This window comes from Pongo abelii, chromosome 1 (genome assembly GCF_028885655.2).
Source record: "Pongo abelii isolate AG06213 chromosome 1, NHGRI_mPonAbe1-v2.0_pri, whole genome shotgun sequence".
In the NCBI taxonomy this organism is placed as follows: domain Eukaryota; kingdom Metazoa; phylum Chordata; class Mammalia; order Primates; family Hominidae; genus Pongo; species Pongo abelii.
The window spans coordinates 123,214,520-123,336,415 of record NC_071985.2 but is presented as its reverse complement, the minus strand read 5'-3'; the positions used below and the strand labels follow the sequence as shown (position 1 = coordinate 123,336,415).

General features: G+C 45.6%; 5 protein-coding genes and 2 long non-coding RNA genes across 24 annotated transcripts; 3 read left to right on the top strand and 4 right to left on the bottom strand.

Annotated features, from left to right (window-relative positions):
• Window positions 1-1,254: 1,254 nt before the first annotated feature.
• On the bottom strand, window positions 1,255-25,880 carry PSMA5 (proteasome 20S subunit alpha 5). Its single transcript, XM_002810496.6, has 9 exons — window positions 25,713-25,880; window positions 21,303-21,369; window positions 14,670-14,796; window positions 12,505-12,572; window positions 11,500-11,607; window positions 11,300-11,358; window positions 10,426-10,528; window positions 9,336-9,422; window positions 1,255-1,495 (listed from the first exon to the last, which is right to left on the bottom strand). The coding sequence occupies exons 1-9, from the start codon at window positions 25,739-25,741 to the stop codon at window positions 1,418-1,420; spliced, it is 726 nt and encodes a 241-aa protein (XP_002810542.1). The 5' UTR covers window positions 25,742-25,880; the 3' UTR covers window positions 1,255-1,417.
• A 17,804-nt stretch (window positions 25,881-43,684) lies between these two features.
• On the bottom strand, window positions 43,685-54,536 carry LOC129049747 (uncharacterized). 2 transcript variants are annotated; one of them, XR_008513048.2, is made up of 6 exons: window positions 52,936-53,905; window positions 52,509-52,647; window positions 48,955-49,094; window positions 47,136-47,335; window positions 44,420-46,916; window positions 43,685-43,893 (listed from the first exon to the last, which is right to left on the bottom strand). It is a non-coding gene; the product is annotated as an uncharacterized LOC129049747 (long non-coding RNA). The 2 variants fall into 2 exon arrangements; XR_008513052.2 differs by lacking the exon at window positions 44,420-46,916 and having other exon boundaries at window positions 52,936-54,536.
• A 2,079-nt stretch (window positions 54,537-56,615) lies between these two features.
• On the bottom strand, window positions 56,616-61,054 carry LOC129049751 (uncharacterized). The gene is made up of 2 exons (XR_008513058.1): window positions 60,464-61,054; window positions 56,616-58,207 (listed from the first exon to the last, which is right to left on the bottom strand). It is a non-coding gene; the product is annotated as an uncharacterized LOC129049751 (long non-coding RNA).
• Window positions 61,055-65,878: 4,824 nt separating this feature from the next.
• SYPL2 (synaptophysin like 2) lies at window positions 65,879-81,470 on the top strand. The gene is made up of 6 exons (XM_002810493.5): window positions 65,879-66,230; window positions 66,394-66,468; window positions 74,907-75,031; window positions 76,102-76,303; window positions 77,141-77,332; window positions 78,697-81,470. Exons 1-6 carry the CDS (start codon window positions 66,177-66,179, stop codon window positions 78,865-78,867), a joined length of 819 nt encoding a protein of 272 aa, XP_002810539.1. The 5' UTR covers window positions 65,879-66,176; the 3' UTR covers window positions 78,868-81,470.
• A 1,751-nt stretch (window positions 81,471-83,221) lies between these two features.
• ATXN7L2 (ataxin 7 like 2) lies at window positions 83,222-92,034 on the top strand. 7 transcript variants are annotated; one of them, XM_054529968.2, is made up of 13 exons: window positions 83,301-84,155; window positions 84,657-84,834; window positions 85,366-85,431; window positions 85,815-85,919; window positions 86,313-86,523; window positions 86,824-87,110; window positions 87,685-87,767; window positions 88,149-88,402; window positions 89,230-89,428; window positions 89,571-89,692; window positions 90,223-91,018; window positions 91,328-91,405; window positions 91,887-92,034. In XM_054529968.2, the coding sequence occupies exons 3-12, from the start codon at window positions 85,395-85,397 to the stop codon at window positions 91,367-91,369; spliced, it is 2,136 nt and encodes a 711-aa protein (XP_054385943.1). In that variant the 5' UTR covers window positions 83,301-84,155; window positions 84,657-84,834; window positions 85,366-85,394; the 3' UTR covers window positions 91,370-91,405; window positions 91,887-92,034. The 7 variants fall into 7 exon arrangements, with proteins under 7 accessions (XP_024095940.1, XP_009245106.2, XP_054385943.1 ...); XM_054529962.2 differs by having other exon boundaries at window positions 84,657-84,843; XM_024240172.2 differs by lacking the exon at window positions 84,657-84,834 and having other exon boundaries at window positions 83,222-83,404.
• Window positions 92,035-92,124: 90 nt separating this feature from the next.
• LOC100939916 (probable transmembrane reductase CYB561D1) lies at window positions 92,125-99,728 on the top strand. Of its 11 annotated transcripts, none has more exons than XM_024239227.3 (4): window positions 93,359-93,589; window positions 93,823-93,926; window positions 94,444-94,481; window positions 95,056-99,728. In XM_024239227.3, exons 1-4 carry the CDS (start codon window positions 93,442-93,444, stop codon window positions 95,165-95,167), a joined length of 402 nt encoding a protein of 133 aa, XP_024094995.2. In that variant the 5' UTR covers window positions 93,359-93,441; the 3' UTR covers window positions 95,168-99,728. The 11 variants fall into 11 exon arrangements, with proteins under 11 accessions (XP_054385951.1, XP_024094995.2, XP_054385993.1 ...); XM_054530018.2 differs by having other exon boundaries at window positions 94,979-99,728; XM_054529984.2 differs by having other exon boundaries at window positions 93,377-93,456; window positions 94,979-99,728.
• A 3,792-nt stretch (window positions 99,729-103,520) lies between these two features.
• AMIGO1 (adhesion molecule with Ig like domain 1) lies at window positions 103,521-109,081 on the bottom strand. Its single transcript, XM_002810492.5, has 2 exons — window positions 108,774-109,081; window positions 103,521-108,354 (listed from the first exon to the last, which is right to left on the bottom strand). The coding sequence occupies exon 2, from the start codon at window positions 108,265-108,267 to the stop codon at window positions 106,786-106,788; it is 1,482 nt and encodes a 493-aa protein (XP_002810538.1). The 5' UTR covers window positions 108,268-108,354; window positions 108,774-109,081; the 3' UTR covers window positions 103,521-106,785.
• Window positions 109,082-121,896: the final 12,815 nt, after the last annotated feature.

The window sequence follows — 121,896 nt, the reverse complement described above, 5'->3', positions numbered from 1 at the left end:
TCTAATTCTCTACTTTCCTTATGTGTCATTCTAGGGCACAACCCTTTCTTCCAAATGTTTCCTGTCACTGCAGTTTCCAAATGTATATATAAACACATTGTTGTTTTTTGCTGAACTACATACGGTATGGATTTAGTATGAATTCAGCCTACCCAAATAGTCCTAATTTATTAACATATAGTACAACTTCCTACACATTAATATACGCAGAGCCCAGCAAATAATTATGGGGTCCCTGTTAGTGAATTAAATCAATTCTGCATCATCCACATATGGATTAGCCATGTTGTGGACAGTGCAAGTACTTTTCAAATCTCCAGATTTCCCTATTACTCAAGAGCTGGTGATCTGAAACAAGAAAATTTGAGCTGTTCAAGTCCCAACAGCTTAATTTTGTGTGTCCATAGGCACACAGCATTAGATTCTTCATCTGTTAAGTAGTGATACTGATACCATCTTCCCATGGTAATTTTTGAGGCTGAGATAGAATGATTCTTTAAACAATCTCCACCAATCATATGATGGCAGCTCTAATGGGGAAAGTTCATCATTCATTCCAAAGTCTGATGTAAACTGCTTCTGAATTTTACAATTCTCTTACTGATATAGAGATTTGTAATTGATTGCTAGTGAGGCCAAGGTCATTAATTTAATTCTTTCTTAGTCCTTCACTTCGTAAACAAGGAAATCTCTTTCCAAATTGTCTATCAAGACCCAAGAACTGGTACAACACTTGATGGCTGATTCCAACCCATCAATGTTTTGAGGAGGACCTCAAAACATGTTCTTCTGATAGTCAATTAGTAGCATCTCCTTATAAGAAAAGCAGCAAAAATACATGTTTGCTTCAGAAATTACAGGGCCGAAATGGATTTACAGTGCTGTTAACATCTATTAACCACTGGGAAGAGCTGGACTAGCTAATTTATCAACACCATGGGATTAATGGATATAGTTGATTCTGTTAGAGAGCATCACTAAAACAGTTTTAGAACAGACATCTTCATAGAATAGGGATATTAATAACACTGTCCTTTTGGCCCACTAACATTTGCATTTCAAACAAAAGGCTGTATTATAATGGCTGGGCACAGTGGCTCTTGCCTATGATCCCAGCACTTCAGGAGGCAGAGGCGGGAAGATCACTTGAACCCAGGAGTTCGAAACCAGCCTGGGCAATATAGTAAGACCTCACCTCTTTAAAAAAAAAAAAAAAAAAAAAAGACTATTAGAAGAGAACAGTCTATTAACAAATATTTTAAAATTTTCTTTATTTCAGAACTGCCTTTATGTACAGACATCATTAAAAAAATGCACATACAATGGAGATTTTCCAAGGAACAGGAGCTGGAAATAAAATTTATGGACATTATTAGAACTGAAATTGTCCCAGAGAAGTTCTGAGGATCAGGATTCCTTAAATGTCCTTGATAACCTCTTCAAGTTCTTCCTTTGTGAACATGTGGAAATTCTGGCCAGGCTGCACTGTGGCTAGCTGGAAAGAAAACAGAAGGGTTAATAAGCTGGGCTCAGTTACCCTGCTGATGGCCCTACCATGGTCAGGAGAAGCTGTGTTGGTGATGTAGCTATTCATTAGGAACTAAGGGATCTGCTGTCCCAAGGATATCCTTTCCAGGCAGCAGGTCCCTAAAATAGCTCTCTGGCTCCAAAATAAAAATGCTTATTGACCAAATTTTCTATTTTAAGGTTAACTCACCACATCATACTTAACCAAATGCCTGGCATCACTGTCACTTCTTGAAGTCACTTCAACAGGGATCACAAAAGCAACAGCAAAGTACATGGAGTCAGTACTTTTTTCTGTTAAAGACTCCTTTACAAATATATTTGAAGTATATTTAAATAATTAAAAGTTGAGCTTGTGTGGGTGACTTGAGGTTACTTGGCCATTCTGTGCCTCTATTTCTTCATCTGTACAATGAGGACAATAAGAACAGCTAATTCATAGAGTAGTTGTGAGGATTAAATGTTAATATATATAAAGTGCTTAGACCATTGCCTACAACAAATAATCATTAACTATTGTCAGATATTTTCTCTAAAATTGTTTATGTGGCAAAACTTAACAAAAAAGTTTTTTTTGTTTGTTTTTGTTTTTGTTTTGAGATGGAGTTTCGCTCTGGTTGTCCAGGCTGGAGTGCAATGGCGTGATCTAGGCTCACCGCAACCTCCGCCTCCCGGGTTCAAGCAATTCTCCTGCCTCAGCCTCTCAAGTAGCTGGGATTACAGACATGCGCCACCACGCCTGGCTAATTTTGTATTTTTAGTAGAGATGGCAATTCTCCATGTTGGTGAGGCTGGTCTCGAACTCCCGACCTCAGATGATCTGCCCACCTCGGCCTCCCAAAGTGCTAGGATTACAGATGTGAGCTACTGCACCTGGCCTGTTACGTTTTTTTAAAAGAACTAGCCAAGAAAAGATTTCATTAACACTGGCATAGGAAATCAGTTGTGACTGCTGAAGATATCAGTAATAACTGGAAATCCAGATTATATTTACATTTAAAAGCAACAACAACAATAAAAAACTAGGGTCAGAAGATGGTTAATTTCAAATTTAACTAACATGACTAGGTTTTCCATTCTCTCTGCTGATCATGTCCCACAGTTTTGGGCAATACTGAGCAATAGGTGCCACTTCACATTTGCCTCAAAAGATTTGTGTTGTACATGTCATTTCCTCATAGTGTCTTTTTTTTTTCAATTTTTAAAATTAAACACATGGCTGGAAACAGTAGCTCATGCTTGTAACCCCAGCACTTTGGGAGACTGAGGCGGGAGGATCACTTGAGCCCGAGAGTCAAAAACCAGCCTGGACAACACAGGGAGACCCCGTGTCTACCAAAAAAAAACCCCAAAAAACTAGCAGGGGGTGTAGCAAACGCCTGTGTCCCACATACTCAGGAGGCTGAGGTGGGAGAATTGCTTGACCCTGGGAGGTTGTGGCTGCAGTGAGTTGTGATCATCCCACTGCACTCCAGCCTGGGTGACAGAAAGAGGCCCTGTCTAAAACAATAAATTAATTAATAATAATTTTTTAAAATTAAATATAGTAGGGCATTTTAAAGTAATTTTCAGTACTAATATTTAATGTAACTTGAAAGTTGCTAGAGAGAATCAGCATAATCCAGTTATGTTTAGTATCCTCTGCCTCATCTATAAGTAAAATTCAGAAAGACTGCTGCACATCTTAAGACATCTGATATCTGGGAACAGACTTAAAAAAAAAGTTCTCCTCTCAAAGCTTGTAGTCTCCTCTAGATTCTCCTAAAAGATATATCTCTAATTACATGAAATGTCAGAAAAGTCCCAAATATATTTGCAAAATATAGGTAAACAATTAGTTTACCATGTAGACCATGAGTTCCATTCCAAGGATATTTAAACATACAAATATTATTACTGCTTCTCTTGGCCAGGCGTGGTAGCCTGTAATTCCTTCAATTCTGGCACTTTGGGAGGCTGGGGCAGGCAGATCACTTGAGGTCAGGAGTTCAAGACCAGCCTGGTGAACATGGCAAAACCCCATCTTTACTAAAAATACAGTAATTAGTCGGGCATGGTGGCGCACGCATGTAGTCCCAGCTGAGGCACAAGAATCGCTTGAACCTGGGATGTGGAGGTTGCAGTGAGCCGAGATCGCACCACTGCACTTTAGCCCAGGCAACAAAGTGAGATCCTGTCTCAAATAAATAAATAAATAAAAATGTTACTACTGCTTCTGTTAAGGTATATCTTTACTTGATGATCAATGACATGAGGACAGAGAAATACAAGGGCAATAATCTAAAGAGTGAGGGCCTAAAGAATTTCACTCATGACTCAGGCTAGCCTTCTCAAAACATTACAGGGGCTAAAAAGCAGAAACTGGGAAAACTCTGAGTAGAACAGTCCTACAGAAGAACTGGAACGCAAATCAATACTATTAATAATAGAGTCTGAACCAAGCACTGCCTTCAGGAAGTGGCTCATCACTAGATAAGTAAAAATAATCCCTTACATTTGCATAATAATAAATGTATTTGCATAGTATGAAAGACACTTTTCTATTTATTATCTCACTTTCAAAAAACAGCTCTATGAGGCAGGTAGAACAGATATTTTCTTTCAATTTATTTCACCAATAATTAATTACTAAGCACCTGTGTATTAGTTACATGTACTTGTGACTAAGGATCCAAAGATGAAGAAAGTCTTTATTTACTAAGTGCTAGATGCCAAATGTGTTCAATGTCAGGTAAGTGTTGTAATAGAACTAAGAATATGTATTAAGAGTGATCTGGAGGAGCCCAGGAAGGCTTCAGGGAGAAGCAACTTTTGAGTTGTGTATTAAAGCATGGCAAGAATGGGTCAGACAGTCAAAGACAGGAAGGGCAAACAATGTGCAAATGCACAGAACCACAAAAGAACACGACATATTTGCAAAACTGAAAGTAATTCTGTATGGCTAGACCAGAGCTTGCACATGGAATATGACGTGAAAAGGAGAGGGAGTAGGGGGTCAGAGCTCATGGGAGACAGTACATTAAAGTGGTTAAAAGTATAAGGCCTAAGACCAGACCTGGATTCAAATCCTGACTCTACCATTTACCTGTTGGCCCTACCGTCTCAAAAGCCAGTTTCCTCTTCTGTAAAATAAGATTTTCGGAATAGGAATATCTATCTCATAGAAGTGTTGTGAAGATTAAGAGAAGTAATTGCATGTAAAATGCTTAGCAAAGTCTCTACTAGATTAAACAAATGACTTAAGAAGTAGTGAATTATACCATGAAAAGAATTTTGGAATTTATCTCACAGACAATAGAAGTCAGAAAAGGTTTTTTTTTTTTTTTTTTTTTTTTTGAGAGAGAGTCTCGCTCTGGAGTGCAGGGGCGTGATTCCAGCTCACTGCAACCTCCGCCTCCTGGGTTCAAGCAATTCTCATGCCTCAGCCTCCCGAGTACCTGGGATTACAGGCACGTGTCACCGTGCCTAGCTAATTTCTTGTATTTTTATTAGAGACAGGGGTTTCACCATGTTGGCCTGGCTGGTCTTGAACTCCTGGCCTCAACTGATCCACCCATCTTGGCTTACCAAAATGCTGGGATTACAGGCGTGAGCCACCATGTCCAGCCAGAAAATATTTTTTAAGTGGAGAACCATTAAGATTAGATATAGCTTAGAAAATCCACTACAGTAGCACAATGAGGAAAAAATGGACTGAAATGGAGGAGGGCAAGATTAATTAGGAAGCCTCTGAAAACACACAAGGTAGGGGAAAAATGGGAACCTGAACAAAAGGCGGCACTGGAAATAGGGATGAAGAAGGGACATTGATTTGGGAGTTATTTATAAGGGAGCAAAGAAATGACTGAGTAAAAGGGAAGGGAAGTCAAAGTCTTCCAGGTTTCTCGTGTGAATGACAAATACACTGGGGGTGTCATCAACCAAGATTAGAAATATGGGAAGATGAAATGGTTTTTAGGAAAGATAATGATTTTAATTTTAGAACTGTCAAATCTGAGGTGAATGCTTCAAAAAGGTCAAATGATAGTTCGAAAGAGTGACCACGAAATCTGACAAATAAGAGTTATCTTAGCAAGGAGCAATATCATGGAAATAATAAAAGCTGAAACAAATAGTAGTGATTGAGGAGTAAACGAGAGGGGAAGCAGTGGAGATCATACAGGTTCTGTTTGGAGGAGACTTGGCAATAAAGGTGAAAAAATAGGATGGATGAAATAGCACTCAGCAATAAAATGTAACAGAATTGATACAACACGGGTGAATCTCAAAATCATGCCAAGTGAAAGAAGTATAGTCCCTATAGTCACCTATAGTCCCAATTACTCAGGAGGCTGAGGCAGGAGAACTGCCTGTGGCCAGGAGTTTAAGATCAGTCTGGGCAACATAGCAAGACCCCATCTCTAAAAAAATTAAAAAATATTAGCCAGGCATGGTGTGTGCACCTGTAGTCCCAGCTACTCGAGAGGCTGGGGTGGGAGGACTACTTGAGCTCATGAGTTCAAGACCAGTCTAGGCAATATAGCCAGACCCCATCTCTTAAAAAAACAAACAAAAAACATTTATATGAAATTCTAGAACACAAAACAAATCTATAGTGACAAAAAGTAGATCAATGTGGGGGAAGAGACTACAAAGGGACATGAGAGAACTTTTTGGGAGGATCAATATAATGATTGGGGTGACAGATACCGGGGGTAGTACGTTTGTCAATATCCGCTTAATTGTAAACTTAAAATAGGTACATTTTACTGTATATAAATTATATCTCAAAAAAGTTCATTAAAAGTAAGGACACTAGATAGAAGGAGGTACATATAAAGATTTTCTTAAAAAGAAAGATGTAAGATGTAACTTGGATATATATATATTTTTTGAGACAGAATCTCGCTCTGTCGCCCAGGCTGGAGTGCAGTGGCGCGGCGCGATTTCGGCTCACTGCAAGCTCCGCCTCCCGGGTTCACGCCATTCTCCGCCTCAGCCTCCAGAGTAGCTGGGACTATAGGCGCCCACCACCATGTCCGGCTAATTTTTTTTGTATTTTTAGTAAAGAAGGGGTTTCACCCTGTTAGCCAGGATGGTCTCAAACTCCTGACCTCGTGATCCGCCAGCCTCGGCCTCCCAAAGTGCTGAGATTACAGGCGTGAGCCACCACCCCTGGCCGGATATTTTCCTTTTCTTAGGGGAATCAGTTCATGTAGGGAGGCTGGAGCTCCAAGGAATAACTAATGGACTAAGAACTTAAAGTAGATGGGCTCTAGAGCAGTGGCTCCCAAATGTCAGTCCTTCTTAGACTGACCTTTCACAGCAGCCTATGAAAGCTGGTTCTGTGGGTGAGACATTCACCAACAATACTCTCCAGTCCTCTCTAATCTTCTGTTCTTAACTAGTCAATTCCCTACCATGGATTAATCCAACCATCCATTTTCTCATGAGTGTGCTCAACAAATATCCTGATAAGTACTGATTGGTTCAATTACTGATATGTAATTACAGCCTTGGTCGGCCTTTAAGTTTTATTTTTTGAGACAGAGTTTTGTGCTGTTGCCCAGGGTGGAGTGCAGCTAGAGTGCAATCTCAGCTCACTGCAACCTCTACTGCCCAGGTTCAAGCAATTCTCATGCCTCAGCCTCTCGAATAGCTGAGATTACAGGCACGCACCACCACATCCAGCTAATTTTTTGTATTTTTTTAGTAGAGACGGGGTTTCACTATGTTGGCCAGGCTAGTCTCGAACTTCTGGCCTCACGTGATCTTCCTGCCTTGGCCTCCCAAAGTGCTGGGATTACTGGCCTCAACTAGGATTTTAATATGGCCCAGCAATCCTTTTACTCTTCCCTGTCTTCTCTTTTCCCTATCCATAGTGACTTTTCCAAATATTTCCCATTCTCAATTTTACTGTTGCATTCACCTAACCTCGGCAGATGACCTTAAAATCACTAGGAAAAATTTGGGGAAATGTGGGACATCTCTCCAGGCTTACCGCCAAACCCACCTATCTTTACTCGTCATTACTTCCTTTGCTCCTGTCTACTCTTAACATACTAAAAAAGGACATTCCCAAGCTGGTCCATACCTCTCCAGTCTCATCCCTTACCATCCCCCACCATCTTATATACATCCCACACCCCAGCAGTCAGACAAAACCTCAAAGTTTCCTTTACCCACAAGATTATTTTTACATCTTGAACCCTTTGCACATGTTGTCCCATCTTCCTGGAATACCTTTCTGCTCCCTTTTCCAGACATCACCTCTTCCAAGAAGCTTCCCTAATGCCTTAGTCTAAGTTATACATACTCACAGGAATCTGTTCTTACTGCTATTATAGAAGTATCACCCCAGGTTCTTATTATCTATATGTTCCCTGCACTACACAGTATACTACTTGAATAGGAATTGGATTTTCTGTGTCTGTATCCCTGGGCATCTAGCATAATACCTGCTATATAATGGGTACTCAATATGATGCTGAATGAATTTTACTTTTCAAAACCAACTCCTTCATTTGTACCATGCCTTACCTCTTCTATAACTTTTCCATCACTATCCTAACCTCTCCTTTTATTTCTTTCAGCTTTTTTTTTTTTTGAGACGGAGTCTCGTTCTGTCACCCAGGCTGGAGAGCAGTGGTGCAATCTCAGCTCACTGTAACCTCCACCTCCCGGGTTCAAGCGATTCTCATGCCTCAGCTTCCCAAGTAGCTGGGATTACAGGCGTCCACCACCACACCTGGCTAATTTTTGTATTTTTAGTAGAGATGGGGTTTCACCATGTTGGGCAGGCTGGTCTTGAACTCCTGCCCTCAAGCAATCCACCTGTCTTAGCCTCCCAAAGTGCTGGGATTACAGGCCACTGCGCCCGACTCTTTCAACATTTTTCTATACACAATAGTTTCATCTCTGTTTATATTTTCAAGACTTTTCCACATCCTTAAAAAGACTCAATCCTTTTCTTTAATGCTATCTTCTGCCGACACTAATCAAACTTCTTGAGAAAGCAGCATACTATTGTTTTCTCCATTCATCATCTCCCTTTCATTCTTTTTATTTTATTTTTGAGACAGAGTCTCGCTCTATCGCCCAGGTTGGAGCACAGTATCACAATCTCAGCTCACTGCAACTTCCGAATCCTGGATTCAATCAATTCTAATGCCTCAGCCTCCCGAGTAGCTGGGACTACAGGTGCGTGCCACCACACCTGGCTGGTTTTTGTATTTTTGGTAGAGTCGGGGTTTTGCCATGCTGGCCAGGCTGGTCTCAAACTCCTGGCCTCAAGTGATCTGCCTGCCTTGGTCTCCCAAAGTGCTGGGATTACAGGCATGAGCCACCTCGCCAGGCCTCATTCTTTAACTCACTGAATTCTGGCTTCTGCCAGCACCACTTTACTAAAGCTGCTTATTATTCAAAGGCTGTTAATAATTTCTTAGGAACTAAACATACAAAAATGTCATTTCCATGATCTATGTAGTCTTCAGCAATGCCAGCTATGATATCTGAATAAAAAACAATAAAACAGCCAGGTGCAGTGGCTCTCACCTATAGTCCCAGGTACTCAGTAGGCTGAGGCAGGAGAATTGCCTGAGGCCAGGAGTTTAAGACCAGTCTGGGCAACATAGCAAGACCCCATCTCTAAAAAAATTTAAAAAACATTAGCCAGGCATGGTGTGTGCACCTGTAGTCCCAGCTACTCGAGAGGCTGGGGTGGGAGGACTACTTGAACTCATGAATTCAAGACCAGTCTAGGCAATATAGCCAGACCTCATCTCTTAAAAAAACAAATGAAAAAAATCCAACAATAAAACAGAAAGTACCTCAATGTTTGTTGCATTCAGCTTCTCCTCCATTACTTGTTTGAGGATGATGAGTGAAGACTTGATGGCTTCTTTCAAAGTCATAGACTTGAAACAAAGAAGGCAAGAAGATGCCTATTAATTTTACACAACCCTTCCTTCCTTCAAAGATTTTCCCTTTATCTCACTGAAAAAAGTATTTAGTAAGTATGTCAAACATCTTACTTAGTATGGTGCATTACAAGTATCTCCAGAACTCAAGTAAATGGCAAATAAGTAGAATACATATTTTCAGGAAAAAAACCCCCAAACCTTATTGTGAGCCACAATAAAGTCACCAACCAAAGTAATCTTTGAAGAAGGGGAAAGGGATAGACTTGTCTTGTGTACATTTGAATTCCTCTTTTAATTTAGAAGATAATATTATTGGTAATATCCTATGAACAATAATGCCCAAATAATCTAAGAGGTAGCCCAATGGTTTAGAAAATTCAAATTTACCCTGTTTTGTACCTAATTTCCTCCACATGTAAAATCAATACCATTAGGAGCTAATGTGAGCAGGCATCCCTGTATGAACCACCTGAATAGGTAGAGTAGCCTTCAATCACACCAATGAGTTACCCAAAACCAAATCTTCCCGTCTCACAAAGAAAATACCAAATGCCCACTTGCTTCAAGAGCCAATTGTAAAGTGCTAAGTAAAGCTGTGAAGATAGAGGATAAACGTATTGTGGTACATCCATACCATGGTATATTACTCAGCCATCAAACGGAAATACTGGAACAACATGAATGGATCTCAAAAAGAGTGTGTTAAACAAAACAGATACAAACTGACTAATTGTTTAATTCCATTTATAACAAAGCACAAGAACAGACAAAACTAATGGACAGTGGTAAACATGGTGGTAAACATGGTTGCAAGGGAGGGAAAGAGATTGACTGGAATGTGGATGAGCATTTTTCTGGTGGTGATGAAAGTGTTATTTATCTTGTTTTGCAATTGTCAAAACTCAGAACTGAACTCTTAAGGTTTGTACATTTTATTATATGTAAATTATACCATCATTTAAAAAAAACAGTAAGAGTTGTAAGAATACTTAATTACCTTGTGGTAAACTTCTTGCAAGGAGCTCTGGGCACCCTCTGAAGCAGAGCCAATTGCTCGAGCATCACACTGTACAAAGGTCCCAGATGGGTCCATATGAAACCTGCAAAACCCCGAAAATGAGGACTAAAATGCTCAGGAGTGGTGGCACTTTATGTAACAAACGTCTCACTAAAACAAAGTATAAATGCTTGGCCCTGCAGCCAGGAAACACCACTGAAATATTGAGGCACAGATCTAAAAGATGTTCTATGTCTGAAGAAACCAGACATTTTAAAAACTGTTTAAGAAAATTAGTACCTTCCTTAGGGATTTAGAAGTATAGTATGATAAATATGGTACTTGTTTATGCCTATCTTAGAAATATTTGAGGATGAGGATTAAATCAACATTCCAGAGCAAAGCTCTAAAACATACCCTGACTATAGTAACAAGTTACTTCTAATTCCTTCCAGAATTAGCACTGGTTCCAATAGTGGAATTCTTCATGGAATCCCCAAATTTGTGCAAATGGTATAGAATCACTAAACTTTAGTATTAGAAGCCATATATATATGTATATACATACACACACACACACACACACTCTCCACAATAGCCCTTTTTACAATAATCTTTTTTAAATATATTTTTTAAAGAGATGGGGTCTGGCTCTGTTATCCAGGCTGGAGTGCAGTGGCATGATCATAGCTCACTACAGCCTGGATACAACTCCCAGGCTCAAGAGATCCTCCTGCCTCAGCCTTCAAGTAGCTGGGACTACAGGTGTGTGCTAATACCTGGCTAATAGTCTACAATAATCTTCTCAGTCCCCACCCCAAATTAAAATAATTCCCCGCAAAAGCACGGGGGAAAATTGCAAAATGGTACTTACAGCTGGGGTCCTTTCTCATCAACTCCTCCAAATAACAATGCTACTCCAAAGGGACGAGACTAGAACCAAAAAATAAGAGATATTAAGATAAATGGCTATAAAGTAAGGAGGTGAGAGGGGCTGGGAATGTTATGTTCACAGGACAAATGTCCTAAGTCCTACAGAACAATAAGAAAACTCAACACAAGTATCACACTCACCATGGCACCTGGATCTGCATCTTCTTCTCCAAACTGGAGAGCCAGATTGGACACAGCTTGGGTCACACTCTCCACTGTCATTGTCTCATTGTAGGTGAACCAGTGGTTCTAGAAGAAGAGCAAAGCATGGTACAACCTTCTAATAAGGACATTAAAGCAGCCCACCATCTCACTACGCACATCCCTTTAAACTGGGATTGAAAACTGAAGGCTCAAATGTGGTTTTCTTAATTAACATTAACCCTGAGTACTTGGGAGTACATGAGAGGAAGAGAAATAGCTCTGGAAATAAACATATCACAAGGACTCTAAGCAACGACAGACAAGAGAATCACTGCCTTGAAAAAGAGGGTTATGCCTCAAAGCACCAAGTTTACTCTTTCAAAAACTAGAAGTGCCTCTTTCCCTGAAAGACTCTAGCTTATTCTATTGATGTTTAAGTTAAATGACTTATTCTTACATAAGTACAGACAGCAAACTTGCAAATAAGTGCAAAAAATTTTACTGTGTGATATATTTTTCTTACTAGCCTATCTCCAAGCAGCAGCTACAAAGTTTTTTTTTTTAAAAAAAACAGTATCCCTGACCAGTATTTGTCAGTTGGTACAAGTTATTACTCACCAAAGGAGGGCTGTTATTTGCAAGCCTGGCAGCAAAGGCAGCTGAAGGGAGAATATCCTTTAACTATGTCCACCTCCTGCCATGATGCTCCCACAGAAAGTCAATTAGGAAACAATGCATTGCAATGTATGCTTTATATATAGGCAAAGCCAAAAAAAAAAAAGGAAGACACTGTCAGCTGACCAGAGCCTCTTTAAAACTGCAATGATTGGACAGCTAAACTCCAAGCCCCAGAAAGTTCTAACTGGGAATTCTACCCAAAATTACTCCTAAGAGCCACATCTAATATTGACACAGGCAACTGCAGTATAGCCCAGGCAGCTAGATAATCACTAAACAAAGAACTCAAGCATCCTGGTAAAAAGGAGATAATGCCAATTTTACCTGTGTCTCCACTCTGGCTTTATCAATTAAAGTCTTAGCATCAGCAATTAGCCCACTCATGGCACAACCTGCAATGTAAAAGCGACAGTGACCCAGTGGCCAAATCCTTATAGAACTCTTTCATCCACTCAGGAAATCCTGAAATTCTGGAGTGGAACCATGGCAGCCATTCAGCTATCCCATGGCATTTTATACCCAAAAGATTAGATAGGAAATGATCTGCACTGAACCCAAGTATTAATGATATTAGAAACAAAAAACCACCCACAATGACACAGAAGTCCAGATGATAAAAATAAGCCCAGAGAAAAGCAGCTAACCAAACATGAATTTCCACATATTACATCCCTAAGCATCCCTTTAGCACTCTTTGTAGACGATGATACATTTTCAAACGAAGCAAATACTAATGCCCCAACCTGGGAAACAAGGAAAAGAAAATCACCTCACTATGGACTACAGTGGAGGACTCTCGAATAAATCAAAAGCCTTTTGCCTCTCTGTCCCAAACACAAAGCAACTAGTTATATCAGAGAGAGTTTGCCTGATGGCCCAAGCTGTCACGATTATGGCTATAACTGTTATTTTACATGCCATGGCTCAAATCTAAATCTCCAGCCTAAGTTTCTCTCCCAAGTTTCAGACATATAAAGCCAAATAACTTCCTTATCTACTTGGACATATCACATGCTCATTTCCCTTCCAGACCCTGTCTTCATCCTTGGCCCTCACAACCAATCAGATCACAAGTTCTGTCAATTTCTATCTTCCTCTCCATTCTCTGACTACTGTTTTGGTTAAAACCTTCACCATCTCTTTGTTTGGACTAGTACAAGTTTTTTAACTGGCCTCCATGCCTCCAGTTTCAGCCCTCTTTAGTCTACCTTTAATATCATTATGAGAATGGCCTTTCTAAAATTATAATGGGATCCTATTACCTCACCGCTTAAAACCTTTCCCATCCTTGCAAAAGGATTACACTGAAGCCCTTCAGTGTGGTAAAAAAGGAATTCTGCTCTCTGACCGACTCATCTGCTGCTGCAGTTCATGGCCCAGGCCTACAAAACTGCTTGTGCCATGATATTTTATATTTTATACCACGATGGCTTCAGTCATTTCTATTCCCTCTGACTAGAATGCTCTCCCTTGCTATACCCAGACACTTGTTTGCCTTGTGTACACTTCCTTATCTTTCAGAATTAAACTCAGCTCAAAATCACTTTCATGGAATCCTTTTCTGAAAGCCCCACTACTGCTGACTCCAGGCAAAACTAATTATTTCTTTCTTTGTACTCCTACTAACAACACACTAGTCTTTCTTAATACTTTTGTCACTTAATTGCACTGACTTACTTACATGTCCACCACCACAATTAGACTGTATGTTCCTGTAAAACAAGGACTATGTCTTATTCCTTTCTATATCCTGGTATCTAGCATAAGGTCTGGCACATTGTAGGCTCTCAATTTGTTGAACGTAGTGACACTGAGCTACCTTCAAAAGACAAGTGACTTGAGTTAAAGAGACACAATGTTCCAATCTTAAAAGATAAAATCTCAGTTTCTATATCTACGAAAGAGATAATATCAAGCTCCCAGAGTCACCACAGCATTTGGTTCTGATACCTTCAAGCAATTAATAATTTGGCCAATGCTTCATTAATTAGATGACTGGACAGGTTAAGAAAATTTGGATAGCCAAATAAAATGCCATTCTATACATAAGTAGAATTACTCACCCTGTAATACTATTATACAATGATGTCAGAAGCCAAGGCAGGGGAATTAAAGACCAAAAAAGTGGGTAGAAGGAACAAGGAATACAAAGATAATCTGAAAACAAAGGAGGAAGACTGATCTAGTCAAGTCTATATTATTCTTATAACTTGTAGTCACTTCAAAGATCTCAACCTTTGCATATTTCAACAACCATCACATTTACCAAGTCTAAATTTGAGGGGAAAGGAACTTCTGGGAGTAGGTTAAACATAAATGAGTCCTGCAACAGCCTCCTACTCCAACATTTACCCATTCTGGCCTACTGCCTGGAAAATAATAGCGAACAAGGGGATAACGTGTTCATTTCATAAACCTTCCTTGGAACATCACAGAGGACTAATTAACCCAGACCAGATCCTACAGAACAGCTTTCCTCCACTCCTTACCTATGTGAGCATCAATCTCTACAATTTTCTCAATGCTGCTGGGCTCCATCAGTGGGGAAGTAATTCTCTTCTCCACAGCTAGGCACACACCCTCTGATGTCTGGATCCCAATGGCTGTAGAACCAAGCTAAAGGGCAACATGTTATGATTACCATATACAGGTCAAATAACTGTCTCACATACTCACCAGATAGCTCTCTGTAAATCTTCACATGATAGAAACTTCAACTGGCCACATCTTACAGGCAGAGAGAAGGAGCACCCTAACATACTGTAAGTAACTAATATACTATTCCTGTCAATAGCAAGAACATTGATTTATAGAATTTGTGATTCTAAAAAGTTTTTTTCTCCCTTAAATTTTTTTAAAATTTTTAATGTTTTCTTTATAACTTACCAATGTAATTTCCAGAACCCCAAAAGAGTAAGTTCAACAAAGTCTGTCAAACATTGGAAAAATCCACTCTCTAATGCCAATATTTGGAGGACGGAGGATTCAAAAGTTCTAAACATAGTGGGCAAGAAAGTAATAAAACTCTTAATGTCTTCTCTGGACCTGGTGTCTTTTCACCTCTGCCATCTACCTTGGTCTGTCCCAAGAGGTGATACTCCCCAACCTACCTGACCTCCAAAAAAGTAATAAAGGAAGGTAGGGAGGGACGAAAAGAACCACTACCATCATCACCACCAACAACGTAAAACTATTAATTATTTAAGGTCACTAGAAGTCCACAATATACCTGGAATTCATCTCTTTATCTCTACGTAACTCCCAGTCATCTACTCCTCTATGCCCATTTCTTGCAAAATGAGGATGACAATAATAAGGGTAAACACATTATGTATTATAAAATGCTTAAAATGGTGCCTGCCAAATATGAACAAATGTTATTCATGTTCCATGCCTAGATACTTCAATAGCCGCTCTCATCTTTAATCTCTCTCTCTCAATGTATCTCTAATGTTATAACCTGACTGATCTAATAAAATGCTATAATCATTATATTTCTTCTCTCAAGAATTAACATCATCCTATACTGCCTATAATATATCCAAATGAACTTCCAGAGCCTTCATATCCTGATGCCACTTTTCCCTTCCAACTTCACTACTCGTTATTCTCCAACAAAATCCCTCAGGTATAGCCCAACCCACTGGCTCAAGTCACGTTATCTCCTACCCTTGCACCCCTCTGCTCATGCTGTCTCCCCCGGAATACATTCTTCCTTCCCCCAATCCAAATTCCACTCATCAAAGCCTTCCATGACTATGCTTTGTGCTTTTAATTCCCATTATATTTAGTTATTTCTACAAAGTAATCACTGCCAAGTGTGAGCACTGCAAAGGGTTCCAAAGAATCCCATGAATCTTTATGTATAACTTGCTTAACATGTCTGCAGACTGAATGATCATTTCACACACATACATATTATTTTTCAAATGTGTTGAGTTGTGACTTTATTTAGAAGTGTTATTAAATGTACACCAGCTTTTTGTCAGTATTTTCTTAATCAGTGGATACCTGCATAACTACAGGAGATGAACTGTCAAAAAATTTTATGTAAAAAAATGAGTACTCAGGTTGGGCATGGTGGCTCACACCTGTAATCCCAGCACTTTGGGAGGCTGAGGCGGGCAGATTGCAGAGGTCCAGGAGTTCGAGACCAGCCTGGGCAACATGGTGAAACCCTGTTTCTATAAAAAATACAATAATTAGCCAGGCTTGGTGGTGTATGCCTGTACTCCCAGCTACAAGGGAGGCTGAAACGGTAGGACTGCTTGACCCCGGGAGGCAGAGGTTGTAGTGAGCCAAGATCACTGCACTCCAGCCTGGAAAACAGAGTGAGACCCCATCTCAAAAAATAAATAAATAAAAATGAATGCTCATATTTCTAGTTAACCGTGCAGACTAAAGACATAACATTAGTTCCATGCCTTCCTTAAGTCTATTAATGTAAGATTAAAGGACTTTTAAAAAGGCATAAATCCACTATAACAGAGAGTGGGAGAAGACACAGCAACAAAACTTTGAAGCTAAAAAGAAGATAGGTTAGTGATATCCGGGTAATCCAAATCCTAAACCAGCAGTAAAGAAAGTAAAGAAACAACCTGATTTTTATCACAGGACCTCAAAAAAGGAAATGGTGGCAACAAGGACCTCTGGAAATGGAAATGAACAAGGAGCTAAAAATTGCAAGATGGTTCAATGTTTAAGAAACAGATTCCCAGATCCCCTCCCCTCTGCTGTAAAGCTAGATGACTGCACCTCCCCCACTCCTGCGGAAGACTCCAGGCTTATTCTCTGGAGACCGTAAAACAGAGCGTCTTTGGATTGGGGACACCAAGCACAGTCTAAGGCAGGAATAATGTACTGAAAACGGGGTAAATATGTAAAAATTCACAAACCGAATGTTAAGAACCTCAACCTTCTTTCCCTACTCAGCTCTCAGAAGCCAGCAGCCAGAAATACCCTCCCGGAATGAAATGAGAAGAGGCAGTTTTCTCCTGAGCAATGTTTTTCAAACTTTTTGACCAAAAGCCACAGTAAGGAATACATTTGATTTCATAACTAAAACCCACAAATATAAATACATAACAGAAACAAAATTTCAGGAAAAAAACCACTCATCACTACTATGGGCAAGGCATTTTGATATCTACTGCTCTGTTTCACTTAAAAAAGAAATGTGGGCCAGGAGTGGTGGCTCATGCCTATAATCCCAGCACTTTGGGAGGCTGAGGCAGGAAGATCACTTACACCCAGGAGTTTGAGACCAGCCTGGGCAACATGGCAAAACTTTACCTCCACAAAAAATAAAAAAAATTAACTGGGTGTGGTGGCACATGCCTGTAGCTGGGGGCTGAGGTGGGAGGATCACTTGAGCCTGGGAGGTTGAGGCTGCAGTGAGGTGTGATCGCACCACTGCACTCCAGTCTAGGTGACAGAGTGACACTCTGTCTCAAAAGAAATGCTCCTCATGACCACTAAATTTATTTTAGTATCTCCTAATAGGTCTAGACCTGTAGTTTGAAAAACATAGCTCTAAACAATCTGACCAGTTCAAAAGGAAAAAAAAATATTTTAGACAGGGTCTTACTCTGTTGCCCAGGATGGAGTACAGTGGCACAATCACGTCTCATGGGTCCCCAACCTCCCAGGCTCATGAGATCCTCCCACCTAAGCCTCCAAAATAGCTAAGACTACAGGTGTACACTACCACACTTGGCTAATTTTTTAAATTTTTTTGTGAAGACAAGGTCTCACTATGTTGCTCAGGCTGGTCTTGAACTCCTAGACTCAAGCAATCCTCCTGCCTCAGCGTCCCAAAGTGCTGAGGCAGGCTTACAGGTGTGAGCCTTGCCCAGCCTAATTTTTAAAATTTTTTCTAGACACGGGCTATGTTGCCCAGGCTAGTCTTGAACTCCTAGGCTCAAGTGATTCTCCTCTCTCAGCCTCCCAAAGTGCTGGGATTATAGGGATGAGCAACAATGTCCCACAGGGAAAAAAATTTTCAAGAAAAATTAGAAAATTGTTGAAGAAAAATAAGGTATTTCATCCATAAAACAAGAACGGGATGTTAATAAGAAGAAAAGAAACAAAAGAAGTTGGAAATTAAAAATTATTTCTGGCCAAGCACGGTGGCTCATGCCTATAATCCCAGCAATTTGGGAGGCTGAGGCGGGCAGATCACCTGAGGTCAGGAGCTCGAGACTAGCTTGACCAACATGGACAAACCCCGTCTCTCCTAAAAATGCAAAATTAGGCAGCGTGGTGGCGCATGCCTGTAATCCCAGCTACTCAGGAGGCTGAGGTAGGAGAATCGCTTGAACACGGGAGGCGGAGGTTGCAGTGAGCTGAGATCACGCTATTGCACTCCAGCCTGGGCAACAAGAGTGCAACTCCACCTCAAAATAAATAAATAAATAAATAGTTTCTACAATACTATTGGAAAATGGGTTCTACCAAATTAAGCAAATAAATCAAAAAAGATGACACAGGGCCTAACACAAGAGGGAGTTAAAGGGAATACCTAGAATGATCTCACAGAAAATGAAGTCCACAGGTACACAGGAGGCCCAGAGAACAACCAGTCCAGATGGGAGCAGATTAGAAGGCTCCAAGATTTCACTAAGAATCCTTAATAGGGCACTGTGGCTCATACCTGTAATCCCAACACTCTGGGAGGCCTAGGGGGGTGGATCACTTGAGCTCAGGAGCTCGAGACCAGCCTGTGCAACATAGCGAAACCCCGTCTCTACAAAAAATACAAAAACTTAGGCCGGGCGCGGTGGCTCACATCTGTAATCCCAGCACTCTGGGAGGTAGAGGCAGGTGGATCACAAGGTCAGGAGTTCAAGACCAGCCTGACCAATATGGTGAAACACCATCTCTACTAAAAATACAAAAATTAGGTGTGGTAGCATGTGCCTGTAATCCCAGCTATTCAGGAGGCTGACGCAGGAGAATTGCTTGAACCTGGGAGGCGGAGGTTGCAGTGGGCTGAGATAGCGCCACTGCACTCCAGCCTGGGTGAGAGAGTGAGACTCCGTCTCAAAAAAAACAAAAAAAACAAAAAACAAGCCGGGCATGGTTGTGCATACCTGTAGTCCCGGCTACTTTCGGGGCTGAGGCGGGAGGATCACTTGAGCCTGGGAGGTTGAGGCTGCAGTGATCTGAGATGCGCCACTGCATTCCAGCCTGGGTGACAGAGCAAGACTCTGTCTCAAAAAAAAAAAAAAAAAAAAAGGAATCCTTAATAGGACACTTAATTTAATTTGTCTGAATGTTTTGAGAGGATACATGTAACCTGGAGAGACTTTGGAATGCATTATTGATCATCCTAAATTAAGCAAGTATTTTTAAAAAGAGAATTATTAACTCCAAGAAAAACAATGTTGTACAGAAACAGAAAAATAATTATAAAATGCAAAATGGCTCAGCTGTGAAAAGCATTTACAGTCATACTAATGTAACTATTGACTAACGATCTTACAAAATTATGATATTCATGATATATATGGAGAGGGTCACTCTATCCCCACCTCAGAAGACAATTGTGTGTGGTGGGGAGTAGGGGTGTGGCGTTAGGGCAGAAATCTTTATCTTTCATAATGAAAAGTCCATGGATAATGCCTAACAAAAAAGCCATAAATCTTGTGTTATAGAGATATGGAGGTACAGTCCTAGAACATTACCAGCTGAAACAATTTAAAGCGTTGCCTCTGAAAAGCTGAACGTAGATGATGCAGGCCTCAAGAATTGCTATTTTTGTTACAAGGTTTATAGAACTACTTTGCCTTCTGACTCTGAAACTACATGCATGTATACCTTAAAAATCAAACAAATATATAATCAGAAACCATTGCCAGAAAACTTTATTTAGCACTTAGTTGTTCTCTAATTGTTTTATGTATAGTATACTGATCTTGAATCCCTAACTGAACAGAGTAGGACAGAATTTATATACACTTTTTATCTAGAAGAGTGATTCTCAACTGGCGGCCCTTTTGTCCCCAACAGACATTTGGCAAAGTCTGGAGACATTTTTGGTGGTCACAACTGAAAGAGTGCTACTGGCATCTAATGGGTAGTACCCAGGAATTGATAAACATGCTAAAATGCACAAGATGGCCCTCCACAACAAAGAATTATCCAGTCCAGGCCAGGTGTGGTGGCTCACACCTGTCAATCCCAACACTTTGAGAGGCTGAGGCAGGAGGATCGCTTGAGCCCAGGAGTTTGAGACCAACTTGGGCAACATAGCAAGACCACATCTCTACCAAAAAAAAAAATTACCCAGGTATGGTGCACACATCTGTATCCTAGCTGCTAGGGAGGTTAAGGTGGGAGGAAAGCTTGAGCCCATGAGTTAGAAGCTGCAGTGAGCTAAGATGGTGTCACTGTACTCCAGCGTGGGTGACAGAGTGAGACCCTGTCTCTAAAAAAAAACTAAAACAAATCTCTTATTTAGTCCCTAAGGTGTCTTTACCAACATGAACACAAAGGTGGGCTGGGCGTGGTGGCTCACGCCTGTAATCCCAGCACTTTGGGAGGCTGAGATGGGCGAATCATTTGACGTCAGGGGTTCGAGACCAGCCTGGTGGTACTGGGAGGCTGAGGCAGGAGAATCACTTGAACCCGAGAGGCGGAGGTTGCAGTAAGCTGAGATCACGCCACTGAACTTCAGCCTGGGCGACTGAGAGAGACTCCATCTCAAAAAAAAAAAAAAAAAAAAAAAAAAAAAAAAAAAAAAAGAAAAAGAAAGAATACAAAGGTGGTCAGATACATGATTTGCTAAAGAAAACAAAACAGAAAAAGTAATACAGGTGCTAATTCTGGACTTCTGTACCCCTCTTTATAGCTAAGAGGATCAAAAGCACAAATATGTCCCTCCACCCCCACTGAGAAAAAGCTATTTAGATAATTATGAAGCAGTTAACTGCTCAAAAAGTTTTAAAATAGATATTAGGAATAGGATTGAAACTGTTATAAAAATGGTTAACATTGGTTGCTTAAAGGCATGTAAGAACATTTTCTAAAGGAATGGTTAAACCACATTTACTCCAAGTGTTCTGCCTGCAAAATGTTAGGTAGCCATGAAATTTCAGGAACTATGCTACTTGCTACCATACCTTGATAGCCTCAATGGCATATTCCACTTGAAATAATCTTCCTTCGGGAGAAAAAGTATTCACGCCCCTATAATTAAAAAAAAAATTATTAATTATACTCATTAAAACTAGTCATCTAGACAATGAATTCAAGTTCCTTGACAACTAGCTCAGATAGCTACAGAATACGCATGCTGTCATTATTCTCTACTTCGCCCACAACAATCTGTAGCATTTTTTTGTACATTAACAGTTTCTCAAGGCAATGGAACCTATATATAGAACACTTCTGCCTCACTCCCTGAAAGTCTTCCCAAATTGATGAAATGAGAGCAAGTGACTTTTCTGCCTCAATCCTAAATCAATCTGGATCCATTCTGAATAGACTTACCAGTTCCTTTGGTAAGTTCATGCCCCAAAACTATCAGCCAGTTTCCAAGAAAATGTGCATTTTTCCTTATCCTCTTCCCATAACGTGCATATGATGTTAATACTTGGGGTTATCACTCTTCTTTCCATTCTCAATGCCCTCATTACCTTTCACCTAACTTTTGTAATAGTCTCCTAACAGGTATTGACTCGTGGAACAAGTCGGAAGTGTTTTTCCCCTAATTCAGACAATCTCTATAAAACACAGTTACTACTTTTTTTTTGAGACAGAGTCTCACTCTGTCGCCCAGGCGGGCGCGATCTCAGCTCACTGTAACTTCCGCCTTCTGGGTTCAAGCAGTTCTCCTGCCTCAGCCTCCCCAGCAGCTAAGACTACAGGTGCATGCCACCACACCCAGCTAATTTGTATTTTTAGTAGAGATGGGGTTTCACCATATTGGCCAGGCTGCTCTTGAACTCCTGACCTCGTGATCCACCCGCCTCGGCCTCCCAAAATACTGGGATTACAGGCATGAACCACTGCGCCCGGGCCTAATTATTACTTTTTACTAAAAGTTAGTCACAGGTACATTTCTCTACTTATTTGTATGAATTACTATTGTTATCTTAACAGACTGAGATCCATGTAGTTCCTAATTCTAACCTATTGAGTTCATTCACTCAATATTTACATAACTTACATGTCAGACTGCTTTTCTCTCTAAAACACTTCCCCTTAACACTTAACACTTTCCACCTTTCCTTGCTCAAGTGTGCTGGAAATCCCTACGAAGAAGAGGCACCAATCATGGTCTCAGCTATAAAAGCTTTGAGCACACAATGGACACAAAAAATATGTGAACAAATGAATGAGATGGTTGCAATCCGTGGTTTATGGAGTCCGGACTTTACAACAGGTAACATGTCACATAGTAGTGTTTTTGGCCTGGCGTGGTGGTTCACACCTGTAATCCCAGCACGTTGGGAGGCTGAGGCGGGTGGATCACCTGAGGTCAGGAGTTCGAGACCAGGCTGGCCAACATGGTAAAACCCTGTCTCTACTAAAAACACAAAAATTAGCTGGGCGTGGTGGCAGGCGCCTGTAATCCCAGCTACTTGAGAGGCCAAGGCACGAGAATCACTTGAACCCAGGAAGCAGTGAGCCGAGATGGCGCCACTGCACTCCAGCCTGGGAGAGTGCTAAGCACCAGTTACTTCCAAATCTCTACTACCAGTTTTACCTCTTTCCTAACTAATTTAAATGTTTGCTGAACGTTTCCACTTGCATATCCCATTAGCACTTAACACTTAACATTTTCCAGTTTGAAATATTATCTCTTTAAATCCAGCCACCTTGCAAAATTGACTTCATCTCCTGCCATTCCTATTTCAGTTTTATTTTAAAACATCTCAAATCTTCCAGTGTTCCCAAGATACGAGTTCTGAATGATCTGACTCATTCCTCCCCATCTTTTCCCATATCCAACTATATGCTAAGTCATACCAATTCATATCAATTCCTCCTCCACAGTAACACATCACTCTTCCTTCTCAATGCCCTCATTACCTTTCACCTAACTATTGTAATAGCCTAACACTAACAGGTATTGACTCACTTTCCCCTAATTCAGACAATTAATCTCTGTAAAACACAATTATTATTTACAGCACACAGTTGCCTACAGAAATAGGACCCAAACTCCTTAGCCTCGTATTAAAAACCATTCAATATCTAGCAGCATCCTGTTTTTCCCATTATCTCCTGCTGTTCCCATACACATATCATATGTGCCAGTCAGACTGGACTTTTCACAAAATGTATTGTGCTTTTCCATTGCCCCTCCTTCATTTATCCCATATTCTCCAACTCACAACTATTGATCTCACCGTCTTTATTAAATTCCTACTCTTTCAAGAAACCTAGTTTGAATGTCAGCTCCTTTGTGAAGTTTTCCATGATCCTCTCATATTGAATGCAATCCCTCATCAAAACTTCCATGGTATTGATTTGAATTTCTCTAATAGCATTAATATATTTCTGACTCACACTATAGTTACTTCTGTAAACAATTCTTTTTTTTTTTTTTGGAGACAAGGTCAGTGCCACCACAGCGGGCTGATATTTTTTAATGTTTGGTAGAGATGAGGTCTCACTATGTTGCCCAGGCTGGTCTCCAACTCCTGAGCTCAGGCAATCCTGCCTCGGCCTTCCAAAGTGCTGGAATTACAAGCATGAGCCACTATACCTGTAAACAATTCTTTAAGAGTCTCAGGCCGAGCGAGGTGGCTCTCGCCTGTAATCCTAGCACTTTGGGAGGCCAAGGCAGGTGGATCACGAGGTCAGGAGTTCAAGATCAGCCTGGCCAAGATGAGGAAACCCCGTCTCTACTAAAAATACAAAAATTAGCCAGGCGTGGTGGCACCGCCTGTAATCCCAGCTACTCAGGACGCTGAGGCAGAGAATTGCTTAAACCCGGGAGGCGGGCCAGGCGCGGTGGCTCACTCCTGTAATCCCAGCACTTTGGGAGGCCAAGGCGGGTGGATCACGAGGTCAAAAGATCGAGACCATCCTGGCCAACATGGTAAAACCCCGTCTCTACTAAAAATACAAAAATTAGCTGGGAGTGGTGGCGCGCGCCTGTAGTCCCAGCTACTCGGGAGGCTGAGGCAGGAGAATCGCTTGAACCCGGGAGGTGGAGGTTGCAGTGAGCCGAGACCATGCCACTGCACTGCAGCCTGGCGACAGAGCGAGACTCCGTCTCAAAAACAAACAAACAAAACCCAGGAGGGGGAGGCTGCAGTGAGCCAAGATAACGTCACTTCACTCCAGCCTGGGCCACAGAGCGAGACTGTCTCAAAGAGTCTCCTATATGCGAGCAAGGAGCTTGATTTTGTCCATTGCTGTAGCACCAGCACCTTGTTCACAGCAAGCACTCAAGCACATTAACTAAGAGAATAAAAAGGGATGTATTTTAGGCCGTCTTGGGAAGACAGAAAAATAAGTAACAAAGCAGTCAATACATATGTTAAGTAAATGGCCACAAAATTTAATAAATGCTTTCTGATAAGCATAACAATTTCTATCACACACACCCTAACTCAAAATTATGTCACCCGAAGATGATTCTCTCCAATGTTCTGGAAGTTAAATATCGACCAACAAAGTCACTTTATAGGACAGTGGGGAAATATGTCAAAACTTCACACACATCTTCTATGAGTCAGTAAAAAAGATGAAAAAGTGGTAACTGCAAGTGGTAAAACTTTGACAGGATCAGCATATACTTGACAGGAAATGCAGCTTCTCATACCACTCAGTACAAAGAAAATGTCTGCCTTCTCTGAATTTAAAAAAGAGTAGCTATGTAAAAACTTAACTGACGAAAACAGAAACTGAAAGTAAAAATGTCTACAGCATATATATATACAACTTAATATTGTGAGCATTTTCATGCCACAAAATTTTAAAACTTGCTTTAAACTTTTAAGAAGTCAGAAAAATTTTGGTCAATTGGAATCGGCATGAGAAATCTCTTGAAAACCATTCTAAATTCTAGTTCCTATAAAATCAGATTCCAGACAATATATCCAGCCAAAGCTACGACTGCCTTCCCGCTTCTGAAGAAACTATACACCGCGGCATGCCCTACTACAAACCAGTTGTTTTTTCTTCCAGGAGGCACGTTTAACTTTTTGTTTGTTTGTTTAAGGCAGTCATACTACGCACGAAAAGATGAACGGAGCAAAGAGTGACTCTTGGCCTTCTCCCGGTTCAAGTTAGGAGTTCCGGCTCCTCACGCCTTCTTTACCAAACACAAGCTGGAGCTTCTCGCTTCCGCACCGAGTTAGGACCCAGGGGTGACTCAGCGGTAGGACAAGTGCCGCCGATGTGGTCTAGCTTGGGAAAGGACGGCGGGCGCCTGAGGAGGGCAAAACATCCCCAGGTCCGGCCAGTCTCGGGTTCCTGGGGAGCCCCATGACACGGCAGAACCCAGGCCGCGCGGCCAGGTCCCGGGCCTGCCCACCCATAATTCCCACCCGACGTCCCCCAGCCGCACGGACCTGTCGTACTCAGACCGAGTGAGAAACATGGCGAGGGTAGGAAGAGGCAGCGGCTACGCGGGGATTCTGAGGACCAACACGACTCCACCGGCAGCCAACTCACCCACACCGCCGCAGTACTAAGGGCCAACTGCGCGTGCGACCGCGACCTCTTTAGCCCGCCCTCCTGTGCCTGCTTCCTATTGGCTGGTAGTAGTTCCCGCTTAGGTGATTGGGCCAACGCGCTTCCTCACCAGGGCTTGGTTGGTCCGGAGGAGGAGGAGGAGGAGGACCAGTGAAGTACTTCCGCCTTGAATCGCGGGGGGTTGCTAGGGTCGATCGGCACCCAAGGCGTGTAGTGAGTTCGCCTTTTAGAGAAGGTGTGAGCCCGCCCCAAGACTGGCAATTGGAAGGGCTTGCACGCAGAGCTGGGTTGTCCGAACCCTGACATAATAGGTCCCTCGCCGGCTCCCGTAATCCTAGGTAGATGACTTTGGCCCCGTTTCCGGCAAGGCCACCACCTGACTTCTCTTCGCGGGATTCCCTCTCTTAAGGTTCCTCCACGGTGTTCTCCATGCCCGGTCGAGGGCTCCAGGACTTTGGGCGGTAATGAGTCGGCTACAGTGGGTCTGAGCCGGCGCCGCGGACGAGTCCCTTCGTTTCAGCCAGTTTGGCTCGTTTATTGAGAAAAGTGGGGGGCGAGGGGTTAGTATGTAAGAAAGTCTTCAAGTTTCCACATGGTTAAGGTAATTTTATCAACTCTTTCTTGCACCCCTCCCCCTAGTACAGGTTTCAGACCTAAATAACCTAGAGTTCAGGATCCAGACTTCAAAATATTCACTGCTTTTTCTGTTATTAGTGAAAAATAAGTGTTTTCTTTGAGCCCAGATCGTGCCATTGCACTTCAGCCTGGGCAACAGCCAAACCCTATCCGAAAAAAACAAACAAACAAAAAAAAAAGCGCTTGCTTTTTCGACGCTTCTTGCTTCCCTTCAATAAGTTGCTTGAGGAGCAACTTTACAGCTTCATAATAACACTGTAATTCAAGTATTTGTTCAAGAAAGGCAAGTAAGAAGTCTTGGCACGGGGGTGGGGAATATAGGGAAATGTTGGTCAAATGATACAAAGTTTCAGTCAGACAAGGTGGATGAGTTCTATAGTTAATAATCATATATCGTGTACTTGAAATTGTGAAGAGGATACACCTTGAATGTTCTCACCACAGGAAAATAAGTATGTGAGATGATGGATTATGTTGATTAGCTTCATTTAATTATTCGCAGTGTGTGTGTGTGTGTGTATATATGTGTATCAAAACGTCATGTTGTATACCATAAACATGAACAATTTCTGTTTGTCACTTATACCTTAAAGCTGGAATCGGGGGAAAGAAGTCATTTATCAGGCAGTATATGCTGGAAAGGGAAATGCCAGTATCTCATTTCCAGTTGTTAATGTGATACCACTAGTCAAGTCCTTAACCTCTCAAGGCCTGTATCTCTCCAGTAAAGTCCATTCTTGGTCCTAGATTAGGTTTGTAAGTCACCAAGGCATTTCAAAGGTGCAGGAAATGTAAAAATACGCCTTTTGAGTATTAACCAAGATCAGTTTTCCCCACCCTTTATTTTCTGACTTCCTTCATGGATTCAGTAGGAATTTAGTTTGGTCATCCCTGGCCAGTCAGATGTTTAGCACTAATAAAACTGAGGAAGAACTCCAAGTAGCAATCCTCTGGGATCTGTTAGATTTCTGAGAAAAGAATGGTAATTTTTAGCTTTCTTGTCAGCTTTCTGACAAGCTTTTTTTTTTTTTTTTTTTTTTTTTAACCTAATCGGTTATTCCCTATGGAAAAGTCTTGGTCGTAAATTCACTACAGCTGCTCTTTAGAAGTTCTTTTATGGCCAGGCACAGGGGCTCACGCCTGTAATCCCAGCACTTTGGGAGGCCGAGGTGGGTGAATCACGAGGTCAGGAGTTCAAGACCAGCCTGGCCAAGATGGTGAAACCCTGTCTCTACTAAAAATACAAAAATTAGCTGGGCATGGTGGTGGGTACCTGTGATCCCAGCTACTCAGAAGCTTGAGGCAGAGAGTTGTTTGAACCTGGGAGGCAGAGGTTGTGGTGAGCCAAGATCTCACCACTGCACTCCAGCCTGAGTGACAGAGTGAGACTCCATCTCAAAAAAAAAAAAAAGGAGTTATTTTACTACATAGGTACTTGAGTATAATATTTCCTGAGCACCCAGGGTTCCATGGTGCTCTGCAGACCCTATCAATGTCAGAGACAGTAGTGAATTGCTTACGAAATGTTCTTGAATGTAGAATCTCCTCTGGGTAAATGTGTTTGTGCCATATATAACATAAATGAAGGGCAGCCGCAGGTAATTGTGGATAGGAAGGAAAATCTTTTCTCCCAAGAGAGTGCATTGTAACAATCTAGCAGCTAGCATAATGTGTCTTTGAAAGAAATAAAATGAGAAATTAGCTATTTAAAAGTAATTGAAGTTAAAATGTGTGTATGTACAAAGGAATATTGTTCACCCTTTAAAAAGGAATGAAATTCTGATACATGCTACAACTTGGATTAGACTTGAAGACCTTATGCTAGGCAAAATCTCAAGACACAAAAAGACAAATATTGTGTGATTCTACTTATGTTAGGTACCTAGAATAGTCAAATTCATAGAAACAGAAAGTAGAATAGTGATTGTCTAGGGCTGGAGGAAGAGGGGAATGAGGAGTTAATGGGTTTAATGGGTACAGCATTTCAGTTTGGGATGATAATGAAGTTCTGGAGATGGATTGTAGTGATGGTTACACAGCAGTGTGAATGTACTTAAATGTCACTGAATTGTACACTTAAAAATGGTTAAAATGGTAAGTTTTATGTTAGGATATTTTACCACAACAGAAATAATTTTTTAAGTTAAAGGGGGAAAAAAGGAAAATAATGGAAATGTGAGTTCTTTGAGGGTCAGTACTCTGTCTTGTTCAGCCTAGCACCTGGCATATGCTCTAGATACATTTGTTTAGTAAATAAGTATTTATTTTTTGAACTTTTATTTTAAGTCCAGGGTGTATGTGCAGGATGTGCAGGTTTGTTATATAGGTAAACATGTGCCATGGAGATCTGCTGTACACACCATTTTGTCACCTAGGTATCAAGCCTAGTATCCACCAGTCATTTCTCCTGATCCCCTCACTCCTGCCACCCTCTGCCCTCCAGTAGGCCCCAGTATGTGTTGTTCCCCTCCGTGTGTCCATGTGTTCTCATCATTCAGCTCCCACTTGTAAGTGAGAACATGTGGTATTTGGTTTCTGTTCCTACATTAGTTTGCTAAGGATAATGGCCTCCAGATAAGGATTGATTAATTGATTGATTGATTGCTATAAGCATACTAGTTCCATAGACGTTAATATATGTGTGACTTGGAGAAGTAGAGTAAGTAGAAAATTCAGAATTTCAAATAGCCACTTTAAAATGTTTTTAAGTACTGTATTTTTTTATTTTTTTAATAAAATAGACAAAAGTTTGTTGGCTACACCTTTTTAGGTGAAATATACTGAGAGATGAGGACTCTTCCTCATTGGAGAAATGTAACTTATTTAGACATTAATAAAAGTTCTGCGTTCACCCATAGAGTGAGAGTTCTCAAATATTTTGGTACTATTTTGCACATTTTTGCAAAGAAAGGAAAATCATCCCTAATTGAAAGCTGCCATGATTATTTTACAGATGAAACAAACTGTATTGCAGTAAAGATACTTTTTCAGCTATAGATTGGAAGCTTTGTCATTCTACTGGAAGTAAATGAAGTAGTTTGGTAAAGTTAATAGCCCGATAAATGTTGAAAATACTTACATTTGTTAGCAAACATCATATATGAGTACTTTGTGTCAGACATTCCTGGGTGAGGCAGAAAATATGTGGAGAATTTAAAAAGTGATTCCAAATAAATTTAGGTCCCTTTGCTCTTTCTAAATATTACATTCCCCAAATCCATTTATCCACATTTATCTCTAGTAACTACAATTTGTTTATGTAAAAAGACATTTTAGATTTGGCTGCTTCCCTGTGTATCATTTTTTACTTCAGTCATTTTGTAGAGTATTTTTAAATAACAAAGGTTTTTAACTCAAGGATATAGAGAAGTTTAGCTAGCTTTGATTCTTGCAAACCCCTGAAGAAATAGAAATTGAACAGTTCTGGCCAATGACTTAGCATGGCAAGAGTACTAATGCAGACCCATTGCTGCATAATTTGGGACTACTCTAATGGGAAACTTTGGTTTATATACCCCCCATCAGCCTAGCTGAAATTTTCTTAGAACTGCGCTGCAGTCTGAGACCCTGCCTGTGCAATCCTTTCTTTTCTGTCTCCTTCATAGGTGCCAGACTTATATCACAGTCTGGAGCATCCCCCACCTTCTCCTGCTCTCATCCCTTTTATCCTTCATAGATGTTTCTGCCAGTTGATCTCTTACATGTTTTTATGGGCTGAATTGTATCTTCCCCCAAATTCAGATGTTAAAGCCTTAACCCCCAGTATCTCAGAATGTGACTGGAGCTAGGACCTTTAAAGAAGTGCTCAAGTTCAATGAGGCTGTTAGGGTGGGCCCTAATCCAGTCCTGACTGATGGCTTTATAAGAAGAGGAAATTTGGATACACAGACACCAGGAGCAGGTGCACACAAGAGAAATGGCCATGTGAAGACACAACAAGAAGGTGGCCATCTGCAAACCAAGGAGAGAGGTTCAGAAGAAGCCAAACCTTCTGACACACTGATCTTGGACTGCTAGCCTCCAGAACTGTGAGGAAATATATTTCTGTTGTTTAAGCCACTCAGTCTGTGGTATTTTGTTATGGCAGCCCTAGGAAACTAATACACATGTCAAATCTCACTTTGGCCTTTGCTTCTCAGAGGACCCAAACTAACACAGATGGCGCTAGGGGAGATCCAGGAAGACATAAGATGGGGTTTCAGGACTGACTCACTTACTACTTGTTGGGCAAAGAGGATGCCATCCTGCACAGTATAGGAGCTTGGGTAGTTCCTAGCACAAGGTGGTGACCCAATTGCTAAAGATTTTCATCAATGTTGACCTGGGAAAATATCCCAGTGAACTTAAAGACCTTGCAGATACAATTTCAGGCATTTGAAATATATGGGGGAACAATGCCTACAAGGACAGTGGAGATGCCTGGATACTGCTAAGTTATAGCAATACTCTGAAAAGGGATGAGAAAACAAAGCTTACCCTTGGTTAATGGCCAAATGTGAAAGACAGAGGGTCTCTTTAGTAGCCTACAAAGAGTCATTTATTTTCTGCAATGGAAAAGCTAACATGGATGAGTGACAGACTTCGGACATGATAGAGTCACATATTCCAGACACATTGAAATGTGCAGCCAGACAGGTCAGGGTCCTTATTGGGAAAGCCAGAGACTGAAACAAAGGATGGGACATCTGGGTGGACAGCCGTATGGATGTTTGCTCTGCACACCTCTGTGTACTTTCAAAACTCGCAGAAGTGGTCTGCCTCTCTATATTAAGAGTGAGTACTTCCCCCAAACTGAAAGATACTGTAGAGCTACTCTCCCACAAAGAAACACAGGAGTTGCCCCAACTTCCTCTCCTAGCCCCTCCAGGCCAATAGCTAGAGGTAAATACTAGCATAACCCAGCTAGGAACATGCTGGGCCTGACAAAGGAGGAAAAGCAATAAGAATAAGTTAGCATATGCAGACAAGCTGGGGAGCACTCAGGGATTGGATTTTGAGGTTGCTTGATCAAGAGAACTGAAATATAAAACAGTAATCAAGATTCATTGACTTGGGGGCATTTCTTGAGACACAGAATTTAACACCCTAGCAAAGACTCAGAGATAAAGTCACTTTTGGAGAATTCTTAGAAATCTGGAACAAGTGATGACCAATGCTGAGCAAAGTAAAAATGAGTTACCCTAGCATATGGTAGAAGAATGAATTTAAAAATAATTTAAAATAATTTAAAAATTCATTCTTCTACCATATGGGGGAAGTGAGTGTTTTCAATTGAGGTATTATGTGAGAGCAGAAGACCCTTTAGAGGATTATGGTCCACAGAAGGGTGGAGAAGATGCACTGTTCACCAAGGCCATCAGAAGTCCTCTGTTAAGAGGAACAGCAGCATCACCAAAGAGTTTTCTGCAGTCCTGGGCTGACAATTGGAGAAGCAGTCACTGAGTTGGGCTTATTAATAACTATGAGAATTATATCACCCCAACTCCCAAGTAATAGAGGCCAGATGGTGATGCTTAGTCATCAGAATCCAGAAGGTCCAATTACCAGTAAGAGCAGCAAGATCTGGGAAGAGTAGCAAAGTAGAAATGTCTGAATTTTTCTGATGTATGGTAGGGGCCATTCCCTACTTTAGTCATATATTTTTGTAGACTCTGTTGTATTGTAGCTATCAGACATGGAAAGATGCAGTTTGGAGTTTGTGATGATTAATTTTTTATCAACTTCACTATAGGGTACCCAGATATTAGATCAAATATTCTAGACTTGTCTGTGAGGGTATTTCTGGATAAGGTTAACATTTGAATTGGTAGACTGAGCAAAACAGATTGCCCTCCCAAATGTGAGTGAGCCTCATCTAATCAATTGAAGACCCGAATAGAATAAAAAAGCTAAGAGGGAACTCCTCCTACCTGACTACTTGAGCTGGGACATTGGTCTTTTCTGGCCTTTGGACTGGGACTGGAACATCAGCTCTTCTTGGGTCTCAAGCCTACCAACTTTCAGACTTTAATTGGGCAGAAGCCAATGGTCTGGCCCTTTCACAGGGGGTCTGGAAGGCAAAGGACTGGAAAATCAAAGACAAGGAGGTCTGGGATAGAGTTACGTGAATGAATATACAGAAGTAGTCATGAGGTGTGAAGTTTTTATCTCATTTATCTACAAGAGAAGAGGCACTAAACAATCAAGAAGGCAAAATGAGTCAGTTGACATTACTAGGCTTAATCATTGGCCACCTTGGAACCAGCATCATGGGCACTTTTATGGGCTAAATTGCTGTATTTGTCTGTTCACACGCTGCTTATTAGACATACCTGAGACTGGGTAATTTATAAAGGAAAGAGGTTTAATGGATTCAGTTCCACATGGCTGGGGAGGCCTCACAACTGTGGTGGAAGTCAAAGGAGAAGCAAAAGCACATCTTACATGGCAGCAGGCAAGAGTGCGTGTGCAGGGGAACTCCCCTTTATAAAACCAGACCTTGTGAGACTTATTCACTATCACAAGACTTACTATCATGGGAAAGACCCACCCCCATGAGTCAGTTATCTCCCACAGGGTCCCTCCTGTGACACGTGGGAATTACGGGAGCAAAATTCAAGATGAGATTTGGGTGGGTTCAGAGCCAAACCATATCATTCTGCCCCGGCCCCTCCCAAATTTTATGTCCTCACATTTCAAAACCAATCATGCCTTCCCAACAGTCCCCCAAAGTCTTAACTTATTTCAGCATTAACTCAGAAGTCCACAGTCCAAAGTCTCATCTGAGACAAGGCAAGTCCCTTCCCCCTATAAGCCTGTAAAATCAAAAGCAAGTTAGTTACTTCCTAGATACAATGGGAGTACAGGCATTGGGTAAATACACCAGTTCCAAATGGGAGAAATTGGCCAAAACAAATGAGCTACAGACCTCATGCAAGTCAGAAATCCAGCGGGGCAGCCAAATCTTAAAGCTCCAAAATGATCTCCTTTGACTCCTTGTCTCACATCCAGGTCATGATGATGCAAAAGTAAACTCCCACAGCCTTGGGCAGCTCTGCCCCTATGGCTTTGCAGGGTATAGCCCCGCTCCTGGCTGCTTTCCTGGACTGGCATTGAGTGTCTGCGACTTTCCTGAGCACACAGTGCAAGCTGTCGGTGGACCTACCATTCTGGGGTCTGGAGGATGATGGCCTTCTCACAGCTCCACTAGGCAGTGCCCCTCTGGGGACTCTCTGTGGGGGCTCTGACCCCACATTTCCTTTGTGCACTGCTCTAGCAGAGGTTCTCCATGAGGGCCCTGCTCCTGCAGCAAACTTCTGCCTGAATATCCAGGTATTTCCATACATCTCTGAAATCTAGGCAGAGGTTCCTAAACCGCAGTTCTTGACTTTTGTGCACCTGCAGGCTTAACACCATGTGGAGGCTGCCAAGGCTTGGGGCTTGCACCCTCTGAAGCAATGGCCTGAGCTCTATGTTGGCCCCTTTTAGCCCCAGATGGGACACAGGGTACCAAGTCCCAAGACTGCACAAAGCAGCAAGGCCCTGGACCCAGCCCATGAAACCATTTTTCTCTCCTAGGCCTCCAGGCCTGTGATGAGAGGGGCTGACGTGAAGACCTCTGACATTCCCTGAAGACATTTTCCCCATTGTCTTGGTGATTAACATTTGGCCCTTCATTACTTATGCAAATTTCTGCAGCTAGATTGAATTTCTCCTCAGAAAATGTGTTTTTCTTTTCTGTTGCATCATCAGGATATACATTTTCTGAACTTTCATGCTCTGTTTCCTCTTGAAGGCTTTTCCACTTAGGAATTTGTTCTGGCAGATAGCTAAATCATCTCTCTCAAGTTCAAAGTTCTACAGATCTCTTGGGCAGGGGCAAAATACCACCAGTCTCTTTGCATAGCAAGAGTGACCTTTACTTCAGTTCCCAACAAGTTTCCCATCTCCATCTGAGACCACCTCAGCCTGGACTTTGTTGTCCATATCATTATCAACATTTTGGTCAAAGCCATTCTACAAGTCTCTAGGAAGTTCCAAGCTTTCCCACATTTTCCTGTCTTCTTCTGAGCCCTCCAAACCATTCTACCCTCTGCCGTTTCCCAGTTCCAAAGTTGCCTCCACATTTTTGGGTATTTTTACAGCAACACCCCACTCTACCAGTACCAATTTACTGTATTAGTCTGTTCTCACACTGCTAATAAAGACATACCCGAGGCTGGGCACAGTGGCTCACGCCTGTAATCCCAGCACTTTGGGAGGCCAAGGTGGGTGGGTCACGCAGTCAGGAGTTCGAGACCAGCCTGGCCAAGATGGTGAAACCCCATCTCTACTAAAAATACAAAAATTAGCTGGTTGTGGTGGCAGGTGCCTGTAATCCCAGCTACTCGGGAGGCTGACGCAGAGAACTGCTCGAACCCAGTAGGCGGAGGTTGCAGTGAGCCAAGAACACACCACTGCATTCCAGCCTTGGTGACAGAGCAAGATTCTATCTCAAAAAAAAAAAAAAAAAAAAAAGACATACCTGAGACTGGGAAATTTATAAAGGAAAGAGGCTTAATGGATTCACAGTTCCACATGACTGGGGAGGCCTCACAATTATGGCAGAAGGCAAAGGAGAAGCAAAAGCACGTCTTAATACATGGCAGCAAGCAAAAGGGCATATGTAGGGAAACCCCCCTTTATAAAAGCATCAGACCTTGTGAGACTTATTCACTATCATGGGAAAGACTCGCCCCCATGATTCAATTACCTCCCACCAAGTCCTTCCCACCACACAGGGAATTATGAGAGCTACAATTGAAGATGAGATTTGGGTGGGGACACAACCAAATCATACCAATTGCCCCCTACTCAATTCATACATTGAAGACCTAACCTCCAGTAGCTCAGATTGACCTTATTTGGAAACAGGATTGTTGCACATGTAATTAATTAGTAAAGATGAGTTTATACTGGAGTAGGGTAGACCCGTAATTCACTCTGACTAGTGTTCTAATAAGCAGATGGCCATGTGAAGACAGATACACAGCGTGAACACCATGTGAAAATAAAGGCAGAGATCAGGGTGACACAACAGAAGCTAAGAGAGAGGCATGGAACAGATTCTCCTTCATAGCTCTCAGAGGGAACCAACCTTGCTGACACCATGATCTCAGACATCTAGCCTCAGAACTATGAGACAATACATTTCTGTTGTTTAAGCCACCACGTTTGTGGTACTTTGTTATGGCAGCGCTAGGAAACTAATACCATCACATAAATGGAGTGGCCACAGTGGCAGGGATAGAGGCTAGGTATGGGCTCCAGCTTTCCAAGGCTGATCTAGCTACTGATGATCTTTACTGTCAGCATCAAAGACTAATGCAGAGTCCCCAATATGGCACTATTAAGGAGACCAACTGGCCGCTTGGTGACAAGTTGACAACACTAGGTCTCTTCTACTTCTGAGGGTTTCAATAGTTCATTCTCACAGTGATGGATGTCTAATCTGGGTATGGGTTTTCTTTTCCTGCCCACAAGTCCTCAGCCAGGGTTTAAAATATGGAGTTTAAAATACGGGTTTAAAGTATGGGGGTTTACAGAATGAATGCCTGATCCACAAGCATAAAATTTTATGTAACATAGCATCCAACCAGGGGACTTGCTTCATGGTAAAAGAGGAGTGCGAGTGGGCCTGTGGCCATGACATCCACTGATCATACCATCATACCACACCATCCAGAAAAATCTGGCACTTTAAAGGGCTGGAATGACTTTTTTTTTTTTTTTCCTGAGGCAGCTCACTTTGTCGCCCAGGCTGGAGTGCAGTGGTGCCATCTCAGCTCACTGCAGCCTTGATCTCTCGGGCTCAAGCCATCTTCCCACTTCAGCCTCATGAGTAGCTGGGACTATGGGCATGTGCCACCACACCCAGCTAATTTTTTAAAAAATTTGTAGAGACAAGGCCAGGCACAGTGGCTTACGCCTATAATCCCAGCACTTTTGGAGGCCGAGGCGGGCAGATCACGAGGTCAGGAGATCGAGACCATCCTGGCTAACACGGTGAAACCCTGTCTCTACTAAAAATACAAAAAATTAGCTGGGCGTGGTGGTGGGTGCCTGTAGTCCCGGCTACTCGGGAGGCTGAGGCAGGAGAATGGGTTGAATCCGGGAGGCGGAGCTTGCAGTGAGCTGAGATGGTGCCGCTGCACTCCAGCCTGGGCGACAGAGCGAGACCCCACCTCAAAAAAAAAAAAATTTTGTAGAGACAAGCCCTCACCATGTTGAGCAGGCTGGTCTTTAACTCCTTGGCTCAAGTGATCCTCCTGCCTCAGCCTCCCAGAATGTTGAGATTACAGGCATGAGCCATCACAACCAGCCTGGAGTGACTTTCTAAAGGCACGGGTGACGTTACACTCAGGCAACACTCTGAAAGAATTGGATACTATCATTCTGGATTTGTTATACACATTAAATCAGAGGCCTTTGTAATTCTGTCACAGTTTGTTTTCTGTTGCTGTAACAGAAAACCACAGACTAGGTAGTTTACAAAGAAAAGAAATTTATTTCTTACCGTTCTAGAAACCAGGAGGTCAAAGAATATGGTGCTGCCATCTGGCGAGGTCGTTCTTGTTGTGTCATAACGTGACAGCATCGAATGGTGAGAGGGCGGGAGCATGTGTGTCAGCTCAGGTCTCCCTACCTCTTCTTTTAAAGCTACCAGTCCCATTATGGGGGCCCCACCCTGATAACTTTGTCTGATTCTAATTACCACCCAAAAGCCTCACCTCCAGATGCCATCAACATACGAATTTAAAAATTAAGTTTTGTTTTGTTTTGTTTCGAGGCAGAGTCTGGTTCTGTTGCCCAGGCTGGAGTGCAATGGCGCGATGTCCGCTCACTGCAAGCTCCGCCTCCCGGGTTCATGCCATTCTCCTGCCTCAGCCTCCTGAGTAGCTGGGATTACAGGCGCCCGCTACCACGCCTGGCTAATTTTTTGTATTTTTAGTAGAGACTGAGTTTCACTGTGTTAGCCAGGATGGTCTCAATCTCCTGACCTTGTGATCCGCCCACCTAGGCCTCCCAAAGTGCTGGGATTACAGGCGTGAGCCGCCGCACCTGGCCGAAATTAAGTTTTTAATACATGAAATTTGGAGGACACATTCAAACCACAGCAGGCCCTAATAGGAAAAATACTTGGGTTCACTAACCAAGGAGTAGATGTGGGAATAGCCCCACTTCTCTTCACTATCAATGACCCAGTAGAAGATTTTGTGCTTCCCATACTCACAAATGTGGGATCTGTAGGGCTGGAGGTCCTAGTCCCCAAAGAGGTTACGCTCCTATTAGGGATCACAGCAAGGGTCCCATTGAACTACAAGCTATGGCTGCTGCTGGGCATTTTAGACTCCTTATGTCCAGATATCATGAGGCAAAAAGAGGAGTCACCATCATGACAGGAGTAATTGACCCTGATCAGTAAGAGGAGGTAGTGCTGCTTTTTACAGAGCTGATGTGATTCCACTTGGGCATCTCCTGATACCTTCTTGCCCCATGTGGCTGAATGAACACATGCAGCAAATCTGGCCTGAGAAGGGTATGGTTACCAGGAGCCCAGACCACCACATAAACCACCAAGACCTGCTAAGGTGATAACGGACGGTGAGGGGAATTTGGAGTAGATAGTGGAGGAGAGAGAGGATCAGTAACAACTGTGGCCCCCAGACAAGTTGCTATAGTTTGTCACACTAACCTTTCTCGTCAAGTTTTCCTTTAGCAAGAAAGGCCCATGGGAACCATAGAAAAATTTCTTCCCAAACCTGTGTGAAAAAGTAGATCTGTAGGGCTCAAAGAGTGGGCTGTGGTGGTTATGAAAGTGGGCCTCTCAGATTTCCTGCTATGGGAGAACAGTTAATTGATGACCCCGACTGCTGACCTTCTGGATCAACCAATGTGTTTGCAGCTGAGGCCATGCTTCTTAGGAACTATTTTTAGCCAGTGACTAAGCATGGTGGGGTACTAATACAGGCTCATTGGGACTTCTCTAATGAGTAACTTTGGTTCAAAGCTCAGAGGGAAATTTAGAGAAAGAAGCAGCAAATTTAATGCAGAGAAAACAAAGGAAAGGAAATAAACATCAGAAATCAATGAAATAGAATGCAGGTATCCGAGAGAGAAAATCAACAAAACCAAAACTTAATAATCTTCTAAAACAGAAATGAAAATTCATCAACTCTTACCAAGGGTAATCAAGAAAATGTGAAAGAAAACACATTACCAATATCAGCAATTAAAAAGGGGGACATCACTATAGGTCGTGTAGACATTAAATAAATATAGGAGGATATTATAAACAACTTTATACTGTTAGAGTTGACAGTTAAGATGAAATGGAAGATCTTAGTGAAAAACAAAATTTACCAAGACCAAAAGCAGAATAAATAGAAAATTTTATATTTTAGAATAATTGAATTCATAATTCAAACCTTCCTACAAAGAAAACTCCAGATGGCTTCACTGGTGAATTCTTTCCAAGATATATACTGCTTTTAGAAAGGCATAAAAGACATATTCATACTTTCTAATGCTTGTATATTACATACTCTATTTGTGGCTTAACTTCCCCCTGCTTCCATGCATCATTCATTGAACACCTACTATGTTTCAGGGCATGATGCTAAGTGTTATAAATACAAAGATGAATAAAGAGTTTTTTGGTGGGGGAGGGACTTTGAGGTTGATGGAAGAAGTAGATATATATAATGTAAATGTAGCGAATTCTGTGCTAGTGATGATATGTATAAAGTACTATGAGAGATGGTGATGAATCCAGGGAAGAGAAGGCTTCCCAGGCATGAGGGGTGAAAAAATATGGCATGTGATATAGGCATAAAAATGACTAGAAAATAAAAGAGATCCCTTCTCAGTCTTCCTTACTGAATCTTCTCATATTCCCTTAATTTTTTTGATTCCTCAAGTCCTGTCCTTGGTTTCTGTTTTTCACTCTCCCCAAGCAGTTTTATCTACTCTCACATTTGCCCCTTTCATATACAAGTTAGTCATTCCAAAATCTATGTTTCCAGCCTCTACCTCTCTATTGAGCTCCAGGCCCAAATGTCCAAATACCTACAGAACTCACCTACGCAAGAATTTTGCCCTCACACTATGCCATCTCCTGTGTCACCAACTTCCTTCCCTTAAAAAAAATCCTTCCCTGGACTGCATGTGTCTCTCCAGCTACTACACCATTTCTCGGCTCTTCTTTGTGTAGTGAAACTTCTCACTTTCTTTGTTTCTTTGTTAAAAGTGAGGTTTTTATCCCCATTACTTTTTTGAGACTGTGCTTATCAAGGTCACCAATACCTTCATGTTGCCTAATTCGGTTCTCAACCTACTTGACTAAACGGCAGCATTTGACTAGTTGATCATTTTCTCTTTTTTGAAGGACTGTCTTTCCCTGGCCTCCACCCTATACTGATTTTCTTCTCACTTCAGTGGCCACTCCTCTGTCTCTTCATTGGATCCTCTTTCTTTTCTCAACCTTTAATTATTGGGGATTCTAGTGTTCCATCCCCAGACTTCTACTAATTTTTTTCTTATACTCATTTCTTAGAAAATCTTAACCAACTCTGTCATTTTAAATATCATCTATATGTTAGTGATTCCAAAACATGTATATCTGCAACCTCTCCCCTGAACTCCAGACTCATATCTCCACTGGCTGCTCCACTTGGATGTCTAACAGTATTCCAAACTAAATATGTCCAAACCAAGCCTTTGATTCCTTGCTGCCCAAACCTTCAGCCTTCTCCATATCAGTAAATAGTTCTACCATTCGCCCTGTTGCTCAGGCCAGAAATCATTGACTCCTCTGTTTCTAATATCCTCATTTGATCCACTAGCACATCCATCATCCTACCTTCAAAATATATTCCCAATCTGACTGACTCATTCTTACCACCTTGATCACTGTTACTCTCATCCAAACCACTATCATCTCTCACCTAGATCCCTTCCTCCTAACTGGCTATCCTACTTCCACTCTCCCCCAACTATATTCTGAATGATCCTTTTACAGTGTAAGTTAGGATATGCCACTCCCCTGTTCAGAACTCTCCAGTGATTCATGTCACACTTAAAATAAAATCTAAAATTCTTTCCACAGTCTGCAAGGCCCTAATGATCTGGCCTCTTGCTACATTCTGACCTTATGTCCTTCCACTCTCCCCTTCCTTTTTTTGTACTTCAGCCATACTAGCTTCATTGTTGTTTCTCAAACATATGCCAGGCACATTGCTGCCTCTGGACCTTTATACTTGTTTACTTTAGAAATACTCATTTCACAGATATTCTTATGGCCCATTTCCTCACACCATTCAGGTCTCTGTTCAAATGTTACCTCCTCAGGGGGACCACCCTATCTAAAATAACTCTTTCATTTGCTGTGCTTTTACTCTACTCTATTTTTTCTCTAGCTTATAACCCTACAGGAGTTATATCACGTACACATCTGTTTATTGAATATTATCTGCCTCCCATATTAGAATGTAATTTCCATAAAGGCAAGGAATTTATCCATTTTGTTCAGTCACCAAGTCCTATCTATTCTACCTCTTTAAAATATCTTCTAGCTGAGCATTGTATAATCCCAACACTTTGGGAGGCTCAGGTGGAGGATCACTTGAGCCCAGGAGTTTGAGACCAGCCTGGGCAACATAGACCCTGTCTCTACAAAAAAAAAATTAAATTTTAAAAAAAATCTTCAGTTTATCTTCTTTCCATTCCTACTACCTCTGCCTTAATTCAGTTGCCATCATCACTTGCTTGGACTATTACAGTGTTCTTCTACTTGAGTTTGTACCTTTGTTTTCTTCTATCCAGGCCATTCTCCCACACTACTACAAATTTGATAGCACTATAGTTGATATATTTTCATACCTCTCTCCTACCTAAAACCCTTTGTAAGGGATACCCTCTTTGCATATTGGATAAAGTCAGTCCCTTAACACAGCATCCAAGGCAATTTCTAGCCACTTATTCTGCCACCTCCTTGCCTTTCCTCTCTAGCAGTCCAAAATGCTTATATCTCATGTGTTTCTTGCCTCTGTCCTTGGAACATGCTGGTTCTTTTCTCTTAAATGTCCTTTCCTGACTCTCACAAAGATAAATATTACCTCTTCTGGCCATGCTTCTATTGCATGTATTATACTGTGCTTGATTTTTTTTAATACTTACATGAATGTCCCATTCATGTGACACTGTGAGCTTCTTAAAGGGAGAAAATTGTGTCTTATTTAGGGCACAGCTCCTGTCACACAGTCAGGGACAGATGGAGATGGGAGTAAGGCACAGGAAGTGTTCAAAGTAGAAAGAACTTTATGTATGAACACTCTGAAGCATGAAGGAACTTGCTTCATCTTTAGGAAACAGAGGAAGCGAGTGTGACTGGAGACCAGTGAATGAGGGGCAGAGTAACAGGAGAGCAAACTAGAAAGACTATGGGAACTAGATCATGCAAGGCCTTGTTGGCCATGCTAAGGATCTTGAACATTATCCGAAGAGAAATGGGAACCCTCTGAAAGATTTTAAGTAGAAGAATGACAAAATAAGATTTGCATTAAAAAGTCAGGATGGCTGCTATGTAAATAATGGATTGAAAGGATACAAGAATGAATACAGAGACGAGATAGACACTATTTCAATAGTCCAGGAAAAGAGTGATGGTGGGTTGAATTAGAGTGGTAGCATTGGGGATTGTGAGAAATAAATAGATTCAAAATATATCTTGGAGGTAGAATGAATAGGGCTTAGTGACAAAGTGAGGGGGTGAAGGAGATAGATTTGCACAACTGAACGGCTGGTGGAATCATTTACTGAAATGCAGATTTGTCAGAGTAAGGGTCAAAAGAGAAACAGTTAAATTTTGAGAGGTTAAGTTTGAGACGCCTGGGTGTGAGGCACATAGAGGAATAACACAGTTGAATATAGGGGTGTAGATTTCAGAAGAGAGGTCTGGACTGGAAAAATAATTGGGAGTCATGAGCATACAGGTTTTATGTAAAACCTTAAGAGTCAATGAGAGAACCTAGAGCAATTGTAGCATGAAAAGAGAAGAGGGCATGGCTTATGGGGAATTGAATATAAATTCATTGGATTAGAGGTAATGAGAACATGAAACTCAGAGGGCACAGGGACCTTGAAGTTACCCAGGAAAATGGTAGAAGTTGAGGGTATAGGAAGGCTGTGAGCAAGGTGCTTGCAGGTCTTCAGAGAATGAGGGAAAATGACCAACAATTTGGAAGATAATTGCACTGGGAAGGGAGAAAAGATGAATAGATAGATGACACAAACCTCTAAAAGACAGAAAGATTTTCCAAGAGGTAGAAGGAGCAATGGGGACAGACAACCTAAATTTCCCCCTTAAGTATATTTTCTGTTTAGATAATGAGAATCTTCAAGAGTATCTTTGGATGTTGCAGGTTAAATAGATTCAAAGAAATTCTGTCTCTGCTGTTCCAGACCAAGCCAGTCCCCCGGGTCTTATTCAAGGCAGGAAATCTGGTAGAGTAAGGCCAAAGCAGCGGGAACCTGGCACAGATAAGAGTGAGAAATAACAGGCTATACTGCATTCAAGTGAGAGGTGGTGAGGGATTGAGCCAATGCAGAAGCAGAGGGGATAAACAGGGAGAGCTTGAGGAAATACCTCTGACATATCTGGAGACTGAGCTCAATTACGTGGCTACTGATTCAATCATTCATTCCTACGTAAGGAAATCCCTGTAAAAACTCTGAACACCAAGGCTCAGAGGAGCTTCCTGGTAGGTGAACGCATCAGGGTACTGGAAAGTGATGCATCCTGTCACTGTAGGGGAAAGGGGAAGGATAATCTGAAATCAGAAGCTTCCCAGATTTTGCTTTATATGTCTCATTTGACTGGCTCTGTTTTGTATACTTCATAATAAAACTATAATCACAAGTATAGCACTTTCCTGAGTTCTGTGAATCATTTTTGGGAATTATTGAACCTGAGGGCATTGTGGGAACCTCTGAAATTTTAGTCAGTTGGTCAGAAGTTTGGGATCCCTGAACTGTGACTGGCATCTGAAATAAAGCCAGTCTTTCTGGGGACTGTGACCTTAAAAAAACCTGTGGAGTCTGACACTAACTCCAGATGGTTAGCATCAGAATTGTATTGCAGTTGTAATTGGTTCTGAATAAAAGGTTAACAGAAAATCCTATTCAAACTGACTTTAAAAACTAAACGGAATTTATTGGTGCACATTACTGAAAAATCCAAAGTATAAGATTTCAGGGCATGGCTTGATATAGCAGCTCAAATAGCATTACCAGGACCTGGTTTTTCTGTATCAGGTTTTCTGTTCTGCTTCCTTGAGATTGGCTTCATTCTCAGCAAACTCACTCCAGTGCAGGATGGCTGCCAGTAGTTTCTGAGGCTATGTGCTTGTGGATTTACATCCAGTTGAGAAGAGAGGGAGAAAGAGAGGATCTTAATGACTCAAATAGATGTCCAATAATTGAGTATGATTGGCCTAAATTGGGTCATGTGACCATCCCTAAACAAACTACCATGCCCAGGAGTATTGCCATAAGCCATCTAGAGCCTATCCCTAAAACCAGAAGTAAGGTCAGTCTTACCCAAATCATTTTGCCAAAAATGGCTTGCCTTAAGCAAAATCTGGGTACTGTTGTTAGGAAAATGGGGAAATGAATATTGGGGATACAATTAGTCATGTCCACTACAGTGTTAAATTGATATTTATTTAATTGACTCTTCATTTAAAATATTAACTGCATTTTGGAAAGCACCTCCAAATCCCTTTAGTTCTTAATTCTGCACTTAAAGAGTTTTCTATCTGAACTCTAGTTGGTTTAAGTATTCTGTGAGATTCTCTTTGCAACCTAGGGATTTGTTAGTGCAATTCAGTAAAAGAGAAATACTGCTTGACAGATTATGGTAAAAACTCACCTTCTCTAGATGTAAGTTATGTCCAATTTAATTATTCAGAGAATAAACCCTAAGAAATAAGTTAGGTTGACAGAGTAAGATGATTCTGATAAAAAAAAAGGTTGAGAGTAAGATGATTCTGCAAAAGAACATTTCTATGCCCTCAGCTCTGCAAGACCACTTGGAACTACCAAAATAGATATCACAAAGCTTATACACTAAAGCTCCTGGACTTTATTAATGGGAAACATTCTCAGATTTTCATTTAGAGCCAATTTGCTATGATTCTAGATATAGTTCTAACAGATTAAGTTATCTGGTGTAGTGAACCTATGTTGTTCACAATTTACTTTTTTGGGTAATACTATTTTGATTTTCCTCTGGGTAAACTAGCTCTCTTACTCTCGTTTTTGTGGGTTTTATAGGGCTGATACCACCCATAAGGTTGAGGAATTGTACATGACCAAGATCCAGTCAGTCCCTTGTCCACAGTAATTGATGCTGAAATGGGCAAGTGGCCCAATCTAGGCTATTGAGAGAACTTTGCCTGCAACTCTGGTGGGGTTGCTAGATTGTTAAGATGTAAGCCCAGATCTATATGGGATACCCTGAGGGAAGATCCTGCTGGAAAATTATGCCAATGTAGAGGAAAGAGCAGAAAGATAGAAATAGAGATTTGGCTGGGCGAGGTGGCTCATGCCTATAATCCCAGCACTTTGGGAGGCCGAGGCAGGTAGATTGCTTGAGCCCAGGAGTTCGAGACCAGCCTGGGCAACATGGAAAAACCCTGTCTCTACACAAACAATACAAAAATTAGCCAGGTGTGGTGGCTCATACCTGTGGTCCTAGGGAGGCTGAGGTGGAAGGATCACCTGAGCCCAGGTCGACACTGCAGTGAGCCATGATCACCTGTCACTTCACTCCAGTCTGGGTGACCAGAGTGAGACTCTGTCTCAAACAAGAAAAAAAAAAAAACAAAACCCTGGCACAGTGGCTTACACCTGTAATCCCAGCACTTTGGGAAGCCGAGGCAGGTGGATCATGAGGTCAGGAGTTCAAGACCAGTCTGGCCGAGATGGTGAAATCCCATCTGTACTAAAAATTCAAAAATTAGCCAGGAACGGTGGCGTGCACCTGTAATCTTAGCTACTCAGGAGGCTGGGGCACTCTAATCACTTGAATCCGGGAGGTGAAGGTTGCAGTGCGCCGAGATTGTGCCACTGCACTCTAGCCTGGGTGACAGAGCAAGACTGTGTCTAAAAGAAAAAAAAAAGAGAGAGAGAGAAAGAGAGACGACTGAGCAGAGAGAGAGCAAGCGAGAAAGAGCGAACTCAATTCTGATGTTATACTTTGAGCCCCTGGAACCAGTCATGACTAAAAAATTATTGGACTTTTCAGTTACAGGAGGCAATAAATAACATTTATAGCTTAAACATTTTTGAGTTGGGTGTATGTACTGAAAGAATTTTAACGAATTCATCTGGTTTTCTGGCTCGAGCAGATTAGATTAGAAGTAATAACAAGAAGGATTTTGCTTGAAGGCATGTAAATAAGCAGCAATTTCACTTTTTTTTTTTTTGAGCCAGTCTCTGTCTGTCGCCCAGGTTGTAATGCAGTGTCTTGATCACAGCTCACAGCAGCCTTGACCTCCTGGGCTTAAGCAATTCTCCTACCTCAGCCTCCTGAGCAGTGATTTTTTTAAGTGTTATAAATCCTGAACACTTAATGAAATAAAATACAGTATTTTGGTATCTGGTGCTGACACCAAAAGAAGGCAAAATAAAACTACAAAATCTCTCTTTCTGTTTCATTAAACAGTTTGGGACCCTAATTATTATATCATATCTTATAGTTCAATATCTTACAATACAGGAAAATGTTTGATGATCCTAATGACATTCTCTATTTTTATAACTGCCTTCAATGTTCTTTCACACATAAAACCTTTTTTTTTTGAGGTGGAATCTCACTTTGTCACCCAGGCTGGAGTGCAGCGGCGTGATCTTAGCTCCCTGCAACCTCCGCCTCTCGGGTTCAAGCGATTCTCCTGCTTCAGCCTCCCAAGTAGCTGGGACGACAGGCATGTGCCACCACACCCGGCTGATTTTTGTATTTTTAGTAGAGATGGGGTTCACCATGTTAGCCAGGTTGGTCTCGAACTCCTGACCTCAGGCAATCCACCCGCCTTGGCCTCCCAAAGTGCTAGGATTACAGGCATGAACCACTGCACCTGGCCCATAAAACCATTTTTGATTTCTCTTTGAGTAATTGCTATACTGAAGCAAAATTATATTATTGTTTCTGTCTTAATTTTTTTCAATTTTTTTGTTTGTTTTGGTTGTTTGTTTTTGAGACTGTCACCTAGGCTGGAGTGCCTAGTTTGTAGTTTTAGTGGAGATGTGGTTTTTGCCGTGTTGGCCAGGCTGGTCTTGAACTCCTGGCCTGAAGTGATTCACCTTGGCCTTCCAAAGTGCTGGGATTACAGGCATGAGCCACTGTGCCTGGCCCAGCCTTTTTCCTAAGAAAAAAAGAAAAAATAAGTGTAGCAAAGGATGGAAGCGGTACGGAGTTACTGAGACTGGGTGGTAAAAAGGGAGTGGGAGGGCTTGTGGTGAGGGTGTCAGCGATGGGGGGAGGGTTTGGGCAGAAGGGAGGAGGGTTTGAAGAGAGAATGAAGAAGAGTAAATAAATTTGCTGACCAGTGTGTAAAATAATGGTATAACACCAACAAAAATACCTGAATTTCAGTGCTTAAAAATAGCACAGTATACTGGAACATCATAATACAGAAAACAATAATGCAATGACAACTTCCTCTTCCTTCACCTTCAGTCAGAGTAGCCTCTAAATCTTGTTAATCCAATTTTAGAGACATATCATCCCACCTAGAGATTCTGCTTTCTGTATTCTTGGTGCCGACCTTGGAAGGCTCTGGTTCTGTTTTAAGAAGGAAAGCCATTTGCTTGTATCACCTTACATACTGCTATCAGATTAATATTTCTGAAGCACAGCTCTAATCAGGTAGTCACTAATATTTATTGAGTGTTTGCTATGTTTCAGGCACCAGGCTCTACATACATTATCATATTTAACCTTCACAACAGCCATTTTAAAGTAGATACTATCATTAGCTCCATTCTGTAGATTAGAAAAAAAAACTTTATAGAGGAATCAAATCTCCTGAAAAGGAAACACAGCTCCTAAGTGGCAGAACCAGGTTAGGAATCCAGCTCTGTTTGGCTCTGGAGCTTGGATTCCTCACTACTATTCTATTTAATCTCTTCTGCTCAAAACCTAAAAGTAAATAAAGTCCAGGGGCTTATCATTCAAGGTCGTTACCCACAACTGCCATTCCAATTATATTTTCTTTCTTTCTTTTTTTTTTGAGAAGGAGTCTCGCTGTGTTGCCCAGGCTGGAGTGCAGTGGTGCAATCTCGGCTCACCACTGCAACCTCCGCCTCCTGGGTTCAAGCAATTCTCCTGCCTTAGCCTCCTATCTGGGATTACAGGTGTATGCCACCATGCCTGACTAATTTTTTTGTATTTTTAGTAGAGACAGGGTTTCACCATGTTGGTCAGGCTGGTCTCAAACTCCTGACATCGTGATTCGCCTGCCTTGGCCTCCCAAAGTGCTGGGATTAAAGGCGTGAGCCACTGTGCCTGGCCCAATTTTATTTTCTACTGCTACACCTTCATACATCTGATTTTCAGAGCAAATAGAAGCATTTGCTGATCATCAATATACTGCAGTATTTCACACTACCATGCCTTTGTTTACATAAGAATGCTTTCTCTGTCTCACTGGTTCTAAAAAATAATAGAAATCTTTAAATCCTTGTTTCATACAATAGTCGTGATTTTCATTATAATAAGAGCCATTGGATTTTACTGTGATACAGATATTTTTTCTTCTTCTGAAGCATATATGAAGATTAAGTGGTTTTTGAAATCTATTAGGCCTTTACAAATTATTTGTAAGTCCAAATCCTAGAGAATTAGGATTCTAGATAACAGAAGTCATTTTCAAAAGTCCAAGAACTCTTTAGTGTCTCCCAAGATTATCTAATAAACAACAACAACAAAACCAATAGGACATAAATTTGGAAAGTGGTAAATCTCATTTTGTAGTTGGAAGTGCCTATATTCCTAACAGGCAGAATATTCAATAATTAAAATATCTGCTATGGAATAATTTTGTAGATTAAAAAAGGCACGAGTAATGTTACCTTGAGTATACAGTTAGTTTGGCTACAATGTGGTTTGAGCTTTTCAAAAAGCAGTAGCTCTTCAGAAAGTACAAAAAGAAGAGAATATTTTCTAACTCATTTTAGGGGGCTATCATTACCTTGATAAGAAAACCAAACAAAGATAGTTCAAAGAAAGAAAACTATAGATCAATAGCCCTCATGGATATAGATGTAAAAATCCTCAACAGATATTGGAGAGTCCAATTCAGCAATACATAATATATAACACAAATATATAAATACATATATATAACACAAATATACAAAGTACATATATATATATGCAAACATATATACAGAATAACACACCATGACAAAAATGCAAGGCTGGCTCAATATTCAAAAATCAGCTGGGCATGGTGTTGGTGCACGTTTGTAGTCTCAGCTACTCAGGAGGGTGAAGCTGCAGGATCAAATCCAGCCTGGGCAACATAGTGAGACCTCCATCTCTACAAAAAAAAAATCGTAGACTCACAAAAATATAATCAGAAATATAATCTTTGACAAAGGAGCAAGGGCAATTCAATGGAGAAAGAATGGGCTTTTCAACAAACAGTGTTGGAACAACTGGACATCCACATGCAAAAAAATGTTTCTAGCCACAATCTTTACATCCTTCACAAAAATTAACTCAAAATGGATTATAGACATAAATGTAAAATGCAAAACTATAAAACTCCTAGTAGATGACATAGGAGAAAATTGAGATGGCCTTCGGCTTGCTGATTACTTTTAAAATTTTCATTTATTTTACTTATTTTTATTTGTTAGAGATACATGCCTCACTGTGTTGCCCAGGCTGCAGTCCAGTTTAGGCTCACTGCATCCTCAAACTCCTGGGCTCAAGTGATCCTCCCACCTCAACCTCCCAAGTAGGTGGGACTACAGGCATGCCACCACCCCCAGCTAATTTTTTTGTTTTTTGTAGAAATGGGAATATCACTATGGTGTCCAGGTTGGTCTTGAACTCCTGGCCTTAAGTGATCCTCCTGCCTTAGCCTCCCAAAGCACTGGGATTACAGGGATGAGCCACTGTGCCTGGCCTGATGATGACTTTTTAGGTACAATACCAAAGGCATAACCAGTAAAAGAAAAAAATGATGTTGGATTTTATTAAAATTTAAAACTTCTGTTATGCAAAAGATGCTGCCAAGAGAATGAGAAGACAAGCCACAGACTGGGAGAAAATATGTGCAAAAGACTTATCTGATAAAGGAGTATTATTCAAATATAAGAGGAACTCTTAAAATTAAACAATAAGAAAATGAACTGATTAAAAAATGGGAAAATGATCCAAACAGACACTTGACCAAAGAAGATGGCGAATAGTATATGAAAAAATGTTCAACATATGTCATCAGAGAATTGCAAATTTAAACAATGTGATACCAATACACACTATTATAATGGCAAAAACCCAAAATATTGACAACATTTAATGCTGGTGGGGATGTAGAACAATGAGAACTCTTATTCATTGTTAGTGGAGAAAAAAGAAATGGTACAGCCACTTTGGAAAATAGTTTGATGGTTTCTTACAAAACTAAACATACTCTTAGCATACAATACAGCAAAATCACCCCTTGGTATTTACCCAAATATGCTGAAAGCTTATGTCCACACAAAACCTACACATGGATGTTTATAGCAGCTTTATTCATAATTGCCAAAACTTAGAAGCAACCAAGATGTCCTACAGTAGATGAATGGACAAATAAACTGTGGTACATCCAGACAATGGGATATTATTCAGCACTAAAAATAAATGAACTATCAAGCTATAAAAAGACACAGAGCAACATTAAAGTATATTATTAAGTGAAAGAAGCCAATCTGAAAAGGCTGCATAGTGTATGATTCCCACTTTATGGCATTCTGAATAAAGCAAAACTATGGAGGCAGTAAAAAGGTTATAAGTTGCCAGGGAATTGGGGAAGGGAAGGATGAATAGGTAGAACACAGAAGATCTTTAGGGCAGTGAAACTCTTCTGTGTGATACTATAAGGGTGGACACATATCATTTATTATGCATTTGTCAAAACACAGAATAAACAACACAAAGAGTAAACTCTGGCTGGGCACAGTGGCTGATGCCTGTAATTCCAGCACTTTGGGGGACTGAGGCAGGAGGATTGCTTGAGCCCATGAGTACAAAACCAGCCTGAGCAATATAGTGAGACCTTGTCTCTCCAAAAAATTAAAATATTAGCCGACTGTGATGGTGCTCAGTCCCAGCTACTTAGGAGGCTGAGGTGGGAGGGTTGCTTTAGCCCAGGAGGTCAAGGCTGTAGTGAGCTGAGATTGCGCCACTGTACTCCAGCCTGGGTGACACAGCAAGACCCTGTCTCAAAAAAAAAAAAAAAAAAAAAAAAGACTGTAAACACTAATGTAAAGTATGAACTTTGGTTGATAATGATGTGTCACTGTTGGTTCATTGATTGTAACAAATAAATATATTACATTGGTGTGGGACATTGATATGGGAGATGCTGGGCAGGGGAGGAGGAGGTATACTCTCTGTACTTTCTACCCAATTTTGATGTGAACTTAACACTGCTCTCAAAATAAAATATATTAATTTAATTATACATGTAATTTTTTTCTTTAAAAAAATCAATTTAGGCCAGGCGTGGTGGCTCACGCCTGTAATCCCAGCACTTTTGGAGGCCGGGGTGGGTGGATCACCTGAGATCAGGAGTTCAAGATCAGTCTGACCAACATGGTGAAACCCCATCTCTACTAAATACAAAAAAATTAGCTGGGTGTGATGGCACATGCTTGTAATGCCAGCTACTTGGGAGTCTGAGGCAGGAGAATCGATTGAACCAGGAGGCAGAGGTTGCAGTGAGCTGAGATTGTGCCATTGCACTGCAGCCTGGGCAACAAGTGTGAAATGCCATCTCAAAAAAACAATTAATTTAATTTGCCATACTAAAAGTCTAAATAACAAAGTGTAGCAGTCTTCCTGCTCCTTAGCTCAGCTAAGTCCGAGTTCTTGCCTCACAACCAGGAAGAATTAGGCACACGTACACCAGAGAGTGAGCGGAGTAGAATTTATTAAGCAAGAACTCTCAGTGGAGAGGGGACACAGTGGGACGGTTCCCCTACCTGAAGGTGGGAAGTCCCCTGTGTGGCTGGGTCTGGGGCCTTTTATGAACTTAGAATGGGGAGTGCATGCTGATTGGTTTGTGAGTATGCAAAAAAGGTTAAAGTGAAGACACCACTCAAAAGTAGGTATAACAATGTAAAAAACCAATTAGGAAAGGGTAGGTATATGTAAAATAGGTGAAGAGTGGGGACCAATCAGAGGAAAGCACACCAAATGGGAAGACAAGTTCTCAATCCGGTTGGAGGATTGAACCTGTAGCCTGGCTTCCAGGCTTTAAACTGTCTTTGGCTTGGAGGTGGGGTTGTACTGGGGACCTGCCCCTATTTGCCTAGGCATTTGGCTGCCTCCTGTCACTATCATTTCGCCCCTCTGAAGAGGTACATCTAACTGCCATTAGAATAGGGCAAGGCCAAGGCCTTAGAAGTCCAAGGCCAGGCGCGGTGGCTCACGCCTGTAATCCCAGCACATTGGGAGGCCGAGGCAGGCGGATCATGAGGTCAGGAGATCAAGACCATCCTGGCTAACACAATGAAACCCCGTCTCTACTAAAAAATACAAAAAAAATAGCTGGGCGTGGTGGCGGGGGCCTGTAGTCCCAGCTACTCGGGAGGCTGAGGCAGGAGAATGGCATGAACCCCGGAGGCGGAGCTTGCAGTGAGCCGAGATCGCGCCACTGCACTCAAGCCTGGGCGACAGAGCGAGACTCCGTCTCAAAAAAAAAAAAAAAAAAAAAAAAATAGGGACGAAGTCCAACCTTAACTGCTTCCTGCTGACAGTGAGTGCTGTTTTGCGAAAACGGCAGTCAGATCTCCCTCAGAGGTCTAAGGGTCCCCAGTGAAAGGGAGCAATTGTCCAAGGCTCCGGTTACATGATCATTTGGAGTTTGATGGCCTCTAGGCAAGAATAAACAATTTGGTTTATTAGAAGACATGTATCAAAATGAAACAAGAGGGTAAGGACAGCTCAAAAATCCCAAGGCTGCCAATACACTCAGATAGCTGGTGGCCATAGTTACGCCTGCTAAGATTTGGGTGCATGTTGGCATTGGTTAGCTCCCTTGTTCTGATTTTCCCAAACAAATAAACCTCCAGGTTATGAGCACCCTGTTTACTCCTATCACCTGGCAGGATTTGCAGGAGAATTGCCCAGAATTAGAATATTGATCCAGATTTTTACATTACCCATCCCTTCTCTTTCTTCTGAGCTGCAGTGGGAGATCACTGGTTGGTTCACAGGAACAAGCAGGATTAGTCTAAAATGTGGGCAAAAACTTAAAAACATCTAATGAGATTAGAATTTAATGGCAAGTGTATGATAAGTTTGAAACATAATTTTTCTTTCTTCAGTCCTTATTTTTGTTAAAGACAAATCATGATAGGACTGAGTTGTTTGCAAAATAATCTTTAGTCTTATACTTGTCTCTTATACTGATTATTATCTATACTTATATTGATTATTTGCATAAAGTGTAGCAAGAATAATTATTTTTCACATAGGCTTTTTCTAAAAAAAATTTTTTTTTTTTTTGAGGCAGAGTCTCACTCCGTCACCAGGCTGGAGTGCAGTGGCGCAATCTTGGCTCACTGCAACCTCTGCTTCCTGGGTTTAAGTGATTCTCCTGCCATCAGCCTCCCAAGTATCTGGGATTACAGGTGCCCGCCACCATGCTCGGCTCATTTTTGTATTTTTAGTAGAGATGGGGTTTCACCATGTTGGCCAGGGTGGTCTCAAACTCCTAATCTCAGGTGATCCACCCCCACCCGCCTTGGCCTCCCAAAGTGCTGGGATTACAGGCGTGAGCCACCATGCCTGGCCCACATAGGCTTTTGAACTTGGCTTTGATGGAACTCTGTTCCACAAGGAAGCTCAGATAAGACCTTTTAAAGCCAAGCCCAGCCATGGGTTTATACCCTCGTATACCTATGAGTTGGGTAAATTCCTCTCTTCTTGAAATCCCAAGATAACATGGGACTCCTGTGCCTGTTAGAAAGTGACCTTCTTTACTCAACACAGGTTAGGAACCCTGTACAGGGACAGTGTAGACAAAGCATGTGACCAGTTTTCCCCGGGGGGTTTTATTGGCTCTGCAAGTCAAGCTTGATTCCCTAAAGGAAAGCACATCATTCCAGTCAAAGCCTTGGTGAAACAACCAGTTTCTCCAATTGTGTCCTGTTGCAAAAGAAAATGTTTCTTATTGCACTGATGCAAATTAATTACTATATTGCTGTAAGTTAAGAATACTCACAAATAGTTTCCAAATTCTAGAGAAACCAGGCAGGGAGAAACAAATATGCTTCAAATTTTCTTCACAGGAGTATAATTTACTCAATTATTAAAGGCTGTAAATGACTCAAAATAAAAGTTTCCTTGATTCTAAAAAACAAAACAAGGATCAGCAATGTCTTAAGCAAAAAGTTATAAAAAGATTACTTCAGTTTTCTGTTAGTTCAATCAATTCAGTGAACTCTTATTCTGCTTGATATTCATGAACATTTTGGCTCTTCATGAGTCCTGTACGTTTTCCTCTATTCCAATGTTGCAATCTCCAAAGTTATCAGAAACCTGTATTTCAGAGCACCTGTCAAAGTCCTACAGCTGATTATAAACCATCTTTTGAAAAGAATCAAAGCAAGACAACAATTGTCTGTGAATGACAAAATGTCCTCAGGGTAGTTAGGGTCAAAAACACAATTGACAAAGAAATTTGGTTATTTCTGTGGTTGACAATAACTTAACATAGTAACCTTAATTATGATTGCTAGCACATACTCAGACATTAGAATTTTAGAAATCCCATGCAATTCTGGAACATATGTTAACATTATTCACTAAAATATAACCTGAAGAGAATTAAACATTATTTTGGCAATGCTACATAAATAAACATGTCAAATAACCCTGTTTACCTAACTCTTTTGGATGCCCCAGGGGCCCTCTGTGGCACCCAAAAGTTAGGGGTTGGAAAAGACAACCTTGAAACTGAAGTTTGATTTGGGGAAGGCTGTCAAATATGTTAAAGGTTTAAAACACTTGATATTATGAAATAGAATTCCAGATTACCATAAGTCATTTGTTTAGCCAAAATGATGACTCAAAAAGTTTAAACAAGGCAAAAACTTTTACTCATTAAGAGGGAAGACTTAGTTTTCCAAACAATCTGTCCTTAATATTACATAAAAATCCTGCTCAAAGGAGAGAAAGCTAAATTTCACCTTTGCATTAGTCTATTATTAATGTCAACCCCAATTTTTTAATGAAAGCTTATAGATAATTCTATCCAATCTTAACCAGTTTGACCATGAGGTGAGATTCTTATAAGACTTTGATAACTTTTTATAAATTTTTGTTAAAGAGTAGATCAATGCCTTAAGAAAATCTTGTGCTTTTATTCCAATGCTCAATTTGTGGAAAAACCCTATAATATCTTTTTGAAGTTAGTCAATATGTTCACACACAGGATTTCTTTTGAAAGATTAATTTTTACAAACTTTCCACCACTTGTTTAAGCCTTTAACTTTATCTTATCTAGTTTTTAAATCTTATCTAATTTAAAACAATCCTTTAACCCTCTAAACTAGGCAAAAATTTATATTCCCATGCCTTCTTATAATCTTTTACCAAAAACACATTTTACCTTCCTTACACACCTTGCATGTAAATCTACTTTCAGTAGTCTCAATTACATGTTGTAATGGCAACTCTTAGCAATTGATAAAGAAAAAGCATTTGATGAAATTCAACATCCATCCACGGATTAAAAAAAAAACTCTCGGCAAACAAGTAACACAGAGAAACTTCTTCAACCTGATAAAGGACTTCTACAGAAAATCTAGAGCTAACATTGTACTAAATGGTGAAAGGCTGAATACCTTTCCCCTCAGATGAGAAACAAGGCAAGTATGCCAACTCTCACCACTCCTATTCAACATTGTACTGGAAAGTTCTAGCCAATGCAATAAGGCAAGGAAAATAAATAAAAGGCATACAGTTTGTAAAGAAAGAAAGAAAACTGTTTCTATTTGCAGATGACATAGAAGTGTACATAGAAAATCCCAAGGAATCACACACACAAAAAAACCTCATAGAACTAAAATAGAAATGTATAAAGGTCACAGGATAAAGGATTTTCTTTTTGAGACAAAATTTCACTCTTGTTGCCCAGGCTGGAGTGCAATGGTGCAATCTCAGCTCACTGCAACCTCTGCCTCCTGGGTTCAAGTGATTCTCCTGTCTCAACCTCCTGAATAGCTGTGATTACAGATGCCTGTCACTACACCCAGCTAATTTTTGATATTTTTAGTAGAGACATTGTTTCACCATGTTGGCCAGGCTGGTCTGGAACTCTTGATTTCAGGTGATCCAACCGCCTCGGCCTCCCAAAGTGCTGGGATTACAGGCATAAGCCATTATGCCTGGCCTAGGATAAATGATTAAAAGTTATTTTTCTATATACTAGCAATTATCAATTGAAAACTTCAATTTAAAACAACATCATGGCTGGGCATGGTGGCCCACGCCTGTAATCCCAGCACTTTGGGAGGCCAGAGTGGGTGGATCACTTGAGGTCAGGAGTTCAAGACCAGCCTGGCCAACATGGTGAAACCCTGTCTCTACTAAAAATATAATTAGCTGAGCATGGTGGTGGGAACCTGTAATCCCAGCTACTTGGGAGGCTGAGGCAGGAGAATCGCTTGAATCCAGGAAGTGGAGGTTTCAGTGAGCCAAGATCGCACCCCTGCACTCCAGCCTGGGCAATAGAGCGAGACTCCATCTCAAAAAACAAACAAACGAACAAAAAATCATTTATAATGGCTCCCCCAAAATTAAATGTGAGGGGACTTGAAAAAGTGAAATTAAAATATAAAAATAAAAAATATAAACTTTATTTATCAACACAAGTTCCATCAAGTTCAAGATACTTTTGTAAATGATAATATTAATATCAGCCATTGAGTCCATTCCTAAAGAACTGAGGATCCTGGGAATTTAACCATGTCAATGCAATATTTTTTTACAGCATTAACTGAAGAAAATAGGTGCCCTTTAAAGATTTTTTAAGACAGAAACAAAAAAGAAGTCAGAAAGAGCCAAATCAGGACTGGAAGGTAGATGCTTACTGATTTCCCATGGAAACTCTTGCAAAATTGCCTTTGTTTGATCAGAGGAATGAGCAGGAGCATTGTTGTGGTAGAGAACAACTCTCTGTTGAAGCTTTCCTGGGCATTTTTCTGCTAAAGCTTTGATTTTCTCAAAGCACTCTCATAATAAGCAGATGTTATCAAGGCAGGAGGATCGCTTGAGCCCAGGAGTTTAAGACCAGCCGGGGCAACATGGCAAGACTCTGTCTCTACAAAAAAATTTAAAAAAAATTAGTCAGGTGTGATGGTGCACACCTGTGTTCTCAGCTACTTGGGGACTGAGATGGGAGGATTGCTTGAGCCTGGGAGGCAGAGGTTGCAGTGAGCCGAGATTGTGCCACTGCACTTCAGCCCAGATGACAAAATGAGACCCTGTCTCAAAAAAAAAAAAAAAAAAAAGTTATCATTCTTTGGCCCTCCAGAAAGTCAACAAGCAAAATGCCCTGTCCATCCCAAAACACTGTTGCCATGACCTTTGCTCTTGACCAGTTCATTTTGCTTTGATTGAACTCCTTCCACCTCTTGGTGGCCATTGCTTTGATTGTGCTTTGTCTTCAGGATCATAGTGGTAAAACCATGTTTCATCCTCTGTTACAATTCGTTGAAAAAACGCTTCAAGATCTTGATTCTACTTTTTAAAAATTTCCATTATAAACTCTGCTCTTATCTGCAGATAACAACAGTTTTGGCACCCATTGAGTGGAAAGTTTGTTCAACTTTAATTTTTCAGTCAGAATTGTCTAAACTGAACCAGTTAAGACATTTATGGTGCTGGCTATTGCTTGTGCTCTTTAGTCATTGGTCCTCTTCAATTAGGGCACAAACAAGATTTTTTCCTTGCAAACTGATGTGGATGTCCTGCTGCTGTGGGCTTCATCTTCAACATCTTCTCATTCATTTTTAAAACAAGGTATCCATTTGTAAACTGATGATTTTTTTAGGGCATTGTTCCCATAAGCTTTTCATAAAGGATTCATGATTTTATCATTCTCTCACCCCAGCTTCGCCATTAATTTAATTTTTGTTCTTGCTTCAATTTTAGCAGAATTCATGTTGCTCTGATAGGGGCTCTTTTCAAATTGATGTCTTATCCTTCTTAGTGTCTCAAACTAGCTCCAGTTAAGATAGGTTATAACAAGTTAGTATGAGTTTATTTTGGTGCAAAAAAGTTTTGAGGCCAGGCATGTTGGCTTACACCTGTAATCCCAACACTTTGTGAAGCTGAGGCAGGAGGATCGCTTGAACCCAGGAGGTCCAGACTGCAGTGAGCTGTGATTGCTCCAGTGCACTCCACCCTGGGCGACAGAACAAGACCCTGTCTCAAAAGTAATAATAATAATAATAAATCAATTAAAAATTTTTTTGAAATCCATGCACAGTATTTTCATAATGCACATTGTGAACTTTTTTAAGACTGCTGTACTTATGTATAAATTTATCAAAACATGTATACGATCAATATGCTTCAAACTGAAAAATCTGATGAAAGAAATTAAAGACCTAAATAAATCGAGAGGTATACTGTGTTCACGCATTGGAAGGCTGAACATAGTAATGATGTCAATTTTGACTAAATTGATCTGTAGAGATTTAATGCAACTCCAATCAAAATCCGAGCAGAATTTTTAAATTTTTTAAGTTGATACATAACAGATGTTCGTATTTTCAGGGTACATGTGATATTTTGATACAGTCATATAATGTGTAATGATCAAATCACGGTAATTGAGATATCCATCGCCTTAAACGTTTATCTTTTCTTCATGCTGGGAACATTCAAATTCTCTAGGTATTTCGAAATATGTAACAGATTGTTTATTACAGTCACCTTACTGATTTATAGAACACTAGGTATTAATTCTTCTACCTAACTGTATTTTTTGTATCTTTTACTCCACCTCTCTTCATCCCTCCTTCCCTTTCCGCTTCCTGGCCTCTGGTAACTACCAGTCTTCTCTCTCTTTTTTTTTTTGAGATGGAGTCTTGCAGTGTCGCCCAGGATGGAATGCAATGGCGTGATGTCAGCTCACTGCAACCTCTGCCTCCTGGGTTCAAGCAATTCTCGTGCCTCAGCCGCCCAAGTAGCTGGGATTAAATGCATATACCACCATGCCCGGCTAGTTTTTGTATTTTTAGTAGAGACAGGGTTTCACCATGTTACCCAGGCTGTCTTGAGCTCCTAGCCTCAAGTGATCCGCCTGCCTTGGCCTCCCAAAGTGCTGGGATTACAGGCATGAGTCACCACCTGGCCTACCAGACTACTCTTTACCTTCATAAGATCCATGAAGCTACTCCAAAAACAGTTTGGTAGTTTTTTGTTTTTTCTTTTTTTAGCTCCCATATATGAGTGAGAACAGCCAGCAGAATTTTTTTATGTGGACAAGCTGATCCTAAAATTTATTTTGAAAGGCAAAGGAACTAGAATAGCTGAAACAATTTTGAAGAACAAAATGGAGAAATCTTATTCTAACATTCATGATGAAATTAGTGTTCAATACAGTGTGGTATTGGCAAAGGTACAAACAGCTAGATTAATGGAACAGCATAGAGTCCAGAATTATATTTACACTAATATGGCCAGTTGATTTTTTTTTTTCCCACAAAAGTGCAAAAGCAATTCAATGGCAAAAGAATAGTCTTCAAAAAATTGTGTGGGACAATCGGACATTCGTATGTAAAATCTTTTCTATTTGTTATTATTTTTCGAGACGGAATCTCTCTCCGTCACCCAGGCTGGAGTGCACTGGTGTGATCTCGGCTCACTGCAACCTCTGCTCCCCAGATTCAAGCGATTCTCCTGCCTCAGCCTCCCCAGTAGCTGGGACTACAAGCACGTGCCACCACGCCCAGCTAATTTTTGTAATTTTAGGAGAAAGGTTTCACCATGCTGGCCAGGCTGGTGTCAAACAGCTGACCTCTAGCGATCTGCCCACCTTGGCATTGCAAAGTGCTGGGTTTACAGGCATGAACCACCAACCCTGGCCATAAAACCTTTTTTAAAAAACCCTGACCTAGGCTAGGTGCCGTGGCTAATGCCTGTAATCCCAGCACTTCGGGAGGCCAAGGCAGTCGGATTACCTAAAACCAGGAGGTTGAGACCAGACTGGCCAACATGGTGAAATTCCATCTCTACTAAAAATACAAAAATTAGCCGGGTGTGTTGGCGGGCACCTGTAATCCCCGCTACTCAGGGAGGTTGAGACAGAATAATCCCGAGCCTGGCAAGCAGAGTTTGTAAAGAGCGAAAATCGCCATTGCATTCTAGCCTGGGCGACAGAGCAAGACTGTCAAAAATAAAAACAAAAAAAACACCCTGACCTAGTCCCAGCTACTCAGGAAGCTGAGGCAAAAAAAGCAATTGAGTCGTGGAGTCAAAATCCATTGAGTCCAAGAGTTCAAGTCCAACCTGAGCAACATAGAGACCTCCCATGTCTTAAAAAACAAAAACAGAGAAAAACCTTGACCTGAATCTCATACCTTATACAAAAAAAATTACTCAAGCTCTCTAAATATAAAGCATAAAACTATAAACATTTAGAAATCAATTTTTGTTATCGTTTTTGATACGGACTCTCACTCTGTCGCCAGGCTGGAATGTAGTGGTGCCGCGTCTGGAATTTTTTCTTTCCGGTGGATTCTTCGTCTCGCTGACTTAAAAGAATGAAGCCATGGACTCTCAGGGTGAGTGTTACAGTTCTTAAAGATAGTGTATCCGGAGCCCGTTCTTTCTAATATTCAAATGTCTCCAGAGTTTCTTCCTTCTGGTGGGTTCCTGGTCTCACTGACTTCAGGAGTGAAGAGGCAGACCTTGGCAATGAGTGTTACAACTCTTAAAGGCGGCATGTGCAGAGCTGTTTGTTCCTCTCTGGTGGCATCCTGGTCTCACTGACTTGGCAGCCCCACGTAGTGAGAGTTACAGCTCATAATGTACCCTGAACACAAAACCCTAGCAGCAGCCAGCTTTATTTTACCAGCTCAGCGTGGATAGCTTTTATTCCCTTATTTGGCCCCGCCCACATCCTGCTCATTGGTCCATTTTACAGAGTGCTAATTGGTCCATTTTACAGAGTGCTGATTGGTCCATTTTACAGAGCACTGATTGGTCCATTTTACAGAGTGCTGATTGGTAGATTTTACAGAGTGCTGATTGGTACATTTTTACAGAGTGCTGATTGGTGCGTTTACAATCCTTTAGCTAGACACAAAAGTTCTCCAAGTCCCCAGCCTACCCAGAAGCCCAGCTGGCTTTACCTCTCAGTGTGATCTTGGCTCGCTGCAACCTCCGCCTCCTGGGTTCAAGCGATTCTCCTGCCTCAGCCTCTTGAGTAGCTGGGACTACGGGCACTTGCCACCTTGCCCAGCTGATTTTTGTATTTTTAGTAGAGAGGGGGTTTCACCATGTTGGCCAGGATGGTCTTGATCTCTTGACCTCATGATCCGCCCACCTCGGCCTCCCAAAGGCAAAGAGTTTTTTAGACAGGATGCCAAAAGCATGATCTGTCAACATAAAAATTGGTAAATTAGAGTTCACCAAATGACGGTGTTAGGAGAATTAATAGACACTATAGACTGGGAGGAAATATTTGCAAATCATATATCCAACAAAGGACTTGCATCCAGAATATATAAAGAATTCTCGAAATTCAGTAGTAAGAAACAAACAATCCACATTAAAAATAGGCTAAAGATTTGAACAGACACTTCACCAAAGAAAATATATGAGTGAGAATTAGCTAGGTGTGGTGGCACATGCATGTAATCCCAGCTACTCAGGTGTCTGAGGCATGAGAATTGCTAGAACCTGTGAGGTGGAGGTTGCAGTGAGCCGAGATTGCAGTACTGCACTCCAGCCTGGGCAACAGGGCAAGACTCTTTCTCCAAAAAATAAGATAAAATAAACTGTGTGTGTGTGTGTGTGTGAGAGAGAGACAAATAAGTACAGTAAAAGATGTTTAACATTATCAGCCACTGGGGAAATGCATACTAAACCACAATGAGTTATCATGACATACCTTTTAGCATGGCTAAAAACAAAGCAAAACTAAACTAATACCAAGTTATGGAGAACATGCAAAACAATGGAGTATGTCGTTGGTGAAAAACAATGCAATGCAAACTGCTACAGCCACTCTGGAAAAAAGTTTGGTACTTTCATATAAAGTTAAACATACATTTACACATAACCTAGAAATTCCATTTCTGGGTATTTACCCTAGAAATAAAAAACACATCCACACAAAAACCTATATAAGAATGTTTACAGCAGTTCTACTCATTAGAGCCAAAAAAAAAAAAGGAAACAACCCAAATGTACTTCTGTGGGTGAATGAATAAGCAAACTGTGATGGATCATATTTCCTATGAGGGAGTACTACTCAGCAACAAAAAGGAGCAAACTACAAGCAACAGTATGGATGAATCTCAGAAATATTATGCTGAGTGAGAGAAGCCAGACACAAAAGACTACATACTGTAAATTCCATTTATCTGAGATTCTAGAAAAAACAACTGATTTATAATGACTGAAAGCAGATCAAGTGGTTGCCTACGGATTGATTGCAAAAGGGCAGGAAGGGGCTCTTGCAAATGCTTGAAATGTTCTGTATCTTGGTCGTGGTGATGATTATATGGGTGTATCCATTTGTCAAAGCTCAAAGTTGAAAATGTATACATCTTACGACTGAGGTGGCTCACTTTTAGGTATAGAGCAATGTTTATCAAGCTGCTGGTAGAGTCCTGCTATTAGTGAATCATCAAATTAATTCCAGTGTGTCTACCTAGAGAGGTATTTATCCTGGAACTAATGAAGCTGAAGCTTCAGCCTCCCACCCTTACAAAACATCTTCCAAGTCCTGGTTACTAATTTTGTATTCAAAATTGTGTATGTTTTCTTTTTTCTTTTTCTTTCTTTTTTTTTTTTTTTTAGACAGAGTCTCCCTCTGACTCACAGGCTGGAGTGCAGTGCACGGTCTCGGCTCACTGCAACCTCTGCCTCCTGGGTACAAGCAATTCTCCTGCCTTCAGAGTAGCTGGGATTACAGGTGCTCACCACCATACCCGACTGATTTTTTTAGACAGGGTTGCTCCAAGTTGGCCAGCCTGGTCTTGAACTCCTGGCCTCAAGCAATCCACCTGCCTCGGCCTCCCAAAATGCTGGGATTACAGGTGTGAGACACTGCGCCTGGGCAAAATTTTGTACTCTTTTGAAAGGGGGCCCTCAAATTGTATTAACTTTAGGCTCCACAAAACCTGGATCTGCCTCCAGGTGACCAGAATTTTTTTTTAATGAAATGGAATAGAAAATATGAGGGTGTTTTCCAAAACTTTTGTTCCAGTTTATATAGTGGGTTAGGTTGTAAAATTTTATTTCTTACCAGGGTTTGTGGTTTAGCGCACATGTGTGCACACACAAACACACACACAAAGTTGGAAATTCAGTGCTGTGTAGAAATCTATGTACATGTGCACAAGTAGGTCTGTACAAATTTAGTGCAGCGCTGTCTGTAAGAGAGAATCTTTGGAAACAACCTAAATGCCCATCAATATGAGAATAAGTAGACTGCAGTATGCATATGTATGTAATAGAATTCTATATAGCTAAAAGGAATGAACTAAAGCTACAGGCATCAGGCTAGATGACTCTCATAAACACAACATTAAGTAAAAAAGTGAGTTGAAGAAGGTTACCTAAAGCATGATATCATTTAGATAAAGTTTAAAGCAATTTGAAAAACAATACTACATCTGATGAGTTTCTAGGTATTGCTCCTATAGTTATATACATAGAAAAAGTAGTAAACCATGCATGAGACTGATAAAAAAACAAATTCAGAATTGGATAATGGATATTTCTGGGGAGGAAGGAGGGAGGGAGTGACATGAGGTGATACACAGGGTTTCAATTTTATGCATTTTTTTCTTTTTTAAAGAATGGATTTAAGGAAAATAATGGATTCGAGGCAAAAAAGAGTTAAAGATTAACAAGGCTGGTTGGTGTGTATGTGGATTTTTGTTGTGTTATTCTGATTCTTTTCTGATTGTGTTGTGTTCTGTATGTATATTGTTGAAGACATTGGTAATATGTATGTTTTTGTGTTTGTGTAGTGTGGCATTCACATATATCACACTATTTAATTTTTATGACAGGCTCGTGAAGTGAGTGGAACACAAATTATTATCCCTATTCCATAGAACAGGAACCTAAGATGGCAGAACAATTTTTAAACTGTGGACTGGGGACTGGGCTAAGCTGTTCCTTGCTTAGTCTAGATTTGCATGGAAATCCACTGGAGAAGTTTCCTTCAAGTCCATGTGGCCTGATCCAGCCCGAGCTGCCTTCCTCACCTTCTCTCTCTCTAAATCCCAAGGCTTTGGGATGGCACTTACTCAATGGGGAAGCGACTTGCATAGATAATAGCCAAATGTTTGTTCAAAAGGCATTCATTCTGATGTGCGGGGGCGGGGAGCGGTGGAGGGGACCTGCAAGAATGACTTGGGTGAGATGGATACATATTTACAAGCCAGTGCAGAGGAATTTGTCCTTGGACAAATCACTTAACCTTTTACTACTTATATTTATGCTCTCGTAAACCAAGTGTGGAATATTCTTGACTGCTCACCCCTGCCAAATGCTTTTCGAAAGTTAGAGACCGAGTTACAGTTATCAAAATGCAACGACTTCAACCCAACCCTTCCCTTCCCTTCCCGTTCTTTTTCTTTCTTTCTCTTTCTTTCCTCTCTCTCTCTCTCTCCCCCCCTTCTGTCCGTCTATTTTCTTTTTCTTTTTCTTTTTTTTGACACAGTCTTGCTCTGTTGCCCAGGCTGGAGTGCAGTGGCGCAATCTCGGCTCACTGCAACCTCCGCCTCCCGGGTTCAGGTAATTCTCGTGCCTTACCCTCCGGAGTAGCTAGGAGTACAGGCATCTGCCACCACGCCCGGCTAATTTTTGTATTTTTAGTAGAGACAGGGTTTCACCATGTTGGCCAGGCTGGTCTCGAACTCCTGGCTTCAAGTGACACACCCGCCTCCGCCTCCCAAAGTGCTGGGATTACAGGCTTGAGCCACCGCGCCTGGCCAGACGTCAACTTTTCAGTATGTTTCAATATATTCTTTGCGCCTCATTCCTCAAAGACCTTTTTTTCACTCTCATTTAGATGGTAATGACCATTTTAAAGGAGATTAAGTTTATACTTGTTAAAGATTAATAACTTTTTTTTTTTTGAGACAGAGTCTTGGACTGTCGCCGGAGCTGGAGTGCAATGGTGTGATCTCGGCTCACTGCAACCTCCACCTCCCGGGTTCAAGCGATTCTCCTGCCTCAGCCTCCTGAGTAGCTGGGATTACAGGCGCACACTACCACACCCGGCTAATTTTTTGTATTTTTAGTAGAGGCGGGGTTTCACTATGTTGGCCAGACTGGTCTCGAACTCCTGACCTCGTGATCTTCTGGCCTCTGCCTCACAAAGTGCTGGGATTACAGGCGTGAGCCACCAAGCCTGGCCAATAACTTTTAAATCACTAACATACAAATGTCTTTTGTTGTTAAAAAAAAAAAATCAAAACAATACCTAGCTAGACAGGATAAAAAATCAACAGCTTATATTCTATCGCCCTTTTGTCGGTACTGGGGTATGTTAACCGTGAGGCTTAGAACCTTGCTTCACAGCCCTGATCGTGCCTTTTGAGAATCTTTTACGTTCTGGGTATTCTGGTATGGAAGAGGAGAAAAACCGGCGCTGGGCAGCTCGCAATCCAGGAAAATAGGGAAGGATAAACCTGGAGCCCGTGCGTCCAGGTGCGCCTGGCTAGGGTTTCCGACGGCCGCGGTGTCTCGGTGGGGACCGGTCCCGGAGGCTTCGGCGAGAAGGACCCGGAGCCCCCCCGCGGCGGAACTAACCACGGAGGCCTCTGGTCCCTTTAAGGTGCCCGGCGAGCGGAGAAAGGGAGCAGAGGGGGCGGGAGGAGGGTTCGGGAGCGCACGCCACGTGACTCGGCGGCCAAGTTCGCTGCGAGTTTGACAGAAGTTTGAATCAGACTCGGGGGCTTTCTGCTGCCGGCGGGGCACCGCGGCGGCCGCAGCCTCTGAGAGCACGAACAGCAGCGCCCCCGCGTCCCAGCCAGCCAGCCAGCCAGCCTGGACTCCGGCCCACCGACGGCCGCTCGCGCTCCGGCCCCGCTCGCCTGCTCTGCCCCGGACCTGCAGCTCCCCGCTCCCCCGCGGTGTCCGCCGCCTCCCGGCCAGGGAGCCAAGCCCCCACGCCGCGCCCTGCGCTCGCCGCGCCAGCATGTCCTCGACCGAGAGCGCCGGCCGCACGGCGGACAAGTCGCCGCGCCAGCAGGTAGTCCCTGCGCGCCCCGGACTCTCTCACCCGCCCCTCTCCACCTAGATGGGGGGCTGCACCCTTATCCCACCCCTGGACCGCGTGTGAGTGGGGCAAGGGGACCAGCGCCTTCCCAGGGCTCCCCACCGCCCTGACCCCCTGGCCGGCTGTGTCTCCGCAGGTGGACCGCCTACTCGTGGGGCTGCGCTGGCGGCGGCTGGAGGAGCCGCTGGGCTTCATCAAAGTTCTCCAGTGGGTGAGTCGCTGCCCCGGCCCCGGGCTATTTCGGGAGCCTGGGCTGTGACGCTGACCTGAAGCAATGGAGCCAGGGTGGGGGCTGGGGAGGTGCTGCGGCCGGGCCACGGCGGAAGGGTGGGGGGCGGCGACAGGTGGGCGGGGGAGGGGCGGGCTGGGGCTGCTTCTCCGGACTTAGTGGCAGGAGGGTGAAGAGCGAGGCATGCGGAGTCCCGGATTCGGTCCTTCTATGTGCAAGGAGCCTTTGCCCAGGGCGCTCACATTTCACCCGGGCGAGAGGACCCGGGTGTAACCTTTCCAGAACTCTGATCCTGCACATACCACTCCTTGGTGATGGGAGGGGGGAGAAGGACGAGGGGGACGAGGTCCGCTCTTCACCAAGAGGGAAGCCGCGGAGGGCAAAGGAGGGAAGGAAGCAGGCGATGGAAACCGTCCTGCCCCCAAACCCATCAGGGCCTGGATGATCCTGCAGGTACTGGGCTCAGGGGACAGGCTCTCGGCTCGCCGTTCCCTGTTGAGGTCACTGGAGTAATCTGAGTTCCTGTAAATGAGTGAGGGAGTGGATGAATGAATGAACGGAGCTTGTGGTTCTATGATTAAATAAAAGAAAAGAATAAGAATAAAAATCACGGCATGGCTAAAATGTGGCATGTAGAATAAAATGGAACACTGATCTGAGAAGCTGGGGCCCTGGGATCCAGACCTAGACCGGCCTTTTCCAGCTATGTCACCTGGGCAATTCATTTCTCTGGACTTCAATTTCCAACACTAGTCAGATGTTGATCAGAACCTTCCTAGGGTCTCCTTATGCTCTAAATAGGTTGGTGTGCCAGAATATGGCCCTAGATTAGACTTACTTTGTGACCTTGAAAAAGTCACTTGCTCAGGTCCTCAGTTTCCCCTGTTACAGTCTAGTGGAAATACTATCTTGCTTCACTAGGCCAGTGCCTAAGGCCTCCTGGGTATAAATTAGGAATGGGCACAGGTGCAGTCAATTTCTCAAATCATAAAGACTTGTAGGGGGCATTTAGTGCACTATGGTGTGTGAATAACTTAATTAATGTGCTCTCAGTACAGAATTCAGCTAGGGAATAAGTTACCATTAATACTGAGGAGGACTGAGTTCTACAGGGCTTTGGAGACAAGAATTAGCACTGTGACACCAATTCTTAAATCATGGTTTGGATGAGAATAATCAAATCTGGAACCCAGGGGCAAAAGTGCATTTGGGATTATCAGGCCAGCCTGGGAGCTCCCAAGTGCAAACTCTGGGACCTGGTGGGGACTCTCCACCTTTCTCACTGCCTCAAGAGTGGTTAGACCAATTGCTGATTGAGCTCTTTTGCCTTTGGCCCCTTCCCTGTTCTGATCCACCACTCAAGTGCCAGAGGGAGCCATATAAAAATGATATTAAGGCTCTGAGTGACTGGCATCCAGAACTGGAAGAGCCATTATAAGCAATCCAGAGGAGTGGAACCTGAAATGTAAGAGAACAATTTTACCATTAAATTAGACAAATGGATCCAATAGAATTTGAGACAGACTGTCAAAGGTAAGGGAAACAATGAGGTTATTAGACCATGGACCCCTCTCCCTTGGAGGGATTCTGAAAAGCTTCCTTCTTCAATCCTGCCATCCTTCCCTCCACCCAGCACTCCAAATACCCACAACATTTCTGTAAAGTCTGCACAAAGCAATGCCCAGGGAAATGATCCAGTCTTGGGGTCAGCACTAATGCCCTAGGAATTAAGATCTGGTAGACTTTTATGATCTTCAAGTACTTAGAAAGGGGGTTGTGCAAAACAGAGACCGTTTTCTCTCAGAATGCTAAAGCCTGGGCCCTGGGCTAGACTCTGAATTCAGACTTCATTCACAGGGTAACATCACAAAGAAACGTGCTTTGCTTTTATTGCCATCCCAGGTAGCCTGAATTCGGGGCGCCAGTTTCACTTGCTTTGAAGCGCTGCAGATGAGGTAACATAAAAAGTACACAGGCACCAGCACCAGAAATGACAGTGGAAATGTCATTTGAGTTTTTCACTCATTTCCTGTTTGGAGGGATCAAATGCTCCTGACTGGAGAAGGAAAAAAGAAAACACAAAGCTTGCAGTTATTGTAATGGTAATTGAGAACTTTTGTTGTCATTATTACCAAAAAGCAGAGATTTTACTGGAATCTTTGTGAAAAGAAAGTAATGTTATACTTTTATTTGTCAGGAGCTTATCTTAGAGTGTTTTTTTTTAAATTGAGAAATCAACTAATCTCACTCACCTCAATTCCAATTCTGGAGTCTCACTAAGTCTATACTAAGCTAGCAAAAATAACCTGGACATAGACCAATTATTGAAGAACTAGTTTTTTTTAAAAAAGAAAAGGACATCAAATCATAGGAGTTCAAGATAAAAAAGAAAAGACGTATCTTAAAAAAAAATTTCTTTTTAAGAAAAAGACACTTTGGGAGGCTGAGGTGGGAGGATTGCTTGAGCCCAGGAGTTTGACACAAGCCTGGGCAATAAGGGGAGATCTCGTCTCTATAAAAAAATAAAATTAGTTGGGTGTGATGACACATGATTGTGGTCCCAGCTCCTTGGGAGGCTGAGGCTGGAGGATCATTGAGCCCAGGAGGTCGAGGCTGCAATGAGCTGCGCACTCCAGCCTGAGTGACAGAACTAGACCTTGTCTCAAAAAAAAAAAAAAAAAAAAAAGGAAATAAAACAAAAGAAAAAGAAAGATAGAGACAGATTTTTGAGGTCAGATAGGCTTTGGTTTAAATTGAGTCCCCTCTGCTTTCTTGCTTTCTAGCTCTGGAACCTTGAGTAAGTAAATGCCAAATCTTTTTTTTTTTTTTTTTTTCCAGACAGGCTCTAAGATAGAGACTGGCTCTATCGCTGAGGCTGGAGTGCAGTGGTATGAGCACATCTCACTGCAGCCTCAATTTCCAAGCTCAGGCAATCCTCCCACCTCAGCCTCTCAAGTATCTGGGACCAAAGGCACATGCCACCATGCCCAGCTAAGTTGTAAAAAATTTTTGTAAACATCATGTCTTGCTATGCTACCCCAGCTGGCTTCGAGTTCCTGGGCTCAGGTGATATTCCCACCTCAGCCTCCAAAAGTGCTGAGATTACAGGCATGAGCCACCTTGCCTAAACAAAACAAAAAACAATGAGATAAGCGTGGGAGTAGGACCTGGGGAGAGAATTTGTCTTCCTTGTGCTGTGAGCTAACTGGTGATGTTAGTGTCCTCAGGACTGTCACAGGATTATCACCAGCGAGCATGTCAGTGCCAAAGGGGAGCCTCATCCTTAAACTGGAAAGGTTATTCTGACATCGTTGCAAAAGAGATGCAGAAGCAGGAGGAGGCGGAGGGCAGAAAATGACCATCGCTGTCCCAGCAATGGAGGTCCAAGAGGAGAAAGGCTGGTTAGCACCAGAATGCTAGAACTCCCCCTTGTCTCAGGGCCTCTGTCTCTCCTTGGCTGCTCTTTATAACCAGTTTGCTCATCTCGGAGCCTTGTGCTTGGTGACAGGGGTGATTTCAGTTCTTTCCCTCTCTTCTCTGTGTCTCAGTCACTTGGCACAGTTAGGGAAGAAAGCAAATCTGGAGTGGAAAGATGGAGGGTTAGGAGACATGGAGGGGGTTGGGAGAAAGTGTCTTTCTGAGCTTCTGCACCCCAAGGCACAGAGCTACTCCTTCCCTCCTTGTAATCCTCAACACACATGGTAGAGATCTCTTCTTTAGCCTTAATAACTCTGGGATGCAGTGTTTGTTTTTATTATTTTTTGTTTGTTTGTTTTAATATGACGCTCCTTTCTTGATGTGAATTCTCAAGAGCAGGAGATAGGTCTTATTCGTCTTCACATCTCCAGCACCTGGCACAAGGTAGATGCTCAATCAGTGTTGAGTTAATGAGCAAATGAAATGGAAAGAGCACTGCACAGGGAATCAGGAGATGTGAATTCTAAGCCTGGCTCTCACATCAACTAAATGTGACTTTGGGAAAGCGACTTAATCTTTTGGGGCTTCACATTCCCCCTCTGTGACATGAGATGATTGGGCATGAGAATCTTTGAGGTCCCTTTTGTTCTGCTGTTTTGTGAACCTGTGATTCCCCTCAGATGTTCTCATTTTGCTCTGGTACCATCCAACTGTATAGTGTTCAGATTTAAACATATATTTTGGTAAATAAAAAATTATCATGTAAGATCCCTGACTTGAAAAGAATCAGAATACAATAAATACTAAAGTTATTGTGGGTGTATTTTGCCCTCTGAGGAATCCAAAAGCAGGATTCAGGATTGTCAGAACCTCAGGACCGTCATTTAGACACAGCAGAACTTTTGGTAATAATGGAAAAGTTTTAGAATCTGTGCTCTCTAAGATAGTACCTGCTAGCCACATGAGGCTATTGGGCACTTGAAATGTGCCTAGTGTGACTGAACTGAATTTTTTTTTTTTAGTAGAGATGGCATTTTGCCGTGTTGGCCAGGCTGGTCTCAAACTCCTGACCTCAAGTGATTCGCCTGCCTTGGCCTCCTAAAGTGCTGGGATTACAGGCATGAGCCACCACACCCGGCCTGAACTTTTTTGTTGTTGTTTGATCCAGTCTCACTCTGTCACCCAGGCTGGAGTACAGTGGCGTGATCATAGTTCATTGCAGCCTTGAACCCCTGGGCTCAGGTGATCCACACACTTCAGCAGCTGGGACTACAGGCATGTACCACATGCCCGGCTATTTTTTTTTTTTTTTTTTTTTTGGTAGAGATGGGGTCTTGCTATGATACCCAGGCTGGTCTTGAACTCCTGGCCTCAAGTGATCTTCCCACCTTGCTTCCCAAAGTGTTGGGATTACAGGTCTGAGACACTGCACCTGGCTTGAATTTTTTATTTAATTTAATTTTGATTAACTTAAACTTAAATAATCAAGCTTGGCTAAGGGCTACTGTTTTGGATAGTGCAGCTCTAGAGTATGAGCCCCATGAGGACAGAGATTTTGTTTTTCTTTTTCTTTTTTTGAGATAGGGTCTCGCTCTGTCACCCAGGCTGGTGTCCAGTGTTGTGATCATGTAGCTTTGACCTCCTGGGCTCAAGAGATCTTCCTACATCAGCCTCCAGAGTAACTGGGACCACAGATGTGCACCACCACACCTGGCTAATTTTTCTTGGCTAAATAAAAAGTTGGCTAGTCTCAAACTCCTGGGCTCAAGTGATCCTCCCACCTCAGCCTCCCAGAGTGCTGGGATTACAGGCGTGAACCACCATGCTTGGCCTTTTTTCTCTTTTGTTCACTGCTAGGTAATAGTGCCTAGAACCGTGCATAGTAGGCACTGTACATGCTAGGCACAGTACATGCTCTTAAATTTTATCTTTCTATAGATGCTCAGGAGTGCCCTTCAGGAGAGTGCTGGTGAAAAGAAGGCTCCATAACTGACCATTCACTGCCCCCAAGTTTTGAGTACCTACTTTCTTTTTCTTTACTTTTTTTTTTTTTTTTTTAGATGGGGGTCTTGTTCTGTTGCCCAGCCTGGAGTGCAGTGGCATGATCATAGCTCACTGCAGCCTTGAACTCCTGGGCTCAAGTGATTCCTCCACATCAGCCTCCCGAGTAGCTGGGACTATTAGCAGGCACCACCATGCCCGGCTAATTTTTTGTTTGTAGCTTCTGTAGGGGAGGGTCTTGCTATGTTGCCTATATGTTGCTAGTCTCAAATTCCTGGGCTCAAGCCATTCTCCTGCTTGGCCTCCCAAACTGCTGGGATTACAGCTGTGAGCCACCATGCCCGGCCCCTGCTTTCTTAAGGAACCTATAAGGAGCCATTCACTGACTAACTCCCAATGGGTAAAAATATTTCCAATTGTGCTGCTCTTCCCAGAATGTGACACCCTAATCACGTCCAGTTCTGGGCACCAGAAGCTAAGAGGAATAAAGAAACTTCTAAGAGGAATCAGATGGCCACAGAACTGACAAAAGATTAGCAAATTCCTGTGAGGAAGAGTTAGAGAAGTTCCACTATTACAATGGTGAGGCCACTTTGAGTAAGTAAAGGGTAATGATGCAGAGGCTTCGAGTGACTCTTCTCTACCTCTGTGAAGAAGGCAGGCAGACAGGGCTCTACTGCAGTCTCCATCATTTAATTCAGCAGAGGAGGGTATTTAGGCATTGGAGGGAGGTTTTACTGTCTTCTTTCCCAGATATCTTTAAACATGGAGACAATTCTCATTTGTCTGGAATAAACCTCCTGAAAACAGAGAGGTGCCCATTATTTGGAGAGAGATCAATGGCTCCAGCATGGAGATCTGCAAGGCCAGGCGCTGCAAGCCGGGGGCAGTGGCACTGGACACCTCGCAGGGGCAAAGAACAGCTGTTGGCAAGCCCAGCCAAGAGTACACTGACAGCGTTACTCTCAGAGAGTGAGAGTTCCAGGGCTGGAAAGGGCCTGTAGATTATCTACTCCAAACCCCTCCATTTAAGATGAGGAAACAGGCTGGGCACGATGGCTCATGCCTGTAATCCCAGCACTTTGGGAGGCTGAGGCGGGTGGATCACAAGGTCAGGAGACCGAGACCATCCTGGCTAACACGGTGAAAACCCATCTCTACTAAAAAAAATACAAAAAATTAGCTGGGCATGGTGGCAGGTGCCTGTAGTCCCAGCTATCCAACAGGCTGAGGCAGGAGAATGGCGTGAACCCAGGAGGTGCAGCTTGCAGTAAGCCAAGATCGCGCCACTACACTCCAGCCTGGGCGACAGAGCAAGACTCTGTCTTAAAAAAAAAAATAAAAAGAGGAAACAGACTCAGAGAGCAGAGTGACTTATCAGAGCTCACCTGGCTAATTAGTGACAGAACCAGGTCTGGAACCTAGGTTTCCATACTCCTAGTTCAGGTCTCCTTTCACTCCATAATGCTAACAAGCATTGGCAAAATAAAGTGCATATAGCTTCTATTCTAGACTCTGGATGCAGGGCTGACATATAGATCAGCTGTCTTCCAAGTGCTTAATGTCCAAGACACCGAGTCTCGAAGAAACATACAGAAAGTGAACAATTAAGAGAATAAGCTCATTGCTTAATAAGAACATGACATTGTGTACAAGTCAAAGGTAAGTGCACAGGAAACCAAATCTGCGCAGATGATGTGGAGGATAAGACATTTCAATTTCTCACCTCCTCTTCTTTTTTTTTTTCCTTTTTTTTTTTTGGCAGTGGGCGGGAGAGGGACAAGGTATCACTCTGTTGCCAGGCTGGAGTGTTGCCAGGCTGGAGTGCAGCGGCACGATCTCAGCTCGCCGCAACCTCCACCTCCCAGGTTCGAGTGATTCTCCTGCCTCAGCCTCCCAAGTAGCTGAGATTACAGGCGTGCGACACTCTACCGCCAGGCTGATTTTTGTATTTTTAGTAGATAACGGGTTTTCACCATGTTGGCCAGGCTGGTCTCAAACTCCTGACCTCAAATGATCCACCCACCTCAGCCTCCCAAAGTGCTGGGATTACAGGTGTGAGCCACCACACCTGGCCTCTCGCCTCCTTTTCTAACCAAAGTGTGTTTCCCAGAAAGAAATTTGAAAATCATAGGATGAGGAAATTTTATTTCACTCGAGAGAGAAGGTGTAGTAAAATGTGAGGAAAGGTGGAGAAGAAAACAATTCGAGTGACCTGAGACACCTCTGGATCTTAACACTGAGAAATGGCAGCATCAACAGATGACAAAGGGAAATACCAGTGGGGAAACAGTGGAGACTGATAAGGCAAGTGGAGGGTACTTTTCTCTGGGCTTGAGCCGAGATTGTCACATTGGCCTAGCCAGCACTATTGCTAGAAGGCCATGTGCCTTTTGGGGAAGAGGAATTAGGCTGTCAGTACTATGGGACAGCAGTATGGCCCATCTGGAAGCTGGCCCCTCCAGCTATACCTCCACCAAGGCAGGAAGCCACTGGAAGTTAGCAAATAGGAAACAAGATTAGATGACTAGTTCAAAGGAGAAATGAAAAGCGTTCTAGGCATGTCTGATCTAGGTTGATGCAGGAGAATCTTTCTGAGTATGTCTCTCCCTTGGGAAGGAAATTCAAGTCTATCTGTAAGCTAGAAGTTTCCTAAAGTCTGAATTGCAGAGGTTTTGTGTTAGTCATCTTAAGGAGGCTACCTGTGATCCCCAAGTCATGCCCAATGGAGAGATCTGGCAACTGTCCATTTCCTGCCTCTTCATCCCCCTTGCAGACACCACTCAGTCAACCTTATTCGTTTGGCTATTTGGTCCAGCAGCCTGAGGCTGGAAGACAAATGGAAGCCATGGGTTTCTACCTAGGAAGAACTTGATTAAAGGGGATCATCACTCTCCCCTACTCCCGCACTTAATGTCTGCACCTGCGGGGAGTCACAGTTAGTTCTTGACTTTGGCCAGTTGAGGCGTTCTGACTCTCAAAGAGGCTTCACTCTCTCTCAGCTCTTTGCGATTTTCGCCTTCGGGTCCTGTGGCTCCTACAGCGGGGAGACAGGAGCAATGGTTCGCTGCAACAACGAAGCCAAGGACGTGAGCTCCATCATCGTTGCATTTGGCTATCCCTTCAGGTGAGCAAGAATTGGTTCCAACCCAGCACATCGTCTCTCACTTGATTGGCAGGACCTGCTTGGTCTCTTCCTCCTCCAGAAACCTAAAAACCATTAGTTGTGTGCCACTCCAGATTCAAATAGAATGATAAAACTTAGATCCTTTCTGCTTTTTAGCAATTTCAGACACACTGACCAGAGCAAAACGTAAGGGAAATACAGATTGATCACTGTTATAATAATGTTCCAGTCCATAGACAACCCATGGCAGGTCATACCAGCTCATACAGAAAGAGCCAATGCAGTTTGGGATGGAGGCTTACAGGAACCTGGACAAGTTGGACAGGTCTCTCTGACCCTCAGTAGCCTCCTCTCTGTCTTGAAGGTAGGGAAGCTTATTAGTACTTACATCCTAAATAGTTGATGTGGGGTCCTCAGTCAGTACGACCAGGATACAAGTGGGCAAACCTTGACAGGGAGGTAAAAGTGAACTCTTTTCTGGGTATTTGGGAGCTTAGGAATTAGGGAGCCCAAGTGTTCAGAGGAAAATGGGGATGGGGCTCACCTTTTCAGAAATTTCTAGTATCAGCACCCAAGTTATATTAACTGTCTCATATATAATAGGCTGTGTTTTTCTCTTTAATTTGTCCACTGTCTCATTGGAAAGCCCAATAAAGCCTGAGAATGGGTGATTCCAACCTTATCTTGGCCACTCTGGGTCTGCACTTTCCAGAGGCAGAATGAAGTTGATCTGCCTAGAGGTTTGGCTACCAGAAAGAGAAGAACTACATATATTGCAGTTGTGACCTAAAGGGCCCTGGAGACACTTGGGAATACATGGTCACCATGTCTGGGCAGGGTAGATGAGTGGGGTGGGCGGGGGAGCAGCTGAGGGGAAGGTAGAGTTTTACTGGAAATTTCAGGGAAGTTCCCATCTTGACTGCAAGGTTCCTTCCAGAAACTTTCCTCCCTACATGACCCCTTTCTTGGCTCTGTAAGAGTCCCCTGCTGAGAACTAGCACAGGACTACTTCTGGGCCAGGGAGAGAGAGGATTGCCTCAGCTCAGGATGGCCTCCCCTGCCACCTGCAGGTTGCACCGGATCCAATATGAGATGCCCCTCTGCGATGAAGAGTCCAGCTCCAAGACCATGCACCTCATGGGGGATTTCTCTGCACCCGCCGAGTTCTTCGTGACCCTTGGCATCTTTTCCTTCTTCTACACCATGGCTGCCCTAGTTATCTACCTGCGCTTCCACAACCTCTACACAGAGAACAAACGCTTCCCGCTGGTGGTGAGTCAGCACAGGCCAGAAGGAATGGGGTGGAGAAACAGATGTTTGTGAGGGGGCTGAGGTCAGAACTGGAGCAGAGGACAAACATGGCGGCTTCCACCCCCATGGTGGAACCTCTGCCTCCATCAACCTCCCGTTGCTTGCTCCTGTTCACAGGGGGCACAATAGCACCATATACAAGCAGGCTCTGGAGTTAGACTGCCTGGGTTCAGATCCCAGCATGGTCCCTTACTTGCTGTGTGATTTTGGACAAGTTAAATAACCTCTCTAAATCGCAGTTTCCTTAACTGTAAAATGGGGATAAAATAATAACTGCCTCATAGTTTTGTGTGTGTATGTGAAAAAATGAGAATGCATGTATCTAGTACATAGTCTCAATAAGCATTAGCGACTATTAATATTATTCCTCTTTACTCTCTTCCTATCCCAGGCATGCAAGGCGGAAGGGGTGCCTTAAGGGACCCCATTTGCGTCCTGCAGTCTGCCACTTGTATCTGAGCAATGGTGATCAAAGAAAAAGCTGGGAGGGAAGAGTGGGGAATTTAGGCTCCACTTGGGATGAGTGGGTTTTGGGGTAAGGCTGACCAACAGATGCCTTGGTACATTGTAGCCAGATCTTAGATCTGAGGGCATTAGCAGGGGCAGCCTGAGTGGCAGGACTCTTTTGGGGGCAGTGAACAGATGCCTCAGGACCACCTGGGTTCTAGGTGTTGGGTAGGATGGGAAGAGGCAACTGTCCTGGCACCCTGGGATTGCCAGTATCATGGCAAGAGGAAAAGAAGCAAGGGAATCATGGGGCCTTTCTGAGTGTATTTCCCATCCCTCTGCTCCTCCCAGGACTTCTGTGTGACTGTCTCCTTCACCTTCTTCTGGCTGGTAGCTGCAGCTGCCTGGGGCAAGGGCCTGACTGATGTCAAGGGAGCCACACGACCATCCAGCTTGACAGCAGCTATGTCCGTGTGCCATGGAGAAGAAGCAGTGTGCAGTGCCGGGGCCACGCCCTCCATGGGCCTGGCCAACATCTCTGTGGTGAGACCTGTGGCCACTGCGGGAAGCAGCACCAGCCCTGCTGCCCAGGCCTGTCCCAGCTAGCAGGTCCTGAAAGGAAAGAGAGGGTGTCCCAGAGCTGGTGTCCCCTGCACCTGGAGCTGGTGCCCTCACTGCGCTTCATGCTGGCTGCTGCCTCCTGGCTGACCCTGAGAAGACATTTTGGGATGAGGGGAACCCAAAAGCCACTTAGCCTTCTGTTCCTTCCTCCTTCTGCACTCTGCCTCCAACTCCCTTCTCGTTTCCCTACCTCTAGGCACGCTCTCTATGATGTCTCCCCTCCTCCTGCCTGTTCTACACAACGTGTGTGAGCACATAAAGGGGAGCCTGGGGCTGTGGCTGAGCTTGAAGCTGGGAGCAGACCCAACATGAGTGGGAAGGGGCTTACTGTCACTCTGCCCTCCAGCCTGGAAAGGGGCTTTGGAGCAGTGGTGGGTTAGCTGGATGCATATAGATTTGGCCATCCCAGTTGTTAGAATGTTGAAATATGTCCATATCCATTGGTAAAGAGCTGAGGTCTTGAGCTTCTCAAATGCTGCCCATCATCCCAGCCACCTCAGCCCTGCTCTGAAAATGACTTGTTCCCACAGCTGAAATGTTTAATGGCTGGCACACCAGGAACACACATCTGGAACTTGCTGGAACCCTGCTGATGGTTCCCCCCAAACAAATTTTATTGTAAAAATGTTCACAGATACAACAAAGTTGAAAGAATTTTACAGTGAACACCCATGCACTCACCACCTAGACTGTGCCATTAACTTTTTACTAGACTTGCTTTATCACATATTTATTCACTTCTTCATCCATCAATCCGTCTTGTTTTTAGTGCATTTCAAAGATAATTTGGGACATCAGTACACTTCCCTTTAAGTACTTCCTGCTGTGAGGCTTTAAAAATATGTTGAATAACTATTTGAATATAGCCCTGGCTAGGTGCCTGATCATAGGGAAGGAGTACCTTGGACAGCTCCTGCCACACCTACCTGGCGGAAGATGCTCTGAACAGGGCCTCACGTGTGCTGCGGGAGGCGCCCCAGGGCTGACTCTTGCTTGGCTCCTTGCTATGCTTTGCACGATGCTCCTCTAAAGGGCCAGATTCTGCTAGTGACCAAGCTACAGCTTGGGTGCATGGTGAGGACAGAATTAGACACTTTCACCTAGGATTCCCTAAACAGTTGATGGCCCTGAGCCCTGCCTCTATACCGAGCTCTCTGTCTTAGTCTTTCTAGTCCTCTGCTTCTTCCCCGCACAACCCCCCACCCCCACTGCAATAGAAACTCCCCCTCCCTGTTCCCACAATGACCCCCTGACTATTCTCACAAATTCCCCTGATGTCTTTGCAGCTCTTTGGCTTTATCAACTTCTTCCTGTGGGCCGGGAACTGTTGGTTTGTGTTCAAGGAGACCCCGTGGCATGGACAGGGCCAGGGCCAGGACCAGGACCAGGACCAGGACCAGGGCCAGGGTCCCAGCCAGGAGAGTGCAGCTGAGCAGGGAGCAGTGGAGAAGCAGTAAGCAGTCCCCCACCTGCCTACTCCCGAACTGGACAGCACCTCTTCAACCACCTCCGGCTTCCAGGACCTTTCTCTTCCTCCTCCTCCAATTCCCCTCCCCCATCATTCTGGTCTTTGAGCTTTGAGACGATGGGCAGGCATCAGCTGTTGGAAACCTGGACAGCCCTCTCAGTGGCTTCCTATCCTCCTTGCTGGAGCCATGAATGGCAGGAGCTCAGTGCTTCTTGTCCAGTGCCTGGACCCAGGTATCTCACTTGGGGTCTTACTTGTACCCTTACAGTCTCTGAGAACCAGCCTCTGCTGCAGGTGAGGGTTGGGGGCAGGAAACCAGTGCTCTGAGACTGGTTCCTAGCAGCCACCTTTCTGTCAACCTGTCCGGCTTCAACAATATTAGGGGGAAGGGAAATCAGCTAGTAGCCTTCCCCTCTGGTCCCTTGTGTGGAGGCCCCAATAGTGGTCTGGCGACCCCTCCTCAGTGGCTGTCATCTAGTCCCTGCGTCTGATCTCCAGTCATCCCACGACTCAGTGTGCCTTCCACTGTCTTCTCTGGCCTCTGCCTGCCCACAGAATCCACCATGTGTGAACCAGAGAGGTCCACCAGCCTAGAAAACAGCCCTTCAGAGGGTCCTGATGAGGCCTGCCTGGACTCAGCTGGGAGCAGGATAAGTTGCAACTGAGTTGCAGCTTCAAGAAAGTAAAGCCAGTAAACTTGCTGGCAGAATCAATTTCTTCTATCCCCTCAATCCTCCCACCCACCAGGCTGGGGCACTTTCCACCAACACTCTAAACTCTACTTTAGAAACGCCCTATCTTCCTCCCTGTCGTCCTTCTTGGTCTCACACTTGGGACTCAAAAACGTGGAGTCAGGACCTGCCTCCTAATCCCCTTACTTCTCTGTCCATCTCCCTTCCCCAGCATCGTGCATCTGAGGCATTTGAGATCCTTTTTGAAGTCTGTCCAGGCCTTCCTTTTATTCCTGTGGGGCCAGACAGGGGCTTAGGAAGGGCCAAAGGACCATCATGAGGCTAAGTTGCCCCAGAGCCCCAGGATGGATGGGCCCATTTTTTTCCTTATTCCCTGCTCAGTTTTTCCCCATTCCCTGCTCAGTTGTTCCCCCTGCTCCTTCTCTAGTCCTTCTTTCATATTTCTCCTTCTCATCTTGAAAACAGGATGTTCCCTCTCCCCTTGCCGTCCCATTTCTCCCGTGTCCTTATTTCTCCCAGTCTCTATCCCCTCCCAAGTCCAGGGCAGGCCGATGCTATTGGTGCTTCTTCACTTTGGGACCCAGTTCCATATTTGTCTTTAGTGTATATCCTCCTCCTGATACCTCCTTCAGTCCCTCTCTGGGCCCCAAGGCTGAGAATCAGTGTTAACTGGGTAAGGATCATTTGCTTCCTACCCAGCTCAATCTGCCTGGCCATAGGGCTTCCCAGGGAAGGAAGAAGAGGGAAGAATCCAACCACTTTCCAATCCAGTGCCAATTGGCCCACTAAGCATCCTAAAGGTGAATGTGCCCTATGCCAATCTCTCCTCAGGACTGAGTCAACCCCCTTCAACCTCCTCACCTCTCTAAACACCATCCATAGTAACATGTGCATTACTGGGGTACCTAGGAGTCAGGACTTTTGACTTCAGGCCAGTCATTTCCTCCTGATGGGGAAAGGGTGAGATTTACATCCCCAAATGCTTGAGTCCCTCAGTGAAAGAATTAGCTTTTGTTTGTTTGTTTAAGATTTTGGGGAAGAGATTTGAGGAGGAAAGAAAGGAGATGGGGTGAGAGGGTTTTTAAGTCTGAAACTCTCTGTCATGAGCTGTCCCCATGGTTACTCAAGGACAAGGGGGGACAGTTTTGCCTACAGCTCCAGAGACACAGAGAACAAAGGGGCGACCTTCATTTTTCTTCAAGCCGGCCTCTGTGGGGGTCTGTGAGCAGCTTCTACTGGATCTTTGTTTGGATTCTGTGTCTGTATTTATAATTTATTTGAAATGTGCTGGGTAGTGTTCTCATTTGGGGGCTGAAGTTAGCAACTGGGCCTTCAGCTAGGGAAAGCAGTTGCGGGCAGGGGGTGGGGAGAGATTATATTCACTCCTGCCAAGGACTCCCAGCCCAGAACTCTCTTTAGAACAAGGAAGGCTCGTTCTCTTTCTTCTCAAGAGGCTCTCTTGTTCTCCATCAGGAGAGCCTTGATTTAGGTTATGGCCTCACTCTCTATGGCCACCCTAAGAGGAAAGGCTACTTCATCTCATTACCTCCAGAGGGCTGGGTAGGGCCAAGTGCCTCATAGGACTCATGTTCTCTCCAACCAGGGCTGGCATCACTGCTTTGCAAAGTGGGGCCTGAGGTAGAAGAAGGTGTCTGGTTTCTCCAGCTGCTGTAGGAGGCTAATGGGCAGGGTACTTGCCCTTTGTCCCACTAGACTCTAACCAAGCGCCAGGGTGCCCACCTAGGACCTTTCCTGGACATGAGTTTCCTTCACTATCATAGTCATGAGTCTCCTACTTCTGGGATTGCAGATCAGGGGTGGGGGGAGAATGTTGCATGTTGTTTTCTGGTGCTTGTTATTATACATTTGAATAAACAGTGCTGCAAGTACTTGCCATGAAGGATCTGAGACTGGAGTCCTTCTGGGGATTTATTTTTTCTTCCTCTCCCTTGCTTTAAGTTCTTGAACGAATATCATGACTTTCACCAAGATATCATTCTACTGCTTTCCACTGTGCACCCCAAGCAACAAAGTCAGACTCTGTTGCTTGGGGTGCAGAGAGGAGAGCAGTTATTCCTAGCAGGCTCTGGTCTAGTGACATCTCCTCTTTTGGTGGCACCCAATTAGACCAAAGTAACTGGGACTCATTAGCAATTCTGGAGCAAACTCAAAAGGTGAGAGATAGTGGCTTCCACAAAGCTGTTTCCATTTGCTCTCCTACCATCTGTGACCCAAACAGGCTTCCTGTCAGGAGTTGAGGGCCATATGCTTCGCTTTCTTAACTATCAGCTTCTTGTTGAACAAACTTGTACCTCTATCCCTCTTCAGAGAGTCACACACTACATTTACATCCCCTAGAAAAATACCTTGGGTACAATTGAACATTTAATTTTTACCTGATTCCTGGATGCCCTAGGGATCATCTGTGGGTCTCAGGTTGAGATTCCCTGCCCTCAGAGATTATTCTTGAAGTACTTACACCTTCCCTGGATGAAAAGGAGAAGAAAATCTGAAGTCTTGCTCCCAAACTTGTTTTCCCCTTAGCTAAAGGGTCAAGCGTCGGGGTGAGGTGTGAGAGGTTAAGGAGGAAAAAGGATTAGTATTACTTTTTTAATGCGATGGGGGTGGGGGGGGGCGGGAAATGGAGTAGGCAGACTTTTGTCTCTTGATTGTGTGAGAGTGGGAAGAAATGTTATCAGCTGAGAAGATGAAAGAAATGGATGATTAAGGTACTTTCCAAACCTTAGCAAGGAAGATGACAGCTCTGATGAGAAATCTCCCTATGCCGAGGCTTCAGAAGCAGCCCTTCCAGCAGAGAAAGTATTCATTAGAAAAAGAAGGCAAAGTGATGGATGGAGTCAGGGTCCAGCCAGGGTTTGGGAAGAGGCTGTACAGGGTATCGATCGCAGTTCTCAAGAGAAGAGAGACGGATCAGCAGAGATGCTGCAAACACCAGCTGCCTCGGGGCCACCCCAGTTCCGGGGCTGGCTCTGGCTGGGAGACAGCCTTCTGTCATCGTGACAGGTGATCTTGGTCAGCTTGGCCAGGTCCTCTCAAATCCAGACAACGCCACGCCAACCCTCTGCTCTGCATCAGGGCAGCGTGGGTTTCCCACAGAGGAGGCACGACACGGGAGCCGAGGCCCTCCCCCACACCACCCCTGTGTCCTTCAGCACATCCTACAGACTCCCTCCCCTTGCCCTTCTGATTCACAGCGCCCACCTCCCTGCACCTACCCTATTCGATCTACAGGGGAGCGGAGTCGCTTCGTGGCCGCCAGCCCGGGAAGGGGCGCCAGCCAGCTGGCGGACGCACGGCTTAGAGGGGCGTCTGGGCAGAGAGAGGTTTGGGGCTGGGGAGAGGTGCAGTGAGCTTGGGAGAGTGGACTGGTAGCACAAATAATGTGCGCATAAGGGTTAGAAAAGGAGGTCCTGGAGCTTTGGTCTTCTATTTTCCCCCTGCAATTGTGCATTTCGGAGGGACTCTTGCTGCAAGCTCGGTAGGCAATAGCATCCGCTCCAATACTACACTTCCCAGAAGGCTGTGCGGGGGGGGGGGGGCGGGGAACAGGCAACCTGTGTTGCGCTTGCGCAAAGACTGAGCTGGAAAGGCAGGTGGGGAGGAGAGGGGAGGCGTGCCCGCGACGGGGCGAGGGGGAGGGGGCCGCGCGGCGGCGGCGCCAGGGCGGGCGCGCGTCCGCGGCGGTGATGGCGGTGCGTGAACGCGCGGCGGCAGCAATGGCCGCTCTGGAGCGGCGGGTGCCGAGTCTCGATGACTTCGCGGGACAGAGCTGGAGCTCGTGGGTGGAGCGGGCCGACCTGCCCGCGGCTGACGGTGAGTGAAGCCACCCTAAAGTCCGGGGACCCCATCACTATCTCCCCTCCCCCCTTCCGGGCCCCCGCCAGCTGAGGGGAGCCGCCGACTGGAGCCGCCGTCCGGCTCCCCGGCCCCCCAAACAAAGGACCCGCCGGGTCCTAGTGCCCGCCCGTTCCGTCACCTTCGCGCCTCCGGGTCCTAGCGCCGGCTCACCGTTCGCAGCCCACCCTGCCCACCTCTGCTTCTGCCAGTCCCCAATACCTGCCCCCATATAGGCTTGCCTTTATCATTCTCCTTGCCTGCTGCCCCTCAGCTCGCGCCCCTCCTGCACCTGCCTCCGGCTTTCCCTGGCCGCAACAGTCCTCCACGTGTTTCCCACGCACCCCACTTCTGTGCCCCCTTCCTCACCCGCCTTGTTCCTTCGCCTTTTGCCCCACACCTCCTGCTCCTTTTCGGCATTTGCCTGCAGCTGCAGTGCTTTTAGACCCCCGCCCTCTCCGCGTTAGTTCGTCCGTCCGTCCATCTATCCTCCCTCCCTCCATCCTTCGGTCCATCCATCCATGCCTCCAACCCACTGTCCTTTCCCAGGCCTCTTGCCCTGCCTCTTGGCTCTCTGCTCTTACTCTCACCTTCTCTAGGCCCCTGAGTGCCTTAGTGAGTGGGCCTACAGCCCCTTATTCTGATCTTTGTCTTCTGGGCCCCAGGGAGCACCTGGCCTCGTGGCCTTTCGGGGTGACAGCAGGCATCACGCCCCTGAAGAAGTTTGCAAGTGAGAAGAGGTGGAGGAGGAGACTGCACGGAGGGGTCTCTAATGACACTTGTTCTCCTCTGAGACATCCGACTCCCAGTTTCGTTCTATCCATCATTCCCCGCACTTGCATTTAACGGACTTAGAGTGGGAGCTGCCCCTTGTCTCTTGCGTGCCTAACCCACGACCCCTCATAATCTGGATATTATATAAGATTGTCAACAATCTTCTCATCCTAGAAAGGAGCATATCTGTTAATGGGCATCAGAGAGCAGATCTAAGTGGGAGCCCAGGCCACCCTGGGGCTGCCCCATGCTGGGTGGGCAAGGATGGGGCCATTGTCAGGGTCTGGGTGCATTGAGAACCGGAAATGGAGTCAGACGGGTTTGGTGACTCAGAATTGATTTTTTTTTTTTCCAAGGGACAGGGAGGGGGCGTAGAGGAGGGAGGGGGGAGGAGAGAGGTAGGGGGATGGGGAAAAAGCTGCTTTGCACAGCTAAGATGTTTTTGTCATTAACCCAGAAACTGAGGTACAAGGGCAACCCCTGCCCAAAGGCCCTCTAAGAAGGGGAGGGACTTGCATAGCTGACCAAGGAGACTTTGAAGATGCTCAAGGACCAAAGACAGCAGTTTCTCTGCTCTGTGACCATCCTATCAGTGCAGGACCTGAGAAGCTGGGTGTAACTTTGACAATGCTATGGTAACCCAGGTGGAGCAAAATTGAATTCATGGGGGTGGGGACCTGGGAGAGTATCTATTTGGGATGCCACATAGTAGCAGAAATCTCAAGAAGAGACTCAGGGACTTATAGAAACATTGGTTAAGGACGGTTTCCCCTTTAAATGGGGAAGCAGGCCCAGAAAAGAGATGATACTTACCCACAATCACCCAACTAGTTAGCAGTGGAACCCTAAACTGCACCTTGAAGTGAAGGGTCCCATAAGAAAGGTGGATGGATTCTTCTTAGTGGGGCCATCTTAGTCCAGATGCAGCAGGTGAAGGAAGATGGGCATTTGAGAATGACCCACTGAAAGGTTCCCCAAGTGGTCCTAGCACCAGGAGCTTGTCACGGAGTGTGGGCTTCATGCTGTTGAGCTGCAGGCCCTGCTTGGGGCTTCTAGAAAGGGGACAACCTCTGGGTTGTCTTCTGGGAAGAACAGTCTCTGGTAAGGAGAGGCTGGAGACTCTCTAAAACTGGCCCTGAACCTTCTGAGCTGTATTTCTCCTCTAGGGGCTGAGCTGGAGGAGAGTAGCAAAAACATGAAGAAGTTGGATGCCATGACCCTCATTAAAGAAGGTGGGAGTCGACACACATTAGGGCTGGGACCCAGGGCAGACAGGACCACGCTCCACTTTTCCACCACACTACAGAAGGAGGTGGCTGCTTGAAGCAGCTTTCTGGGGACCCTCATTTTAATAGGTCTGAGTCGGCCAGTTGTTCTGGCTCCTGTGACCTGTCGTTGGAGATCCTAATCATAGGTGATTGCCCACTCACTTGAAAGCGTATACCCTTTGGGACTGCTTAGATCGAACTCTGGAAGCTGGGAGCATTCAGCATGGAGCTTGTTATATCAGCGGGGAGGTGAAGTGCCTTCTGAGTGTGGGGTGGGAGTGCTCTCCGATCTTCCAGGGAAACCCTGGGATCTTCAGCCCCAGTGACATGGGCTTCTGTCATTGCAGACATGTCCATCTTCGGGCACTGCCCTGCCCATGATGACTTCTATTTGGTTGTGTGTAACCACTGCAGCCAAGTGGTGAAGCCTCAAGCTTTCCAGAAGCACTGCGGTGAGGGGAGCCCTAGGGAGGAGATAAAGGGACAGGGGAAGGTGGAACATGGAACTCTGAGGACAGGGTCAGTTGGGAGGTCTCGTGGGGTAATGGAGGGTGGTGTTGAGGATAGGAAGGTCCTGGGGGTGGCTTCAGAGCATTGTGGGGAGTCGGGTTATTGTTTGAACAAAATTCTAGCATCCAGTGGAGTTACGGGAGAAGTTAAGTTCAGGAAGCTGGGTCTTGAATTTTGAGTCTTAAAGGCTCAGATTCAAATGGGAAGGAGGCATGTTTACAATCTAATTTATGGAAACTCAGATTCTCTCATGTGAGTTTATGGACAGGGTTAGGCTGGGGAAGGAAGTGGTGATACCACTCACCTTGATTATTCTTTCCACCTCCTGGTGACAGAAAGAAGACATGGGCCCCTCAGCAAGCTTTATGCCCGGGCCCCACCCCCACCTCCAGCCCCTGCCAGCTCTCAGAAATGCCATGTAGTGAATGGGCAGGGCCCAGCTTGTAGGGCCCCAGGTTCCACGAAAACCTCCTCCAGGGAGAAGGGCCAGGGGTCCCGGAGCCGTGGCCACCAGCCTCCTGAGAAGACCCAGAAGGACAACCTCTGGTAAGGAGAAGCTGGAAACTTTCTAAGACTGGCCCTGACCCTGACCCATGGATGGGTTGACATCAATACAGACAGCCCTGGGTCAAGGCATACTCCTCACAGCAGGAGGCAGCTGCCCTGTTTGCAGCTTCCTTCCATATATTCCAGGGAAGATGGGGTCTCCTCTTCCCGTGTTTCACACCCCTGCTGGAGCCCACCCAAATTCCAGGGCTTGGAAAGAGATGGCTCTGGGCTAGAGTCCAGGCCCCAGGCCTCGCCTCCCCTCCCCTCCCCCAGCCAACCCCCTCTCTCTGTGTGTAGCCTTTTCGTGCCTGTGGTGAATCTGGAGAAGATGTCCAGTCTCCCGAAGCCTGATGGACATGGAATCAGGGTGGCCCCACCCTCTGCTTTTCTCAGCCAGCCAGGGGGCCTCACCAAGGACTCCCCTGGAAAACCTCCCATGGCTCCCCCTTCTAAAGAACCTCCTGGCAGAGAGAACATCGAGATCATCCCCAGTGAGGGGTCCAGTCACTGGGCTGAAGGCAGCCCTCCTGAAAAGGAGCCCAGTGGGACCAGGCTGCCCCCTAAAACCCACCGGAAGATGGCTCGTGAGTAGCTGTGGTCTTGGGGGTCCAGAGTGTAGAGTGAGGACTCCTTTGGGCTGCTTTGTCCTTGGGCTGGATGAGGAGGAGGTCAGGTTTATGGGCCTGGCCATCACAGGTTGTAGGGTATAGGAGCCCCATCACCTCTTGACCTGCTTGCTTCCTGGGAAGCTTCTCTCCATCCTGCGTCTCCTGATCAAGGCTGAGGGAGCCCATGCCCAGGAGGTGAAGTTCTTTCTCACTCTTTTCTCACCTAGATCCAGGGCACCAGACACATCTCACAGCTGGCTTCTCTGGTCTCCCAGATGCCCATGGCTGCTTTTGTTTCTTGATGTGTGTTGCCCTGCTTTGGGCTTGAAGTCCCAAAAGGCGCACCTGAAATTGGGATAGGGATGGTTCTCACACCCAGCAAAGAGATGTTGATGCCCAAAAGTTTATCTGGAAGGTACAGCCCCAGGCTGAGGGCTGGAGTCTCTTCTGCCTTAGTACCAGTTCTCAGGCCCTTGGCAGGAAGCGGCCAGATCCTCCTGTAAACTCCTGGAAATGGTCTTGAGGTTCATTGGAACTGCTTTCCCCACAGGGAAGGAGTGCGACCTCAACAGGCAGTGTGGGGTAATAAATCCAGAGACCAAAAAGATCTGTACCCGCCTGTTGACCTGCAAGGTAACCCCCTTCCCACTGCACGGTGAGGGAGGACAGCACAGGGCTTGCCCACTCCTTCCCTGGGCAAAGAGAGGAATGTCGATGTTACTGAAGGTCCAGCTTAAGGGAGGGCAGTTAGGCCCACCCAAGGGAAGGGGAGATGGGGATGCCCCTCCTGGGCAGAAGGTGGGAACAGTGGGAAGGAGGGAGTTTCCAGATTCCCCCATCCCAAAGGAGGGTTTTGGCCCCATGGGGGAATGAAACAAAGACATATGAACACAGCTGCAAATATGCCCACCTCTCTCCCCGCCCCCCAACTTGCCCAGGCCAAAGCACCCTGCCGTCCCTCACCCCTGCTCAGTTCATACCTACTCCCCAGCTCTCCACTCTGCTGTATTCTAGATCCACTCAGTACACCAGCGCCGGGAAGTCCAGGGCCGGGCCAAGGACTTTGATGTGCTGGTGGCAGAGCTGAAGGCCAACTCCCGCAAAGGGGAGTCTCCCAAGGAGAAGAGCCCAGGGCGCAAGGAGCAAGTTCTCGAGCGCCCCTCCCAGGAGCTCCCCTCGTCAGTCCAGGTTGTGGCAGCGGTGGCTGCTCCCAGCAGCACCTTCTCTGTTCGTGCCAAGCAGACCTACCCATACTGTGCACTGCCCAGGTATGTCTAGAATCCAACCCCTACGTCACCTGGGGGTACTTGGCCCCTAAGCCATCAGGGGCCCCTGGAAACAGGCTCAGGGAGTGTCCTGGAAGAGGCACTCCCTCAGCCCTGAGTGTGGGGGGATTCCTGGGGCTCCTGACAGTGGTGTGGAAGCAGGAGACTCCCCTGTTCCCAACCAAGCATACCACAGCACCCCAGCCTCTCGGCAGCGTGCCAGATCCAACACTCAGGATATGAACATTTTCCCAGCTGCCTCCAACAGGCCGAAACTTGTCACTGGGAAGCTGAAAGGGTCACACTCCTGGGCAAGGCAGCCCTATGTGTATTCACTCACTGGCCCCTTCGTGTGCAGAGGCTATGCCGGACCCCAGGGAGAGCCTGACTTGCTGAAGGAGACACACATGCATCTCTGCCTGTCACACAAGGGGCAGACATGAAACACAGGCTCAGCTCACAGACAGGCTCACAGGAGTATGTGATGCAAGAAGGGGGTTGAGCGAGTTGACTGGGCTGACCAAAGCTGGGTACAGTTTTAACTGCGAAGATTTTCTGGAGGAGGCGGATCTGCAGCAGATTATCCCCTGAGGAGGAAAGGGCTGGGAGGTGAAGGGGCTGGGGAGAGAATCCCTTGGGAGCGGTCTCTTTGTCTTTTACTCTGAGCTTTGTTGTTCCCTCCTGTCCTTCCCTTCCCTCTGTCCTCTTCGGATTGCCCTGCAGGGTGTCTGCCCTGGTGCCCTGCTCTTTGAGCTCGGCGGGTTCAAGGATGCCCCTACTCTGACCCCACAACAGTCACATTCCCCTGGCATCCCTTTTGGCCCTTCCAGGTCCCGGGCCTCCTCCGAGAGTGAATTGGATGACGAAGGCCCCTGTGGTGGTGACGGGGACCCAGGCCTGTTCCCCTTCCCCATGCCCCGGGGTGGGGCCCAGGCCTCCAGCGAAGAGAGTGAGGAGGAGGGGACATCTGACGACCTCCACCCACCCCCTGACTGCCATTATGCAACCCGGCCCCCACGGCCACAGGCGGTAAGGACCTGGAATAGGGGCCTACAGAGGGGGTGGCCCAGCACCCGTGGCCAACAATATGGGGAGGAGGCCAGATCCTGTGTGCAGATGCCATCTGTGCACCCCAGACCCTGCCAACCATGCACCTTCCTTCCGCCTTTAGTTCTGCACCTTTGGGAGCCGGCTGGTGAGCCCAGGATGCTATGTGTTTAGCCGCCGGCTGGACCGGTTCTGCTCAGCACTCAGCTCCATGCTGGAACGGCACCTCAGCTCACACATGTGGAAGTAAGTCTCTTGGGCCCAGAATGGAAGTTCTAGAATGGAAATTCCCAAGTTCCAGACATACCTGGGCTTCAGAAGCCCTGATCTTTCCTGTATACCCATAGGTGTGCCTTGGCTATTTGCCAGCAGGACCCCAGATAGGGAGTAGCATGAAAAGGAGGTGGGAAAACTTGGCAGCCTAGAGTTTGGCTAAGGCAGGGTATGGAAGAGTGGTCTGGGGGTGAATCTAGACTCTCATCCATCACTTCCAGTACCTTTTGGGTAACTAGAGATAGGGAATGCCCAAACCAAGATTTAAAATGAAGTTCCTAGTGGGCTACCTCCTAGTTAGTATGTACTAGCTAATTCCTCTCCACAGGCACACCCGTGTCTTCTTCCTAACCCTCAGTTCCAGCATCTCCCAGCAGATGGCAGCAACTCTGGGGCTCTGCTGGCCATTTATAGGTGGGGCAAAGAGACTGGAGTGTGTCTTGTGTTGGGGGAAGCTGTCTTGTTTGCTTGGCAGTCACAGTGAGGCTTTCTTTTTGCTACAGGAAGATCCCACCGGCAGCTGAACCTCCAGCTCACCTTGTCAACTCCCCGTTATCTGCTCCCCTGAGCCCATCCTCTACAGGCACCTGCCCCCGCCTTCCAGGTCCACCCCCGAGACCTGCCTGCCCAGCCTCCACGCCCCCCACCAAGGACAACCTTGTCCCCAGCTACCCTGCAGGCTCCCCCAGCGTGGCGGCTGCCTGTAGCCAGGCAGAGTGCATGGGCGGGAGCCAGGCTATCACCTCACCACTGCCTGCCAACACGCCATCCCCGTCCTTCAGCAAGCTGCCGCCTTCCAAGGCCAGCAAGTCATCCAAAGGCAAGGACGGGGTGGAGGTGGAGGCCCCTTCTCGAAAGCGGAAGTTGTCCCCTGGCCCCACCACTCTTAAACGGACCTGCATCCTGGAGCCCACTGGAAAAGGGAAACCCTCTGGCTGTAGGGGCCTCTCGGCCAAAACTAAAACAGCCCTGAGCATGGGGCTTAACGGGACAATGGGGCCAAGAGTGAAGCGGGCAGGGCCCCTGGACTGTCGTGGCTCCCCTCATCAGCTCCCCACACCAGTCAAGGCTTCTCAGCTAGAGAACCGGGGAGCAGCTGGACACCCAGCCAAGGCCCTGCCAACCAACTGCCTCTCTGAGGAGGAGGTGGCCAAGAAGCGGAAAAACCTGGCCACTTACTGCCGGCCAGTGAAGGCCAAGCACTGTCAGGCTGGTGCCCCTGCTGATGTGGCCTGCTCTGTGCGCCGCAAGAAGCCAGGCCCGGCCCTGGCCTTTGAGGAGAAGTGCTCAACACTGAAGGTACCAGCCAGGCTCCCTGAAGATTGATGAGGGTGGGGCACACAGGGGGTACCTGATACAGAGAAGATGCTACATTGGTGTTTGTGCAGGGAAAGGGAGGAAGGGGAAGTTGAGAGAGTTCCTGGACTGTTTTCTTTAGGAAGAGGTAGGTCAGTTCATAGCAAAGTGACTCCAGCTTTTTGCCTGGTGAACCTTCCCCTATCCCTAACCCTTTCCCTTGGGCTGAGGAGATGCGGCACCCCTCCACCCCTGCTTTTGCTATAATCAAAGGGCTACTTCTTTCTGAATTGGCTGTGACCCTCATTCCAGGTACTGGAGCTACCTCTGTTCCCTGAAGGAAAGGGAGTTTGAGTCCCTGGGTCACAGCCTAACATGCCGAGCAGCAAGGTGGGTGGGCTGGTCTCACTGGTTTTTCCTCTGGGCATCAGGGCCTTGAAGGGCAGGCACACAACCCCATGTCCACTTATGCACATGTGCCCACCTCCAGGTGTGCAGGTGACAGGCAAGTTCTCCAGGGTTTCCAGTAAAGCCTGCAGCCAGTTTTATTTGCCTCTTCTGGTGGGAGCCCTGGTGTAGTGTGCCATGTGCTCTCCATATGATCTCTGCCAGGAGGGACTTACTGGAGGTGGGATGGGGGTGCTCTCCTGGGTTAGATGTGGGCCTAATCATAAACCCTGTGTGTTCTCCAGCTTCACTACCCAGGCTGCCCCTGGTGAGCTGGCATTCATCTTCCCCTTTGCTCGGTTTTACTCACCAGGCCAGCAGAAGGAAATCAAGCTTTAGCCCCTGTAGTCCACACAGTTCACTGGGTAGGACAGCTGGCAGGCCCCCACCCTGACCCTTTCTCTCGCCTCTTGTCTTCCTGCAGTCAAAAGCCCATTAACGAGAAAGTGCCTGCCCACTGCACCGGAGCCGCCAGCACCTCCTCCCCTCCAGATCCGGGCCCCAGGCTGCTGCCGCTTTTTATAACTTTATATTATTTTTTTTAAGAAAAAAAGCTCTTTAAAATACCTCAAGACTGTCTCCCTGTTCTGTTGCTGCTATGAAAATATAAAAACAGAAACATAGAAAAGGAAGGAAAAAAATAACAAAATGAGTGTCCTTACTGTCCCCAGCCCTACCCTGGGAGGCTGAGATGATAGGCAGCCAGACTCCAGCTCCCACAGCTTGCCTGCAAAAGTCTCTTATGCTCATTATTATTATTATTATTGTCATCTTGTCATTTTCAATAGTGTGAAAAATGTTTGTGTCACTGGGGTAGTCTTTCCAGATAGGATGATGAGGCGTGTGGCTCTGAATGAGTAAGGCTTCCTGAGTCTTGACACCAGAGACGACTATGGTCCCATTGGGAAGAGAAACTTGAGGAGGGAGCTGCACTTCTGGCTCTTTCTAGGATCCTTGCCCTGAGGGTCTGGGAATTGGCTTGTGACCCTTTTCCGGTCCTTCAGCAACCCTAGGCATCCATCCCTCCCTGAATTATTGCCTGCTTTTCTTCAGCTGTTCCTGCAGCCTCATTTTCTCAGCCACTTAGGGAGCTTGAGCTGGGTTAGTCATTGCTGTTGGGATGTTCCTGTTTTCTATTGGACAGCCTTCCTTCCCTGCCTGTGGGTTTGCCTTTAAGGAAGGGGGTAGAACCTTTCCCAGGGAGGCCTCCTTGGGTTGAACCACCCCTTTTTTGGAGGCAGGAAGGGAAAAGGCATCATCACTTGCAGAACTGGTGGTGTGGGAGGTCACAGGAGTGTGGGAGGCCTTGGTCCTTCAGGATCACCTGGCTCCTCAGGGCTGAGCAGCTGCTGAGGAGGCGGCAGGGCTGAGAATGCCCTAGTTATTCCATTTATCTCGCTGGGGACCACTCCCGTGCAGATGCGAGAGGAGACTTGCATTTCCCTCCTTTGGTCCACCAGGTTCAAGGCACTATATTTTGGCGATGTCCTTTCCTATTCTCCTTGCTCTTAGGCAGGGAGGAAGCTTGTTCCCTGAACAAGACAAAAGGAGGTGACAGGAGACAGTGCACAGCCAGGGAAGTCCAGTACTACTAGAAATCGGCTCCAAACACTGGTTTCACACTCTTGGTTCAGCGTACCAAGTGTGTGATTTGGGGTTTCACTGAAATCGTTTGCCACAAATGTAATTTCCACAGGCTGCTTGGGATTTAGGCCCTTGTAGACAGACACACAGATACAAATGAAGGTGGGCTGGGAACTGTTCCGTCCCCTTCTGCCTCCGGGCTCTCGCGGGAGCGGGCCTCTCCGGGGCACTCGCGCTTCCCCCCCAGCCCCCAGAGGGCGCTGTGGGCCACTCCGCCGGACTGCCGGCGGCGTCCCCGGGGAGGAGCCTCTCCTGCAGCCGCCGCCGCCTCCGCGATCGCAAACCCGGAAGACGTGTTCGGGCAGCTGGAGTGTACGGGCCCGCCGGCCACTGCCATGCAGCCCCTGGAGGTAGGTCTGGTTCCCGCTCCAGCTGGGGAGCCGAGACTGACCCGCTGGCTGCGGAGAGGCAGTGGGATCTTGGCGCACCTGGTAGCTTTGGGCTTCACCATCTTTCTGACAGCGCTGTCCCGGCCAGGAACCAGTGAGTGTGCGGGGCGGGGTTGCGGAAGGGGGCGGAGCGGAGATGCTGGAGGGGCAGCGCTTGGGAGCCCCGGGAGACTTGGAGGAGGGACCCCAGCAGTAAAGCGGAGACAGAAACAGTGGAGGGATTTTGAGGGCCTGGTGGGGCGGGGCCCCAGGGATCCTGGAATAATGGGGTTTTGGGTGCTGTGGGGGAAAGGGCAGACGATTGAACAGACCGAACTACTTCCTCAGAAACAGGTCCCCTGATGGAGGATAGAAGTGAAGGAGGCCGGGCGCGGTGGGTCATGCCTGAAATCCCAGCACTTTGGGAGGCCGACGCGGGTGGATCACTTGAGGTCAGGAGTTCGAGACCAGCCTGGCCAACATGGTGAAACCCCGTCCTTACTAAGAATACAAAAATTAGCCAGGCGTGATGGCGCGCGCCTGTAGTTCCAGCTACTTGGGAGGCTGAGGGAGGAGAATCGCTTGAACCCGGGAGGTGGAGGCTGCAGTGAGCCGAGATTGCACCACTGCATTCCACCCTGTGTGACAGAGCGAGACTCCGTCTCAAAAAAAAAAAAAAAAAAAAAAAGGGCAGAGGACTGGGCTGCCGGCTGAGAGGTGCTGAACGGGGAACCCGGGCCAAACTGTTGTATGTGTGTGGATAGGGAGGCCCTCTTGGTTGCTCACCCTGGGGCTCCTTGGCTGCTCACCCTGGGGCTCCTTGGCTGCTCCACTTTGTCCTTAGTTCCTGTGCCCGATTAGGACTGGGGATGGTACTTTTCTCCTGTGGCTAGATTCTTTGGGTTCCACCTAGCTACAGGGGCAGGAACAATGGTACCAAGCCCTCAGCCTGTTCTCTTTGATTCTTAGGTCTTTTCTCCTGGCACCCTGTATTCATGGCCTTGGCGGTGAGTTTAGGCTTCTATCTGATTTGTTTGGGTATGCCTCACCTCATTCTCCCAGGGAAGCACCCAGCTTTCAGAAAGCTCAGCCTTTCTAAGGCTAAGACAGGTGGAGGAAACACCTAGGGCTCATCTTTCCCTGCAGCCTATGGGATTGGGAAACCTGGAGGGCTGGGCCGTAGGCAGTTGTCAGATGGCTGAAAAGGGCGGGAGGGCATGGAAGATATTTCTTTCTCCATTGGGGCCTGAAAGGAGAAGTGGGGAGAGGTGTTATCCGGTCATCTCCCGACTTGTCCCCAAAGTTCAGGAAGAAGTTTAACATTTGCTGCTTCACTGGTCAAGAAATGGGAGCCATTGTAGAGGTTGGGATGGGGAGATGTCATCCTGAACGAGGAGACGTGCACTCGAGTGCTGATTCCCAAATGTTCCCAGAAATGTTGAGCTGTGAGGCTGGTGGTCCTGGTTGAACTTATTTAACCCTTACCCTTTGTCCTCTTTGTTAGGATGTATGAGAGCACCTCCTTTTGCTCAGGCCTCCAAGCCAGACATGAGGCTTACTGGCTCTCTCCTATGTTCACAGTTCTGCCTCTGCATGGCTGAAGCCATCCTACTCTTCTCACCTGAACACTCCCCGTTCTTCTTCTGCTCCCGAAAAGCCCGGATCCGGCTCCATTGGGCAGGGCAGACCCTAGCCATCCTCTGTGCAGCTCTGGGCCTGGGCTTCATCATCTCCAGCAGGACCCGCAGTGAGCTGCCTCATCTGGTGTCCTGGCACAGCTGGGTGGGAGCCCTGACACTGCTGGCCACTGGTGTCCAGGCACTGTGTGGGCTCTGCCTCCTTTGTCCCCGGGCAGCCAGGGTCTCAAGGGTGGCTCGCCTCAAGCTTTACCATCTGACGTGTGGACTGGTGGTCTACCTGATGGCTACAGTAACGGTGCTTCTGGGCATGTACTCAGTGTGGTTCCAGGCCCAGATCAAAGGTGCGGCCTGGTACCTGTGCCTGGCACTGCCCGTCTATCCAGCCCTGGTGATCATGCACCAGATCTCCAGATCCTACTTGCCGAGGAAGAAAATGGAAATGTGAGTTCCCGCGAACTCTGAATCTAGGTGGGACGCTTGCCTTGAACATCATGGTTCCTTTGGTGATCTATAAGGGATCTATTTCAGAAGTGGTCAGGTTTTTGCACTTCTTGGCTGGTCCAGGGACTGCAGAAACCAAAGCTGCTATTGTTGAGGAATAATTCAGTGGGTCAAAATAGGGAGATGTACTGGGTATGAGTAGAAGGTGATGGAGAGCCTGATCCTGAAGCCTCTACTTGATGAGAGACAGAGTTTTGGGTGGTGATAGTGATGTGCTGGTGGTCATTTCTTGCTTGTGTGCCTGATGAAAAATTGGGTTCCTGTAAGTTACGAATGGCATCCATGGATATTTGGGTTACTTTTAAGAAAGCAGTGTGATGCAGTGGAGAGAGCCCATGGGTCTTATTTATGGGATATGGTCCTCTTAGGCTGTGTTGTACAACCTTAGGTACATTCCATATCTTAAGACCACCATTTCTTCATCTGTGAAATGTTTCTAAACAATCTCTAAGTCCCTTCCTTCTCTAATATACAGCATCTGTCAGGTCAGTGTCTCAGAACACCCTCCCAGCTGTGGACCACGTGGTCCACTTAGCAGACTCAGGGGGGTAGTTCTTTACTCTCCCTTTCCTCCCCTGGAGGGACAGCTCTGCCCTTGAGGCCCTTCAGAAATTTGTGCTGATTTGGTCCCTGTGCCAGGGCACAGGGGGTCAGGCACTGTGGAGAGAAGGGACTCAGGTGAGGGTCTTCTGGACTCTAAGACGGTAAAGGCACTGAAGTCACTTTAAAGCTTTTGGAGAAGCAGGAGGGCATTGGCTTAACCAAGCCGAAGGCTCCTGGCTGGGCTGCCTAGCCCAGCTAAGATCTTCCTTCAGCCCACCTCAGGATCTGCGCTTGAGGGCTGCAGGGCCTGCGTGTGCTCCCTCCCCCGAAATCACTTCTCAGGGCAAAGGAGCCCCAGGCATCTCATGCTTTGCCCTTCTTAGGGCTCAGGTTCTTGCCTTAGCACATAGCTTCTGGGAGCTTTTTTGAAGCTTTTCATAAGGGCCAAGGAAGTGGGGCAGGGCTTTTCTGATCCAAAGAAAACAAAGTTTCTCTGGTTACCCCTCTTCCCTTGTTATCTAAGCTTTCCTCAGTTGTCATCTCTTGCCAGCTCTTTGGTCCAAGAGGGGGCTAAGTTTGGTGCCAGCTGGCAAATGAGGGCTGGACTCTCTTCCCTCCAGAGACCACCACCCTCTTTGCTGCAGCTGAAAGTAGTTCCCCAGGCTGCCCTCGGTGGTGAGGACTGGATGCTAGACTGCTTAGCTGTGGTCTGGGCTCAGTTGAGAAGATAGGATCTCCCTAGATCATGGCAAGGCCTGACAACAGCTGAGCCAGGAAAGTGCTGCTGAGGCAAGTAGACATAGCTCGCAGGGAACTCTGGGAAGCCTGGGGTGTAGGCGCTGGAGCTCTAGTTCTCAGGAGCAGGGGCAGGTGTCCCTAGATGTTAGTGTTGTGGATGTCCTGGGTCTTCTGAAGATTCAGGTCCTCCTCTCCGGGTAGCTCAGAAGTAAGGAGGTTGGTTTGATTCAATAGTACAAGAATGGGGACAGCAAGGGCAGAAGTGTCCTCTCCACGTACCTCATTATGCCCCTCCTGGGGGAGATTGCATCTCCAGGACAAGCATCTAAAGGAGCCCCCTGCTGTGCAGAGGGGTATTGTTCCTGTCTCCATTGTCCTCCCTCCTCTCAAACTCTCCAGTGTGGTGTGAACTCAGAAGAAACGGTTACTGGGGCTGCATGGAGAATCTCACCTGCGGTGATTTTGATCCAGGGACTGCATCTCCTCTTTCCTCATCACAGCCAGTGCTGAGAGGCTCATTCTACCTGCCGCAGGGTAGGAGGGCCAGGCAAAGTTCACCAGCTTGCTCTAAGAGCAAGCAGGCAATGCCATAAAGCCTGAGCCTGCCTGAGGTGCTGCCTCCTCCCAGGTGGTGCGGGGGCTGGTGGGCGGGCGGGCAGGCGTGCTGACAGCCGGCAGTTTGCGTGGGCTGTGCCATCTGATGTCTATTCCCAGCCCTGGGAGGAAGGGGGAGTCATTTATATTCTGCAGGAGGAAGGGGCCCCAGCTGTCGCCTTTCTGACCAGCAGGCCTGGAGGGCAGGGGCACAGAGCAGAGAGGGCACTGGTGGTCTCCTGCTTAGCCTGGTCTGACTGCAGTGTAGGGAATAGGTCACCAGGAGGAGCCCTTCATCTTGGCAGGCCTGATTGTGGAGGGACTTCCCTCCCCTTTTTTTCCATTTCTCCCTCCATCACCACCTGCCCTCACATCCTAGGGCAGCATCTGGACAGCCATTAGACTTCAGTGCCAGGGCACTCTTCCTCCAGCTGGGATCTCAGTGGCTCCCAGCTGCATGGGCTCCTGCTTGTGTGTTCCCTCCTCCGCCATCCTCTGTTCCCCGCACCTCCCTTATTCTGCTCATGTCTGGGGCATTCACTTGGCTCCTCAGCAAGGAAGCAAACGCCTTGGAGGAGAAGCACATGGTTGCCCTTTTGTCCTTGCTCCCTGGCTAGGGAAAGCTGCTAGTGGTCAGCCTGTTTTGCCTTTTTTTTTTTTTTTTTTTTTTTTAAAAAGCCAGGGCAGGGTGCTTAGATTTTAAAAATTTGCTTGTCATTTGCACAAATTTTTTTATCAAGCTAAGTCCTGATTCCAAATTTGATTATATTCCAAATTTGATTATATTCCAAATTTGATTATATTCAGATTCAACCTTGAGGACATTAGAAATATAGATGGCTTCTGTATCCAAATCTGAATGGAGATGAGATCACCCTTCTGGGTTCAGATACCCCTCCCAAGGCCCCGTCTTTTCTGTAACCACCCCTCCTCTGAGCCCCATCATGGCTGGGGCTGGTAGGGAATGGGAGGAGCTCTGTGTCTGGGGAAGTCCTCCAGCCTCGCCTTCTTGGCTCTTAAGTGGTAGGCTGTTACCACTTGCCAGCCTGGGCCTCCTCTCTCCCCACCCTTTCACAAGGCAGGCTGCCCTTCCGCACTCACTGGCCCATCCCTTCTTTCTCATCGTCCCACCCTTCCACCCCTGTGCATGGCTGCTGTAGGTCTGGTTTTTTTGTTTGTTTGTTTTTTAAGACGGAGTCTCACTCTGCCGCCAGGCTGGAGTGCAGTGGCACAATCTTGGCTCACTGCAACCTCTGCCTCCCAGGTTCAAGCGATTCTCCTGCCTCAGCCTCCCGAGTAGCTGGGACTACAGGCATGTGCCACCATATCCAGCTAATTTTTGTATTTTTAGTAGAGATGGGGTTTCACCATGTTGGCCAGGATCTCTTGACCTCGTGATCTGCCTGCCTTGGCCTCCCGAAGTGCTGTGATTACTGGCGTGAGCCACCATGCCTAGCCAGGTCTTGTTTTTAAAACCTCACTGTGGGAGATTCAGGCATCCTCCCTAAGCCAACTGGCCGCTGTGCTAAAGCCTGTTCAGAGTTAATAATAATCATTAGCTAAATGGTGCTGGGGCCTTTCAGCTTCAGATCTCTAAGCACTTGCAAGCTGAGTCAGTCAGCCCTCACCTTCGCCCTCCTTCCTGGGCTGCAGAGTGTAACAGGATGGGAAGGCACTGTGGGAAGGAAGTCAGGAATCTTGCTGCTAGCCACGCCTTGCAGTGACTGTTGTCTGGGAGTGGGCACTGAGTCCTCTCAGTAAACTAATAAGACTTGCACCTGACAAAGGTCAAGATAGTAGGGAGCACAGTGTGTGCTAGGCTGAGACCTATGGTGGTGGCAGGGGTGGCTGTTGAGCCTGAACTTCCAGTACTCCTGCCCTTCCTTCGTTTACCTGTCTTGGCCTCCAGGGGGCACCCCTGGTCTTGATGCTTCAAGCCCAGCATTTCTGGGTCCCCTCTGCAAGCTCAGAGAGCAGGGAGGCTTCTGGTAGTGCTCCTGATGCCCCTGTGTCTGGTTGGCACAAAGATCCTGTGTAACATGAAATCAAAGGTGCATCGGCTTGGGGGCTGGGAAACCTGCAGTATGGGTTTACTCCGTCCCTATCACGGGTGTGGCTGTGGGCAAACCACTTCTTGCCTGACCTACCTCACAGGGATGTTGTGAGGGTTTGATGAGAGAATGAATGTTAATAGGAATTGGAAAATTCAAAGCATTAAACACATGTAAACAGGTGGTATTATTATGTTCTTGTCCTTCTCTTTCACTGAGCCAGGCTTTGGGCTTTATGCTTCTTAGGCAATAAACAGTTACGGATAATGACAGGGGATCTAAGTCTCAGAGAGTTGTTCTGGCCATCATAAGAAAACATGGACACATTTCTTCCTTCCAGATGCAAGGTCAGCTCTTACCAACTCCTGCCAGAAATGCCACCAAGGCCATGACTAGTGAAGTTTGCCGTAAGTGCTGCCTACCTGGTGTTCCCAAATCACAGGGCAGACTGCAGATCTCGGAGTCAGTACAATTGCTCCCTAGGTCCAGCCTGAAGTTCCTGGAGCTGGTCTTCGTCGGGAGCTGCAGGTCACAAGTCTATCTAAATCTCTCCTAATTCTGCCCTTCTGAGGGAAAAGTGGGGCAGACAAGCTAGGAAGGGAGGAGCAACTGGAGCAAACAGCATCGCCACAGACCCTCTGTTTCCCGAAGCCACAGAACGAGCAACACCTGCCTCAGGCATTGGAGATGCAGAGCAGGGACCCCTGGCTTCCCAGGGTCCACAGCCTGGTTTCCCTTTCCCCATTTCAGGCTCTTGGAGTAGGATCAATCCCCTCCTCCTCCAAGTGCTTTATTGGCATTCACACACACACACACACACGCACACACACACACACACTGAAAGCAGTTCTGTTTAAATTTTAAATTGGGGAAGGATACTTTCCATTCCATTTGAGAGCAGCAGCAGTCTGCCTGGAGTGGATGCAAAGAAGCAGGAACAGCAAAACAGCAGTGCAGAGGCTTGAATATTCGTTTTTTATCTTAATTGTTTTTTCTGTCCTGGGATCCAGGAATGAAATACTAGTCAGGCATTGTGTGCAGAGCCTCAGCAGTTCTCACCAGCACTGCACAGAGAAGACAAGCTGAAAGGCAGAACTGCCCTGGAGGGTGGTTTGAAGTAGCCCGTCTCCAGCATGGCGCTGGGCTTAACCCCTTCATGTAGGCAGAAATTACCTCCAGTGAGGGGACCTTCCCCCTACCCACCCACTCAGGAGACTTGGCTAGTCACCAGATGCATCACAGAATAACAATCTCAGTTTATAATCCACCTGCTATTGCTAGGATTTCCCAGATGAGTTTTTAACCTCTGTTGGAAGCAGATTAAGGAACGACTTCTATTCAGTGGTATCTGAGGAGCCAACTCTGTCTCACTGAGTATACATGAGTGGCCCCCTAGCACCCCTATCTTTAAAGCAGATACCCAGTTATCTCATGGTGCTTTCTAAGGATGCTCAGTTCTGCTCAGGTCCCCCAAAAGCAAACTATGACCAAGTGAGGGAGCAGTGGGAGGTGAGGGAAACGCAGCACAAAGTACAATCCAACTCCAGTACTTGCCAACCTGTGTGTGTGCGCACAGGCACGCATACACCAGCCTTGGAGGCAATGACTCCTGCCTAATGTATGCCAGTCTCACCTAATGTATGCCAGTGCCAAAGGGCATCCAGAAGTCCCACTGCAGGGCTCCACGTCCTGGCTTACTGCAGGTTGGTTCTCTCAGGCCATGGTTCCAACCAGGGAGAGTAAACAAGCTGACTAGATTGGAGGCCTCAGGGCAGGTCTAAGTGTCTTCACCATTTTGCATTTTCCACCTGAGGGTGTAGAAGCCTGATGAAGGGGCTTGACTGGCAGCTGCTTTAGCCTTCCTCTCTCAAGCCCCAGGAGAGGAAGCATCCAGCACAAGCTTACTGCGGCTAGACCAGAAAAGCCAACCGTCCCACTGCAGGGGCCTGAGCCTTTTCTGCTATGTGGGTGGGGAAAGTGAAGCTTCCCCACTGGTTTCCTGGGAGATACAAGATAAGTGGTGCAAGAAGTGCAAATGCAGAAAGGGAAGGAGTTGAGAGACTGGGGGGAAGAGAGGCCAGGTTAGCCAATGCACTGAACTCATCTGTTCTCAAAGAAAACTGTCATATTAGCCTCCTCCCTCCCCGCAAGTGCTACCTAAGAGGAGCCAGGGTAAGTGCTGCAAGGCATGGCAGACAAAATTGCACATCTTGGCCAGAATCTAAGGAACTTCTTGTGGTTTGGGGGAGGTGGTGGGGAGGTGGTGAGGATGTGGGTGGTGGGTGGGTGGGGGGTGTTGAAGAGATGCAGCCATGGACTTCCTTGGGCTTGGCACAGGCCAAAACAGAAGAGAGAACTCCAAGTAGTCCTCATCAGACTTGCTCTCCTTATCAGCTTCATCCTGTCGGCCAAACTGTCAGCCATAGAAAAACTGCTTTGCAGATGAAAAACTATATAAATGCAGAGTATGGGAGTGCTCTGACATCAACAGCTGTCATTTCACTGACTGCCAAGGTTGACTTGTCTGATGTGGCTGGTTGTGCAGTAGCTCCACCCCTCGTCACCTTGGTTGTTCCTCCTGAAGTGAAAAACAACTTTCCAAGTAGAGGAGGGCTGCCCTTCGGTCAAGACTTTAGGTAAGTATTCAAATTCGCATTATTTTAATTTTTTTCCTTGTATCATTTCCTCTCCCTCTTTGGAATCTGCCACAACAACCCCCTTCTAGAATCACCAAGAGAGTAGCCAAAGAATCAGCATGGTTAGAGTTTAGAATCCAGTCCAATTTCTGGTAGGCTGAATCTGTACTAAAATGTAGGGACTGCATTTTTCTGTTCCACGCAATGCCTAGGACACACTAAACTGTCAAGGAAGATTAACCTGCCCATTAGGTGAATATACTTTTAGCCTAAGATGGCTACCATTTACAACATGAAAATACTGATAATAAAAAAATTCTGTGAAAGTGAGCTGCTGCCCACCATTTTTTAAAACCCAATCCAAGCATTTTTTCCATGGTATGGTCAGTAGGCTTGATCCAGACTTTTAAGAGAACTTGGCAGGGAGGCAACCCTCTGCCCTAGGGATCCAGGAAGACTTCATTATCTACAAGCCTCAGCGAGTGCCAAGTCATGGGATTTCTGAACTCTAAAGCTTCAGTGACATTTGAGAATCTTAGGGGTCAGCAAACTATGGTCTGTTGGTCAAACCAGCCCATTGTCTGGTTTCATGTGGCCTGTGAGCTAATAATAGTATATATATATATATATATATATATATATATATATATAAAAAACACATATTTTTTTTTTTTGAGATGGAGTCTTGCTCTGTTGCCCAGGCTGGAGTGCAGTGGCGCTATCTCGGCTCACTGCAAGCTCCGCCTCCCGGGTTCACCCCATTCTCCTGCCTCAGCCTCCCGCGTAGCTGGGACTACAGGTGCCTGCCACCACACCCGGCTAATTTTTTGTATTTTTTGTATTTGTAGTAGAGACGGGGTTTCACCGTGTTAGCCAAGATGGTCTCGATCTCCTGACCTTGTGATCCGCCCATCTCGGCCTCCCAAAGTGCTGGGATTACAGGCGTGAGCCACCGCGCCCGGCCTAGTTTATATATTTTTAAATGGTTGGAAAAATTCAAAAGGCATGTTAAAATATGAAATTCAAATTTCAATGTCCATAAGTCAAATCTGTTTTGGACCACAGCCACAGTCATTCATTTTTGTCCTGTCTGTGGCTACACTCAAGCTATAGCAGCACAGCTGAGTTGTAACAGAGACTATGTGGTCTGCAGAGCCTAAAGTATTTACTATCTGGCTCGTTAGGGAAAATGTTTGCTGACCCCGGTCCATCTTAATGCCTAGATGTGTATTTCACCCATGTCCGTACAATAGCACTTAAAGATTTTCTTCCTAGATAGGCCACACCCTTCTGAGGTACAGTGAACCCCACCCACAGGCTGAAAAAATAAACCAGTCAGACTGTGCCAGAACAGAGACTCAAGCCAGGTTTAATGATCATTGTCTAGTTTTCAGAGCCCAGAGGCTCCAAGATTTGCCAGCCTAGGTGTACACAAGTGGGAGGAATGGGGTCTTGGACATGGGAGGCCTGCTTGCTTTGTCAGCAGAGCTACGAGGAAGTACAGAGGTAAGAACACACAGAAAACTGGATCCATCTGCTTTGCTCTTCCCAGCTGGGGTGTACCCTCTCCTGGCCCCTTCCTTGGGCCCCATAAATACCAAAAAAAAAAACAACAAAAAAAACCCCCACAAATAATTAGACAGATTTTAGAGCCCTGTCATACTCTGTCTCCAGGGTCACCTGCTTCCTGGGAGACATGTCTGGTTTATGGGTGTGGGGTAGGGTAAGAGGAGGTGGTGATCTCTCGGCCTTTTCTTATACCCACACCTGGCAGTTTTCAACACAGGGTTCTAGTGCGCTTACATATGCTGATTACTCAATTCTCCAATTAAAAAGCTACCTTTGGGTTCTATCACCTGAAACCACGGGAAGAAGTCAATCAAATCTCTTGGTAGGGCAGCCAGGTACATCTACCAGGTGTCTCAAACTCAAGGCCAAACTAGTGGATATAGTCAGGAGACTTAAGAGCCACAAGGCCTTTTCTCATTCCCTAAACTGGGTAGGAATTATAAAGAAAACGGCCCTCCCAGTCCTCAGGAGCTCCATCACGATGCCCCAGAAGGCCTGCTTCATTTAACGCTCACTTTAAAGATCTTCAGAGCCCTAGATGGTGCCAAGTGGGGAGACTGCAGCATGGAGATGAGATTTTCCCAGATTTCCTGATGAGTCTGAGGCGGGAGTCCTGGTTCCTACAGCTCTAGTAACAAAATTCTCAGGAGTCTCTGGAATAAATCAAGACAACTTTTCTCTCCTGAGGACAGTTAACAGAAGAGCAGCTCACAGCTGCTTAGCCCCTTGCCAGTTTCCTTCTGAGTCCTTCAATGACCTAGTTCTATCTTAATTGCTCATATATTGCTCATATATATAGTCTTCACAGGAGGTTTCTGAGGAGTCTGAAGAACCAGGTAGCTCCTTACCACCCCTTCTCCCAAGGTCTTCAACCCATGGTTCTTCTAACTCCAGCCTGGGCAGAAAAGTGATTCAGTGCCATGGAGATGTGGGTGAAGCTTCAGGGAGTTCAGAAATTAAAATACAGGAGTGTGTATTTGAAGAGCCTGGCATGGTCACTGTCTCTCCTAAAGGGGAATACAATTGTGTGCATGAAGTTGTGCACATTGGTGGAGACCATTCTGAGAGTGTCATTAATGGGGACTACAGATTCACTGTCCTGGTGGAAGTCAAGGTGCTGGTGTGCATGCATACCTATAAGCATGCATACCTATGAGCATGCAGGTACTTGAGGGAAATGCTGCACCTCTCTCTCAACAAAACTAGGTTACTAATAAAGGATGGACAGCAGCCTTGAGTTCCCAGGACCAGACAAGGGGAAGATGTTGAGTCCCCTTCCCCAATCTTAATAGGAAGCTTAATAGTCAGGCCTTCCAAGCCCCTCACCCACAGGTAAATGACACCTCTTAGAATGTAAAAAGAGGTCAGAAATCTAGAGGATCTGGAGAACTTCCAATGGACCAGAAACGTGGGAGAGAAGAGACACTAAGAAAAACCAACATCAGAGAACATTTTCACCTTCACCCTGCTCATCCCCCGCCAAAGCTCAGAGCAGCCACTCACAGGGCATGCAGTATAGTCAAAGGGAAAGGTTAAAGGGATCAGTCATCTCCATACTCAAAGTATTCTGCAACCTTGGATAGAATGGAATGTTGAGCTCATTCTTCTTAAGTTCCTCTGGCCTCACAACCACAACTGCAAAGACCTCTCGATGGAGGAATGGGGTGGCAGAACTCCCCTTCTGAAAGTTTAGTACTACTGATTATCTCTGCTTCAGGATTGCCTGGAATCTGTGGAGAGGGCAGAACTCGAAGCTGTACTCCAAATTGCCATTCTGGGGTAGAGACCACCCAATTCCAACCCTTCTGATGTCAAAACCCCATGCTTTGACTTTGCAGCAGAGGTGATATATGTGAGAGGAGCAAGGCAACCTTGTCCACACAGAGGAGATATATACTGGATTTTCACTATCGCCAAGCCTACTCTAAGCCAGCTGGGGCCAGGCTTTCTTGGACTCCTCCCTTTACAGAGCAGCATATTAGGGAAAATTCAGAATCCCACCTGAGCTTGATAAGGAGACTGGATGAAGAGATGGCATACATTGAGAATCAGGTAGGTCCAGCTGGATGCTACATAATAGAGGCTGGTTTACCTTCATCCTTCTAGCGTGAAGTGGGCCCATGTACCACGTCTGTGGCAGGCATCCATAAAAGCTCTGCCTTCAGCAGCCCCCACTCTGGCCTGACACACAGATGCTGGGAATCAAATACTAACCAAGGGTTTCACCAACCAGGGAATTAGCCTATCTGGAGTTCACCCCCCCATCTACAAGTTTCGTGCTGGCACCTATGCTGTGACATGGACCCTTCAGTTCATGCTATAACCCTCTGTGCCATTGGTCCCAGGACAAGGCACAGATACCACATCTCACATTGCTGTCATAACAGGCAGCAGGCCAGGCTCCTGGAAAGATCCATCCACCCAGGGCACATCAGGAAAAAGGAAGGCTTTAATGCAAAGTCTTACAACAGCTTGGGGGGAATTGTTACCGATTGAGGTCTCAGCCTTTTCCTGACTCATTTTCCAAAGGTTTTCAACTTCCCCAGCTGTGAAGTTTGACTTCCTAAACAAATAAGATACTATAGCTTTTCCCCAGTGTGGCTCCTGTGGAAGCTCCCCCAACACACACAACATCACAGGTGTGGGTGGGCAGAGATAGAAAAAAATTTTTTTTCTAAATGTTTTTCTCTTAAGGAGCTAGGGATGACCTCATGAAAGTTTAGGGAATCTGTTCTTCCCCTCACTCCTTCCTCATTCCCATCCAACTCAGACATGCTTCTCTTCCTCTACCACACTGAGAATTGGCAGGGCTTTGGGTACGGGTATAGCATTTGCCTGAGGATTAATATACCCCCATTTGAAAATCGTGGCAGCCACGCCCTGTTTGGGGTCTTGCTCTCTGTTGTACCTGGGATCAATTCCCTTGAGGTCAGGAGGAATCCATTCCCTTGGGCAGCCAGCCCTCTCTTCCATCCCCTCATATCCTTCAGGGGTGCATTACCTCTCCTGGGGCAGAATCTCCCCACCAACCCATCCTGCTCACACCACAATGGGCGTATCAGAGAAGACCGAGCTGACTGATTCTGGATCCGACATCCTCCGTTGGCCCTTGCCTGTGGCCTCAGGCACTGGCAGGGTGTTGCCTGGCTTGAGCTTGCCGTTTTGACCCTGCCCAGGTCCAGCAGGTTCCAGGAAAGCCACCCGCCGGTCAAAACCATCATCTTTGTCCCCACCAGCCATAGGATCATGGTTGGGTGTGGTACTAAGCATGGAAGAGCTGAGGCTGTCTCCTTGATGGCTGGAAGGCTTCTCTACACCCCGGCACCAGCAGCGGCAAGGGGTGAGGTATAGGTATATGAGGACCAGGACCACACTAAGGATACAGCCCACTAGGGTGGTATAGGCTGTGTTGAGGGTGTCATGGTGTCCGTGCAAGGTGAAATTGTGCACTTTCAATTCCACAGACAGTGTCTCATTGAAAGTGTCTCCCATGGCATAGCAGGTATACACACCACCGTCCTCGACCTGCACCTGCTGGAAAAGAAGACTGCCATCCTTAGACACACTCACCGTGCCATTGGTCACCTCATCTAGCACCCGTTCATTACTTGGTGTCACCCACACCTTGGTCATCCCTTGCTGCTTGGTGTCACACTTGATGATCAAGGTGTCACCCAGGTGGGCCTCCCAGGCACGCTCCTTGTACTCGCCACAGTTGAGGAAACTCAGGTTGAAGACGTTGTGCAGCTTCTTGGAGTTCATGCAGTACAGATCCTCTTGAAAGTCCATCACGGAGCTCAGCTGCCGATACTGCCAGTGTGAAAACAGCTGGTAGAGCTCACAGTCGCAGTTCAGGGGGTTGTTATGCAGGTACAGCCCATTCTTGATCCAGGCCGGCAGCTTCTGCAGGTCAGGCAGTGGCAAGTTCTTCAGCTTGTTAGAAGAGAGATCCAGGAGCGTTAGTTTGGGTAGCTTGGCTCCTTCCTTGACCAGTTCCAGAGGGAAGCGAGAGATCTGGTTCTGGCTCAAGTAGAGTTTCTGCAGCTGGGCCATGTCGTCGAAGGCGCACCGGTCCACCGCCATGATGTGGTTATTGTAGAGCAGCAGCACCTCCAGTACTTGCAGGTCACTGAACAGGAACTCATCCAGTGTACGCAGCTGGTTGGAGGAGAGGTCCAGGTAGCGCAGGTTGGGTACCGGGGAAAAGGCCTCAGAGGAGATGAAGTTCAGGTGGTTGTGGCTCAGCAGCAGGGAGTGCAGTTGGGTCAGGCGCGTGGGGGTCCACTCGGCCCGCAGGCGGCTCAGGTTGTTGTGACTGAGGTCCAGTAGTGCTGTGTAACTGGGCAAGGAATGGGGCACATTGGGCAGCTGCTGCTTGGAGCAGCTGAGGATGTTGCTGGCGCACAAGCAGGCGGCAGGACAGCTAACCACGGCTCGGCCAGCTCTGGCCACCTCAAAAAGCAGCAGAGACAAGGACGGCAGCAGGAGCCAGAGGCCTCTCGGGTCACGGTGGGGGTGCATAGTGTCACTGGAGTGGGCGAGGAAGGCCGCAAGGAAGATCTGGGAGGAGATCACCCGGGCATGTTCTAGTGGGGTACGGAAGAGTCACTTGAGAGAAAGAGGATGGGTCTGTGGTCACCAAGGACTCCAGAGGGAAGGACACCCTCTCCCACTTCCCCTCCCACCCTTACCTCCACCCCCTTTGGGCTAGGAGAGAGAGATGCTGGGTAGTTTCCAGGCACTGTGCAGGCAGTGGGCTGTAAATATCGGCGAAGAGGAGGTGGCCCGAGGGCCTACTGGGCTGGGGTCACAGGGGTGAAGGCTGCAGGTATGCACAGGATGGCAGGGACTGCTGGGAGTCACAGGGATGGCACGGGCAGGGTTTGGAGGTGGGGTCGGTGTGCCTTTTGGGAGGAGCTGAGGGAAGGTCAACAGGGCACCGGGCTGGGTAGGACGCGTCCAGTCGGGGTTGAGGGTCCCCGGGGCCTGTAGGGGCGGGCTCCCCCCGGGACCTCAGGTCACTGCACCTGCTCGGCGAGGACGTGTCTCAGCCCATGGCCGGTCTGGGAGCTCCGTCGCGGCCTCCCCCGGCGGCGCCTCACCGGCCGGCCTGTCACTGCGCCCGCCTTACGCAGGGGCCCGCGCCCGGCACCGTCGCCTCCCGGGGACTTGCGGGGCCCCGTTCCGCTCACCCTGCCACCGCCTCGACCGCTGAGCCCGCCGGAGCCCACCGACCGCGGCCGCTGCCTCCAGGTCCGCAGGCCTGGCGCGGATCGGTGCGGGGAGCCGGAGGCGCAGCGATCCGAGCGGAGGGAGCGGCGTGGGGGCAGCGAGCACCGCGCGCGCGCCCGTCGCCGCCGCCGGAGCCTCGGGGCGCGTGCGCGCGGCGGGGGCGGGGCGCACGTGCGTGTGTTTGTGTCGGAGCCGGCCGGGCGGACGCGCGCGGGGTCGTTCCCTCAACCAGCGAGCTCCGGACGCTGAGCTAAAGACGAAAATTGGCAGGAAGGGCGGCACTGGCCCCTTAGGCTCCGCTATAACTTCCTCCATCCCCCATTCCCCCATTTCCCAGCACCCTTCTCGCTACACAGACCGGCTCTCAGGAAGTCTAACTAAAGTGAATTCGCTGCACCTACTCGGGCAAGAGGCATCACATGTCTTTTAATTTCGCAAATTAAAGAAATCTGGCTCAGCTCCCGCCTGCCAATGTTGGCGGGAAATTCATTTGTCACATTCTGAGGTTCCCCCTCCCTTCTCTCTGTGGCTGTAGAGTCTCAAAAATTGGGGGAGGGGTTCCCCCACCGCACCCGCGTCTTGATGCTCAAGACCCTTGAGGTACCACTGAAGGGCACAGCTCCTTAGCTTGCAAGCCAGCTGCGCAGGAGTCGGGGGGAAAGGGGGTGTTTGGTGGGCCCAGGCCCCAGAACACCCCTTTACAGACACCTCATGCACCTGTCCCCACTCCACCTGCTACACACACACACACACACACACACACACACGGACTGCATACAAGCCAGGGACAATTTCCATTCCTGGAAACTCCGAAACCCTTCCCAGCCCGGAGGAAGTCATTCAGCTCTTAGGTCTGGCCACTTGCCTTCTTCCTAAACCAGTGCCAGCTCCCCACTCCCCTTATGGAGCAATTCCAACATAGTTTCTCTGTTACCTAATCCTCAAGATGAAGACCAGTGGTGGAGGTGGAGGGGTTTCTTCTTTAGGGTGGCCCCTGAAACAATAAGAAGCTGTTACTAGTGTATGTTGTTTGGGTTTGGGGGTGAGGAAAGAGAGATGCAGGAAGAGCCTAGACCTTATCATTCAAGATGTTAGCTGTTCTTGAGATGGTGGACCATAAGCGAGAAATTACCTTTTTATTCTTTCCAGTCTCTTACAACAGCAAGATCAAGACTGAAATTAATGTCTCAGTAGATTAGCTTGCTAAGAGTTTTAAAAAGAAAGAATTTATATCTGACACGTTTTACCATGAATTTTAGTGAATATATTATCTCTTCAAGGAGTATTAGCATGGTAATCTTATGCATAGTGTGAAAAGGTCTTTCTGCAAGGTGCAGTGGCTCACACCTGTAATCCCAGCACTTTGGGAGGCTGCGGCAGGAGGATTGCTTGAGCCCACGAGTTCGAGAGCAGCCTGGGCAACATGGTGAGACTCTGTCTCTTAAAAAAAAATAGGCATGGTGGCACGCACCTGTGGTGCCCACTACTTGAGAGGCTGAGGTTGGAGGATCACTTGAGCCCTGGAGGTCAAGGCTGCAGTGAGCCATGTTTGTGTCACTGCATTCCAGCCTGGGTGACAGAGAAAGATCCTGTCTCAAAAAAAAAAAAAAAAAAGAAAGAGAGAAAGAGAAAAAAGAGAAAGATGTTCTGTTCTGTTCCTTTCAAGCATCATTGAAAAGATGAGGAGGGTAATCTTTTTGGAAGACAAGGTGGGAAGAATCTTGAAATCACATTGCATCAGTTATCTATTGCTGCATAATCACATTACCCCAAAACTTAGTGACTTCCTACAACAATATACATTTATTGCCTTTCACAGTGTCTGTTGGTCAGATTCAAGAGCAGTTTGGTGGACAGTTCTGGCTTGGCAGTATCTCATGCAGTTATGCGTTAGATGTAGCTACAGTCATTAGAAGGCTTCACTGGGGCCATAGAGGCTCACTTAAATTCATGTGGCTGGCTGTTGGCAGGAAACCTCTATTCTTATCCATAAAGGTCTCTCCACAAGACAGCTTGAGTATCATCACAACACAGTAGCTGACTTCCCTCAGAGCAAGAGATGCAAGAGACAGCAAGACAGAAGTCACAGTGATCTGGCTCTTTGAAGTGATGGATATCACCTCCACTTTGGTCACATATGCAATTCCTGATTCAATATGGAAGAACTACACAAGGGCACAAATACCAGGAAGAAAGGATCATTGGGACCATCTTGGAGGCTGGCTATCACACACATCATCTCTGAAGTTACATCTATTTTTTAATTTTGAAAATTTTCAAACATACACAAAAGTAAATAGTACAATGAACTCCCATATACCCATCACCCATTTCAATAATTATTAAATAAATGTCATCATTTTATTTAGTACAAATATTCCTGAGAAAGATATGCTCCTCTCACCCCACCCCTCATCTCCACATTGCATACTTTCTTTTCACCCCAGTGTTGTTCCAGGCTCTCTCCTCTCCCTTTCCTCTTTATTTTTTATTTTTTATTTTTATTTTTAGACAGAGTTTCGCTGTTGTCACCCAGGCTGCAGTGCCGTGGCGTGATCTTGGCTAACTGCAACCTCCACCTCCTGGGTTCAAGTGGTTCTCCTGCCTCAGCCTCCCAAGTAGCTGGGATTACCATGCCCACTAATTTTTATATTTTTAGTAATGACAGGGTTTCCACCATGTTGGCCAGGCTGGTCTCAAACTCCTGACCTCAGGTAATCTGCCCGCCTCGGCCTCCCAAAGTGCTGGAATTACAGGTGTAAGCCACCATTCCCGGCCTCCCTTTCCTCTTTCTGCTATGTCCAAGGCGTGGGAGAGAGACAGATAGAAAGAAAAAGGCCCCTTATGATGGATACCAGTTTCAAGAGTGGGTGTCTACAATTTGGAAGGGTCACCACAGATATGTTCCTCAATCAGTCTCTTTTTTCAGCTAATCCATATCCTTTTAAAAGTAATCATTTTGGCTGGGTGCGGTGGCTCACCCCTGTAATTCCAGCACTTTGGGGGCCTGAGGCAGGCAGATCACATGAAGCAGGAGTTCGAGACCAGCCTGACCAACATGGCAAAACTCCATCTCTACTAAAAATACAAAAATTAGCTGGGTGTGGTGGTACACGCCTGTAATCCCAGCTACTCGGGTAGCTGAGGCATGAGAATCACTTGAACCTGGGAGGTGGAGGTTGCCGTGAGCCGAGATCATGCCACTGCACTCCAGCCTGGGTGACAGAGTGAGATTCTGTCTCAGAAAAAATAAATAAATAAAAATATAAACTAACCATATCCTTTTAAAATGTTAATGTGCAGACAAATCAGCGGGGTATCTTATAATCACGGAGATTCTGAATCACCAGGACTGGGGTGTGGCCTGAGATTCTGCTTTTCCAGCAAACTAACAAGATGATGCCAATGCTTCTTTGAGACCACACTTTAAGTAGCAAGGATCTAGAGTTGTGCTGCCTAATTGGTAGCCAGCAGCCATTTGTGGCTACTTAAATTAATTAAAATTAAATATAAATCACTTCTTCAGTTTCCTTAGCCACATTTCAAATGTTTATGGCCATATGTGGCCAGCTACCCTGTTGAACAACGTATTGTCACAGAAAGTTTCATGATGGCACTGGTTTAGATAATTGACTCCTAATAACTTTCCCACAGGTGCTCTTTAGACCGGAAAACTATTAATTCACAACAAAAGAAGATCTGGGCAAGATAAATAGCAACAGGTTATTTAGTGAGTATGTATTTCCACTTGCTGGAATGGACCAATTCAGTATTCCTAAATACAATTTGAGAGGTTGTTTGGTTAGCTCAGCACTTGAGCAAAAGCAGTTGGATATGTCTCCCAGTTTATGAGACTGGATGAATTCCTTTTCTCCACACTACAAGTATTTTTTGCTTTCTTAATAGCTAATACTAGCCATTAGAATCAGAGTGGAGAAGGCTGGTAGCAGTGGCTTATGCCTGTGATCCCAGCACTTTAGCAGGCCAAGGCAGGTGGATTTTAAGCTCAGGAGTTCAAGACTAGCCTGGGGAACATGGAGAAACCCTGTCTCTAATTAAAATACAAAGATTAGCCAGGCATGGTGGCATGCTTCTGTAGTCCCAGCTACTTGGGAGGCTGAAGTGGGAAGATGGCTTGAGCCCAGGAGGTGGAGGTTGCAGTGAGCCAAGATCGTGCCACTGCACTCCAGCCTGGACAACAGAGCCAGACCCTGTATCAAAAAAAAAAAAAAAAAAAGAAAAGAAAAGAAAAAAGACTTAGAGCAGAGAATGCCGGGGGAAGACACCCTATTAAGAAGCTATCTTCTGGCCGGGTACAGTGGCTAACGCCTGTAATCCCAGCACTTTGGGAAGCCAAGGAGGGCAGATCGCTTGAGGCCAGGAGTTCGAAACCAGCCTGGCCAACATGACGAAACCCCGTCTCTACTAAAAATACAAAAATTAGCCCGGCATGATGACACAACTGTAATCCCAGCTACTCAGGAGGCTGAGGCACGAGAATTGCTTGAACCTGGGAGGCAGAGGTTTCAGTGAGCCGAAATCATGCCACTGCACTCCAGCCTGGGCAACAGAGCAAGACTCTGTCTCCAAAAAAAATTTAAAATTTTAAATATTTTAAGTATTCTTGTATTTTGTGGAGATCCCAATAGTATTACTCATATCAGCAACTTTGTATTTTTTTGGATATCTCCAAAAAGCGGGGAGGTGCCTCTAAAAATTAGGCTATTTTGGGGGTGGGTAGCAATAAAGATGAGTCTTTTGTTATGAATTGCTTAAATGGCTAACATTTTAGCCCTCACCACTAGGTTGAGCCCCCCCCCCCTTTTTTTTTTTTTTTTGAGACAAAGTCTTGCTCTATTTCCAGGCTGGAGTGCGGTGGTGTGATCTCGGCTCACTGCAACCTCCGCCTCCTGGGTTCAAGTGATTCCCCTGCCTCAGCCTCCTGAGTAGCTGGGACTACAGGCACAGGCCACCACGCCCAGCTAATTTTTTGTATTTTTAGTACAGAAGGGGTTTCACCATGTTGGCCAGTGTTGTCTTGATCTCCTGACCTCGTGGACCTCCCAAAGTGCTGGGATTACAGGCGTGAGCCACCGCGCCTGGCTGGATTGAGCCCTTTCTATATCTAGCAGTTCACTCACGGTTCCATATTCAGTTTGTTCCTGAAAGTGCTCACTCTTGAGAATTCCTTTTGCCATCCTCCTGCCCCCACCTCCATAAGCCATCAACCATTTCACTAACCTTTTAGCCTTTTAAAATGCTCACACATTGATTTACTCAATGTCCAGGAGGCAAATACTCCCTCTGTTTAGACAACCGGCATCAGAGTCCCTTTTTCCAGTCTTTTCTCTTTCCACCTCAACTCTGCACACTTCCTGGAAGCTCCACTTGATCTGCAGAAACCACAAGAATGTACATACCAACTAGGGGCAGCTGAGGGCTCACTGATGTAGGTGGAGGCACGCCATGGACACCTATCCATGTCCCGGGCTCTTCAGGTTTGTCAAACAAATCTGAAGGCATCTGCTTAATCTATAGCTCATGCACTACAATCAGGACTATCCTGCCACCAAAGTGGTGATCATTCTAGATGGCCAAGTCATGAACATTCTCTTGACTTTTAACACTTACATATGGACATCTCAAAATAACTCTGCACTGGGTCATCATCAGATAGATGTGTCTTTGAAGTATGGCTGAACAATAAATTTATGGTTCAAAATGTTATTTTAGCTCTTAGGGATGGAGTTCACCACCACAGTCCACCTACAGCTGACCCAATATCCCAAAGATGGAAGACTATAGTTCCAAGGCCTTGTTACAAATAAGACTACCTTGGAGCTCCTGCCATGGGGGCCTGGATAACCAGGAAGTCCTCCAAAAGGAATCTTATATTTTTTTCATTAAGAAGTTTGGTCATAAGTGTGAAAATATTTTCTTTTCCCGCAAATGCAACCCTCTCTTTTGATTTCTAAAGGCTTTATATCTAAAATTAAATCCTAGCTAATGTTGAGACTTCTAAGCTAATTTTCATACATGAATTTTTTTTTTTTTTGAGATAAAGTCTCACTCCATCACCCAGGTTGGAGTGCAGTGTTGTGATCACAACTCACTGCAGCCTTGACCTCCCGGGCTCAGGTGATCTTCCCACCCCCCCCCCCCCCCAAAGAATTGGGACTACAGGCATGTGTCACTATGCCCAGTTAATTTTTTAATTTTTTTGTAGAGACGAGGTTTTGCCATGTTGGCCAGGCTGGTCTCAAACTGCTGGGCTCAAGTGATCCGCCCGCCTCAGCCTCCCAAAGTGCTGGAATTACAGGCGTAAGCCACTGCGCCAGGCCCATATATAAATTGTTGACTAGTTTGTCTTATATTTGGAAAGTTAATATTCTAGTTTAGGAAGTCAGCACTTTTATGATTTAGGGAAGGATTATAGTTAGATTCAATGTTTAGCTTATAGTTAAAAGTTTCTTTCTGTGATCTGCAGCCATTTGATTACTATTTGAGTTTACAGATCTGTCTCCTCTAATCATGCTTTCTGAGCCCATAGCTACTCGTTTGTCTTTGAAGTTTCTACTCTCCAACCACTTATAGTATTCTTAGCAAATTCTCAGAGTAATCACAGTACTAGCTCATCCAGCCCTTACCTATAATGAGAGAACTTTAGACTACCCGCCTGTGCCGGAAGAGGCCATAGCAGTCAAGTTCACAAGCTGGTTCATGGCAGAACTGAGTTAGAAGCCTAGAGAAAGAGTGTAGCTTTATGGTTAAGGGAGTAGGCTCTGGAGCTAGGCTCCTTGGGATCCTATCCTGGCTCTGCCACCCACTGTGTGACTTGAGCTAGTTACTTAACCTATAAAATGAGGATAATAAGAATACTTGCCTAATGGGGTTGTTGTGAGGATTTACTGAGTTCAGGAATCTAGGAGATACTCGAACACCAAGTAGGCTCTCTATAAATGTGAAGAGGTAGGAGTGGGCTGTCTCCTGCATCCTTGGTCAAGGTTCTTTTCAATGCATCATAACATTTTCAGGGATAGTGCAAGGCAGACAGAACTGAGGAGAAGTTCTACCTGTAGTCTGTGCTCTCCAGAGCCTGCCTTCTAGGGCTCCAGGCCAAGGTTACAGGCAGAGCTAAGTACTAAGTGTTGATGAATGGGAATCTAGGATTAGGAAGTCATTAGGAAGCCACGGTAGGGGCTGAAGGAGTGAAGAGGACCCAGGATCAGTAACGGAGCAGTCAGTTCCTGTGAGGGCACACGCCAGACGAGCAGGAAGGGCAAGGTCTGACTCCCCAGAGCAGGCAGCAGTTCCTTAAAAATGACAGGCAAAGGTGCTCCGGCTGTACTTAGTTTGAGTCAGACCATAGCCGGAGTCTAAAGTTCAGCTCTGGGCAGCTCATTTACAGTCTGCAGCACAGCCAGAGGTAGTTGATGGAGTGGTACACAGTCTAATAATCATTCATTTGCATTCACTCACACACATCTGTTGAGCCCCTAGGGCAGAGCACTGTGTTACATGCCTGTGGTGAGGCTGGGTGAAGCAGGATGCAAATATGCTTTAGAAATAGTTTCTTCTCTCTAGGACTTAGAAGGTAAGATATGTGGATTCTACACAATTTAGCAAATATCTGTCAATTGCTCATTATGTTAAGGACTCTATGTAGGGTATGTACTTTGTGGCCAATAGAAAGAGAATTGGACTGAGTGCCAAGAAAGCTGGATTCCAGTCTTACCTCTTGTATTAGGTCATTCTTCCCTTGCTATAAAGAAATATCGGAGACTGGATAATTTGTAAAGAAAATGTTCAATTGGCTTACCGTTCTGCAGGCTGTACAGGAAGCACAGCAGCATCTGCTTCAGGGGAGGCCTCAGGGAGCGTTTACTCATGGAGAAGGCACTTCCCATGGTGAAAGCAGGGGCAAGGGGCTGGGGGAGGTGCCACATGCTTTTAAATGACCAGATCTCATGAGAAGTCATTATCACAAAGATAGCACCAAGCCATGCAGGATCTGCCCCGATGATCCAAACTCTAGCATTGAGGATTACAATTCAACATGAGCTTTGGGTGGGGACAAATATCCAAACTATATGACCCCTGTCATCATCTGGCTGTGTAACTGTGGACAAGTTACAGTGGGGCTCAGTTTTCTCACATATAAAATGGAAGTTATAATACCTGCACTATTAAAAGTGCAAATTCTAGAGCTCCTGACCAACCAAATTGGAATCTTCATGGGAGGAGCCTGGGAAGCATTTTGAGCATCAGGACACTTGGGAAACACCACCCCTCAGGGCCATGTTCTCCATGTTTAGGCCTCAAACTGTGTACATCAGAATCTCCAAGGAAGTTAAAAAGAGGATTTCAAGGCCCACCCCAGACTTTCCTAGAACTCTGGAGATGGTGCCTGAGAATCTGTATTTAAGGTGATTCTTTTGTTTTTTTTTTTGAGACGGAGTCTTGCTCTGTCGCCCAGGCTGGAGTGCAGTGGCGTGGCGGGATCTCGGCTCACTGCAAGCTCTGCCTCCTGGGTTCACGCTATTCTGCCTCAGCCTCCCGAGTAGCTGGGACCACAGGCACCCGCCACCACGCCCGGCTAATTTTTTGTATTTTTAGTAGAGATGGGGTTTCACCATGTTAGCCAGGATAGTCTCGATCTCCTGACCTCGTGATTCACCCTCCTCGGCCTCCCAAAGTGCTGGGATTACAGGCGTGAGCCACCGTGCCCAGCCTAAGGTGATTCTTTATACCTCCAACTTTAAGCACCACTATTACAGAATTTTGGTGAGGATTAAATGAGAACAGATGTGAACACTTTGATAGCTCATATATGAGAGATGACCGAGCAACGGGAGATTTTTACTTTGGGAGGAATTTATCATAACCATTTCTGAAAGTTGAAGCATTGTGCATTAGTCGGAATCTTTGGAAGTGCAAAGAAGAATGATACCTAACAGGCTTTAGGAAGAAAGGTTTACTGCAGGACTTCACAGGGTAGCTGGTGAGTCGCCTTATTAGCTGTAGTCACTGTGGTCCCAGTGCTTCCAAGACTTGGAGAATTGAACTCGTGTTTTGAAATGGCAGAAAGAGGCCCATAACCAAAAGTCATCCACCTTCTTTCATTTCCATCACGGAGTTTACTTCCTCAAAAAACGGCTTTGAATGAGTCAAATTGCCACCATCTAATATTGAGCACTCTTTTGGGGGCAGAATTCTTATCAAGGCCTTTCCTTTGGCCTCCTGTATCCCCCACCCATACAAGGTTAATTTCAGTATGTGGACTAATCCCCATTCCATCATCTGTGGTAAGAGTAGCAGTTAGTTTTGCTCAAGATACATAACACCTTGGGGATCTGCTTTCTTCAGAAAAGTAAGCAGGAAATATATTAAAAAGAAAGCATTTTGAAACCTGTTTATCTAGTATAGATTTTCATGAAAAGAGGGAATAAACAAACTATGGTTCTGAAATTTGGTAATACACGTCTCTTTGTGAAACCCATGGATTCCCTACCCGAAGCACATGGGCAAGGCACACACAATTTAATGCACATTTCTTGGGGGCATGGACTTTATAAAGCCTATCCATGGACACCTAGGTTGAGAATCTGTGCTCTTCTGGGCCTTTAAAGGGCAGAACTATACACTGGGTGGAAGTGTCAGAGACACAGATTTCCTTTGCATGTACAGAAACATCTTCTGACATTTCAATTGTCCAATAATGAATCTTTTCCATCTTGAGGTAGTGAACTCCCATCACAGGAAGCACTCAAGTAGGAGCTGGATGACGACTTTGCACAGATGTCCATTCATTTATTTATTATTACTATTGTTATTTTTGAGACAGAGTCTCACTCTATCACCCAGTCTGGAGTGCAGTTTCCTATGTGTCTATCTTTGGGGTTTTGTTTGTTTGTTTGTTTGAGACAGTCTCACTCTGTTGCCGAGGCTGGAGTGCAGTGGTGCAATCTCAGCTCACTGCAACCTCCACCTCCTGGGTTCAGGCGATTCTCATGCCTCAGCCTCCTGAGTAGCTGTGATTACAGGCACATGCCACCATGCCCAGCTAATTTTTGTATTTTTAGTAGAGACGGGGCTTCCCCTTGTTGGCCAGGCTGGTCTGGAACTCCTGGCCTCAGGTAATCCACCTGCCTCAGCTTCCCAAAGCGCTGGGATTACAGGCGTGAGACACTGCGCCCAGCCTATGTGTTTATCTTTATGTTCCACTTTTCTACTATACACTCACAGGAGTTATTGCTATATGTGAATGGGGGTGTGTGATAGAATGAATGAACAAATAGGCCGGGCGTGGTGGCTCACGCCTGTAATCCCAGCAGTTTGGGAGGCCAAGGCAGGCAGATCACTTGAGTCCAGGAGTTGGAGACCAGACTGGCCAACATGGCAAAACCCTGTCTCTACTAAAAATACAAAAAAAAAAAAAAAAAAAAATTAGCCAGGCGTGGTGGCCCACACCTGTAGTACCAGCTACCCGGGAGACTGAGGTACAAGAATCGCTTGAACTCAGGAAGTGGAGGTTGCAGTGAGCTGAGATTGCGCCATTGCACTCCAGCGGGCAACAAAGCAAGATTCTGTTTCAAACAAACAAAACCCCAAAAGATGGACACATAGGAAACTGTTTCTGTCCTCAAGTGCCGTGGTGTAGTGAAGGAAACCAAGACACAGATGGCCACAATGCATGGTGACAGGTAATATAAGAGCCCATGTGTAAAGAGCTTAGGAAGACAGAGAAGGGAGCAAGCTTGTGGAGGAGTCCTGTGTAGGGCCAGAGGTTGACCAGATGACCACTTCCAACTCTAGTATCCCATGCAGCAGTGGGGCCAAGGGGTAGCTGGGGGCACGAGGTGGGCTTTAGCCATGCCACTCCAAACAGATGCATGATCTATGTTTTTTTAAAAATGTACTTGATACACAAATACAGCTTCAGGAGGAGTCTTCCAGCTCCCCCTACCTCCTCCTGCCTTCTGCCTTTCAACCACATGGCAGCTTCTTAGACTGTCCTATATGGGCATTCTAGAAGTGCTACTGATCTAACTTTTTGTTTTGTTTGGTTTTTAGATACAGGGTCTCACTATGTTGCCCAGACCAGACTCACTCAAACTCTTAGGCTCAAGTGATCCTCCCACTTCAATCTCCTGAGTCTGGGACTATGTAGGCATGCTCTACTACGCCAGGTCTATATTTCCTGAAGTTATCAAATAATTGGCCCGAGGCCTTCCTAGACATTGTTATTTGAATGGAGCACCATCAGTCCAGCAGTTTGGGCTGGAAAACCAGGGACTGCTGGTGAGAATGTGCTGGTGAAGATTAGGAAGGGGGCAGGCGGGAGTGCAGTTGCGCATTGAGTGGCTGTCCCAAACCTGGAGTCATCTCCCCATGATTGTTCTAACAACTTTGAGGGTTGAAAGCATTTCCTTCCCTGCAGGTTTTCCTCATTTTCTTTGCCTGCTTCCACAGACAGCACACCCGCCCTTTCTCCCTCCCACCAAGGTCACCACTCAGCAGGCTTTGATAAATGTCATCTTTTTTTGAAAGTCGCCTTGGAAAAAGGCAATTTGACTGCAGTGAGGCAGAACAGGGAGCTGAACGCCAGCCGCCCTTTATTGACCACAGCCCAACCCCAAGAACAAAATGAAGAGGAGTGCAGTGCTGCCCTGGGCCCCTGGTGATCCCAGGACCGCATCTCCCAAGGGCTCTGTGCACGGTAGAGAAGCCTACAGCACTGGATCTTGGGGTCTAGGTCTCCTCCTCCCTTTCTGTCCCTCTTCCCAGCCCTTTGTCTTCTGCTACTTGTTTCCTGGCGGGTAACTAAAGGTCCCTGAGAACCCCCATGGCTCTGGGGGCAGGAGCCCTCTCCACTGTGCAAGCAGTGGGCTGCTGATTAGCGCAGGGAATAAATAACAGCAAGCTAATTATCTCCTTGATTGCAGCTTGCCTCGCTAACACGGCTGGGCTGGAGTGGTGATGCGGCAGTTGAAACTATTCCAAGCATGCTTCTGGGTTCAGGGAAATTTCCATGCGTTTCCAGCCTGGAGACACTTTCCCTTCCCAGATGCTCTGGAGTTCTAAGTGGAGATGTTCCCACTCCTGCTTCACTTTGGAATTGAGAGATTCACCCCAGACAGACTGTTTATGTCTGTCCCTAGTGGGTGATGGGAGCTGGCTTCTCAGAGAAGCAGGGGAAAGCTTTCAGGGAGGACAGGGGTTGGCCAAGGGCATGGAGAGATGAATCCTCAGGGACCACATACTCCAGCACTTAGCTTCCTAATTACATCTGCTACTCCAACTCCTTGAACTGAGTGCTTCCTATCAGGCCTGCAAGCAAGAGTAGAAAATACAAAGAGCACTGGAGAGCACTGGTCCAGGACTTTAGTCCTACCGTGACTGCCCCTGTGACTTTGGACACAGTCCTTAATCACTCAGGCCCTTCATTCCCTCTTTATGAAACGAGAGAGTTAGGCATCACGACCTTGGAGCTTTGCCCAGCTCTAGAAAGAGCTCTAGAGTCAGCTTTGTGACTCTAGCTCTGAAACTGGACTGTAGTGTTCTCTTGGAGTCCCAGGCTTGGAAAGCGCCCGACACCTCTCGTGGCCACATCTTCAGGTTTTCCTTTCCCCCATATTATTGCATTGTTTCCCATCTTCCCTCACACTTTACCTGACTTCTCTACTCTCTTGGTCTTGAAAACTTGTCTTGCCTGGAGGGAGAAGGGTGAAGGACATCCTCTTCAGGAAGATGTTAGTTTCCAGCAGCCTGGGCTGTGCTAAATTGCTGAACAGTAGTTACTAGCCTGTGAAAAGACGAGATGTGGGGATGTCTTTTCCCGGGAGTGGTAACTGTTGCTGGTCTACTGAGCATAGAGGAAGAATCTACTTGCCTCCTAGGCATTTTGGCCCATCCCCA

Coding starts and splice junctions, on each gene's coding strand:
- AMIGO1 (XM_002810492.5), bottom strand. CDS start 108,267: ATGCACCCCCACCGTGACCCGAGAGGCCTCTGGCTCCTGCTGCCGTCC.
- LOC100939916 (XM_054529976.2), top strand. CDS start 93,203: ATGAAGGTGGGCTGGGAACTGTTCCGTCCCCTTCTGCCTCCGGGCTCT. Junction 93,457..94,443: donor CTGCCATGCAGCCCCTGGAG/GTAGGTCTGGTT, acceptor TTTGATTCTTAG/GTCTTTTCTCCTGGCACCCT. Junction 94,482..94,978: donor CTGTATTCATGGCCTTGGCG/GTGAGTTTAGGC, acceptor CCTCTTTGTTAG/GATGTATGAGAGCACCTCCT.
- SYPL2 (XM_002810493.5), top strand. CDS start 66,177: ATGTCCTCGACCGAGAGCGCCGGCCGCACGGCGGACAAGTCGCCGCGC. Junction 75,032..76,101: donor GCATTTGGCTATCCCTTCAG/GTGAGCAAGAAT, acceptor TGCCACCTGCAG/GTTGCACCGGATCCAATATG. Junction 77,333..78,696: donor GCCTGGCCAACATCTCTGTG/GTGAGACCTGTG, acceptor ATGTCTTTGCAG/CTCTTTGGCTTTATCAACTT.
- ATXN7L2 (XM_024240172.2), top strand. CDS start 83,278: ATGGCGGTGCGTGAACGCGCGGCGGCAGCAATGGCCGCTCTGGAGCGG. Junction 88,403..89,229: donor CCATACTGTGCACTGCCCAG/GTATGTCTAGAA, acceptor TGGCCCTTCCAG/GTCCCGGGCCTCCTCCGAGA. Junction 91,019..91,327: donor AGAAGTGCTCAACACTGAAG/GTACCAGCCAGG, acceptor CCCTCATTCCAG/GTACTGGAGCTACCTCTGTT.
- PSMA5 (XM_002810496.6), bottom strand. CDS start 25,741: ATGTTTCTCACTCGGTCTGAGTACGACAG. Junction 14,797..21,302: donor ATGCCATTGAGGCTATCAAG/GTATGGTAGCAA, acceptor GTTGCCCTTTAG/CTTGGTTCTACAGCCATTGG. Junction 11,359..11,499: donor ATGCAGATCCAGGTGCCATG/GTGAGTGTGATA, acceptor TTTTGGTTCTAG/TCTCGTCCCTTTGGAGTAGC.